This window comes from Mustelus asterias, chromosome 22, assembly GCF_964213995.1.
Source record: "Mustelus asterias chromosome 22, sMusAst1.hap1.1, whole genome shotgun sequence".
NCBI lineage: Eukaryota > Metazoa > Chordata > Chondrichthyes > Carcharhiniformes > Triakidae > Mustelus > Mustelus asterias.
In genome coordinates this window covers 52,787,472-52,915,301 of record NC_135822.1, presented here as the reverse complement: position 1 = coordinate 52,915,301, position 127,830 = coordinate 52,787,472, and the positions used below count along the sequence as shown (strand labels likewise).

Below are 127,830 nucleotides of genomic sequence, written 5' to 3'. Positions count from 1 at the left end.
CTTCTGGTCTTATGGTCCCTCAGAGGCTCGTGAGTCCAAAGAACAAAGAACAAAAAATATTACAGCACAGGAACAGACCCTTCGCCTCCCCCCCACCCCTCCCCCCCAACCCCGCCCCACGCCTGCACCGATCATGCTGCCCGTCTTAACTAAAACGCCCGACGCTTCCAGTGACCATATCCCTCCATTCCCATCCTGTTCATGTATTTTTCAAGGAGCCCCTGAAAAGTCACTATCGTATCTACTTCCACTAACTTTCCCGGCAGCGAGTTCCAGGTACCCACCATCCTCTGTGTAAAAAACCTGCCTCGTGCAACTCCTTTCAACCTTGTCCCTCGCAAGGTCTTTGGAACTCTCTGCAAATTTATTGGACGCAAACACTTTGAATATCTTAAGACAGATGTGGAGATGTTCTTGGTAAGCAAGTGGGTCATGGATTAGTGTCAGAGAGGCTTACAGATTTATAGCACAAATGAAGACGCCCTTCGGCCCATCGGGTCTCTGTCGACTGTCAAACACCTCTGTGTTCTGATTAAATTTTCCAGCACTTGCTCTGCATCCTTGTGTCACAATGGCGTTCTAAATGCACATCTAAATCCTTTTTAATTGTTGTGGGAGTTCTCGCGTCTACTCCCCTTTCAGGCACCAAGTTTCAATTTCCCTGCCACCCTCTGACTGAAAAGATTTAACTTCACATTCCCGAATAAATCTCCAACTCCTTTTACCTGAAATCCTCCCTCCCTGCCCTTGGTTATTGACCTCTCTTCTAATGGGGAAAGTTTCTTCTACCCATCCTATCTGTGTCCCTCATATTTGATACATCTTCCATCATTATTTTGTTATCGAGTTCGGAGGATTTCAGATATAATGTTCCCATCAGATTTGACATGCTGTTATTGAATGGCAGAGCAGTCTCAGTGAGGGCGAATGGCCTCAATCCTGCCCATTGTTCCTATGTTTCTCACAAACCTTCGCCTCACCTTCGCCCCCCTCCCCCCCCCCCCCCGCCACCCCCCCCTCCGAAAACGGGTCCACTCTCTGTTAACGTTTGAGTCTGTACCACCACTCGGCAAGTCTATCATCATACATCTACTAGCCTGAACAATTTGTGCCGTGGCAGTCGGTGTTCCTTCATGGATTGTCCAGCACTATATGATTCCCACAGGGGTCGGAGCACGAGGAGAAGGCGACTGAGAAACACAGAGTGTAAGGTTCGTGTCAGTATGATGGGCAAATATGCCTGCAAACTGTGGCCTGTACCTGGTCAAGAGACAATAACCTCAGCCTATAATTTCCTGTGAATTCCATTCACAATGAATGCTCACACACTATTAGCTTTCCTGAGTAATTCGTTCTCATTTACAATTTCAAGAACAAATTAGGTAAAGCTCTTGGGCTCAAGGGATCAAGGGGTATGTGAGGCGGAAAGAAGGTGAGGATATTGAATTAGATTATCTGCCATGATAAAAATGAATGGCGAAGCCGTCTGGATCTCTGAATGTTCGAGGCCATAAAGACGCCCAGATGACTTTGTATTTCAGACCACTCCCTGGGGGGCGGTACGGTAGCACAGTGGTTAGCACTGCTGCTTCACAGCTCCAGGGACCTGGGTTCGATTCCCGGCTTGGGTCACTGTCTGTGTGGAGTTTGCACATTCTCCTCGTGTCTGTGTGGGTTTCCTCCGGGTGCTCCGGTTTCCTCCCACATTCCAAAGATGTGCGGGTTAGGTTGATTGGCCAGGTTAACAATTGCCCCTTAAAGTCCTGAGATATGTAGGTTAGAGGGATTAGTGGGTAAATATGTGGGGATAGGGTCTGGGTGGGATTGTGGTCGGTGCAGACTCGATGGGCCGAATGGCCTCCTTTTGCACTGTAGGGTTTCTATGATGGTTCTATGAATATACTCTCATTTAGATGAAACGACCAATCTAATAGAAGTGCAGCTTCTCCCTCAGTACACCCGAACAGGTGCCAGAATGTGGCAAATAGAGGATTTTCAAAGTAACGTCATTGCAATGTTAATGTCAGCCTTCTTGTGACACTAATCAATAAACTTTAAACTTTAACCTTTCATTGTTGCGGACAATGCCTAAATGGGAGAGGAAGTGGAGAGGATCCAAAGTGCACGCGGTTATATCGAAGATCCAAATGGGCGATGGTAAGTAGGAATCCAATAGGATGAAAGGACAGAGAGGAGTCCTTATGGCTCAAGACAGCAGAGAGCATAGAGCGAGAAGGGATAGAAAAGTACGAACAGTGATCGAGGACAGGGAACAGCGCCAAATGGTGATGGGGCAGAGGTCAGTATAGTGAGTGAAACATCGACAGGTTTCAAAGGGAATGTGGCCAACGAGAAGCTACTTGGAAATTTCCTGAATGGAAATGGGACCATCAGCTGTTTATAGTGGAGAATCGAGCGGAAAATGAGGAGATGCTGCGGTGGCAAGTACTGAATGTGAAGTAAAAGTTCAAGGTCTGATAGGGACTGAGGGATGTCCCACCTTGAACGTGGAGGGCTGATCTCTCAAAGCAAGTGGTTACATTGGAGTGACCCACGACCGAAATGCTATAGGATGACGTTCACAAAGGAAAGGGGACAAATTGAGGCCATAAAGAGAGCGTAATGGAGACATGTGGAGCGAGAGTGATATGTCATTGATTCCAAAGGCATAACGGTTGTGGGAGGTCTGAAAAAGGGCGGTCCCAGGTGTGAAATGCCCTTGTTGTCCCAAAAGAGAATAAGTTCCGAATGGGAAGGCTGATGGCGAAGATGGGTCGGCAGATATTTGAGTAAGTGAGGGAGAATTAACATAGCGGCCAATGGAAACGGGGCAAGGAAAATGATCAAAGCAGATTCAGGTGTAAGAGGATATCTGGCGAATTGGAGGGCAAGAGAACACGAAGGTGTGGTCAGGTATTATTCAAAATCTAGAGGAGAAAATTGATGGTCACATCGCGGGTGAAGGGGTGGGGGAGGGTGTTTGAACAGCGAATGAGAGAGCTGGCAGTGAAATGTGAAAAGGCGAGGGAACAAACAATGATCTAATAAAAAAGTAATTGCAATATGCGTTCACCTGCAAATGCTGCAATAGAACATTATTTATCTTCACTCAGTTACTATGAGAGTAACTTTATATTTCAATGAAATGTTCCAAATTGTGTCACCAAAGAAAATTCCAGCTGTTGTCTCCAAAGCACGATTTGGATTTCGAGCAGACAAAACCTATTGCTGTCTTCCACTAACTCTCTGTTGGCCTCCTGGTTTAATTAAATTATCTAGGTTATCCGCTCTTCGTTACCTTTTATATCTGTTCCAACCGTATTCGAGATTCCAGTTATATTTGATCTGGCCAGTACTCAGTATCAGTAAAATCGATGCTCCTTCAGGCCTGGACCAAGGCTGTGTGATCAACACACGGTCAATGAGAGGTGAGTCGGGTCCCGAGTAACAGAATAATGTTTAATGGAGTACAGTTAATATTGTGCAGTGATTTCTACATCCAGCAGTAACAATAAACTAAGGATAATTATTCATGAACTGATTAATTTGATTAAATCATCAGTTGGAGAACGGGGACCCTCTCGCCTCAGTCACTTCAACACATTTTTCTTGGCCAATGTATGTCAAGCCCATCAGCCACTATATGCCACTTCCCGCATTCGAATACCATTATTCTTAGACACCACATATTGTCCCTTCATTGACTGCATCCCACGTCCCTCGTTCACACTTCCCTCAGTCGCCACGTCCTACTCCGCTCAGTCACTGCAGCTCATTCGCCACATTCACTTCAATCCACTCATCTCAATATCTACATCCAACTCCCCTGAGTACACTCAGATCAGTCACTAAGAACATAGCAACTTGGAGTGGGCAATTCAGAACCTCGAGCGTGCTCAACCATACATACACACATGGCAGCCGTTCCATTCGACTCGATTCTGTCACCTCATTGCTCTCCCGTAAATCACTATGGCCCTGTCTACATCAACGGGGACGAAATAGAAATGGTCGAAAGCTTCATGTTTTTGGATGTACAAATCACCAACAATCTGTCCTGGTCTCCCCATGCCGACACTACATTTAAGAAAGCCCACCAACTCTTCCATTTTCTCATAAGACTAAGGAAACTTGGCATGTCAGCGACAATCGATCAGTTGGAGACTTGAGCAGAGAGATAGAAGATGGACTTTAATCCGGACAAATCTTAGGGAATACATTTTGGGATGGGACATATACAGTAAATGGCAGAACCCTTAAGAGTATTGATCAGCAGGGCGATCTGGTTGTGCAGCCAAAGAGCTCACTGAAAATGTCAACGCATGTGGAGAAGGTAGTCAAGAAGGCAGACGGCATGCTTGCCTTGAAAGGCCGGGGCATTCAGTTTAAAAATTGGTAAGTCATGTTGCAGCTTTACAGAAACTTAGTTAGGCTGCACTTGGAGTATAGTGTTCAGTTCTGTTCGCCACATTATTCAGAAGGATGTCGAGGCTTTGGAGAGGGTACAGAAAATATTTACTAGAGTGGAGGGCTTAAGCTAGGAGGAGAGGTTGGAAAAACTTGGTCTGTTCTCACAAGAATGACGGAGACTGAGGGCGACGTGATAGAAGTCTACATGACTATCGGGGGTCTGAACAGTTTGGATAGACAGAAGCTTTTTCCCCAGGGTGTAAGAGTCAATTGCTAGGAGGCATAGCTTCAAGCTGCGAGGGGCAAAATTTAAAGGAGTTGTACGAAGCAAGTTTTTTACAGAGGATGGTGGGTGCCTGGAACTCGCTAACGGGTGAGGTAGTGCAAGCAGGTACGATTGTGACTTTTAAGCGACGTCTTGAAAATACATGAAGAGGATGCGAATAGAAGGATATGATCCTCCGAAGTGTAGGGGGTTTTAGTTCAGTCAGGCAGCATGTTCGGTGCAGGCTTGAAGGGCCAAATGGCCTGTCCCTGTGTTGTGATTTTCTTTGTTCTTTGGCTCTCACCAACAGATGCACCATAGACAGCATTCTTTCTCGTTGTATCACAGCTTGGTCTGGCTCCTGCTCGTCCCAAGACTGCTAGAAATTTCAAAAGGTCATGAATCCATCAGGTAAACCAACCTCCCACACATTGACTCTGTCTGCACTTCCCGCTGCTTCGGTGAAATGTCGAGCATGATTAAGGATATCCCCCCGCCCCCTGACATACTTTTTTCCACCTTCTTCCGTGGGGAAAATGGTACACAATTCTGAGGTCACCTATCAACCAACTCAAGAACAGCTTCTTCCCTGCTGCCATCAGACGTTTAAATGGAACTGCCTGGCATTTAGTTGACCTTTCTCGGTACCCGAGCTACTCCTTTAACACTACATCCTGCACTTTGTTGTTTCCTTCTCTCTGAATGGTAGCTTTGCCTTTATAGGGTGCAATGAACAATACTTTTCACTTTATACTCATACGTGTGACAACACTATACCAAATCAAAGCAAATCAAATCAAATCACGATATTCCACTTCCTATAATCAGCAAATGCCATTAATCACAGTAATTGGTTCGAGCCCCTCATTGAATGCTTCGGACATCCGCGAGTGATTGCATTCTGCTGGACTCAGACAATGCATCACCCTCTCCCCTCAGTCACTATAACTCACGGCCCTAAGTTACTATATTACACTTCCCATAATCACTGCAGTCACTTCATCCCACCAGACGTAATCACATCACTATCCCAGGAGTCACTGCTTCCCACCCGACTCAATCACAACACCACACTCCCTTGAGTCACTGCATTGCAAATCTCTCAGTAATTTCATCTGTCTCTCATAAGTCATTGCATTGCACTTTACATAATTTCGACGCAATCACCCCAAATGTCAGTAAACCCCACTCCTTTCACTCAATGCGTCTCATCCCTTTCAGTCTCGATACATCACTCCTTCGTCACGCCATCCCACACAACTCCGTCTCCACTTCCTATCGCCCTCAAGTCAGTGCATCCAATTCACCTCAGTTTCTATATGCCACTCTTGAATCAGCACATCCCAAAGGCTCTGTCAGCACAGTCCCACTCTATATCCCACTGGTCTCCGTCACTACATTCCACTGCTCATTTGCTGCATCTCACTCCAATCACTCTCTACAACCCACTCATTAGTCACTGAGTCCCAATTCATTCAGGCTCTACCTCCCACTGCTCAGGCACTACATCCCACTACTCTCAGTTTCAATGTCCCAAACCATTCAGTCACGTCATCCCTCTTAGCTCAGTCTCTGCATTACACTGCTCAATTACTTCACCCTACTCCAGTCAGATTATACTTACCACTAGACTCAATCACGCCATCCCACTTCACTCATTCACCGCATACCAGTCCCCTCACTGACCAAATTCCATTCCACCCTGTTTCCATATCCCATTATGCTCGGTCACTCCCTCTCATTCCTCAGTCACTATTTCCCACTCTTCTCATCAAGTAACTCACTGATATTTCGTGCAATGACGTTGGTTGTGGACCCTGTTCAGAACGAGCTCAGTAAATATTTGAGGTTGCAATCCATGTTAACGGAAACATTGTTGGGTCAGAATATTGTCCAGTTTCTGTTGCGGGGTCTGTTTGATTAGTTGATAGCAGACGTGGTCAGAGTGGAGAAAACCGAGTAAGATTATGTGAAGTAATTGAAGCAATAAAAGTTTTGACGCTCAAATTAATCAAACACATGGACATCCAGTGGAATATTGAGGGTGCTGAAAGTCATACTTAGAGGGGAGTGTTCGATTCTCAGTCCTGCACTCTCCCACTATGTTAGACCTGGATACATCTGGAACAATGTACATCCAAACAGGGTTGGCAAATTCACTTTTATCCATTTTTGTTGAAATTTCCAGTTGAGTTTGAGTTTCTTTTTATCTCATGTTCCTCAAATGCATCAACACAGGAAGGTGCAGAAAAATCATATTGGGCCAGATCATCTAAGGAGCGGCCAAAGAGTCATCTTAAATTTATTTTCAATTACCAGGTTCAAAATTAAATTTTATTACCCAGTTCCATGAGATGGGAGATTTTGGAAATGGATACCGCAGCAGCTTTTAGTGTCCTTTGCAGACAGGGCAGCAGTTTTGGGAGAACAGAAGCCACGTTGAATATTTAGTGAACTAATTGCGCTCGACGTGGAAGGACAGTTGAATGGTAGGGTGTGGGTTATTGAAGAGTAAGATGCGGGATGTGTGTGGGGAGTTTGTTGCATATTCATTCCGGAGATGGTACACAGTGCTTGGGTATGTTAGTATTTTAGTCATTGGTTGTGCGACTGTAGTAAGGAACTCTTTTGTGGACAGTCAGGGTCTGGAAGTTTATTTGTGGTGTTAGTCTAGGTAGACTGGTGTAAAATGTGGTGTGTGCTGTTGCGGGTAGGTTTGTCCCGAGGTTCAGAGCTATTTGAAAAGTGCCCATATATTTCCGCTGCGGTCGTGGGTTTGCAGGTTCAGCAGATGTTTGAGGGTTGGTCGGGGTTTTGATATGGTATCATAAGCGAGGGTGATGAACTCGTCAATTAGGGGTGCCCAGTGCTTAGAAAGGACATTAAAATGTAATTTTGACCGGGAAGCTCTTGTCCTAGGAGATTCGGAACCCTCCCAAGTGCTGGATTGAGATTGAATATTTGGACGATGCCTACTTCACGGCATTTGCTTGGAGGAATACGAAACAAACTGGAAACTGTTGGTTGCAGTCCTTGTGGCGACATATATGAAGTTCCAAAGCGCATATTCTGAGTTAGAGCACACACACACACACACACACACCCAGCCATTCAATTTACACGCACAATTCTCTATCCACCGTCCATGTATTGGCACGCAAGTTCTGGGCCATTGCATAATTCATATACCAGCAAATATATGCTGAGAGAGCCCAAATATACCATAAGCGCAGTTAGCATCCGGTAGAGGCGGCTGAGGGACTTCACTGGTGCATTCTGGGAGACGTCGGGCCAGCAAGATCTACCAAGAAGTGGGAAGCGAAAGATCATCTCCAGTGATTGATGAACAGGAGTTAGAGCATTCCTTGTGCCAGGGTCCAGGATGTCTCTGAACGGACAGAACGCATTCTGAAGGGAGGGGGTGAACAGCCAGAGGTCGTGGTACATATTGGTACTAACTACATAGGCAGGAAGAGTGATGAGGTCCTGCAGCAGCACTTTAGGGAGTTAGATAGAAAGTTAAAAAGCAGTACCTCTTGGGTTCTAATCTCAGGATGGCTCCCTGTGCCACGTGCGAGTTAGGCTCGGAATAGGAAGATAGTGCAGCTCAACACGTGGCTAAACAGCTGATGTAGGAGGGAGGGTTTCAGATATCGGGACCATTTGGGTCTCTTCCGGGGCAGATGGGACCTGTACAAGAAAGACGGGTTGCATCTACACTGGAGGGGCACAAATATTCTGTCCGGGAGGTTTGCTAATGTCACACGGTAGGATTTAAACTAGTTAGGCAGGGGGGTGGGAACCAAAGCAAAGGTGAATTAGCTGTAGGGGAACCAGAGAATAGGGCCAGTAAGATTCAGAGAAAGAGCAGACAGGGTGGGATTGCTAATAGGAAAGAGTCTCGTGAACTGAAGTGCATTTGTTTCTTTGCGAGAACTGTAACAGGTAAGGCAGATGAACTTACAGCTTGGATTCGAACTAGGAACTATGATGTTGTTGCCATTACAGAGACTTGGTTAAGGGAAGGACAGGATTGGCAGCCTAACATTCCAGGAGACAGATGTTTCAGGCGGGATAGAGGGGGATGTACAAAGGGTGGGGGAGTTGCACTACTGTTAAGGAGAATATCGGCACGGTAGCACAGTGGTTCGCACTGCTGCTTCACAGCTCCAGTGACCTGGGTTCGATTCCCGGCTTGGGTCACTGTCTGTGTGGAGTTTGCACATTCTCCTTGTGTCTGCGGGGGTTTCCTCTGGCTGCTCCGCTTTTCTCCCACAGTCCAAAGATGTGCGGGTGAGGTTGATTCGCCATGTTAAAATTGCCCCTTCGTGTCTTGGGATGCGTAGATTAGAGGGATTAGCGGGTAAAATATATAGGGATATGGGGGTAGGGCCTGGGTGGGAATGTGGTCGGTGCTGACTCGATGGGCCGAATGGCCTCTTTCTGTATAGTAAGGTTTCTATGATTTGTATGACAACTGTACTCCAGGAGGACACCTCGGAAGGGTCGTACAGTGAGGCAATATGGGTAGAGCTCAGGAATGGGAAAGGTGTTGTCACAATGTTGGTGGTTTATGATAGGCCACCCAACTACCCGCGGGAGATTGAGGAACGGATATGTAGGCAGATTTTGGCAATGTGTAAAACTAACAGGGTTGTTGTGGTGGGAGCTTTTAATTTCCTCTATATTGTCTGGGACTCACTGAGTGCTAGGGGCGTGGATGGGGCAAAGTTTTTAAGGAGCATCCAGGAGGGCTTCCTGAAACAGTATGTAAACAGTCCAACGAGCGAAGGGGTCATACTGGACCTGGCATTGGGAAATGATCCCGTCCAGGTGGTCGATGTTTCAGTAGGGGAGCAGTTCGGGAACAGTGACCGTAATTCAGTCAGCTTTAAGATCCTGATGGATAAAGATAAGTGTAGTCCACAAGTTGTCCACAAGATTATGAGAGGCATGGACAGAGTGGATAGTCAGTAGCCTTTTTCCCAGGGTGGAAGAGTCAATTACTAGGGGGCATAGGTTTAAGGTGTCAGGGGCAAGTTTTAAAAGAGATGCACGAGGCAGATATTTTACACAGAGAGTGATGGGTGCCTGGAACTCGTTGCCGGGGGAGATCGTGGAAGTAGATAAGGGGATAAGGGGCGTCTTGACAAATACATGATTGAGATGGGAATAGAGGCATATGGTCCCCGGAAGCGTAGGGGATTTTAGTTAAATCGGGCAGCATGGTCGGTGCAGACTTGGGGGGCCGAATGGCCTGTTCCTGTGCTGTAATTTTCTTTGTTCTTTGTTCTTCGTTCTTAAGGTGCTAAATTGGGGGAAGGCTAATGACAACAATATTAGCAGGAACTGAAGAATGTAGATTGTCGTCAGATGTTTGAGGGCAAATCAACATCTGGCATGTGGGAGGCGTTCAAGTGTAATTTGATGGGGTTTCAGGACCAGCACATTCCTGTACGACTGAAGGATAAGTATGGCAAGTTTTGGGAACCTTGGATAACGAGGGATACTGAGAGCCGAGTCAAAGAGAAAAAGGAAGCATCTGTCAAAACTTGGAGTCTTGGAACACATGAAGCAAGTGTGGAATGCAAGGAAAGTAGAAATAAACTTAAGCAAGGGGTAAGAAGGGCTAAAATGTGTCATGAAAAGCATTGGTCAGCAGGATTAAGGAAAATCCCAAGGCTTTTTATCCATATATAAAGAGCAAGAGGGTAGCCAGGGAAAGGGTTGGCCCACTCAAGGACAAGGGAGGGAATCTATGCGTGAAGCCAGAGGAAATGGACGAGGTATTAAATGGGCGAGGTACTTTGCGTCAATATTCACCAAAGAGAAGGACTTTGTGTATGAGGAGTCTGGGAAAGGATGTGTTGATAGTTTGAGTCATGTTGAGATCAAAAAAGAGGAGACATTGGGGGTTCTTGAGAAACATTAAAGTAGACAAGTCCCCAGGGACTGATGGGATATAAACCAGAATACTGAGAGAGGCAAGGGAGGAAATTGCTGGGGCCTTGAGAGAAATCTTTGTATCCTCACTCGCTACAGGGGAGGTCCCAGAGGATTAGAGAATCGTCAATGTTGATCTTTTGTTTGAGGGGTAACAAGAATAATCCAGGTAATTACATCCGTGGTAGAGAAATTATTGGAGAGGATTCTTCGAGACAGGAATTATTCCCACTTGGAAATAAGTGGACGTATTAGTGAGAGGCAACACGGTTTTGTGAAAGGGAGGTCGTGCCTCACTAACTTGATCGAGCTTTTCGAGGAAGTGATGAAAATGATTGATGAGGGTAGGGCAGTGGATGTTGTCGACATGGACTTCAGTGAGGACTTTGACAAGGTCCGTCATGGCAGACTGGTGCAGAAAATGAAGTTGCATGGGATCAGAGGTGAGCTGGCAAGGTGGATACAAAACTGTTTGTATCAAAGAATACAACGGAGCCTTCAACATGTCATTGATGAAGACGAACATCTCGCCAAGGCCATCCCCACACCCCCACTTCTTGCCTTCAAACAACCACGCAACCTCAAACAGACCATTGTCCGCAGCAAACTACCCAGCCTTCAGGAGAACAGTGACCACGACACCACACAAGCCTGCCACAGTAACCTCTGCAAGACGTGCTGGATCATCGAAACGGATGCCATCATCTCACGTGAGAACACCATCTACCAGGTACACGGTACCTACTCTTGCAACTCAGCCAACATTGTCTACCTGATACGCTGCAGGAAAGGATGTCCCGAGGCATGGTACATTGGGGAAACTATGCAGACGCTGCGACAACGGATGAATGAACACCGCTCGACAATCACCAGGCAAGACTGTTCTCTTCCTGTTGGGGAGCACTTCAGCGGTCACGGGCATTCGGCCTCTGATATTCGGGTAAGCGTTCTCCAAGGCGGCCTTCGCGACACACGACAGCGCAGAGTCGCTGAGCAGAAACTGATAGCCAAGTTCCGCACACACGAGGATGGCCTCAACCGGGATATTGGGTTCATGTCACACTATTTGTAACCCCCACAGTTGCGTGGACCTGCAGAGTTTCACTGGCTGTCTTGTCTGGAGACAATACACATCTTTTTAGCCTGTCTTGATGCTCTCTCCACTCACGTTGTTTTGTTTCTTAAATACTTGATTCGTTGTAAGTATTCGCATTCCAACCATTATTCATGTAAATTGAGTTTGTGTCTTTATATGCCCTGTTTGTGAACAGAATTCCCACTCACCTGAAGAAGGGGCTTGGAGCTCCGAAAGCTTGTGTGTCTTTTGCCACCAAATAAACCTGTTGGACTTTAACCTGGTGTTGTGAGACTTCTTACTGTATCAAAGAAGACAGAGGGTAGCAGTGGAAGGGTGTGTCTGAATTGAGGGTTGTGATAAGTGGTGTTTCTCAGGGATCAGTGCTGGGACCTTTGCTGTTTGTAATATATATAAATGATTTGGAGGAATCTGTAACTGGATTGATCCGTAAGATTGCGGACGATACAAAGGATGGTGGATTTGCGGATAGCAATGAGGATCATCAGAGGATACAGCAGGATATCGATCAGTTGGGGACTTGGACGGAGAGATGGCAGGTGGCGTTTGATCCGGACAAATGTGAGGTAATGCATTTTGGAAGGTCTAATACAGATGGGAAATATACAATTCATGGCAGAAACCTTAAGAGTATTGATAGGCAAAGGGATCTGGGTGTACAGGTACACAGGTCACTGAAAGTGGCAATGCAGGTGGAGAAGGTAGTCAAAAAGGCATACGGCATGCTTGCCTTGATCGGACGGGGCATTGAGTTTAAAAATTGGCAAGTCATGTTGTAGCTTTATTGAACCTCAGTTAGGCCGCACTTGGAATATAGTGTTCAATTCTGTTCGCCACGCTTCCAGAAGGATGTGGAGGCTTTGGAGAGGGTACAGAAAGGATTTATCAGGATGTTGCCTGGCATGGAGGGCATTAGCTATGAGCAGAGGTTGGAGAAACGTGGTTTGCTCTCACTGGAGAGAAGGAGGTTGAGGGGAGATCTGATACAAGTCTACAAGATTGTGAGGGGCATGGATAGCGTGGATAGTCAGAAGCTTTTCTCCCAGGGTGGAAGAGTCAGTTACTCGGGGGCATAGGTTTAAGGTTCGAGGGGTAACGTTTAAAGAAGATGTTCAGGCAGATTTTGTACACAGAGAGTGATGGATGACTGGAACTCGTTGCTGGGGAGGTAGTGGAAGCGGATACGGTAGTGACCTTTAAGGGGCGTCTTGACATGTTCATGAATGGGATGGGGGTAGAGGGATATGGTCCCCGGAAGGGAAGGGGTTTGACTTAAGTCGGGCAGCATGGTCGGTGCAGGCATGCAGGGCGGCGGACCTGTTCCTGTGCTGTAATTTTTTTTGTTCTTTGTTGTTTGTTCTTTGTTTAGCAAATTGGTAAATAAGTGAACGAGAGAGAGAGAGAGCGAAAGAGCAATTTACTTTGCACAATATGGAGGCAGGCAATTAATACATTTTTGTGAGTGGCAAGGGCTAAGAAAAAATGTGCACACACAATTCATAAATGCAATTTATTAATGATGGAGAGATGCAGATAGAGGAGTGGAATAGATAAAGAGATAGTGATAGCACATTGTGCAATTAGAGAAGATATGCAATTTGTGCAACGTTATGGGTTTCACAAGATGAATTGCACCGGACATCAATGGTCAGAACTGAGGGACTGACTTGCTATTGGCTATTCAGTACTGTGGGAGTACCAAACTGCTGGAGGCTGAGCATTGAGGGAGTATCAGAGTGCAAGCGGTTCAGCGGTGAGAGAGAACGACAATGTCGAATTGTCAGGACTGAAGACATCTGCAGTGTTAAATTATCTGCACTGAGAGGCCACCACATTGTCGCAGGGACAGTCCTGCATTAGCGACTGCAATGTGGTGCACTATTTGCTGGCTACATTTTGACATTACTCTGCGGACTGTTCCGAAATGAAATAGCGTAAACTCTAGATTAGGTGCTTTTGGGTTTAATGTCATTCGACACACCGTAACAGAGAAGCCAGACCAAACTTGTTGGGGGTGTCATTTCAGAAAGGGCGGATGTAGATGGATGGGTTTTGTGATGTATGATTTTGGGTGTAAGAGGGCTCAAACAGCCATATGCGTGCTGAATGTTGCAACAGGCCTGAGGGTATGGATTCGCGCCATCCATTTTCACATCACAAACATTTCGTTGTTTCCTTTCAACCGTTTGAGAAAATGTTCCAAAATCTGCGGTCTCTCAGATCTCTTGTCTTCGAAACAGTCGTTGCTAAACACAACATATCGAAACTATTTATTAGCTGGCATTATGTGCCACCTTCATTGATGTGCAACATTTAAATTTTCACGTAAAACTTGTTTCCATGTCGCAACCTCTTGATTGACAATGCGGGCATAGTGGGGATGGGGGTGGGGCTGAAAGTCACAGAATCATAGAATCCCTAAAGTGCAAGATGAGGCCATTTGATACGTCAAGCCTGCACCAACAACATTCCCATCCAGGTCCTATTCCCATACACCCATGCATTTACTCTGCTAATCCCCATGACCCTATGGGCCAATTGGGCATGGCCAATCTACATATCCCACACATCTTTGGACTGAGAGAGAAAACCAGAACAATCAGATGAAACTCACGCAGACACGGAGTTAACGTGAAAACTCCACAGATAGCCAGCTGAGGCCGTAATTGAACCCAATTCCCTGGTGCTGTAAGCCAGCAGTGCTCACCCCTCTGCCACCCATGCCACCCACTCAATATTCCTGCTGCATGGCGTTGGCTCTGCCAACCAGCCATTTAATACGAGTAGATATGGCAAATTGAGTGGGCTAAACTCACTCTGACCGTTGAAAACGTTTTGGTTTCTCGTGACTTGTACACTTGAGGGAAGGTAGAAGAGTGTAGCTGAATTTTTGGAAGCCAAATTGCCCCTTCAAAGTGATTTAGTTAGTCAGAGATACAACCATCAGGAAGGGTCTGATGTTATGAATGAATGAATACCGAGGTTTACAGAACAGATGTAAAAACATAATGGAAATCTGACCATTCACATTTTCAATTCATTAAAATTTATCAAACTACCGGTACGAGGGGGAAAATAAATGAATATACTTCTGAAATAAACTTGACAGGATTCACACTGGAAGTGTGTCAGCATTGAGATTAATAACTGGCAAAAGACTGCTGCCTATTATTTACAATGGCGACCACCTGTCCATCATTCTGCATCACACTGTGACTCTCAGTCTCTTTATGATGAGGCCGAGCCGAGGCAATAAGGGACGGCAAAAAGCAAATCGTGCTCTGTCGATCCCAGTATCTCATAGGGCATCCAGCTCCACATCTAAAATTAGAGGCACTTCTGGAATCAGCCTTTTCATTCACATTTAGACCTGACGGAGGGTCTGGCGAACAATAGTAGACATAATTCGCTCACTGAGAGACCACCAAAAATGAGGACAAGTTGAAACTCAACACACTTTTCTGAACAAACTGGTTTACAGAACACTCAGTCTGCCCTACCACCGCTCCTGCCAAACCCCAGCTCAGTCATTCATATAACTCATCATATTGGTAAGAATAGAGATTGAATAAACTGTTTATAGACTAGTGTTTGGAGAACTTGAGGGTTTTAGGAGCGATTTGCCCAATCACAATGTTATATCGGAAACTTAGAAACATAGAAGATAGGAGCAGGAGGAGGTCATTTGGCCCTTCGGGCCTGCTCCACCATTCATTCAGATCATGGCTGATCATCCAACTCAATAGCCGATTCCTGCTTTTTCCCCATAACCTTTTATCCCATTTGCCTCAAGTGCCATATCCAGCCGCCTCTTGAATGCATTCAATGTTTTGGCATCAACGACTCCCTGTGGTAATGAAATTTACAGGCTCAGCACTTTTTGAGTGAAGAACTGTCTCCTCACCTCCGTCCTAAATGATCTACCTTGAATCCTCAGACTGTGACGCCTGGTTCTGGACTCCACGCCATCGGGAACATCCTCCCTGCATCTATCCTGTCTTGATCTGTTCGAACTTTGTAAGTCTCAATGAGATCCTCCCCTCATTCCTCTGAATTCCAGCGAAAAAGACCCTAACCTAGTCAATCTCTCCTGATACATGAGTCCCGCTATCCCCGGAATTAGCCTGGTAAACCTTCGCTGCACTCCCTGGAGGGCAAGAACATCCTTCCTCAGAAAAGGAGAACAAAGCTGCACATGGTACTCGAGATGTGGCCTCAACAAGGCCCTGTATAGTTGCAGCAACACATCCATGCTCCTGTCCTCGAAACGACTCGCAATGAAGGCCAACATGACATTTGCCTTCTTTACTGCCTGCTGCACCTGCATGATTACCTTCATTGATGGCGCACAATGACACCCAGGTCCCGTTGCGCATTGCCCTCCCACAATTTACAGTCATTCAGGTAGTAATCTGCCTTCTCGCTCTTGCTTCCAACGTGAATAAACTTACACTTGTCCAAACTAAGCTGCATCTGCCATTGATTAGCCCACTCATCCAACCAGTCCCGATATTTCTGGAGGACCTCTGCATCCTCATCACAATTCATCTTTCCGCCCAACTTGGTATCATCTGCAAACTTTGAGATCTTACCAGGCTACTAATCAACGCAGTGCGTATTAAAACTGATGTAACATTTAAATTTACAAACAAGACTGTATACATGAATCCTGGGTTGGCAACATTACTGACAGATTGCGAATTAGTAGCATGTATGGATCATATATATCCTCTGGCAATCAGATGCCATTAAAAGTCTATCTCGCAACACACACAAGCAACGACAAGGGGAGGGAGTACATGGGCCCTTCAACACCTGCGCATGCCCCTTAAACACTAGCCTGACTTGGAATATAAACAGCCGTTCCTTCATAATCACCAGGTATACTTCTTGAAACAAATCCCAAACTCCACACCACCCCCAATTATTAATGTGATAACAGTGAAGAAATTGCTTGCTTGTTCAATTCGTCCAATGAACATACACTTGTGTATCTCTATGTTATATTACAAAAAAGACGGGTGGCACTTGAATCCCAGGGGGACCAATATCCTGGCGGGAAGGTTGGCTAAGGCTACTGGGGAGAGTTTAAACTAGATAGGTTGGGGAGAGGGGATCGAGACGAGGAGACTGGGAGCGAGGAAGTTAGCTCACAAACAGGGAACGGTTATAGACAGTGCAAGAGGGAGGATGGACGGGGGATAGAGAAGGGCAGAGCTCAGACCAAAGGATTGAGATGTGTTTACTTTAATGCCAGGAGTGAATAAAGGGGATGAGCTCAGAGCGTGTAACGATGCCTGGAAGTGTGACGTGGTGGCCATTACGGAGACTTGGATGTCTCAGGGTCAGGGCTTGATACTCCAGATGCTGGGATTCAGATGCTTCAGGAAGGACAGGGAGGGAGGCAAGAGAGGGGGTGGAGTGGCACTGTTGAACAGGGATAGTGTCACAGTTGTAGAGAAGGTGTATGCTGTGGAGGGATTGACTACAGAGTCTCTGTGGGTGGAAGTTCGGAGTGGGAAGGGGTCGATCACTTTGCTGGGAGTTTTCTATTGGCCGCCCAATAGTAACAGGGAGGTCGAGGAGCAGATAGGGAAACAGATCCTGGAGAGATGCAGTAATAGCAGAGTTGTTGTGATGGGAGACTTTAATTTCCCAAACACAGATTGCTCATTGTTCCACAGGACCAGGCTGAGGAGAAGGCAGTTTGTTTGTTCACTACATTTATTTATTTATTTTAAGTTAAATTTGTGTAAAAAAATCGGAGGTTTTTTTTCAAAACAGGAAGTGGGCCCAGCAGGAGTCTGGGAAGGTTTTGGAGAGTTTAAAAGTGCTTAACATGCAGTTTTCAGCCTCATTGTTCCACAGGACCAGGCTGAGGAGAAGGCAGTTTGTTTGTTCACTACATTTATTTATTTATTTTAAGTTAAATTTGTGTAAAAAAATCGGAGGTTTTTTTTTAAAACAGGAAGTGGGCCTAGTAGGAGTCTGGGAAGGGTTTGGAGGGTTTGAAAGTGCTTAACTTGCAGTTTTCAGCCTCATTGTTCCACAGGACCAGGCTGAGGAGAAGGCAGTTTGTTTGTTCACTACATTTATTTATTTTAAGTTAAATTTGTGTAAAGAAATCGGAGGTTTTTTTTCAAAACAGGAAGTGGGCCCAGCAGGAGTCTGGGAAGGTTTTGGAGGGTTTAAAAGTGCTTAACTTGCAGTTTTCAGCCTCATTGTTCCACAGGACCAGGCTGAGGAGAAGGCAGTTTGTTTGTTCACTACATTTATTTATTTATTTTAAGTTAAATTTGTGTAAAAAAATTGGAGGTTTTTTTTCAAAACAGGAAGTGGGCCCAGCAGGAGTCTGGGAAGGTTTTGGAGGGTTTAAAAGTAGGCCGCACTTTTGAGCGGGCAGCGTCGTTAGCGGGCAGCAGAGTGAGCAGGAGGCAGAGTGAAAGCTGTAGGGCTTTGGCTCACAGGGCTTAGGCAGAAAGGGCGAGCCGGGGTGAGTTAATTCATTTTTGCTGTTTCTACCTGGTACTGGCAAGGTATCTAGAGAGGATGGGTGTGAAGGCAGTGCAATGTTCCTCTTGCACTATGTTCGAGGTGAGGGACGACGTCAGTGTCCCTGCTGATTATACCTGTGAGAAGTGCATCCATCTGCAGCTCCTCCAAAACCGTGTAAGGGAACTGGAGCTGGAGTTGGAGGAACTTAGGATCATTAGGGATGCAGAGATGGCCATAGACAGAAGCTTCAGGGATACAGTTACTCCGCGGAATGAAAATAGATGGGTGACGGTGAGAGGGGCTGGGAAGAAGCAGTCGGTGCAGGGATCCCCTGTGGTCGTTCCCCTTAGCAATAAGTATTCCGCTTTGGATACGGTTGAGGGGGACGACATACCAGTGATGAGCCGCAGTGAGAGGATCTCCGGCACTGAGTCCGTCCCTGTGGCTCAGGAGGGTAAGGAGGAGAGCGGGAGGGCAATAGTTATTGGGGACTCGTTAGTTAGAGGGATAGATAGGAGGTTCTGTGGCAGCAAAAGAGACTCGAGGATGGTTTGTTGCCTACCGGATGCCAGGGTCCGTGACGTCTCGGACCGTGTTTTCTGGATTCTTAAGGGGGAGGGGAAACAGTCACAAGTCGTGGTACACATTGGTACCAACGACATAGGTAGGAGAAGGGACGGGGATTTAAAACAGGATTTTCGGGAGCTGGGCTGGAAGCTGAGAGCAAAGACAAAACATGTGGTCATCTCTGGTACGCTACCGGTGCCACGTGATAGCGAGTTGAGGAACAGGGAGAGAGTGCACTTAAACATGTGGTTGCAGGGATGGTGCAGGAGCGAGGGTTTCAGATACGTGGATAATTGGAACACGTTCTGGGGAAGGTGGGACCTCTACAAATAGGACGGGGTGCACCTGAACCAGAGGGGCAACAATATCCTGGGAGGGAAATTTGCTACGGCTCTTCAGGGGGATTTAAACTAATTTGTCAGGGGAGTGGGAAAAGGAGTTGTAGTCCGGAAGTCAGTGTTGAGGGTGGTGAGGTATTGGGGAAGGTATCAAGGTCAAGGGTGGGTACCGGTAGACAGGAAGGTGGGTTGAAGTGTGTCTACTTCAATGCAAGGAGCATCCGGAACAAGGTGGATGAACTTGGGGCGTGGATTGCTACTTGGGACTACGATGTTGTGGCCATTACGGAGACGTGGGTAGAACAAGGACAGGAATGGTTGTTGGACGTTCCGGGGTATAGATGTTTCAGTAAGTGTAGGGAAGCTGGTAAAAGAGGTGGAGGAGTAGCATTGTTAATCAAGGATAGTTTAACGGCTGCGGAAAAGCACTTTGAGGGGGATATGCACACTGAGGTAATATGGGCTGCAGTTAGAAACAGGAAAGGAGCGGTCACGTTGTTAGTAGTTTACTATAGGCCCCCAAATAGTAATAGAGATGTGGAGGAAGAAATTGCTAAGCAGATTATGGATACGTGTGGGGGTCACAGGGTAGTTGTCATGGGGGACTTTAACTTTCCAAATATTGATTGGAACCTTTGTAGGTCGAATAGTTTGGATGGGGCACTTTTTGTGCAGTGTGTGCAGGAGGGTTTCCTGACACAATATGTGGATAGGCCGACAAGGGGTGAGGCCACATTGGATTTGGTACTGGGAAGTGAACCGGGCCAAGTGTTAGATTTGGTTGTGGGAGAGAACTTTGGAGATAGTGACCACAATTCGGTGTCTTTTGTTATTGCAATGGAGAGGGATAGGGCCGGACGGCAGGGCAAGGCTTACAATTGGGGGAGAGGTAATTATGATGCGATTAGGCAAGAATTAGGGGGCATAAGATGGGAACAGAAACTGTCAGGGAAAGGCACTGATGAAAAGTGGAACTTTTTCAAGGAACAAATACTGGGTGTCCTTGATAGGTATGTCCCTGTCAGGCAGGGAGGAAATGGCCGAGTGAGGGAACCGTGGTTCACAAAAGAGGTGGAATGTCTTGTGAAAAGGAAGAGGGAAGCGTATGTAGGGATGAGGAAACAAGGTTCAGATGGCTCGATTGAAGGTTACAAGTTAGCAAGGAATGAGCTGAAAAAGGGGCTGAGGAGAGCTAGGAGGGGACATGAGAAGTCCTTGGCGGGTCGGATCAAGGAAAACCCCAAGGCTTTTTACTCTTATGTGAGGAATAAAAGAATGACCAGGGTGAGGTTAGGGCCGGTCAAGGACTGTGGTGGGAACTTGTGTATGGAATCAGTAGAGATAGGCGAGGTGATGAATGAATACTTTTCTTCAGTGTTCACCAAGGAGAGGGGCCATGTTTTTCAGGAAGAGAAGGTGTTACAGGCTAATAGGCTGGAGGAAATAGATGTTCGGAGGGAGGATGTATTGGCAGTTTTGAATAAACTGAAGGTCGATAAGTCCCCTGGGCCTGATGAAATGTATCCTAGGATTCTTTGGGAGGCGAGGGGTGAGATTGCAGAGCCTTTGGCTTTGATCTTTGGGTCCTCACTGTCCACGGGGATGGTGCCAGAGGACTGGAGAGTGGCAAATGTTGTTCCTCTGTTTAAGAAAGGGAATAGAAATGACCCTGGTAATTATAGACCGGTTAGTCTGACTTCGGTGGTTGGTAAATTGATGGAAAAGGTCCTTAGGGATGGGATTTACGACCATTTAGAAAGATGCGGATTAATCTGGGATAGTCAGCACGGATTTGTGAAGGGCAAATCGTGCCTCACAAATTTGATAGAATTTTTTGAGGAGGTAACTAGGTGTGTTGATGAAGGTAGGGCGGTTGACGTCATATACATGGATTTTAGTAAGGCGTTTGATAAGGTCCCCCATGGTCGGCTTATGATGAAAGTAAGGAGGTGTGGGATAGAGGGAAAGTTGGCCGATTGGATAGGTAACTGGCTATCTGATCGAAGACAGAGGGTGGTGGTGGATGGAAAATTTTCGGACTGGAGGCAGGTTGCTAGCGGAGTGCCGCAGGGATCGGTGCTTGGTCCTCTGCTCTTTGTGATTTTTATTAATGACTTAGAGGAGGGGGCTGAAGGGTGGATCAGTAAATTTGCTGATGACACCAAAATTGGTGGAGTAGTGGATGAGGTGGAGGGCTGTTGTAGGCTGCAAAGAGACATAGATAGGATGCAAAGCTGGGCTGAAAAATGGCAAATGGAGTTTAACCCTGATAAATGTGAGGTGATTCATTTTGGTAGGACAAATTTAAATGTGGATTACAGGGTCAAAGGTAGGGTTCTGAAGACTGTGGAGGAACAGAGAGATCTTGGGGTCCATATCCACAGATCTCTAAAGGTTGCCACTCAAGTGGATAGAGCTGTGAAGAAGGCATATAGTGTGTTAGCTTTTATTAACAGGGGGTTGGAGTTTAAGAGCCGTGGGGTTATGCTGCAACTGTACAGGACCTTGGTGAGACCGCATTTGGAATATTGCGTGCAGTTCTGGTCACCTCACTATAAGAAGGATGTGGAAGCGCTGGAAAGAGTGCAGAGGAGATTTACCAGGATGCTGCCTGGTTTGGAGTGTCGGTCTTATGAGGAAAGGTTGAGGGAGCTGGGGCTGTTCTCTCTGGAGCGGAGGAGATTGAGGGGAGACTTAATAGAGGTTTATAAAATGATGAAGGGGATAGATCGAGTGAACGTTCAAAGACTATTTCCTCGGGTGGATGGAGCTATTACAAGGGGGCATAACTATAGGGTTCATGGTGGGAGATATAGGAAGGATATCAGAGGTAGGTTCTTCACGCAGAGAGTGGTTGGGGTGTGGAATGGACTGCCTGCAGTGATAGTGGAGTCAGACACTTTAGGAACATTTAAGCGGTTATTGGATAGGCACATGGAGCACACCAGGATGGTAGAGAGTGGGATAGCTTGATCTTGGTTTCAGATGAAGGTCGGCACAACATCGTGGGCCGAAGGGCCTGTTCTGTGCTGTACTGTTCTATGTTCTATGTTCTATCCCTCGGGTAAGGGGATTGGATGGGGCGGAGTTCGTTAGGTGTGTTCAGGAGGGTTTCCTGACACAGCATGTGGACAAGCCTGCAAGATGAGAGGCTGTACTTGATCTGATACTGACCAATGAACCTGGATATGTGTCAGATTTCTCAGTGGGAGAGCATCTTGGGGATAGCGATCATAACTCTATTTCCTATAGGCTTGTATTGGAAAAAGAGAGGATCAGGCAAGCTAGGAAAGCGTTTATGTGGAGTAAGGGGAAATATGAAGACATAAGGCAGTAAATTAGAGGAGTAAATTGGAAGGAGGTATTCTCGGGGAATACACTGAAGAGAGGTGGAAGTTTTTCAAGGAATGTCTGTCTAGAGTTCTACAGGACAACGTTCCGTGGAGACAGGGAGGTATTGGTAGGTTAAAGGAACCGTGGTTCACGAAAGCTGTGCGGGACCCAGTCGCGAAGAAAAGGAAAGCGTACAAAAGGTTCTGAGAGCTTGGCGAAGATAGGGATCTAGATGAGTATATGGCTTGTAGGAAGGGACGAAAGAAGGAAATTAGGAGAGCCAGAAGGGGTCACGAGAAGGCCTTGGCAGGTCGGATTAAGGAGAACACTAAGGCGTTCTATAAATATGTGAAAATTAAAAGGATGAGACGTGAAGGAATAAGGCCTATAAAAGGTGAAGGCGGAAAAGTCTGTACGGAACCAGTAGAAATGGCAGAGGTGCTTAATGAGTATTTTGCTTCGGTTTTCACAGAGGAAAAGTACCTGGGTGGATGTACTGCGGGCTTGCGGTGGACTGAAAAGATTGAGCATGTGGACTTTAAGAAAGAGGTTGTGCTGGAATCTTTGAATGGCATCAATATAGATACGCCGCCGGGTCCAAATGGGATGTACCCCAGGTTACTGTGGGAGGCGAGGGAAGACATTGCAGAGCCTCTGGCGATGATCTTTGCGTCGTCGATGGAGATGGTACAGGTGCCGGAGGATTGGAGGATTGCGGCTGTGGTTCCTATTTTCAAGAAGCGGAATAGGGATAGCCCAGGAAATTACCAACTGGTGAGTCTAACTTCAGTGGTTGGGAAGTTGATGGAGAAGATCCTGAGGGATAGGATTTATGAGCATTTAGAGAGGTTTAGTATGCTCAAGAATGCTCAGCACGGCTTTGTCAAAGGCAGATCATGCCTTACAAGCCTGGTGGAGTTCTTCGAAAATGTGACGAAACACATTGACGAAGGGAAAGAGGTCGATGTGGTTTATATGCATTTTAGCAAGGCGTTCGATAAGGTCCCCCATGCAAGGCTTCTAGAGAAAGTGAGAGGGCATGGGATCCATGTGGCTGCTGCCCTGTGGATCCAGAATTGGCTTGCCCAAAGGAGGCAGAGAGTGTGTATAGATGGACCTTTTTCTAAATGGAGGTCGCTCACCAGTGGTGTGCCCAAGGGATCTGTTCTGGGCCTCTTGCTGTTTGTCATTTTCACAAATGACCTGGATGAGGAAGTGGAGGGATGGGTTGGTAAGTTTGCCGACGACACGAAGGTTGGTGGGGTTGTGGACAGTCTGGAGGGATGTCAGAAGTCACAGAGGGACATAGATAGGATGCAAGCCTCGGCGGAGAAGTGTCAGGTGGACTTCAACCCAGATAAATGCATAGTTGTCCACTTTGGCAGGTCAAATGGGATGAAGGAGTACAATATAAAGGGAAAGACTCTTAGTACTGTAGAAGGTCAGAAGGACCTTGAGGTCCGGGTCCATAGGACACTAAAATCGGTCCTGCAGGTGGAGGAGGTGGTTAAGAAGGCGTATGGTGTGCTGGCCTTTATCAATCAAGGGATTGAGTTTAGGAGTCCGGAGATAGTGATGCAGCTATGTAAGTCCCTCGTAAGACCTCACTTGGAGTACTGTGCTCTGCTCTGGTCACCTCATTACAGGAAGGATGTGGAAATGATGGAAAGGGTGCAAAGGAGATTTGCAAGTACGTTGCCTGGATTGAGTGGCATGCCTTATGAGGATAGGCTGAGGGAGCTCGGTCTTTTCTCCTTGGAGAGACGTAGGATGAGAGGAGACCTAATAGAGGTATATAAGATGTTGAGAGTCTTAGATCGGGTGGACTCTCAGAGGCTTTTTCCCAGGGTGGGAATGGCTGTTACGAGAGGTCACAGGTTTTAGGTGCTGGGGGGTAGGTACAGATGAAATGTTAGCGGGACGTTTTTCACACAGAGTGTGGTGGGCGAGTGGAATCGGATGCCATCAGTGGTGGTGGAGGCAAATACAATAGGGACTTTTAATAGACTACTGGCTGAGTACATGGGACTTAATAGGATGGAGGGTTATAGGTAGGCCTAGAAGGTAAGGATATGTTCGGCACAACTTGTGGGGCCGAAGGGCCTGTTTGTGCTGTAGTTTTTCTATGTTTCTATGAATTAAAGAGTTATGTCTGCATATATTTGGTTATTTATCTTCCTTTCTGATTCACTCCAAAATGGACGCCTGAAGGATTTGGCACAGATGAAGCTTTGGCCAGTTCCCATGGTGCCAGGATGTTTTAGTCCTGCTCCCACTGCAAAACAGAAAGTAACTAAACTGCAAATAGAGGAGAAATTTGATTAATGTAACTGAGTGGATTGATTTCCAGTGTGCAGGTAGACGAGAAATATATTTCCCATATGTGCGTGAGAGAATATGTCCGTATGAGAGTGAGAGAGGTGGAAAGAGAGCATTGAGGAGATAGAGGAGGGATACAATAAATAGTTTCGAGACAGAGATGACATTCCATCTTGAAAAAAAAACGGTGTTGTGGTTCGTTAGTTACATACAGAAAGAGACAGAATGTGCTGTACATGAAGCAAAGTAATAATTAAATTAGTGAGTGAATCATAGAATCACAGAATTCATGCAGTGCAGAATGAGGTAACTTGGCCCATTGAGTCTGCACTGACCACAATCCCACCCAGGCTCTAGTCCCACAGCGTCACATATTTACGCTACTTATCCCTCTGTCACGAGGTTCAATTTATGGTGGCCAATCAACCTAACCCGCACATCTTTGGACTGTGGGAGCAAACCGGAGCACGCGGGGAAAACGTACACAGACACGGGCAGAATGTGCAAACTCCACACAGTGACCTGAGGCCAGAATTGAACCCTGTGAGGCAGCAGTGCCACAGTCCAAAGATATGCAGGTTAGGTGCATCGGCCATGTTAAATTCTCCCTCAGTGCCCCTGAACGTGGAATGCCCTGCCTGCAGCAGTCGTAAACTCGCCAACATTAAGGCCATTTAAATGGTCATTAGTTAAACATATGGATGGTCTTGGAATAGTGTAGGTTAGATGGGCTTTAGTTTCGTTTCACTGGTCGGCGCAACATCGAGGGCTGAAGGGCCTGTACTGCGCTGTAATGTTCTATGTTCTATGAACAGACGCCGGAGTGTGGTGACAACGGGATTTTCACAGTAACTTCATTCTACTGCGAATGTAAGACTCCTTGTGACTAATACATAAATTTTCAGCTTTACCTAATCACTGTGCCACCGTGCCGCCCCTCAAGGAGAGAGAGAGAGTGAAAGAGAAAGACAAAAAGAAAGTTAGAGAGAGAGCATCTCCATTTTCATAGGGAACTATATTGTGTGAGGCACACAGAGAACGAAACGTGTACACATGGAATATCTAATGCAATTTTTAAATGACAGACAGGTCCATCTAGAAGCAGGAAAATAGAAAAGGAGAGAGAATGAGAAAGAAATGGGGGGAGCAGCCCAGTAAACAAGGAGAGAAGAAATGCAATTAATATAATTACATAATTTATTTTCAGAATAACTTGTTTGGTTATCACTGGCCCGGATTGCGCGACAGACATGCTGCGCGATGTTCCATACTGTGGCCGCATCACACTGCTGCAGGTCGATTCCTGAGGGACTGTCATACTACAAGCGGGTGAGCGGTCAGAGAAAACTGCGCTGTCGATTGTCAGTACTGAGAGTGCACCAAGCATTTGAAGGGCAGTGCGGAAGGAGCAGTATTATTTTGAATTGCCAGTACTGAAGATGCACAAAAATAGAAAAGTGTCGGTAGTGGGCAAACGCTTCAATTTCAGTGGGTCAGTGCTGAGGAAGCACTTCAACGTTCGAAAATCAGCACTGAAGGAATGCTACAATGCTTGGAGTTCAGTACTGAGGATCCGCCGTGTTGACGGCAGGGTCAGTGCTGACGGATTGTTTACAATATGATGAAATAATCTGTCGGCCAATTATTCACAGTATTGTCGGAATCTTTGTGAGAAAAATAGATTGCAGATCACATTAGTAACTTTCATGTTTAATTGTCCGGAGTCACACGATCACAGATATGGTTGTTGAAAGTTCTCGTGGGATAATTTCGGATTGGATAGATACAGGTGGATGTTTTTGTGTTACTTTTGGAGACTGAAGCTTCTGTTGGCAAATGGTTCAGTTTTTTAATTGTGGTTAGCTGTGGAAGATGCACAGAATACTGCAGCACGCTTGTGGCTATGTATTAGCTCCAACTGCTCTCATGTCACAAGCAGCTCTCTGTTCCCTTGCACCAGTTTGAACATGTTCCTGAATCTGCGGTCTCTCAGAGATGTTATCATATCTTGTGCTGGAAGCGATCGCTGCGAAACAAAGTAAACTCAAAAACTAGTTATTATGTGCCTCTGTCACATGACGTACAATGGAAATCTGCTCAGACCCGAATCAGTTTCCATATAGCAACCTCACTATTGACCATGTGTCAATAGTGCTGGCGGTGTGGGGCGAAGGGCTTGAATCTATCCTGCTCCCAGGAGGTAGCTCGCCAGCCGGTCATTTAATCCAATTTGATATCGCAAGTGAAGTTAGCTAAATTCACCCTCTACATTTAAACAGTGTTGTATGCTGATGGAAATGTAGACTTGATTTAAGGCAACAGTGAGCAGTTTAATTACATGGAGCCAAATTATAACTTCAAACTGATATAATTAATCATGTATAATACCAGCAGGCAGAGACTCAGGCACTGAAGTACTGAATAATGGTGACAGGAATTGAAAAGTATCAAGAAAATAAATGCACCTGTAAAACAATCAAAGTCTGACCAACCAACGTTCTCAGTTATTAGAAACTTGTCAAAGAATCAATAAGAGGTAATACACGAAAAGTATGCTTATTAAAGATGTCCCATTAAATTCACACCGAAAGTTTGTCAGCATTGAGATCAATCAGTGGCAGGAGAGTGCTGCAAATTATTCTAAATGGTGAGCACTTTTCTGTTATTCACCATCGTCTTGTCTGTCCCATTCACACATTGATAAGGCCAAGCCAAGGTAAGGAACAGAAAAAAAAAATTATCTCTCGAGCCAAGAATCTCGTGGGACGCATGCCATCGTGCCAAAATATCAAAGGTTCCATAATTGTCATGTTTGTCCTGTTGAAAACCCTGGACATGTTGGCGTGAAACTGAATAGACATCCTACTCTAGTGCACAGTCAGTGGAGGGATCCCCTGTGGTTGCCCTCCAAAATAGGTATTTGGATTCTGTGGAGGGGGACGACCCTCCAGGGGTAAGCCACGAGGACCAGATCGCCTGAACAGAGACAGTCTCAGAGGCCCAGAAGAGAAAGAAGGGGAATAGGAGAGAAATAGTGCTGGGGGTTGCGATGGTTAGAGGCACGGACATGCGGTCCTGCAGGCGCGAACGAGACTCCAGGATAATAGTCTGCCTCACTGGTGCCGGGGTAGTGGATGTCTCCGAGAGGGTAGGAAGCATATTAAAATGGGAAGGTAATCAAACAGTTGTAATTGGACACATTGGTGAAAATGACGGTGTTGGAAAGAGCAGGTGGGGGGGGGGGGGGGGGGAGCGTCATACAAGAGCAATTCAGGGAGATGGGTGCTAGGCTAAAAAATAAGGCCTCTCGGGTAGCAATCTCTGGACTGCTCCCTGTTCCTAGTGCTAGTGAGGCCAGGAACAGGGCGATTCTACAATTGAACACGTGGCTAAAGGACTGGTGCAAGAGGGAGGTTTTCAAATTCATAGATCATTGGGAAGTCTTCAAGAGAGGATGGCACCTGTACAGAAAGGATGGGTTACACCTTAACTGGAAGGGCACAAATATTCTGGGTGGGAGTTTTGCTAGAGTGTTTCGGCGGGGTTTAAACTAGGGTGGCAGGGGTGTAGGGATCAAAACAGTAGATCAGTAAGTACTGAGGCTGGGGTCGAACTGGGGGCCAGGGCAAGGCCAGATAAGAAGAAGAGCATTTTGGAGCAGGATAGCCTGAGTGGGCCTGGAGGTCTGGAGTGCATCTGCTTCAATGTGAGGAGCGTAGCGGGGTAAGTCAGATGAACATAGGGCCTTAATGCTTACGCGGAATTTGGATTTGGTTGCTGTGACGGAGACATGGTTAAAAGAAGGACAGGACTGGCAGCTGAATATTCCAGGGTATAAGTGTTTTAGGCGAGACAGAGGAGGTGCTAAAAAGGTGGGGGAGTAGCGGTATTAGTTAGGGAGCATATTCCAGCGGTGCAGAGGGTGGACAATTTAGAGGGGTCATGTAATGAGTCGCTGTGGCTAGCATTTCCACTCCATCTGACGAAGGAGCAGCGCTCCGAAAGCTTATTGTATTTGCTACCAAATAAACCTGTTGGACTTTAACCTGGTGTTGTGAGACTTCTTACTGTGGAGCTCAGAAACAGGAAAGGTGCAATCACTATGCTGGTGGTATACTTCAGGCCACCCAACAGCCCACGGGAAGTGGAGGAACGGATATATCAGGAGATTCTGGATATGTGCAGAAAAAATAGATTTTGTTGTAGTGGGAGACTTCAATTTCCCTGGTATAGACTGGAAAGTGCTTAGCGCTGGGGGTCTGGACGTATGCAGAAAGCCCAACTAGAGAGGGGGCGATACTGGATCTAGTTCTGGGAAATGAGCCCTGTCATGTCGTCAAAGCTTTGGTAGGGGAACATGTGGAAAATATTGACCACAACTCTGTTAACTTTAGGATAGTAATGGACAAGGACGAGTGTTGTCCTAATGGTAGGGTGCGAAATTGGGGGAAGGCTAACTATAGCCAGATTAGGCAGGAATTGGTGGCCATTGATTGGGAGAGGATGTTCGAGGGTAAGTTCCCGTCTGGCATGTGGGAGTCTTTTATGGAACAGTTGATAAGGCATGTGCCTGTAAAAAGGAAGGACAGGAAAGGTAGGGTTCGAGAGCTGTGGCTAACCAGGGAAATTGAGGATTTGATCAAAAAGAAAAGAGAGGCATGCGTTAGGTCCAGGCAACTGAAAACAGATGCAGCTCTGGAGGAATACAGAGAGAGTAGGAAAGAACTCAAACGGGGAGTTAGAAGGGCCAAAAGAGGTCACGAAATGTTCTTGGCAGACAGGATTATGGAGAATCCTAAGGCATTTTATTCATATGTTAGGAACAAAAGAGTTGTCAGGGAAAAAGTCGGACCTCTCTGGGACAAAAGAGGGCAATTATGCTTAGAATCCAAGGGAACAAGGGAGATCCTAAATGAATACTTTGTATCGGTATTCACAAAGGAGAGGGACTTGTTGACTGGGAGTGTCTCAGAGGGAGGTGTTGACCCGTTAGAGAGAATCTCCATTACAAGGGAGGAAGTGTTAGGTTTTTTAGGTAACATTAAAACTGACAAATCCCCAGGGCCTGATGGCATCTATCCTAGACTGCTCAGCGAGACAAGAGATGTAATTGCTGGGCCTCTGACGGATATCTTTGTCTCTTCATTGGACACAGATGAGGTCCCTGAGGATTGGAGGATAGCGAATGTGGTACCGTTATTTAAGAAGGGTAGCAGGGATAACCCTGGAATTTATAGGCCAGTGAGCTTGACGTCCATGGTAGGGAAGTTGTTGGAGAGGATTCTTAGAGACAGGATGCATGCACATTTGGAATGGAACAATCTCATTAGTGACAGACAGCATGGTTTTGTAAGAGGGAGGTCGTGCCTTACAAATTTGCTCGAGTTTTTTGAGGAAGTGACAAAAACGGTTGACGAAGGAAGGGCTGTGGATGTCGTCTATATGGATTTCAGTAAGGCATTTGACAAAGTCCCTCATGGCAGGTTGGTTAAGAAAGTTAAGGCTCATGGGATACAAGGAGAGGTGGTTAGATTGGTAGAAAACTGGCTTGGCCACGGGAGACAGAGGGTAGCAGTCGAAGGGTCTTTTTCCGGCTGAAGGTCCGTGACCAGTGGTGTTCTGCAGGGCGCTGGACTGGGACCTCTGCTATTTGCGATATATATATATAAATGATTTGGAAGAAGGTGTAACTTATGTCATCAGCAAGTTTGCGGATGACACGAAGATGGCTGGACTTGCGGATAGCAATGAACATTGTCAGACAATACAGCAGGATATAGATAGGCTGGAAAATTGGGCTGAGAAATGACAGATGGAATTGAATCCAGATAAATGCAGTGATGCATTTTGGAAGAACTAATGTAGGGGGGAGTTGTACAATAAATGGCAGAGCCATCAAGATTATAGAAACACAGAGGGACCTAGGTGTGCAAGTCCACAAATCCTTGAAGATGGCAGCACAGGTGGAGAAGGTGGTGAAGAAGGCATATGGTATGCTTGCCTTTATAGGATGGGGTATAGAGTTTAAAAGCTGGAGCCTGATGTTGCAGCTGTATAGAACGCTGGTTAGGCCACATTTGGAGTACTGCGTCCAGTTCTGGTCGCCACACTACCATAAGGACCTGGAGGCTTTAGAGAGAGTACAGAGAAGGTTTACCAGGATGTTGCCTGGTATGGAGGGTCTTAGCTATGAGGAGAGATTGGGTAAATCGGGCTTGTTCTCCCTGGAAAGACGGAGAATGAGGGGAGACCTAATCGAGGTGTCCAAAATTATGAAGGGTATAGATAGGGTGAACAATGGGAAGCTTTTTCCCAGGTCGGAGGTGACGATCACGAGTGGTCATGGGCTCAAGGTGAGAGGGGCGAGGTATAACTCAGATATCAGAGGGACGTTTTTTGCACAGAAAGTGGTGTGGTAGGGGCCTGGATTGCGCTGCCAAGTAGGGTGGTGGAGGCAGACACGCTGGCATCGTTTAAGACTTACTTGGATAGTCACATGAACAGTCTGGGAATGGAAGGATACAAACGAATGGTCTCGCTGAACCAATGAGAAGCAGAGGCTTGGAGGGCCGAAGTGCCTGTTTCCTGTGCTGTACTGTTCTTTGTCTTTGTTCTTAGTTTTGTTAATCGAGGAAGAGACGAAGATGAGGACAGGTCACACTCAACTTTGTGTTTTGACCAAGATTATGTAAAAAATAACACACCGTCCTCCATATCACCACATCCATTAATAAAAATTGTATAATCGATAAGCAAGGAGATTGAAGAATATATTTGGGGACCAGCGTTTGGAGGATGCCAGTGTACTGGGAGTGAGATGCAAAACCAAAATTTATTAACCTAGGGAGTGCGAATTCAAACAGATCTTTTAGAATGCGAACTTGCTGGCCACTACACATACAGAAACCCTGGACCTGTAAATTTGCTGATAGATTGCGAATTTAGCAACATTTATGCAGCAAATTGCCCCTCCCTCATTACACTTCCATCTTCCGACAAATCAACATTTCCTCAACAACACATTCCAAACAGGCATAGTCTACCACACACAAGAAGGGAATGTGACATAAGAAAATACAATACCTGCAGTTGCCAGTCAAAGACAGGCCCGGGCTTGGAATATAACTGGGCTTTCTTTGACTACCACTTAGTCAATATTCTTGAACACCTCCCCAAGGGACCTTCGGACCCCACTGCCCTTACCTACTCTCCTTAAAGCACTGTCCCACCTTGACACCCATGGCAGATACCGCACCGGACAAAGCCCAAGTAGACAAAGAGTAAATCACTATTTGTGTTCCCCTTACCTAAGAACTCCCAATATATGTATAACAAGGTAAATTTCGCTTCCTACCGTTCCTATTTTTAAATAATCGAGCCTCGATTCAAATTAATTTTCCTGCTTCACTGTGCCCATAAAATTACAAACATCAATGTGTGCACCAATCTTGCGTTGGTAGCTTTACTGACAGATTGCGAATTAGGAGTATGTACGGATCAAATAAAACCTCCAGCAAACAGATGCCATTAAAAGTCTACCGCGCAATAAGCAAAGGTCTTTCTCGGTATACCTTCCAAACCAACAAACTCGAACAGACACAAGGACAGGGAAATGGGAACATACGCACTTCAAGACCTGCACGTGCCCCATAAAGACACACACCAGCCTCCTTGGAATATAATCAGCCGTTCCTGCATAATCACCGGATCTACTGTTTGGAACAAATCCCAAACACCGCACCTCCCCCGACATATAATTGTGATAACAGTGAATTGTTCGCCTTTTTGTTCACTACCTCATTTGACCTTCTGTTGCTGGGACAATTATCACATCTTTAGATCTAGACATGATAATGAACGGAGCACAGATTTGTGTATCTCTATGTTATATGATGAAAAAAAGACAAATTAACGAACTACGTGCACAAATATTTGATTATTCTTCTTCCTTTCTGACCCACTCCAAAATGGAAGCCGGAAGGATTTGGCGTAGATAAAGCTTTGGCTAGTGCCCATGGTTCCAGGATGTTTCAGGCCTGCTCCCACTGCAAACTAGGAAATAACTAGTGTACATATAGAGGAGAAAGTTCATTAATGTAATTGAGTGGATTGATTTCCAGTGTGCAGGTCGAAGTGAAATATATTTCATGTATTGATGGGAGAGAATGTGTGGGTGCGAGAGTGAGAGAGGTCGAAAGAAAGAACATTGAGCAGACAGAGGAGAGATGCAATAAATAATTTCGAGAGGGAGATGGCATCCCATCAGGTGACTCGTCAGTTATATACAGAAAGAAACAGGATATGCTTATATGAAGCAAAGTAATGATTAAATTAGTGAGTGGATCTTAGAATCATAGAATCTCTGCAGTGCAGAAGGAGGCCGCTGGGCGTATGGACAGTGCACTGACTGCAATCCCACCGAGGACATACTCCCACAACCCCACATAGTTACCCTGCGAACCCCTCTGTCACTAGGGTCAGTTTAGCATGGCTAATTAACCTAACCTGCACATAATTGAACTGTGGGAGCAAAGAGCAGCACCTGGAGGAAACCTGCACAGACACGGGGAGAATGAGCAAACTCCACACAGATAGTGACCTGAGGCAAGAATTTAACCCATGCCCCTGCTGATGTGAGGCAGCAGTGCCACTTTGCAAAGATGTGCAGGCTAGCTGCATTGGCAATGTTAAATTCTCCCTCATTGTACCCGAACAGGAGCCGAACTGTGGCGACGAGAGGATTTTCACAATAACCTCATTGAAATGTGAATGTAAAACTACTTGTGTTCAAGAAATAACCTTTTCAATTTAACGAACCACTGTGCCACGGTACCGATCCCCAAAAGAGCAAGACACAGAGAGAAAGATAGAGAGAGAGCAATCTCAATTTGTGCAGAGAACTATATCGAGTGAGGCAGAGAGAGAAAGAAATGTGCTCACATGGAATATGGATACAGAACTCCTCGGTCATAGGAGACAGAGGGTAACAGTAGAAGGTAGTGCGTTTCTGAATGGAGGGCTGTGACAAGTGGCGTTCCTCAGGGATAAGTGTGGGGACCTTTGCTGTTTGATATATATATATATATATATATATATATATATATAAATGATTTGGAGGAAAATGTAACTTGTTTGATTAGTAAGTTTGTGGACGGCACAAAAGTTGGTGGATTTACGGATAGCAATGAGCTCCATCAGAGCATACAGCAGGACATAGATCGGTTGCAGGCTTGGGCGGAGAGATGGCAGATGGAGTTTAATCCAGACAAATGTAAGGTAATGTATTATGGAAGGTCTAATGCTGACAGGAAATATGCAGTAAATGCTAGAACCCTTAAAATCATTGATAGACAGAGGGATCAGGGTGTACATGTACACAGGTCACTAAAATGCAGGTGGAAAAGGTAGTCAAGAAGACATACGGCATGCATGCCTTTGTCGGCCATGGCACTGATTTCAAAAATTGGCAAGTCATGTTGCAGCTTTATAAAACGTTAGTTAGGTCGTTCTTGGAATATGGTGTTCAATTCTGGTCGCCACACGACCAGAAAGATATGGAGGCTTTGGAGAGGGTACAGAAAATATTTACCAGGATGTTGCCTGATATGGAGGGCATTAGTTATGAGGAAAGGTTGGAGAAACTTGGTTTCTTCTCACTGGAACGACGGAGGTTGAGGGGCGACCTGATAGAAGTCTAGAAGATTATGAGGGGCATGGACAGGGTGGTTAGTCAAAAGTTTTTTCCCGAGGCGGAAGAGTCAATTACTAGGTAGATAGGTTTAAGGTGCGAGAAGCATGGTTTAAAGGAGATGTAGGAGGCAAGTTTTTTACACCGAGGGTGGTGGGTGCCGGGAACCCGCTGCCGGGGGAAGTCGTGGAAGCAGATACGATAGTGAGTTTTAAGGGGTGTCGTCACAAGTACAAGGAAAGGATGGAAATAGAGTGATATGGTCCCCGGAAGGTAGGGTTGTTTGTTCATCAGGGCAGCATTGTCGCTGCAGGCTTTGAGGGCCAAGGGGCCTGTTCGTGTGCTGTAATTTCCTTTCTTCTTTTCTTTTGATTTTTTATCGAATGTAATTTTTTAATGACATACAGGTGCAGCAAGAGGCAGAAATATATAAAAAGAGAGAGAGATCGAGAGAGAAAGAGATGGGGGGAGCAGCACAGTGAGCAAGTAGAGATGAAATGCAATTAATACAATTTCATCATTTCTTTTCAGAATATTTTTGTCCAGTTATCATTGGCCCGGATTGCGGGACCGACATGCTGCAGTATGGTGTGTTCTGTGTTAGGGTCACAGTGCTGCAGGTTGAGTCCTGAAGGACTGCCATACTGCAAGCAGGTGAGTGTTCAGAGAAAACTGCAATATCAATCGTCAGTAGTGAGAGTGCGCGAAACATTTGAAGGGGAGAGCGGATGAACCATTATTATTTCGAATTGTCAGTTGTGAAGGCGCACAAAAATATCCAAGTGTGGACTGTGTGAAGGCTTCAATTTCAGAGGGTCAGTGCTGAGGAAGCACTTCAGCATTCCAAAATCAATACTAAAGGAATATCACGGGGAATATCATGGGCGGCACGGTAGCACAGTGGTTAGCACTGCTGCTTCACAGCTCCAGGGAACTGTGTTCGATTCCTGTCTTGGGTCACTGTCTGTGTGGAGTTTGCACATTCTCCTCGTGTCTGCGTGGGTTTCCTCCGGGTGCTCCGGTTCCCTCCCAAAGTCCTAAGATGTGCGGGTTAGTTTGATTGGCTGTGCTAAAATTCCCCTTAGTGTCCTGAGATGTGTAGGTTTGAGGGATTAGCGGGTAAATGTGTCGTGATAAGGGGATAGGGCCTGGGTGGGATTGTGGTCGGTGCAGACTCGATGGGCCAGATGGCCTCTTTCTGCACTGTCGGGTTTCTATGATTCTATGATGATTACAATGCTTGAAATTCAGTACTGAGGATCCGTCGTGCTGGCTGCAGGGTCAGAGTTGATGGATTGTTCAAACTATGATAAAGTAATCTGTTTGCCAATTATTCACAGTATTGCTCGGAACGTTTCCAGGAGAAACAGATTGCAGATCGCATTAGTAACTTTCATGTTTCAACGTCATGAGTCACACAGTCACAGATGATGTTGCTGAATGCTTTCGTTGGATAATTTCGGAACGGTAGGATGCAGGTGGATGTATTTGTGTTACCTTTGGCGACTGAAGGTTCTGGGTGCAAATGGCTCAATTATTCAAATGTGGTTAGCTGTGTGAGAGGCACAGAATAATGCAGCAGGCCTGAGGTCTTGTATTAACTCCAACTACTCTCATGTAACAAACAGCTCTCTGGTATTTTGCACCAGTTTGTACATGTTCCTGAATCTGCGGTCTCTCAGAGATGTTATCATCTCTTGTGTTTGAAAGAGTCGCTGCAAAACATCGAAAGTTCAGAAACTAGTCATAAGCTAACATTTTCTGCCTCTGTCACATGATCTACAATGCAAATCTGCTCAGAACCGAATCTGTTTCCATGTAGCAACCTCACTATTGACAATGTGTCAATAGTGAGGTTGCTACATGGAAACAGATTCGGTTGGACAATGTGTCAATAGTGCTGACGATGGGCGGCAAAGGGCTTAAATCTTTCCTCCTCACAAGAGATAGCTCGACAGCCGGACATTTAATCCAATTCAATAAATCAATTGCAGTGAGCTAAATTCACCATCTACATTTAAGCAGTGTTGTATGCTGATGGAAATGTAGACTTGATTTAAGGCAACTAGTGAGCAGCTTAATTATAAAGAGCCAAATGATTCCTTCTAACTGATTTAGTTAGTCAGGTATATTACCATCAGGCAGAGACTCAGGCACAGAAGTATTAAGAATGGTGAAACATCTTGAACCGAATCAAGAAAAATATGCACTTTTAAAACAAAGTCTGACCTACCAACGTTCTCAATTATTTGAAACTTATTAAAGAATTAATAAGAGGAAATACACGAAAAGTATACTTGTAAAAGATGTCGCACTAAATTCACACTGAACGTTTGTCAGCATTTGAAATCTGCAAATTTGAGATTGAGTGCTGCAAATTATTCTAAATGGTGAGCACTTGTCCGTTATTCACCATCATGCTGTCTGTCTCAGTGCCATAATCATAAGGCAAAGCCAATGCAGGTAAGGAACAGAAACCAAAAAAAATCTGCTCTCTAGATTCCAGAAACTCATGGTAAATCATGCCATCGCGCCCAATAAGCGAAGGTTCTGGGTTGGTATGTTTCCCCGATGGAAGACGTGATGTTGTGACAGTGAATAGGCATGCTACTCTAATCGAGGAAAAGTCGAAGATGAGGAAAAGTTTGGGTTTCGACCAAAATCGCACCGCACCCGCACCCCCTCCCCACCACACGCACACACACAACCATTTCTATTAATAAAAATGGTATTATCGATAAACATGGAGATTGAAAAATATAATTAGGGGCCAGGGTTTTGAGAATACCAGAGAACTGGCAGGGAGATGTAAAGTCAAAATGACAGGTTTATTAATATCGAGACTGTGAATTCAAACAGATCTTTTAGAGTTCGAACTTGTTGGCAATTCCACATACAGAAAGCTTGGACCTGTAAACGTGCTGACAGATTACGAATTTAACAACATTTATGCAGAAAATTGCCCCTCCATCAAGTGGACTCCATCAAATTTCTATCTTCCTACAAGTCAACATTTTCCTGACAAACAGGCCTCGTCTCCCATACACAAGGAGAAGGGAAGGTGGCATAAGCACAATCCAATACCTGCTTTTGGCAACAAAAACATGCCCTGGCTTGGAGTAAAATTAGGCATTCCTTCAAAATCACTTAGTCAATGTTCTGGAACACATCCCCAAGGACCCGGGGAGCCTACTGCCCGTTCCCACTCTCCTCAAAGCACTGTCCCACCAGGACAGCCATGCAGATACCAGACCGGGCAAAACACAAATAGACAGAGTTAATCTCCCTTTGTGTTCCCCCCAACTAAGTACTCCCAGTATATGTATAACAAGGTAAGTTTCACTCTCTGCCATCCCTATTTAAAAAAAAAATCGAGCCTTGATTCAAATCAATTCTCCTGCTTCACTGTGCCCATTAAAACTCTCTGGACAGTTTTTTTCCCGGTATTACACAGAGAACCAACATCTCACTACGTTGGCCCCATCAAACCTTCGAGGCTATATATGAATCCGACAATGAGCAACTCAACTCCAGACACCTGAAATCTTCGCAAAAATATGTAGGCCAATGAACCACTGGATTGCATCATGCCCATTTAAAAAAATTCAATAACTGTGCTTGCACTTGCTTCTCGTAAATCAGTGTAAATTGGTTTTGAGGCAGCACAGTTGGCAGTCATTTCCAGAAGGTGGTGAGAAGCTGGATCAAAGGAGAAGGAAATGTTAACTGAACAAAACGCTGTGCCTTACTTCGAACTTTTAACAATAAATAGAAATTCACATCAGCACACATATGCAGACACACACACACGCGCAGACACACATACACACACACACACATACATCCATACAGATATACACACGCACACATACAGACACACACACACACACACTTAGTCGACAGAAATATAAGTTCAAAAATGGCCACTTAGAAATGATTGAATGGCCGTCTTCATGTCCCAAATTCCTGTGACAACACTAAGTCTTGATATGGATACAGACGTCCGCAGACCCCAGCACAGTGTCGGATATGACCACCTATTTGTGACCACGGATGGTCAGGGTGTGGCTCATAATCCAATCGGGAGTTGCTATTGGAAGCAAAGCCTATGGAAATTGCCACAGCATTCCATAGAACTGCCTGGTTTGGACGTATGAGTACGCTTTTGGTGTGTTTTGCTGATGTATGTATCGTGTTTATATCACAGCATACCTTCCTTGCGATTCTTCAAGTGCTTTTTTTGTGTTAGTCAACTAAAAGCTGAGTAAAACCTTGTGGTTCGTCCTTTCATGCTGTTTCATTCATTGTGTGGTTGCTTGCTGTGTACTAAAGCAAAGATGTGGAGATGCCAGCGTTGGACTGGGGTGGGCACAGTAAAAACTCTCACACCAGATTAATGTCCAACAGGTTTATTTGGAATCACAAGCTTCCGGAGCGCTGCTCCTTCATCAGGTGAGATAAAAGAATGATTTCTGTTCAAGAAGTAATAAATTAAATATTACATATCTCGAAGCCTAACAACCGAGTTATTTAAATTCGCGATAGATTTAATATGGCTACGTACTTTTTAAAACTTTCGATGTTCCCGAAGATAAAGGGCAAACAAGAAAACAATTTGAAAGCGGGGAATTAAACAGACGTTTTTGATTTTATTGCTAAAGCTTTGTGAGGATATATTATTGGGCCACAAAAACTTACCTTGATTCATGACGAGATTCCATGTGAGGTGTTTGAAGTTGTTAGAAGAACTGAATGGAAAAATATTAACGAAAGCATAACTATAAGGTTCGTTTTGGGAGATATAGGAAGGATATCAGAGGTAGGTTATTTCCGCAGAGAGTGGTTGGGGTGTGGAATGGGCTGCCTGCAGTGATAGTGGAGACAGACACTTTAGGAACATTTAAGCGGTTATTGGATAGGCACATGGAGCACACCAGGATGATAGGGAGTGAGATAGCTTGATCTTGGTTTCAGATAAAGCTCGGCACAACATCGTGGGCCGAAGGGCCTGTTCTGTGCTGTACTGTTCTATGTTCTATGAAAAAAGATTCGAACAGATTGACAGGAGACCTGGATCATTTGCATGATATTATTTGAATGCTATTGATAGAGGTGATATGCAGTTGGGAATGGCAGATTGTAAGGGATATTAATCTAAGCAGATATTTTTCAGATGTCACACTGGAGTTAGAAACGGTAATGATTTTTAACACATATTAAGGGAAGCGGAAACTATAATGTTGGAAAATTATGCTGCAACCCCTACGCCTGAGAAAGCGCAGAATGGTGGTTGTGAATGAGAATGAGATAAGGGACGAGAATATAAGATCATTCCTGAGAAAACCGGAAGAATTCAGATAACAGTTTGGTGGTAATGCTTACAGATAACAGATTGCATCGTATTGTGCAATATATGCTGGTACTGATGTTGCATTTGACAGGTAAGGATTACAGCAGTCTTTATGCGAGACTGCTAGGAAAGCCACACATTTAACATGTTTAGATATTAACGTTGCATATATGAATGCACAGAATAAACACACGTTGAATTTTTATTAATATATGTTTTTAAAGTAGAAAAAAAACATTTCATGCTGATATAACGCTAACTTGGCATGTATTAATGGAACAAACCCACATGTATTCCGAATAATAAATATGTTACTCACTGGAAGAAAAGACACAATTTTAGATTTGAGATCTGCTGAATCATAAAGAATACTGAGCACATTAGCAGAAAACGCAAAAGGTTAGACAATGCAAATCATAAAACTAAATATTAATCGACAGATCAAATCCCAGTTTAGAAAAAGCCAGTATGATTCATAAGTATATTGGCAAATGGAATAAAAGCGGACTAGTTTAGTGAAGTGAAATAAGGAACATAAGGGTAGGCTGATCAAAACTGAAAATTCGATATTTGGCTAATTTATTAATTGGGCGGTGTCATTAATTTGCTTCTTAATGCGGTTTCTAGCAGAAAACGAAATTAACTATATGGCCAACATTTACTAATATGTTGAAGTATTCAGGAGCTGGAGTTGATGAACTACGGTAAATTGTTGGGCTACAAAAGCTTTCCTTGATTCTTTAATTTGATATTGTGTTTAAATATGCCAAATGATGTTGAGACAAAACCTGATCATAAATTAAGTTATTTGTTCTAATTGTCTTCATCTGGTGTAGAATGCCACTTTCCTCAGTTAGCTTCTGACGATAGGATTATGTCAATACTTGGATTAATTGGTTAGAATTGTTGATCATTTCAGCAGCGATGAATTGTTAATTGATGATGATCCTCTTGATTAGTTTTTCTTTTCTTTTTAGTTTATTGTCTCACCCTGACCCGCTCCACAGAGACAGCCTTCAGGACAAGGCCGCATGAAAGCCTACAGTGCCAGGACGATCTTGGCTGCAACAGAATCTCCCTGCACACCGGAAACAATCGGTTTCTATTTGGGGAGTAATGAATTTAATCACAAAGTTTAGTGAATGAGTGAGAGAGGGAGAGATGAAGAGACAGAGAAAGAGAGAACAAAAAAATTAGTTTAGTGTCAGGCACTGAGTACTATAACAGGCCCGAGGGATTTATTACTTAATTTCCACATCATGGTCTCATGTTTCAACATCATTCTGTTACTTTGGCCCTGTTTTGTCACGTTGATGATATTGTGGTCTTGGAGAGATCTTACCTTTTGGTGTCGCGTTAACATTCGTGGTAAAGTAGATCAGAAAAACTTGTTTCCTTGCCTTTTAATATGCTAATGTTACACAGGAACCCCACTGCACAAACACGGGTTTCCAGTGATCTTCGTTTCTTCAAAGGCAAGCGGTGTATTCTCGCCCCCCTCACTCTGGAGTTCCGCTGTGTGAAGCCAGGCCTCCTTCTCTCTCTTTCCCTCTCTCTCAAGAGTTTTAGGTTGCCCCGTGTATCTGTGGATGTTGGACAACATCCTCTCCTGACCAGCACAGGCCGGTTTGCATCTTGCATCACGCAAACACAATATTTACTCTGGATCCATCTAGACGGGGATGGAGGTGGGGGTGGTGTGGGGGCGCTGTTTGGAGGTTGAAGAGACTAAAAGCTTCCCTCCAACCGGAGTGTCAGCTCTCAAACCGGTTGTTTAGGAAATTAGAAATAGGAGTACAAGTGCACTGATCTCAGCCTCTATGTTTATGATGTGCCTGTTGTTTTGATACATTTTGATATGATTTAATTGAACTATGGGCAGGCTCAATACTTGAATTATTCCTTCAATCTCAGTTACATAGGCAGTCATATAACTTGCAGGTGGAGATTCGGGTAATGAAGTCGTGAAATAGACTGAGGTTTGTTGAGGGAAAGAAGCAAAGATAATGAAAAATGCACTTATCAAACAACCAACCATTCATCAATCAACTTACCCAATGAGCTAAAGCGTAATAAATACAATGCAAGGAAAGAATGTGACACCTGTATTTATTTAATAAAGCCGATCAGATTGACCCTTCAAGTGTAACATCATTAACATTATCAAATGAGTATTGTTAGGGACCAGATCAGAAACGCCAAGGTATATCATGAAGTTAGCCTCCAACAAAATTATTTTTTTGGCATTAATTGTGGGGAGGCGATGGCCTAGCAGTGCTATCGCGAGACGATTAATCCAGAAACTCAGCTAATATTCTGGGGCACTGTCTTTGAATCCCAACATGGCAGATGGTCGAATTTCAATTCAATAAAAAATGTGGAATTTAGAATCAACTGATGAGCATGAAACTATTGCCAGTTGTTTGAAAAAAAATCTACTCCTTTAGGGAAGAAAATCTATCGTCCTGGCCTGGTCTGGCCTAAATGTGATTGACTCTGTCGTTTTTACGAATGTGGTTTACTCCGAACTGTCCTCTGAAATGACCTGGCAAGTCACACCGTTCAGGGGCAAACAGGAAAAGTGAATAAATGTTCGCCAGCCAAAGATGCTTGCTTCTTCTAAATGAAATACTTTTTAAAAAAATTACCAATTTGACTATAACAAAAAAGCAAATTCTACGAATTTAAATACTTATGACAAGGGAACATTCTTAACGACTAGCTTTCTCTGTTGGTTGCAATTTAATCAATATTCCTATGGACGTAAAGTGTCCTTCAAGATTATTTAGCAAAGCACAGGCAGAAGTGAGTCCAGTCCTCCAGCCTTTTGCCATGTCTGGACAGAAGTAAAGAAATACACTTGACTTCAGACTGTCAAACAACAAACTCCAGAGGAAGACCTGTCTTCATAAACAGTGTGACCTGGTTTCACACAGCAGAACTCCAGAAAGAAAGGGTAGGAGAAAACACCTCTAGACTTTGAAGAAATGAAGTGTTTGTGCAGTGTGGCTCATAGAAATCATAGAAACCCTACAGTACAGAAAGAGGCCATTCGGCCCATCGAGTCTGCACCGACCACAATCCCACCCAGGCCCTACCCCCATATCCCTACATATTTTACCCTCTAATCTACGCATCCCAGGACACTAAGGGGCAATTTTAGCACGGCCAATCAACCTAACCCGCACATCTTTGGACTGTGGGAGGAAACCGGAGCACCCGGAGGAAACCCACGCAGACACGAGGAGAATGTGCAAACTCCACACAGACAGTGACCCAAGCCGGGAATCGAACCCAGGTTCCTGGAGCTGTGAAGCAGCAGTGCTAACCACTGTGCTACCGTGCCGCCCATGTGAAATATCAACATATCAGACGGCATGGAAGCAAGATTTAAAAAAATCTCAAATGCCAGAATTCGAATTAGAATTAAACACGCTCCATACGACCATAAGACATAGAAGCAGAATTAGGCCCATCGTGTCTGCTCCGCCATTCAATCGTGCCTGATTTTTTTCTCATCACTATTCTCCTCCCTTTTCCCCATAACCCCTGATCCCCTTAATAATCAAGAATCTTTCTATCTCTGTCTTAAAGACACTCAATGACCCGGCTTCCAGAGCCTTCTGCGGCAAAGAATTCCACAGATTCACCACTCTGGCTGAAGAAATTCCTCCTCATCTTTGTTTTAAAGGATCGTCCCTTTAGCCTGAGATTGTGCCCTCTGGTTCTAGTTTTTCCAATGCATGGAAACATCCTCTCCACGTCCACTCTACCCAGGCCTCGCAGTGTCCTGTAAGTTTCAATATGATCCCCCCTCATCCTTCTAAACTCCAACAAGTACAGACCCAGAGTCTTGAACCGTTCCTCATACGACAAGCTCTTCATTCCAGAGATCATTCTTGTGAACCTCCTCTGGACCCTATCAAAGGCCAGTACTAATTCATTCGAATTTTAAAAAAAACATGTCTTGACAAGAACGCCTGCGTTACCGCTTGTTGCCGACATATTTCTAATAATGCAGGGGTTTATGCAGAGAATATGTTTTTCGAAGAATGTGCTAATTAAAAGTCCAATCATTATGTCTTTGTGAGAAGCTGCTTCGAGCACGACACATTCCACAGACTAAAACGCAAGGGCTGCAGGCACACGTGAACACCTTGGATTTTAAATTGTCTCCAAATCATGCATTATCCCACATTGAAACCTGTTGGCCTTTGCTTTTGCTGCGTTAGAATCCGTGAACTCAGTTCCTAACAGTACTGTAGCTGCAACTACACAACGTGGAGTATATCAATTCAAGAAAGAGCCATGCCAACAACTTTGAAGTGGCAATCATTCATGGGAAGTAAATGTTGACCTAGTCAGCAACAATCACATCCAAATAAGTAAAATACATTCCCAGAACAGTAAAGTCTGGTGACCATGAATTGATCAGACCTTCTGAAATTTCCGTCTGCGAGCCCCCTTAATGATAGGCAAATTGCACACCGTTTCAATTACAAGGAGTAAAAAATGTTGCAAATGTCAGGAAATATGCTTTCTTGTTACGCTGCTGCAGCTCCTTTCATGACAAATTTGAATTTGCATTGCATCTTGTCACAATGCACACCATTGTGGGGTGATTATGTTTCATCCAACCAGCAATGCCAAAATTTACATGCAGATGTCATGTGATGAGTATGGCTGAATATTTTCTCATAGAAACCGGGAACTGCACAACATTCTGTCCTGAGACACAAGGGCAAAGCAAGTGAACTGACCTCACCACATCTCCCAGAGTGAATCTACGATTGGTGAAATTGGTAAGAGATTTGTCGTGAAAGTACTTATTTTCAGATAGATCCGGAGATTGTCACTTTCTCTGTCTAATCTTGATGGTGAGCACACTGTTTGTCCGACTTGCAGACGAGGCTTGGTGCTTGGTTGGATATTAGGAATGTGTGTATAAAATGGACCCTGTCCTGGAGCTAGAGAAGAGTCAAGGTATGTCCGGACAATCTGTAGTTTACATCAGTCATCGTCTTAGAAATGAAGAATCAGAGTGAGGTAAGTGGGATGAATGAATTGATGTCGTGATATTGCAGCAGAATTCGAAATATCACAATGATAACGTGTTGACCTCACATCTGACAGCAGAGGTTCCAGTGAGGGAGAGACTTCGAACTCACTCTTTCTGTTCATATCACAGTAAGGGAGGGAGATAGAGCTCACCCACGGTAAATCAATGTACTCTCTAACCCACAGAATACCCCCCAAAGATTCTGCACATTACCTGCTCCATGAACACGGTCTACTACAAAATGTGTGTGTTTCTTTCCAGACGTTCGCACTTTGGGATAAGGACTCTTCTGCTTGTTCTCCTTTTCTTGAGTAAGTATTTTACATTGTAGTCGAATTTTACGTGGTTGTTTGTCGCAATTATGGAGTAAAACATGAATTGTGGCTTTGGACAGGATGAATTGATTGTTGTGGATTGTCAGCAAAAATGAAATGCACCGTCGGAATATACAGATGATTTAAAATTATGAATGGTGATTGTTTGATTAACTAGAAATCTCAAATACGTTGCCAAATTTGATCCCCTATGTCTTGGACAATAAAGGAAGAACATTTCCATTGGCTGAACAACCAGGAAGACTGGATTTTCAAAGAGTATTATGCATCCAGAAACATGAAGAGTAGCGAGTCATGAAAAGACAATTGAAAAACTGATATGTAAATACATGAAACAGCCTAATGAGATACTGAACTAATATCAAGTGGATTGTTCTGCAAGGAGGTACACATTAATTGTCAGGTAGATAGAGGTGTCGTTTTAGCCCAGGTGTTTAATTACTACTGTGAGCATTTATGTGCAACATACCTAAGGAAGAAGAGATATATGATGGGAGGTGTTACGTTTAGCTCAACCAAAATAAATCCTGCAATCCAGTGCTTCAGTTAGTTTACGATTTTACACACCCACAAATTGTCAATTTTTAGCAGGCTGAAAGTGATTTCAACAAATTCTCAAGAAATCATGAGGAAGAGCTCAGGGAACAGAATGTATATTGATGGTTTCTGTGCGTAGGGTGAGAGGCCATGATCTAAAAATTAGAGCCACCGTTCAGCAAGCAAAATTAAGCAACGCCACTCCATAATGCCTGTGACTAGTGGTGTTCCGCAGGGCTCTGTATTGGGACCTCTGCTGTTTGTGATTTATATAAACCATCTGGAAGAAGGTGTAACTGGTGTGATCAGTAAGTTTGCGGACGACACGAAAATGGCTGGACTTGCAGATAGTGAGGAACATTGTCAGAGGCTACAGAAGGATATAGATAGGCTGGAAATTTGGGCAAAGAAATGGAAGATGGAGTTCAATCCAGATGAATGCGAAGTGATGCATTTTGGTAGAACCAACGTAGGGGGAGCTCTACGATAAATGGCAGAACCATAAAGGGTGTAGATACGCAGAGGGACCTGGGTGTGCAAGTCCACAGATCCTTGAAGGTGGCGTCACAGCTGGAGAAGGTAGTGAATAAGGCATATTGCATGCTTGGCTTTATAAGACAAAGAGTATAAAAGTTGGGGTCTGATGTTGCGGTTGTATAGAACGTTGGTTCGGCTTCATTTGGAATACTGCACCCAGTTTTGGTTGCCTCACTACCAGAAGGACGTGGAGGCTTTGGAGAGATTGCAGAGGAGGTTTACCAGGATGTTGCCTGGTATGGAAGGGCTTAGTTATGAGGAGAGATTGGGTAAACTGGGGTTGTTCTCACTGGAAAGACGGAGGATGAGGGTTGACCTAATAGAGGTGTATAAAATTATGAAAGGCATCAATAGGGTGAACGGTGGGAAGCTTTTTCTCAGATCAGTGGTGACGTTTATGAGGGGTCATAGGTTCAAGGTGAGAGGGGGCGGGGGGTGGGGGTGGGGGGGTGGGAGGTTTAACACGGATATCAGAAGGACGTATTTTACACAGAGGGTTGGGGGGGGGGGGCTGGATTGCGCTGCCGGGCAAGGTGGTGGAGGCGGACACACTAGGAACGTTTAAGACTTATCTATATAGCCACATGAACGGAGTGGGAATGGAGGGATACAAAAGAATGGTCTAGTTTGGCCCAGGGACTGGCGCGGGCCTGGAGGGCCGAAGGGCCTGTTCCTGTGCTGTATTGTTTTTTGTTCTTTGTTCTATGTTCTATAATGGTGTTAAGTAGAAAAGTGCTTATCTTTTCTGTTAAAGGTAACCGATGATCGATCATTGAATGATTGAAAATCATACTATTTACATATTTTGTTTGAATGATGCAGGACACTAACTTTGGTAGATGGAGTGACATCACTGATAAGCTACAACATTATAGAATAGTAGAATGAGATTGTGGGGCTGCAGAAACTCCTCCTTTCCTGTATTCTCAAACATTATTGTGGAGTTCCGAAATTGCTCGGGTACCTTCCCTTGAATCAGCGAATAATTGAAGAGATATTCTGATACTGATCTACTAAATTAGAATAAAGTTTGATAGGTTAGAGTTTCAGAAGATATTTATGCTTGCCCAAAATTTTGGTTCAGAAATTTGAGGATTTCAATAAATAATCGAATTGACAATCGAGGAGCTACTTTATGAACAGACTCATGGCAAGTACTATGAGCTTTACACCAGGAAATGAGTGCAGACGGTGGCAAATGTGTCTGAGGTATTTAAAAGAAGGTTGACCAACTTACCAAAGAGGAAGAAGTAATTCAATACATTAATAAAATGAGGATGGGATGGGGCCGGTTGATGTCGAGTGTAAATACCAAGACAGAGCAAATGAGATGAATGCTCCAGTGATTTGAAATCTACATATGAATCCGACGTAATTTAATCGCCCCAGAATTTGTATTGCCCATTGATTTGATTTGTCCTGCTCAAAAACGCGGTATTGTCCAGGTAATCAAAAACCATAGCTGACAAAATTGCAACAGTTCAGAAAGACACCATTCGGTCCATCGTGTCTGCACTGGCACTTCCAATGAGCTGTATACCTGGTGCAATTGGCCCACGTTTGCCCCATAATTCTGAACATTCATTCTTTACGGACAACCACCTTAATCCCTCCCTATGGCCTTTTCTGCACCTCCCTGCACGAGCCTCTCAGGCACTGCATTCCTGATCCCAGAATGATTTTTTTTGTCATTGTGCCTCTTACCAACTGATAGAATTATGTGCCCTCTGTTTCTCCGTCGTTTCTGAAACGGGGACAGTTTCTATCATCTATACATTTCCAGATCACAAGTCATTTTTAATATCGCCAATTAATCTCCTTCAACTTCCGTCTTATCCAAGGGAAACAATCCAAACTTCGCCGAAATCTCTCTCTAACGGGGGCATTGTTTGCACACTCACAGTTGTTTCCCTATTTGTCAAAGAACGACGTCCAGAACTGATGTTAAATGTGACCTGAGGCTAATTCACTGTGGATACACATTTAACATAACGTTTTTGCTCAAGTGTTCTGAATTCCTGTTCATTAAGCTAAAGATGGTTTAAGCCCAGGATATTTATTATGGCAAAGCTTCACTTCCCACCATCCATGGGGTTTCTAAGGGCAGATGCCTTGGGATTCTGCCTGCCTTGCAGCCATTTAATACACCACCGGGCTGAGCAGGTTACACTGGGTGTTTTGCCAGGTAGGAGTGCACGTGTTCGCAGAGAGGCCACCACTGGAGGAAATAACTGCAGGGTCATATGTTTGCGGCTGGGGTGTATTTGGGCGCCCAAAGTTTAAAAGAGGTTGATAGTGGAGGCATACTCAAAGTATTGTAGTAGGTCTCGGGATTGCTATTCCAATGATCATGCCACTACGTCACTGCTTCCCAATTAATATGAATATTAGTTTCGAAATTATTTATGAATTCAGATTTTATTTATTTGGCATTTGATTCATAGGTTTAGCAATCCAGCACATAAAAAACATTTGATTTAAATCTGGAATATACTATCACCTGGTGGCAGAAATACTCCAATCGACATTTCACTGATGATAGAGTATCAATCAGCATCTTTCCTCAGTGTTCATCCGGTGAGGTACCCCATGTTTTATCGCAGGGATCACTGACTGTCCCCCACCATCTGTACTCAATGTTCACCTGGGAATCGGGTACAGTGCGTTGTAACTCACTGACAATCGAATGCCGCGGATTACCACTACTCAGTGTTTACCCAGAAACTGAGATAACTCTTAATATATCTGTGACCAGAGAACGTTCCTCACCCTATAAACTCAGTCGTCATCTGGGGACTGTGATACCCCATGATATCTGGTAGAAGTGGCTAAGGGACTTCGCTGGTGCATTCTGGGAGAAGTCGGCCCAGCAACATCTACAAAGAGGTGGGAAGCGGAAGAACACGTCCTGTGATAAACAGGAGTTACAACATGTGGTCGAGGCGTCTGAGGGGTTTCACAGTTGGATTCTGGGAGATATCGGCCCAGCCACATCAATAAAGAAGTGGGAAGTGGAAAGACACCTACAATGATAAACAGGAGTTACAGTACCTGGGAGAGGAGGCTGAGGGGCTTCACTGGTGCATTCTGAGAGAAGTCAGTTCAGCACAATCTGCAAAGAAGTGGGAAGCAGAAGAACACCTCCAGTTGATAAACAGGAGTTACAACATCTGGTAGAGGCGGCTGAGGGATTTCAATGGTGCATTCTGGAAGAAGACGGCCCAGCAACATCTACAAAGAAGTGGGAAATGGAAGAACACCTCCAGTGATAAACAGGAGTTACAGCATCTGGTAGAGGCGGATGAGGGGCTTCACTGGCGCATTCTGGGAGAAGTCGGCCCAGGAACCTCTACAAAGAGGTGGAAAGCGGAAGAGCACCTCCAGTGATAAATAGGAATTACAGCATCCGGTAGAGGCGGCTGAGGGACTTCACTGCTGCATTCTGAGAGGAATCAGCCCAGCAACATCTGCTAAGAAGTGGGAAGCAGAAGAACACCTCCAGTGTTAAACAGGAGTGACAGCATCTGGTAGAAGTGGCTGAGGGGCTTCACTGGTGCATTCAGGGAGAAGGCGGATCAGCAACATCTACGAAGAAGTGGGAAGTGGAAGAACACCTCCAGTGATAAACAGGAGTTACAGCATCCGGTAGAGGCGGCTGAGGGACTTCACAGTTGCAGTCTGGGAGAAGTCGGCCCAGCAACATCTATGAAGGAGTGGAAAAGTGCAGAACACGTCCAGTGATAAAGAGGAGTTCCAGCATCTGGTAGAGGTGGCTGAGAATCTTCACTGGGACATTCTGGGAGACGTCACCAAGCAACATCTACCAAGAAGTGGGAAGCGGAAGAACACCTCCAGAGATAAACATGAGTTACAGCATCTGGTAGAGGCGGCTGAGGGTCTTCACTGGTGCATTCTGGGAGACGTCGGCTCAGCATAATCGACTACGAAGTGGGAGCGGAAAAACACCTCCAGTGATAAACAGGAGTGACAGCATCTCGTAGGGGCAGCTGAGTGGCTTCACAGGCGTATTCTGGGATATGTCGGCCCAGCAACATCTACTAAGACATGGGAAGTGGAAGAACACCTCCGGTGATAAACAGGACTTACAGCATCCGGTAGAGGTGGTTGGGGAGTTTCACTGAAGTATTCTGGGAAAAGTCAGCCCAGCAAAATCTACAAAGAAATGAGAAGCAGCGGAACACATCCAGTGATAAACAGAATTCACAGCATCCGGTATAATTGGCTGAGGAACGTCACTGGTGCATTGTGGGAGAAGTGAGCAAACATCTATGAGGACGTGGGTAGCGGAAGAACACCTCCAGTGATGAACATGAGTTACAGCATCTGGTAGAGGCGATTGAGGGGCTTCACTGGTGCATTCTGGGAGACGTCAGCCCAGCAAAATCTGCAATGAAATGGGAAGCAGAAGAACACCTTCAGTGATGAAGAGGAGCTCCAGCATCTGGTGGAGATGGCTGTGGGACTCCACTGGGGGATTCTGCGAGAAGTCGGCTCAGCGACATCTACCAAGAAGTCAGAAGTGGAAGGACTCCTCCAGGGATGAAGAGGAGTTACAGCATCTGGTAGAGGTGGCTGAGGGCCTCCACGGGTATATTCTGGGAGAAGTCGAACCAGCAACATTTACAAAGAAGTGGGAAGTGGAAGAACACCTCCAGTGATAAATTGGAGTTACAGCATCTTGTAGAGGCGGCTGAGGGGTTTCACTGGTGCATTCTGGGAGAGGTCTGCCCAACAACATCTACAAAGAAGTGGGAAGCGGAAGAACACCACCAGTGATAAACAGAAGTTACGGCATTCGGTAGAGGCAGCTGAGGGGCTTCACTGGTGCATTCTGGGAGAAGCCGGCCCAGCATAATCTACCAAGAATTGGGAAGTGGAAGAACATCTCCAGTGATAAACAGGATTGACAACATCTGGTAGAGGTGGCTCAGGGGCTTCACAGGCACTTTCCGAGCGACGTCAGCCCAGCAGCATCTACTAAGAAGTGGGAAGCGGAAGAACACCTCAAGTAATAAACAGGAGCTAGAACATCTGGTGCAGGCGGCTGTGGGACTTCACTGGTGGACTCTGCGAGAAGTCGGCTCAGCAACGTCTACCAAGAAGTGGGAAGTGGAAAAACATTTCCAGTGACGAACAGGAGTTACATCATCCGAGAGAAGTGGCTGAGAGACCTCACTGTTGCATTCTGGGAGAAGTCAGACAAGCAAACATGTACTAATAAGTGGGAAGCAGGAGAACGCCTCCAATGATAAACAGGAGTTACAGCATCCGGTAGAAGCGGCTGAGCGTCTTCACTGGTGAAGTCTGGAAGACGTCGGCTCAGCAACATCGGCAAAGAAGTGGGAAGCGGAAGAAAACCTCTGGAGATAAACAGCAGTTACACAATCTGGAAGAGGTGGCTGAGGGATATCACTGGTGCATTGTGGAAGAAGTCGGCCCAGCAGCATCTACTAAGAAGTGAGAAGTGTGAGAACACCTCCAGTGATAAACAATAGTTACAACATCTGATAGAGGTGTTTGAGCGAATTCAGTGCTGCATTCTGGGAGTAGTCGGCCCAGGAGCGTCTACAAAGAATTGGAATGCGGAAGAACAACTCAGTGATAAAGAGGAGTAACAGCATCTGGTAGAGGCGGTTGAGGGGCTTCACTGGTGCATTCTGGGAAAAGTCGGCCCAGCAACATTTAGTAAAAAGTGGGACGCAGAATAACACCTCCAGTGGTAAAGATGATTTGCAGCATCTGGTAGAGACGGCTGAGGGACTTCACTGTTGCATTCTAGGAGAAATCATCCCAGCAACATTGACTGAGAAGTGGGAAGCGGAAGAACACCTCCAGTGAGAAACATGAATTACAGCATCTGGCAGATGCGGCTGAACGACCTCACTGGTGCATTCTGGGAGAAGTCGGAGTAGCAACATCTGCTAAGAAGTAGGAAAACGCCTCCAGGGATAAACAGGAGTTACATCATCTGGTAGTGGCGGTTGAGGGGTTTCACTGGTGCATTCGGGGAGATATCAGCCCAGCAACACATACGAAAAAATGGGAAGCAGAAGAATAGCTCCAGTGATAAACAGGAGTTACAGCATTTGGTGGAGGCAGCTGAGGGGCTTCACCAGTGCACTATGGGAGGAGTCAGCCCAGCAACATCTACTCAGTGGGAAGTTGAAAAATGCCTCCAGTGTCAAACAGAAGTTAGAGCATCCGGCAGAGACGGCTCAGGGGCTTCACTGGTGCATTCTGGGAGAGGTCGGTTCAGCAAAATCTACGAAGAAGTGGGAAGTGGAAGGTTTGGTGTCAAGGAGTGGTAAGCCCAAAACACTGTATTAGAGTTTCCCTCCCTTCCTCCTCCTCCAACGGAAAAAAATGTCCACTGTGAGAAGGTAAAAGTGAAGGTAAGAGTTTCATAAATGTTCTTAAATAAGTTAATAGGTGCTAGAAAATTCGATCAGTGGGGTGTGTGAGATCCGTGACACTTCCAACATCGTGGATGACTACATCTGCAGGAAGAGGAACCAATTGCATCTTCTTACAAACCGCATGGATAGGTTGGAGCAGCAGTTGGTTGTACTTAGGAGCATGAAGGTGGTGGAAAGCGTCATGGATAGGAGCTCTAAAGACGTGGTCACGTCCAAGGTGCAGGCAGATAGATGGGTGAACGTGAGAAGGGGAAACAGCCAGTGCAGAAATCCCCTGTGGCCGTCCCCCTCTCGAACAATTATATCATTTTTGATACGGGGAGAGGGGCGGTTGGCCTATCGGGGGTAACAGGGGCAGCAGCCAGAGCAGTGGCACCATGGCTGTCTATGTTGTTAAGCAGGGATGGAGAAAGAGCTCTTGAGCAATAGTTACAAGGAGACGTTATAGTTAGGGGAGCAGATAGGCGGTTCTGTGGACGTGAAATCGACTCTTGGATGGTATGTTCGCTCTCTGGTTCCAGGGTCCAGGATGTCTCCGAAAGGGTAGAAACCATTCTGAAGGGAGAGGGGGAACAGCCGGACGTCGTGATACAATGGTACCAATGACATAGATAGGAAGAGTGATGTGTCTATGCAGCAACAGTTTAGGGAATTAGGTAGAATGTTAAAAAGCAGGAAGTCTTAGGTTGTAATCTCATGATTACCTCCTGTGCCACGTGCCAGTGAGACTAGGAATAGGCAGATAGTGCAGCTCAACACATGGCAAAACAGCTGGTGTAGGAGGGAGGATTTCAAATATCTGGACCATTGGGGTCTCTCCCGGGGCAGATGGGACCTGTACAAGAAGGACGGGTTGCATCTAAACTGGAAGGGCATAAATATTCTGGCCGGGAGGTTTGCTGCTGTCTCACGGGAGGAATTAAACTAGCTTGGCAGGGGTTGGGAACCGAAGCAAAGATGGATTAACTGAAGGTGAACCAGAGAGTAGGGCCAGTAAGACTCCGAGGAAGAGCAGGCAGAGTGTGGTTGCTAACTGAAGTGCATGAAGTGCATTTCTTTCAATGTGAGAAATGTAACAGGTAAGGCAGATGAACTTAGAGCTTGGACTAGCACTTGATACTCTGATGTTGTTGCTATTACAGAGACTTGATTAAGGGAAGGACAGGATTAGCAACGTAACATTCCATGATACAGATGTTTCAGGTGGGATAGAGGGGGATGTAAAAGGGGCGGGGGAGTTGCACTACTGGTTTAGGAGAAATATCACAGCTGTACTGCGGGAGGGCACCTCGGGAGGCTCATACAGCCAGGCAATATGGGTACAGCATAGGAATAGGACAGATGCATTCACAATGTTGGGGTTTACTATCGGCCACCCAAGAGCCAGCGGGAGATAGAGGGATAGATATGGAGGCAGATTTTGGCAAGGTGTAAAACTAGCAGGGTTGTTGTGGTGGGAGATTCTAACTTCCCCTTTATTGACTGGGACTCACATAGTGCTCGGGGCGTGGATGGGACCGAGTTTTGTAAGGAGCATCCAGGAGGGCTTCCTGAAACACTATGTAGATAGTCCAACTCGGGAAGAGGCTATACTCGACCTGGTAACAGGAAATGAGCACAGCCTGGTGGTCGACGTTTCAGTAAGGAAGCAGTTCGGGAACAGTGAACACAATTCAGTAAGCTTTAAGGTTGGGATGGATAAAGAAAAGTGTTGTTCTCAAACTATGGTGCTAAACTGGGGGAAGGCTAATTACAACGACAATAGACAGGAACTGAAGAATGTAGGTTGGGGGCAGATGTTTGAGGGCAAATCAACATCTGGCATGTAGGAGGCTTCCAAATGTAAGTTGTTAGGGATTCAGGACCGGCACATTCCTGTGAAGATGAAGGATAAGCATGGCAAGTTTTGGGAATCTTGGATAACGAGAGATATTGTGAGCCTAGTCAACGAAAAAAAGGAAACAATTGTCAAGGCTAGGAGGCCGGGACCACACGAAGCAAGTGTGGAATACAGGAAAGTAGAAAGAAACATAAGCAAGGAGTAAGGAGGGCTAAAAGGGGGTCAAGGAAAATCGTTGGCCAGGAGGATTAATGAAAATTTCAGCCTTTTTGTACATATATACAGTGCAAGAGGGTAGCCAGGAAGAGGGTTGGCCCACTCAAGCTCACGGGAGGGAATCTAAGCATGGAACCAGAGGAAATGGGTGAGGTACTAAATGAATATTTTGCGTCAGTATTGACCAAAGAGAAGGATTGATGGATGATGAATCTCGGAAAGGTCGTATCGATAGTTTGATTCATCTTGAGATCAAAAAGGAGAAGGTATTATGGTTCTTGAGAAATACTAAGGTTAGCAAGTCCCCAGGGCCTGATGGGATATAGCCCAAAATACTGAGACAGGCAAAGGAGGAAATATTTGGGGCGTTAAGAAAATCTTTGTATCCTCACTGGCTCAAGTGGAGGCCGCAGAGGATTGGAGAATAACAAATGCTTTCCCTTTGTTAAACAAGGGTAGCAAGAATAATCCAGGTAATTACAGGGCGGTGAGCCTTACGTCAGTGGTAGGGAAATTGTTGGAGATAATTCATCGAGACAGGATTTGCTCCCACTTGGAAATAATTGGACGTATTGTGAGAGGCAACATGCTTTTCTGAAGGTTTGGTCATGTCTCACAAACGTGATCGAGTTTTTCGAGGAAGTGGCGAAGATGATTGATGAGGGTAGGGCAGTAAATGTTGTGTGCGTGGAATTCATTAAGGCCTTTGACAAGGCCCCTCATGGCAGACTGGTGCAGAAGGTTAAGTCGCATGGGATTAGAGGAGAGCTGCTGAGGAGAATACAGAATTGGCTCAGTCATAGAAGACAGAGGGTAGCAGAGGAAGGGTGTGTTTCTGAATGGAGGGCTGTGGCAAGTGGTGTTACTCAGGGATCAGTGCTGGAACCTTTGCTGTTTGTAATATATAAATATATATATAAATGATTTGGAGGAAAATGTAACTGGTTTGATTAGTAACTTTGCGGATGACACAAAGTTTGGTGGATTTGTGGATATCAATGAGGAACATTAGAGGATACAGCAGGATATAGATCGGTTGGAGGTTTGGGCGGAAATATGGCAAATGGTGTTTAATCCGGACAAATGTGAGGTAATGCATTTTGGAAGGTCTAATACAGATAGGAAATATACAGTAAATGGCAGAGCCCCGAACAGTATTGACAGGCAGAGGGATCTGGATGTACAGGTACATAGGTCACTGAAAGTGGCGACGCATGTGGAGAAAGTAGTCAAGAAGGCATATTGCATGCTTGCCTTCATCGGCCGGGGCACTGAGTTTAAAAATTGGCAAGTCATTTTGCAGCTTTATAGAACCTTAGTTAGGCCGCACTTGGAATATAGCGTTCAATTCTGGTCGCCACACTACCAGAAAGATGTGGAAGCTTTGGAGAGGGTACACAAAAAAAGATATTTGGTTGTTTCCTGGTATGACGGGTATTAGCAATGAGGAGAGGTTGGAGAAACTTGATTTGTTCTCACTGGAACGACGGAGGTTGAGGGGCAACCTGATAGATGTCTGTATGATTATGAGGGGCATGGAGAAAGTGGATAGTCAGAAGCTTTTTCCCAAGGGTGGAAGAGTCAATTACTAGGGGGCATACGGTGAAGGTGCGAGGGGAAATGATTAAAGGAGATGTACGAGGCAGGTTTATTGCACAGAGGGTGGTGGGTGCCTGGAACTTGCTGCCGGGGGAGGTAGTGATAGCAGATACGAAAGTGATATTTAAGGGGCGTCTGGACAAATACATGAATAGGATGGGAATAGAGTGATATGGTCCCCAGAAGGATAGCGGCGTTTAGTTCAGTCAGGCAGCATGGTCGGTGCTGGCTGAGAGGGCCGAACGACCTGTTCCTGTGTTGTAATTTTCTTTGTTCTTTGTAGAACAAAAATGAAGAACAAAAATAGAAGAATTGCAGAGTGGTTAGCCAGACTTCCATAGTGGAGACGATCGTTGTGTCTATTTAAAAAAGTGATAGTGGAAATTTGGAAAACTTTAATAAGATTGCACAAAGCAAGAATGGGGTGATGAAAGGCAGCTCATGTTTAACAAGTCATTCAAATCGTTGAAATGTTTTGAGGGTGTTCGGGATCAGATCAAGAACTCAAAGTTATCTCATGAAGTTAGCCGAAACCCATTTTGCTTTTAATTTTGGCATTAGTGCGAGCATGAAGTTCCTCGCTCTATCAACCCACTGGGAAGCTTTTATTAAAACAAACTTTATATAACAACACAGTTAAAATATTGCAAAAAGAGTTGGTATAACTTTTACAAATTGAAAAACTTAAAACATGACCAGGTGTAATCTGTAAAAATTAACGATCTCTATAGTTCCACTTTAAGCAATGTGGCCACCGACATGCATCCTTCTTCAGAAACAGTTAGCGCAACTGATATGCTCACGTGGATGATATATTTCCAGCTTTTTTACCCCCTCCAGACAGACATTAATAAAGAAACCTGTTCTGACTACCATAAAGGTGCCTCCAAAGAAAAGACTTTTTCTGAAATCGCAGAATCTCAGAGAAAGAGACGTATTTCCTGGTTGGTCCCTGTCTCCAATATCCAGAGTGAGACAGAACACAGACTACTCTCTAAAGGTACCGAGCAGCAACTGATCTTATGTTTCCCTAGAACAACCCAGTCGCATGACCTTCCTGTCAGTCAACAGAATCGAAACCTGCTCTGAAAAAGCCCAGGGGAAAATACAAAAATAACAGAACAGAATTAGTCCAGATTAAAACAAACACTTCAGCAGTCAGTTGCGCTCCTGCAGTATTACCATTGGCAGCCAATTATTGACGAAGTGGCACTGGCTGAATTGAACAGCTTGCGAAAAAAGAATCATGGACAAGAAACATGGTACAGACACATTTTTGAAAGTCACAGTATCATCCCAAGTATACAATTATGTAAATCGATAAGCTGGAAGCGTGACTGTGGTGTATTTGGACTTTCAGAAAGCCTATCAGGAGTTTTCTTTATAAGAGACCGGCGGGTAAGTTTTCTTTCTAAGAGACCGGCGGGTAGGTTTACGGAATATCATATTACAGGGATGGTGCAGGAGAGAGGGATTCAGATACCTGGACAATTGGGGCTCTTTCTGGGGTAGGTGGGACTTCTACAAACAGGATGGTCTCCACTTGAACCAGAGGGGTACCAATATCTTGGGGTGGAAATTTGCTCATGCTGTTCGGGAGGGTTTAAACTAATTCAGCAGCGGGGTGGGTACCTGAATTGTAGCTCCGCTGTACAGGAGGTTGAGAGTAGTGAGGTCATGGATGAGGTTTCAGAGTCGCAGGAGTGTACTGGCAGGCAGGAAGGCGGTTTGAAGTGTGTATACTTCAACGCAAGGAGCATCCGGAATAAGGTGGGTGAGCTTGCAGCATGGGTTCGTACCTGGGATTTCGATGTTGTGGTCATCTCGGAGACATGGATAGAGCAGGGACAGGAATGGTTGTTGCAGGTTCCGGGGTTTAGATGTTCCAGTGAGTGCAAGGAAGGTGGTAAAAGAGGGGGAGGTGTGGCATTGTTAGTCAAGGACAGTATTACAGTGGCAGAAAGGACATTTGATGAGGACTCGTCTACTGAGGTAGTTTGGGCTGAGGTTAGAAACAGGAAAGGAGAGGTCACCCTGTTGGGAGTTTTTTATAGACCTCCGAAAAGTTCCAGAGATGTTGAGGAAAAGATTGCAAAGATGATTCTGGATAGGAGCGAAAGTAACAGGGTAGTTGTACTGGGGGACTTTAACTTTACAAATATTGACTGGAAAAGCTATAGTTCGAGTACTTTAGAGGGGTCGGTTTTTGTCCAGTGTGTGCAGGAATGCTTCCTGACACAGTATGTAGATAGATCAACAAGAGGCGAGGTCACATTGGATTTGGTACTGGGTAATGAACCAGGCCAGGTGTTAGATTTGGAGGTAGGTGAGCACTTTGGTGACAGTGACCACAATTCGATTACGTTTACTTTAGCAATGGAAAACGATAGGTATATACCAAAGGGCAAGAGTTATAGCTGGGGGAAAGGAAATTATGATGCGATTAGGCGAGATTTAGCTGGCATAGGTTGGGGAAGGAAACTGCAGGGGATGGGCACAATTGTAATGTGGAACTTGTTCAAGGAACAGCTACTGCGCGTCCTTGATAAATATGTACCTGTCAGGCAGGGAGGAAGCAGACATGTGAGGGAACCGTGGTTTACTAAGGAGTTTGAATCTCTTGTGAAGAGGAAGTAGGAGACTTATGTTAAGATGAGACGTGAAGGCTCAGTTAGGGCGCTTAAGAGTTACAAGTTAGCCAGGAAGGACCTAAAGAAAGAGTTAAGAAGAGCCAGGAGGGGACATGAGAAGTCTTTGGCAGGTAGGATCAAGGAAAACCCGAAAGCTTTCTATCGGTATGTCAGGAGTAAAAGAATGACGAGGGTAAGATTAGGGCCAGTCAAGGACAGGAGTGGGAAGGTGTGCATGGAGTCTGAAGAGATAGGAGAGGCACTAAATGAATATTTTTCGTCGGTATTCACACTGGAGAGGGACAGTGTTGTTGAGGGGAGTACTGAGATGCAGGCTGTTGGACTGGATGGGATTGATGTTCATAAGGAGGAGGTGTTAGCAATTCTGGAAAGGGTAAAAATAGATAAGACCCCTGGGCCGGATGGGATTTATCCTCGGATTCTCTGGGAGGCTAGAGAGGAGATTGCAGAGCCTTTGGCTTTGATCTTTGTGTCGTCATTGTCTACAGTAACAGTAAGAAGTTTAACAACACCAGGTTAAAGTCCAACAGGTTTATTTGGTAGCAAAAGTTGTAGACAGTGCGGAGGGAAGTGGCAGGTTACAGAGGGACATAGATAAGCTGCAGAGCTGGGCTGAGAGGTGGCAAATGGAGTTTAATGCGGAAAAGTGTGAGGTGATTCACTTTGGAAGGAGTAACAGGAATACAGAGTACTGGGCTAATGGTAAGATACTTGGTAGTGTGGATGAACAGAGGGATCTGGGTGTCCATGTGCATAGATCCCTGAAAGTTGGCACCCAGGTTGATAGGGTTGTTAAGAAGGCGTACGGTGTGTTAGCTTTTATTGGTAGAGGGATTGAGTTTCGGAGCCAGGAGGTCATGCTGCAACTGTACAAAACTCTGGTGCGGCCGCATTTGGAGTATTGCGTACAGTTCTGGTCGCTGTATTATAGGAAATATGTGGAAGTGTTGGAAAGGGTGCAGAGGAGATTTACCAGGATGTTGCCTGGTATGGTGGGAAAATCGTATGAGGAAAGGCTGTGGGGCTTGAGGTTGTTTTCGTTAGAGAGAAGAAGGTTAAGAGGTGACTTAATAGAGGCATACAAGATGATCAGAGGATTAGATAGGGTGGATAGTGGGAGCCTTTTTCCTCGGATGGTGTTGGCGAGCACGCGGGGACATAGCTTTAAATTGAGGAGGGAGAGATATAGGACAGATGTTAGAGGTAGGTTCTTTACTCAGAGAGTAGTAAGGGCGTGGAATGCCCTGTCTGCAGCAGTGGTGGACTCGTCAACGTTGAGAGCATTCAAATGGTTATTGGATAAACATATGGATGATATTGGAATAGTTTAGATTAGAGGGGCTTTTGATTGGTACCACTGGTCGGCGCAACATCGAGGGCCGAAGGGCCTGTACTGCGCTGTAATGTTCTGTGTTTTATGTTCTATGTTCTAACACCATTTCCCTAGTAATATTGATTTCCAACAATTCCTCCCTCTCAATAGTACCTGTGTTCCTTAACATTTCTGGTATATTATGTATGTATCTTTTGTGAAGACAACACAAAAGTAGGCAATTAATTGGTCTACCATGTCTTTCATGTTTCACGTAACGGACCCTCATTTGGCTTCATCAAACTTTTTTCCTCTTTACGTACCTATAAATGCTTTTTGCAGCTTTTTCTGTTACGGGAATGGGGTCTTTTTGTGTTCCTTTAAGTTTACTCTGGTATTCTATTTTCCTTTGCTCACCTTTACGGAATCCTAAACTGCACCAAATCCTCAGGTCTATAGAATCCATGGAATTCTTATAATCCTTACAGTACAGAAGGAGGCCATTCGGCCCATCATGTCTGTCCCGACCACAATCCCACAGAGACCCCATTTCCGTCACCCTACACATTTACCCACTAATCCCACTGAAACTTGGGTCAATTTATTGTGCCGAATCAACCTAACCCACACATTCTTGGACTGTGTGAGGAAACGGGAGCACCTGGAGAATACTCACGCAGACAGGGGAGAAAGTACAAAGTCCACAGACTGTGACCCCAAGACGGAATTGAACCTGGAACCCTGGCGCTGTGAGGCAGCAGTGCGAACCACGGTGCCACCGTGTCACCCTGATCTTTTCTTTAATGTCAAATTGATGATTTCCTTTGAATTTATTGAATTTATAATCCATGGTTTGCCGACCGTTCCCGTTTTGATTTTGCACCAGACAGGAATGAACAATCGTTTTGTTTCAGCCATTTGATCTTTGAATGTTTGCCATTCCTTTCCACGGTCTTCCGTTCGATTAACGTTCCCCAATACACCACAGCCAACTCGCGCTTCAAACCAGTGTAGTTTCCTTTGTTTCAGTTTCAGGAACAAAATCTCAGAATCGCCGATATCATTCTCCAGATATATGAATCATTGTATCCTATCATGGTCTTGTATTCTATTCTCAAGGGACCTCGCACAACTAGATTGCCAAGTATGGTTCTGTCATGTCAAGTACCATCTCTAGGATGCCATATTCGCCACTTGACATAGAATCGTAGGGTCAGAGAGGTTTGCAGCAAGGAAACAGGCTCTTCGACCCAACTTGTCCATGGCACCCAGTTTTTACCAGTAAGCTAGGCCCAATTGTCCGTATTTGGCCCACAACCCAGGAATGGTAGGCCTGACATACGATGAACGTCTGAGGATCGTGGGATTATATTCATTGGAGTTTAGGAGGTTGAGGGGAGATCTGATAGAAACTTACAAGATAATGAACGGCTTAGATAGGATGGACGTAGGGAAGTTGTTTCCATTAACAGGGGAGACTAGGACGCGGGGGCACAGCCTTAGAATAAAAGGGAGTCACTTTAGAACAGAGATGAGGAGAAATTTCTTCAGCCAGAGAGTGGTGGGTCTGTGGAATTCATTGCCACAGAGGGCTGTGGAGGCCGAGACGTTGAGCGTCTTCAAGACAGAAATTGATAAATTCTTGATTTCTCGAGGAATTAAGGGCTATGGGGAGAGAGCGGGTAAATGGAGTTGAAATCAACCATGATTGAATGGTGGAGTGGACTCGATGGGCCGAATGGCCTTACTTCCGCTCCTATGTCTTATGGTCTTATGGTCTTAACCCCCTATACCCATCTGAACCACGTAACTGTCTAAACGTATTTTAAAAGGCAACATTGCACCCGTCTCTACTAGGTATCCTCCAGGCATTGGTCCAGAAAACATCCCATATGCACTCCTCTACATCTGTATTCCTAATTGATTTGCCGAAACGATTTGAAAATTAAAGTCATTCATCATTAAAAATGTTCCCTTATTGCATGAGCCACTGCTTCGTTGTTTATTGCCACTCCCAACATCACCACTACTGTTCGGGGGTCTTTATGTCACCCCCACTCACGTGTATTGCCGCTTGGTGTTTTTCAGCTCTGCCCAGACAGATTCCACATCGCTTGAGCTTCTGACTTTCCTCAGTATTGCATTCATTTCCCCTTTAACCAGCAATGCAACTCCTTAATTTTAACATTTTACCTGTTGTTCCTTAATATATTAGATATCCCTGGCTGTTCAGTTCCCATCCCTGGTCACCTTTATCTACGTAGATCCAGCTATATCATACGCGTTTACATCGAATTGTGCGATTATTTCATCAAAACAATGGCAAATGCCCTGCGCATTAAGACACCAAGCTTCATGTTTCTTCATTGTAGCATTAACTGTTCCATACAGATTATTTTCCAATGTGGCCCAGTTTGATTCTGGCCCCTGATTTATCTGCCTTTCACGTTTCTTATTCTCCCTCATGTATTTTGCTCCTGACCTTGTTTACCCACTGCTTGTATATATCCTTATCCCCCTGCCACTTTATATTAAATTATCTCAAACCACTCTAGCAAACGGTCCCCCAGGACGTTCGTCCCCATTCTGCCCAGAAACCCAGCGGTTTGTACTAGTCCCACATCCCCAAATCCGTTCCAATTGTCCAATTAATCTGAAACACTTCACTTCACAGCATTTCTTCACTCACTTATTCATCTGGTGTATCCTGCTATTTCTGCTCGTACTATTATGTGCCACTGACATTTTTATTGAGATCAGTACGTTTGAGGTCCGACTTTTAAATCACATCCAACGTCCCTCTGTTCTGCAGTTAGGATCTCAACGCTGTTCGTTTACCTCTGTTTCCTCTACCAATTCATACCACGGCAAATGACTGTTCACCATCCGCCTTCGGAATGTAGAATATTGGTAAGGAAGTGGTGATATATTGTCGGGAATGGCGGGTGGCAATCTATGGTTGCTATGAGATCAGCCGTGAACTTATTAAATAACAAAAAAATGTTCTGGTCTCAATAAACTCCTCTTGCTCTTGATCCTATGTCCTTACTAGCGCTCTTGATAATCTTTATCTTCAGCTATCACTGAAATCCTTTGCCCGTTCAGGACATCATCCATTCTTCTTTCATATTGCGAGCTCTACATGTGGCATCTTCCTTTGTAATCTCCTTTCATTCTCATCCCTTTGCCGCCTGACATTGTGATCGCCCAAATGTCACCGAGCCCTCCCTTGTGCCCACCTCTGAAGTATTCTTGCCCCCCGTCCCTGTCATATCTCTCCCTTTATTTACTCTCGCTTGTATTTCATGGCGATGCTTCTAAGGTGGCTTTGCCTGGTCGCTCTATATTTGGGTTCTCTCCTCTTCCCACATCGTCAAGGACATCTCCTTGACCTCTATACATTGTTATATGTCATTGCTCCCTATCCTTTGGAAAAACATTATTTTCCACATCCCTTCCGAAAATTCCTGTGGCCCGTCTAGTTTCAGGAGCCAAATTTGTCCTCTCTTCTTCGCGGACATTTTACTCGTCCTCCACTGAGATGTTCCGGTGCTCTTTGCAGTTGTATAGAACGATGGTTAGGCCACATTTGGAATACTGCGTCCAGTTCTGGTCGCCACACTACCAGAAGGACGTGGAGGCTTTGGAGAGAGTACAGAGCAGGTTTACGAGCATGTTGCCTGGTTTGGAGGGTCTTAGCTATGTGGAGAGATTGGGTAAACTGGGGTTGTTCTCCCTGGAAACACGAAGGATGAGGGGCGACCGAATAGAGGTGTATAAAATTATGAAGGGCATAGATAGAGTGAACAATGGAAAGCTTTTTTCCCAGTTCGGAGGTGACGAACACAAGGGGTCACGGGTTCAAGGTGAGGGGGGCAAGGTTCAAGACAGATGTCAGGGGGACCTATTTTACACAGAGGGTGGTGGGGGCCTGGAATGCACTGGCAAGCAAGGTGATTGAGGCGGACACGCTGGGATCATTTAAGACTTATCTAGATAACCACATGAACAGACTGGGAATAGAGGGGTACAAAAGAATGGTCGAGTGGGCACATGAGCGGCTCGGGCTTGGAGGGCCGAACGGCCTGTTCCTGTGCTGTATTGTTCTTTGTTTTTTGAGAATTTCAGGTTAGCCAATGGAGACCATATGGTCAGTTGGGCTAATTTGATAGAAATACTAAAGGGCGAGCAGAAACACCTTATACCGAAGGGCCTCATTGTGAACCTTATATTCCATAATTCTTTGATTCTCTGATTTGTTGTTTCAGCTCGGGTGGCTGGAAGATTCCAGAAAAAAATGTCCCAGTGGGTTACTGCTCCACTTACTACACAGGCTCGTTGCAGGGTAATGCAGACTTTAGAAAATCAACTTTTTATTCACTGCCCAGCATTATTCATTTCGGTTACATACGTCAATGTTATTTCAGGTTCACATCCCACAGTGGAGCAAGGGGAAGTAAGCAGAATAGTTTGTTTCAACCAAGTTGCGACCTGCAGCTGGAAGCGAGACATAAAATTAAGAACTGCAGCAGTTACTTTGTCTATGAGCTGAAACCGACACCTCAGTGTAATGGTGTTTATTGCAAAGGTACTTTGCTTTTCATGAATGAGCTAGAAGGGTGATACTGGAAGTTCCAGATCGCTGTTACAAATAAAACTGATAATCGCGCAATACCCTCTCAAGGGTTGTCTGCCCCTTCAGGACTCTGGAGATGCCCGTGTGTTTGATTATGATATGGCTCAGAACCGTTATGAACTCCACTAAAAACGAATGATCTTGGATTGCAAAGTCAGTGATGTGCCAAGGTTATTCTGAAATAAATGATAAACTGTCATTGCACGAAAGATCGCTGCAGGATATTCAGACAGTTTCTAACTGGGAACAGTGGGATGTACTGAATGACGGGAGACGGGTGTTGTGTCTAAGGGATTGGGATGTAATGGCTAAGTTGATTGGGATGAAGCTGTGGCGGTCATCGAGATGGATTAACTTATGTGATGGAATTCCCTGATTTTTGGAGTGGTGTGATGTAACTGAGCTGAGGAGCGTTCAGTGACTTAGTTGGGGGGTACGGTCATGCCAGAATGAAGTCGAATGAAGTGGCTGCGTATTGTGTGATGGTGTGAATGAAGGAGTGGCATGAACTGACTAAGCAGAGGTGTTATATTAACGAAAGTGAATTATTTCAAATTGGGAAACATTTCTCCCAATCTATTCAGTACAGACTGCGAATGCTTTTCAAAATATTGATCATTTATCATGTAGAAGTTTCCTTCTCCAAGAGAACAGTCCCCAGTTTGCAATCGTTCTACTAACTGACTTTATCATCGATGGAGTTGTTGTGATATGGTCGTTTTATTTCTGGGGGGAAGGGAGGGGGCGGGAGGGGTTGGTCGGCGGGGGGGGGGGGGGGGGGGGGCTGGGTGGGGGGGGCGGTGGTATGCGAAGTATCCTGTGCAATATTAAGTGCACTTTTCACATTAACATTAAACATCTTTATGTCTCTTAGAGCCCAGCCCAGCACTCATTGACCCGTGTGTAAATCACACAGTCCTGAACCAGGCCTGGAGAAGCATCGATTGCACTGAGACAGAGTGCTCCAGACAGTTGAAGTGTGATAATGATCTTGTCACCCGGTGGTACCGATTTGAAAGGTAACATGAACCATGTCGTCCAGGTAAGCTGGTAAAAGTAATGCTGGCAAATTTGAATAAAGTAATCCATGAACCCATGGGCTTTGCGGGGAAGGGTGGTGTTAGTGGGAGTTCTGTGTGTGGTGGCAATTTCACTGTGTTAGTAAACCAGATGAAGAGATTAATATTTTGGATACACCGTGTGGAATTTAAATATAATAATCAATTGGGAAAAGTCAGATTATTCTCAGCAATGGTAAGCTAGACATGTGATACGCTCTACATTAATCTGGGATATTTACGAATCCTGACCCCTCCTTCTCTCTACTGCGTGTTCCCTATCCTATCGGACTACTTTGAATATGCTTCCCTGTCTCCTATCCCTTTTAAACTGTTCCCTGCACGCAGCCTTTGAACACTCAGTATCCGTCTCCCAATTGTAGTTCACTTGCCTATTGTATCCGCTGTGTGTCCCGTCTCCACGTTGAAACTCCATTCAGTCCGGGATTGTGCCCCGTGGAGTTTAGAAGATATAGAACGAAAGAACCAGAGAAAATTACAGCTCAGAAACAGGCCTTTTGGCCCTTCTTGTCTGTGCGGAACCATTTTTTGCCTAGTCCCACTGACCTGCACTTGGAGCATATCCCTCCACACCCCTCTCATCCATGAGCCCGTCCAAGTTTTTCTTAAATGTTAAAAGTGTTAAAAATGTTAAAAGCATTTACCACTTTAGCCGGCAGCGCATTTCACACTCCCACCACTCTCTGCGTGAAGAAGCCCCCTTTAATATTCCCTTTTAAACTTTTCTCCTTTCAACATTAACCCATGCCCTCGGCTTTTTTTTCTCCCCTAGCCTCAGTGGAAAAAGCCTGCTTGCATTCATTCTATCTATACCCATCAAAATCTTATGCACCTCTATCAAATCTCCCCTCATTCTTCTCCGCTCCAGGGAATAAAGTCCCAAACTATTCAATCACTCTGTCACTCAGCTTATCAAGTCCTGGCAACATCTTTGTGAACCTTCTCTGCACTCTTTCAACCTTATTTACATCCTTCCTGTAACTAGGTGACCAAAACTGTACACAATACTCTAAATGCGGCCTCACCAATGCCTGTTATAACCTTACCATAACACTCCAACTTGTATACTCGATACTCCGATTCATAAATTCCAATGTACCAAAGGCACTCTTTACCTGTCCACCTGTGACGTCACTTTTAGGGAATTTTGTACCTGTATTCCCAGATCCCTCTGTTCAACTGCACGCTTCAAAGTCCTACCATTTACCCTGTACGTTCTACTTTGGTTTGTCCTTCCAAAGTGCAGTATGTCACACTTGTCTGCGTTAAATTCCATTTGCCATTTTTCAGCCCATTTTTCTAGTTGGTCCAAATCCCTCTACAAGCTTTGAAAACCTTCCTCACTGTCCACTACACCTCCAATCTTTGTATCATCAGCAAACTTGCTGATCCAATTTACCACATTATCATCCAGATCATTGATGTAAATGACAAACAACAATGGACCCAACACCAGTCCCTGTGGCACACCACTAGTCACAGGCCTCCACTCAGAGAAGCAATCCTCCACAACCACTCTCTGGCTTCTTCCATTGAGCCAGTGTCTAATCCATTTTACTACGTCCCCATGTATACCTAGCGACTGAATCTTCCTAACTAACCTCCCATGAGGGACCTTGTCAAAGGCCTTGCTGAAATCCAGGTAGACAACATCCACCGCCTTCCCTTCATCCACGTTCCTGGGAACCTCCTCGAAAAACTCTAATAGATTGGTCAAACATGACCTACCACGCACAGAGCCATGTTGACTCTCCCTAATAAGTCCCTGTCTATCCAAATAGTTGTAGATCCTATCACGTATTACACCTTCCAATAACTTGCCCACCACCGACGTCAAATAATGGAACAACATGCCATCCTCCAATTATCCGGCACCTCCCCCGTGAATACTGACATGTTAAATATGTCTGCCAGGGCCCCTGCAAGTTCAACACTAGCTTCCCTCAAGGTCCGTGGGAATACCCTGTCCGGTCCTGGGGATTTATCCACTCTGATTTGCCTCAAGACAGCAAGCACCTCCTCCCCTTTAATCTGTAAAGGTTCCATGACCTCCCTACCTGTTTGCCCTATTCCCATAGACTCCATGCCCGTTTCCTCAGTAAATACGGATGCAAAAAAAACATTTAATATCTCCCCCATCTCTTTTGGTTCCATACACAGTCTACCACTCTGGTCTTCAAGAGGACCAACTTTACCTCTCATTATCCTTTTGCTCCTAACATACCGACTGAAGCTCTTTGGATTTTCCTTCACTCTGTCTGCCAAAGCAACCTCGTGTCTTCTTCTGGCACTCCTGATTTCCCTCTTAAGTAGCTTCTTGCACTTTTTATACTCCTCGAGCATCTGATCTGTTCCTTGCTGCCTGTTCATTTCATACAACTCTCTCTTCCTCTTAATCAGTGTTACAATCTCCCTCGAGAACTAAGGTTCCTTATTCCGATTTACTTTGCCTTTAATCCTGACAGAAACATACAAACTCTGCACTCTCAAAATTTCTCATTTGAAGGTCTCCCACTTTCCATTTGCATCTTTACCAGAGAACAGCCTATGCCAATCCACACTTCCCAGATCCCTTCTCATTTAATCAAACTTACCCTTTTTCCAGTTCAGAACTTCAACACGAGGACCAGATCTATCCTTATCCGTGATCAGGTTGAAACTAATGGCATTATGATCACTGGATCCAAAGTGTTCCCTCACGCTCACATCCATCACCTGCTCTAACTCATTTCCCAATAGGAGATCCAATATCGCATCCTCTCTGGTTGGCACCTCTATATACTGATGTAGAAAATTCTCCTGAACACATTTTACAAACTCTACCCCGTCTAAACCTTTAACTGCATGCGAGTCCCAATCGATATGTGGAAAATGAAGATCCCCTACTATCACAACTTTGTGTTGTTAGCATATAAGATCCTGAGAGGTGCTTGAAGGTGTAGAGGGTGAGATTATTTCACGACTGGGACATTCTCAGACAAGGGTACATAGCTGAACGATTAAGGGATGGTTATTTAAAACGAAGGTGCATAGACATTTCTTTTGGGAGAGGGTGATGAAATTCTGGAACTCTCTGGATGATGGAGGCTAGTGAATTAGAAGTGTGTGATAAATAATTGATAGATTGCGGAACAGAAGGCGAGGAGGAAATGGCACAGTAAAGGAGTTGATGCCATCATAGAGCAGTAATGTCGGATTCATTTGCGGGGCAGGCTTGAAGCGCCCAGTGGCCTATCCTGCTTATATTTGTTGTGTTCCACCACTCTATGTGTTCATGTTTCCTCTTGTTGGAGAATCTGGAACTGGGTAGTAAAATGTTATCGATAGACATAAATGCCGATTTCAATTTACCAGCTAAACAACCATGATATTGCTGAATATAGAAGCAGGCTCGAGGGGATGAATGACCTACTCCTGCACCGATTTCCTATGTTCGTACGTCTGTTATGCGGCCTGTCGATTTGGGTCCTGGGCTTGACCTCGCTCTCTTTCCGAATCCCATTTTCCATGTTAACTCTACCTTTGCAAATTCCCTGTCCCCCCTCTCCGTGCATTATCCATCCTCCTCCATTTCTCCCCAATGGGAGCATCGCTCTCCAACTGCTTGCACTACTTCCCCTATCTTATTTCAGCAGTCTTGGTTTGTGCCCTGTGGAGTTCAGAAGTGTCCTTTTCGAAGTGTCCTTTTCATTTGAAGACATCTCTATCCCCTCTCCATTCCCCCTTCATATTTGGATTTCTCTTTATGCCAACAGCGTTGGGTCCTCGAACAGTCACCCCTCCTATGGAGTAGTTCCCTTTGAGAGTTCACCATCGAGTTACCCCACATCGGTTAATCTTTCCCTGCTGCCTCTCTCCTCACTCGCTCCCATGCCCCACATCCAATCTCTCTCTTGTGCCTCTCGTTGTCCCCCTTCCCTTCTGGGCATTACCCTCTATCCCCGGGCTTCGCAGCCACTACTTGTTCATTCTTCTTTAGGTTCTCTCTACTTCCCTCTAAAAACAGAACATCTCCCACCCCCTGTTCTGCTCTGACCGAACATTACAATTCCTACTTTCACCTCCCGAAGGACATTCTCACTTTTGGACCTCCCCATGTCCTTTCTCCCCATGCAGCATTTCCAATTAGCATATCCCTCCCCTCGTTCTCATTGGTGCCATTCCATTCCCTTCACCTTCTGGGAATCATCACTGTCCAATCTGCATTTGTGATTTTTTTCCTGTCTCTTCTCGATTTCATAAAAGTTTTTGTCCCGAATCACTGTGCTATCTCTTTAGGCTCTGATCACTAGGATGCTTCTTTGACCCCCTCTACATTTCATATCCATCCAGTCCTCTCTAAAGTTGGAAACTCTCACATTTCTTCCCTGCATTAATCCTCTAACTCCACAGGTCCTGATGTTCTCTGTCCACACAGCATTTTAGTCCTTTTCGTTTTCTATCCTCATATATACTCCCATTATACGCTCTGAGTTTTGGGACTCGACATGGCCCGTCTTCCATCGGGACAAATATAGTTTCACTCTCCTGTTGGGTGCCCTCCATCTCCAAGATCCCTTTGTGATAAATCCACGTCCTCTCTCGAATCAAATTACATATCTGAAGCAGCTATGACCCAGTAAATTACAGTGAAGGTGGAACTCATGAGATTGACCGTCACCAGAGAAGTAGGACTGAACAAATTACTGGATCTGCCGGTGGAGATTTTGCAGGTGCTGACTCCAAGCCTGGGATCATAAAACAAGTTTCCAGTGAGATGATGATGCATTGTCTAATTATTCTCAAATGCAATTGAGGAAATTATGGCCCAATTGAAGTGAAAATTGCAATGAGGAGGGAGGCAGATTGCGGGAAAGTACAGAGCAGTTAGGAGAACACCTCTCGTAGGTAAAAGATTGGATTATGTTTTTAAACAAACCATAGAAGGTCAGTTGCATGAGTTAAATTCAATGATGCAAGGAAAACATACTATTCTGTAAGGGGATTAACTTTTAACCAACTTTTTGGTGTGCTTTCGGCATACCATGTGATATATACAAACGTGAACTGTTCGTTTCCTGCATTTACATTTCGGACAGGCTGTTAATAACGTGTCACGTCAAAGATAATTGTGGAGTATAGAAGCTTATTCCATAAGTGTTAACGTTTTAGCAAGCTTAGCACGTTGGCTGGCTCAGATAGCATACCAGAATTTGTCTTTATTCCGATTGGTAGTATATAACGAATGGTGTGCCACAGGTAGAAGTGCTGGGAACTCAGATATATCAGATTGATATAAATGATGTGGATGCACGAATATTAAAAGTATGTTTACAAAGTTAGATTTTACCATATAAACAGAAAGAAAAGTGATTTGTGAAGAGGGCATGAGCCTACAATCGACTTCGATAGTTTAAGTCAGTGGACAGTGATCTGACAAAACAGTCATAATTCCGAAAGTGTCAACGTGACTAGCTTAGCAGGAAAGATGACATGTTAGTTTATTATGGAAATGATGAGAGATTGCAGAGCTCTATAACTTGTTTCGAGAGACGACATGGACTTATCGTAAAGGGATCTTGGGACAGGAAATGCACCCAAAGGGAGAGTACAGAGCAATCTGTGTATCCAAGTGCATGAATCCAAAAGTTGGGAGTGCAGATACAGCAATTGATTAAGAAAGATAATATCAACGTTGGAACATGGGAACAGGAGCAGGTCAGCCTGTCGAACCAAATCCACTATTTAATAAGGTCATTGAGGACGAGACACTTTAATGTTTTTTTCACGCATCATCACACAACTGATTAAGTTGTTCGTTAGCAACCTGTATACCCCGGGTAAATCTATACAATTACTGACGTTGCAGAGTGCTCTGCAGTAGAGAATTCGAAAGATTTGTAATCCTCTATGCAAAGAAATTTCTCCTCCAATCGATTCAAATTGAATTCCTCTTCAATTGAATTTGTATGCTCTCTTTCGTGACTCCCGCAGCAATTGAACCATTTTACCAACACCTGTCCTGTCTATTTCTTTCAATATTTTCTAGATGTAGAATGACATAATCACAGAATCAGTACAGTGTACAGTGCAGAAAGACGCCATTCCGCCCATCGGAACTTCACCGACTCTCCCACAGAGCACCTTACCGAGGCCCTATCACTGTAACCTCACATATTCATGCCCCCATCCCCCTAAACTACATAGTATGGGACACTAATGGACAATTCAGCATGGCCAATCCGCTTACTCTAAAGATCTGTGGGAGGAAATCGGAACACACAGAGGTAGCCCATGACAACAAGGGGAGCACTCTTGCAAGATTTCAAGCATTCGCCTATCATTTTTTCTAAATTTTAGTGAATGGAATCCCGGTTCCCGAATCTCCTCTCATAAGTCAGGCATTCACTCCCGAACAGGTGTGGTGAGTCTTCAGTCCTTAGACAATATTTTTCTTTGATGTAAGCACACCAGAACTGCACTCAGTACTGCAGCAGCTGGTTAACTGACTTTTGATACAGTGAAGCAAGACCTCACTATTCCTGTACTCAAATGTCCTTCTGATAAATGATAAAAATTAGCATTTGCCTTTCTAATAGCTTTGTTACAGTTGCATGGAAGGTCACCAAATTCCCTTTGTGCACCTGGCCATATTATCTACTAACGTTTCAAATAAAATATATATACTCTGGACAACTGTTCCTTCTACCAAAACGAATGCCTCACATTGTTCCACATTATTTCCTATCTGACATGTCTTGTCCCTGAACTGAGACTGTCCAAATCCTCCTGGAACCACTTTGCATTGCAGCAAGACAGGCATTCGAGCCTGGCTTTATAAAGAAAGATATAAAAATCCATCAATGAAACAAATGAAAATCATTGGATTGAAGTAAATGAAAATGGGGGAAGGTGGCGGACACAGTACACAGGCCGACCTTGTTGAAATCAGGCATTGCGTTCGGAAAGTTTTAAAGTGCCCAGTCAGAAGATGAGCTGCTGTACCTCCGTTTGCGTTTGGACTTCACTGGAACATTGCAACAAGACAAGGGCCGACATGTGGACATGAGAGCATGGTGGAGTGTTGAACTAGAATGCAAAGGGAAGGTTTAAATATGGCTTGCCTACGGTCTGCAGGCGCTCTACAAAGTTATCACCCAGTCTGTTTTTGTCTCTCGAATGTACAGTGGACTGCAGTGAGAGCAGTGAATAAAGTAGGCCAGATTGGACGAGCTGCATGCGAAGCGCTGCTTCAACTGAAAAAAAACTTGGATGTTCAGCATGGAGGAGGCAAAAGGACAGTTGTCCGATTACACGGGAAGTTGCCCTGGGAAATGGGTGAGGTGTTTCATGTGAGGGAGGAGTGGAGGAGGATCCCTCGGACGGGAATGGTCCCTGCCGAAAGCTGGGTGAGTGAGATGGTGATGACATCATGCGGATTTGGCAGAAATGGTGTTGGATTGATCATCTTAATGCAGAGGCCAATGGGTGAAAGCGAGGATAAGGGAAATTCTATTCAGGTTCTGGAATTGAGGGAATGGGATGGAGTCCTCACAGAATGTGAGGTGCGATTAGCTATGCTCTAAGTAGCGTTAGGAATCAGGGAGCTTGTACTGGACGTTTGTGGACAATTTGCAACCGGAAATTGAGACAGTAATCTCAAGGAAGGGTAGGGGAGTGCTGGAGATAGGCAATGTAAAAGTGACGGAGATGTGCACTTTGGAAGCCAAATTGATAATCTTCCCCGTTTCATATGATAACGTAAAGATACTCTGAAAGAGTTGTGAATGGACCAATAACAGGTTTCTGGGAGGGGGTCAGCGTAGAAATGGGATAACTGATGTTCCACATACCTCATAAAGGAGAAGTAGGACATATATCCATAGCCATCTATTGGGCCCTGAAGGATTGCATAACTGATGAGTGCTATGTAATAGTACGTTGAAGACGACACATTGCGTTTGCAGAGTGATGTACTTTAAGACTGTTTACCAATGCCACTCAGCCAATTATTCCCCAAATACATCAAAGAAAAAAGAACAAAGAAAAATACAGCACAGGAACAGGCCCTTCGGCCCTCCAAGCCTGCACCGACCATGCTGCCTGACTTAACTAAAACCCCCTACGCTTCCGGGGACCATATCCCTCTCTTCCCATCTCATTCATGTACTTGTCAAGACGCCCCTTAAAAGTTACTATCGTGTCCACTTCCACTCCCTCCCCCGGCAACGAGTTTCAGGCACCCACCACTCTCTGTGTAAAACATCTGCCTCGTATATCTCTTTTAAAAATTGCCCCTCGCACCTTAAACCTATGCTCCCTAGTAATTGACTGTTACACCCTGAGAAAAAGCTTCTGACTATTCAGTCTGCCCATGCCTCTCATAATCTTGTAGACTTCTATCAGGTCTCCCCTCAACCTCCGTCGCTCCAGTGAGAACAAACCAAGTTTTTCCAACCTCTCCGCATAGCTAATGCCCACCATACCAGGCAACATCCTGTTAAATATTTTCTGTACACCCACCAAAGCCTCCACATCCTTCTGGTATTGTGGCGATCAGAATTGAACACTATATTCCAAATGCGGCGTCACGAAGATCCTACAAAGCATCAATATGACTTGCCAATGTTTAAACTCAATGCCCCGGCCGCTGAAGACAAGCATGCTGTATGCCTTCTTGACTACCTTCTCCACATGCATTGCCACTTTCAGTGACCTGTGTACCTGTACACACAGATCCCTTTGCCTATCAATACTCCTAAGGGTTCTGCCATTTACTGTATATTTTCTATCTGTATTAGACCTTCCAAAATGCATTACCTCAGACTTGTCCGGATTAAACTCCATCTGCCATCTCTCCACCCACGTCTCCAACTGATGTATACCCTACTGTATTCTCTGATGGTCCTCATCACTATCCGCAAATCCACCAACCTTTGTGTCGTCCGCAAACTTACGAATCAATCCAGTTACATTTTCCTCCAAATCATTTATATACATTACAAACAGCAAAGGTCTCAACACTGATCCCTGAGGAACACAACTTGTCACAGCCCTCCATTCAGAAACGCTTTGATCATAATCTACTTTGTTCAGCATTAAACCTTTAGATTGAACATGCTCGTTTTCTAACGCTATGTAGCATTCTATTGTTCTATGGCAGTCTTCCCTCAATGTTCTTTACACAAATTTATTAAATAGCCATTTTCCATCATGTAATGGGAAAACGAAAATACCCTGTCCTCCAGTTGTCTCCTATCTTTTTTCTCGCGAGGAGAATGATGACAAACGCTGTGGGACAGATGTTACACTTGCTCGCTGCATGAGGGAGACACCTTCAGGAACATTGCTTTGGAAGGAGTTCAGAGAAGTTTCATTAGTCAAATACCTGATCTAAGCGATGTGACTAATGAGAAACCTGGCAGGGCTAGGCCCGTATCGGGTGGAGTCTAAAAGAGCAACTGTCGATTCATCAAAAATATCATAACATCCTAACGCGACTTGACACTGTAGATATGGTTGTTTCATATTTTGGACGGATTTTGATTTAATTGTCACTGTTCAAAAATTGGAGTTTCCCATTTCACGTGAAGATGAGGAGAACCGATATGTCTCCTATAGTCACATGTCTTCCGCTCATCCTTCCTGACAGGCTGATGAAGTAGAGTCTTCGATTATATTTATTTTAGAGTTCGCTGTATTAATGTAAAGCATTGGGTTGGTGGGTGATGGCAGGTAGGCATGTTGCAACACCGAGCTTATGAGCAAATCATCCATGATCTTATAAAATGGCGAAGCAGAATTGAGGGGCCGAAACTCATATTCCTCCTTCTCGATTGTATGCATTTATTACATCTTGTCTTAAAGGCCCTCACTTTGTCCTCTCTCCTTTTGGGAGTTCTCCTTCTACCTGTTTCCCATTTCTATACCCTTTGGAAACTATCCACCTGGACAAACCCCTTCGGTCTAAGTACAGTGTTTCTTTATCCACCAACCTTCGACCCTCTCTCTTCGGGGCCTCTCCTTGTCTGCTTTCCTCTTTCACTTAACCCTGCCCTTTGTCCTTCTGTAAAATCTTGCTTGGCTCTATTCTTTTCAATTTGCTTATGTGTCCCTCTTTGGCGACACAGACTCTCCTTTCATAGCTTTGCATTCCCATTTGAAACATCACACGGGGACATCTCACTTTGGAACATCTATTTGGTACCACTCCCTGCCTTTCTCATTGTATATTTCCCAATATACTAAATTACTTACACAGATAATGTTTAGCTTGTTTCCTATCCCCGAATGTGCAGCGTGCTCATATCCACACGTAAGTATTTCCATGCACGTCCCTGCATGTGCAGCCCCATGTATATCCCACTCTCAATCCACATGTGCACTTCTGCGTCCTGTTCCGTGCACTCCCGTAACGGAGATATATATATTGCATCAGGAGAGTAGATGGGCTAAGTGGAGAGATTGATAAAAGAGCTTGCAGGGACTCAGTGGGAAGATTGGCCTCATTCAGACATAGACATTTGTATTTTGGCATGACTCTTATGATTGTTATTTCAGTTCTGGTGGGTGGAAGCTTCCAGAGACTGCTGTGCCAGATTATCACTGCTCCACAGAACGTCCAGGCTGGTTAAATGGTACTGCCTTAGTTTAAAATATCAGATTTTCATTCACTGACGAATAACTTTCATATAGTTTACATTTATGAAAATATATATCCTTCGTTTCAGGTTCCCATCCCACGGTGGGGCAGGAAGAAGTAACCAGGACAGTTTGCTTTAACTGGGCTGGAAATCGCTGCTACAGCAACCGAGAGATAAAGATTAAAAACTGCAGCAGTTTCCTTGTTTATGAGCTGAAGTCAACACCAGACTGTAGCACTGCGTATTGCACAGGTACATTGCTGTTTCTAAATGATCCAGGAAAGTGTCTCTGCATGTACCGAGTCACCACACGCAATAATAATCTTTCACCTGCTCCTCACTGCTTTAAGTATCATTTCAAGTCGAAGTCGAAAACATCACGTGCAAGTTGCAACAATTTTATACGGGAAATGAATCACATTCTGCTGTCAATGTTGACATGACATTCCGGTAGATTCAATGCTAATGGACCTCTACAAATTGCAAGTACAGATCTGTGCATTGTATCTGTCCCGTCCAAATGCCAGCGCTGTTTGTTTGTACGTGATATTGGAGTTACATGATTGACATAATGACGTAATACACTTTCGGGGAAATTGATGGAATTGAAGGTGGATAAAACTCCAGGTTTTTATAATCTTCATCCCAGAGTATTTAAGGATGTGGTCCTGGAAATAATAGAAACATTGGTGGTTATTTTGCAAAATTCTTTGGACTCCAGTCTGGTTCCTACATATTGGACGTTAGCTGTTGTAAGACCGCTATTCAAAAGAGGAGGTAGAGAGAAAACTCTAGAGTAGTGATCCTAACTTTGGTATTGGAGAAGTTGCTCGTGCTTATTACAAAGGATTTCACAACTCAGCATTTGGAAGGCAGTGATACTATCAGATAAACCCAGCACCGATTTACAGAAGGGAAATCATGCTTGACGAATCTATTGGAATTATTTGAGAATTTAACTCGGAGAGTTGTCCGAGGATAACAAGCAGGTTTGGTTTATTTAGACTTTCAGAAGGTTTTCCAAAAGGTCAGACATAACAAACTACTTTGTAAAACTAAAGCACAGGGGATTGCAGGTCGCGTTTTGAAATGGATAGATAGCAGGTTAGCAGACGGGAAGCAAAGAGCTGGCATAAATGTGGTTTTGCTGATTGACAGTCAGTGTCTAGTTGGTTCCGCAGGGATCTCTGCTAGGACCCCAACTGTTCACAGTATATATTAATGATTTGGAAGAGGGAACTGATTGCATTTTCTCCAAATTTGCAGATGATACCAAGTTGGGTGGAAGAGTAAGCTGTGAGTAGGTTACAGAGATTGCTTCAGCATGATTTGGATAGGCTGAATGTGCATGAAAGATGCAGTATAATGTGGACAAATGTGAGGTTATCCACTTCGGTAGCAATAATAGGGAGACAGATTATTACTTGTATGGATCTAACTTGAGGGAAATGATTGATCAGCGAGACCTTGGTGACCTCGTGCATTGTTCCTTGAAAGTACAGCATGCAGTAAAGAAGAGAAATGTTTTGTTGGCCTTCATAGCGAGAGAATTTGAAGTTTAAGGATATTTTGCTGCAATTGTCTAGGGCATTGGTGAGTATTGTGTGCAATCTGATGGAGGGATGTCCTTGCTATAGAAGGGAGTACAGCAAAGCTTAATCAGGCTGATTCCTGGGAGGCAGGTCTGTCATATGAAGAGAGACTTAATCGGTTAGGATTATATTCACTGGAATTTGGAAACTTAGACAATTCTAACAGGGCTAACAGAAGCTGTTTGCAGAAAAAAATATTCTCAATCGCAGGGGAGTCGAGAACGCGGGGGGATAATTGGAGAACACTTAGACCTGAGGTGAGCAGAGCGTTCTTCACCAAAAGAAAGGTGAATGTGGAATTCGCTGCTACAGAATAAAGTCGAGTCCAAAATGTTGTCCGATTTGAAGAAGAAATTAGATTAGCTCGTGGGGCTAAAAGGATCAAGGGATATGGGCGGGCGGGGGGGGGGGGGGGTGGGGGAGTGGGGATTAGGATATTGAATTTAAATAAATGCGGAGCAGGCTCGACGAGCCGAATTGCCTACTCCTACTCCTAGTTTCTTTCTATAGCACGTTTAACATTGTGACATCCCTGCAGCGTCTTCACAGAGACGATGGCAGGCATACAATTGGCAGATGACTATAGACAGATGACGTGGCCGTGGAAGAGTATTTATAGGGCATGCTATATGAGGATATAGAGAGGCAGTGCTTTGATGGGGAAATTCCACAGGTTTTGGCCGAACAACTGGATGCACGGCTGCTTTTGTGGGGGATCCTGGATTAAAGCAGCAAATAGTTCTCTAAGACTGGTGTGCTTGGTGGAATATCCCATTGAATGCCGGGTAAGATGCTGGACAGTGGGCTGTGGAATGATTGGTGTGGCTGAAGGCCAGCACGGACATAAAGACCAACATGAGGGCAAGACAGATTGCCGTGTTAGTAACAGAACAACAAACACTAATTCTCACGTTCAAAAGGTTGCTAAATTCAAACTTTATTAATATTCTGGTTGACAGAATTGTTACTTAACAGCTTCAAATTTGTGGCCTCACTATTCGTTTGGTTGGTAAAAATATTTCAACGTTGTTTGTCTTTTCGTCAGACACAATAGTGAATCCAAAAAAGGGCATATTTTCTGTAAAGTGTGGATTAACATGAACGGCTCGACTGGGGGTCAGAAAACTAGCTTCCACGGGGAAAGACTTCTGTTGCAAGTGACAAGTGTGCTGTTGGTCGTTGAGGTGTGCTGGTATCAGGACTGAGGGTGTAAAACTAAACAACGTGTTTGTTTATTGAACATGAGCCCTGCAGTAATTAGAATTCGACCGAATATGAAAATGTTTGCTTTTCACTCAGCCAACGATTCTGCAGTCAGTAACCCGTGTGTGGATCATGCAGTCCTGAACCAGCCCTGGAGGAGCATGGACTGTAACGAGAGAGGGTGTTCGGGTCCGAAATGTGATGATAAACTTCGTCAGGGATGGTACAGATTTCAAAGGTATCATAAAGATACATTTTGCCGTTCTATTTAACTGATTACGTCAATGCAGGTGGAGCAGTAACTGTAACACAGACAAAAACGAGGGATGAATGATGGAATGAGGAGATACCCATATTGTGGAAAAAGGAGTATAATGAAACAAGGAAAAGGAGATCAATTACAGAATACCTAGGAATATAAAATAAGGGCAGAGTGTAAGTAGAGACTGCACTGGATAGAGGGAGACATACATACTTATGCATCTACTGTCATACCAATTAGGAACAGCAAAAGCCAAGTTGGGCCGTGCAACTTGCTTCGCCATTTGATAAGATCATGGTTTACCTGATTGTGGCCTCAACCTCACATTTCTCTCTGTTTCCAGCCCTCTCTCCATGCCCCATTACCCTCATTGTCTTAAGAACAAAAAATTCTAACAGCGAAACATACTCAATGTTTGACCTCCATTGCTCCTCGATAATGGTCCACATACCAGGGAGCTGCTCAGGCAAAACAAAAACAATCTCCACCTCGATCTTATAAATGAGATCCTTTATCTTTATGTTGTTGTCTCCAGCTATAGGCTCTCCCAAAATGGTCGAAATCCTTTCAGCTTAATCTTGGCAACATCCATTTCATTCATATCAGCTTTAATTATTTTCAACGACAGTAGGATAAGGCCACCATTTTTCAACATTGTTTCTTTCGCCATTTCATAGAGTGAATCAATTGAATGGAATATCTATGACATCCTTCTAATACAATAGGTAACTTCTTCAAAGAGAGTAAATCTAGACATTGCTCCAGATGCGATCTCGGCATCAATCTGCAAGAATGTGTCGTAACTGCACTTCTCTTTGCTTCTGCTTCCCCGTGCAGTGCCATTGAAACACCTTTTCAATTCTAATTCCTCGCTGTTAATACATAAATATGCTTTCTGCGATTAGAGATCCCCGTCTTTCCTAGAAGTCCGCAATCTCTCCCCACAAAAATAATTTTTTTCCCATTTTTCTATTCTACGTAGGAACGAGACATACAGTAAATAGATGTAGCACTGCATCGTGAACTCGAAAGAATGGAAAGTGAGTGAAGGGATTTTGCACTGGATAGAAAGGGAGAGATAATCGACAAATGGTAAAGGATGCCAACACTGGACAGAAGGGGAAACAAAGATAGAGAGTAACAGGATTTAAAATACACAGGAAGAGAAAATAGAGGCACTCACGTTAAATGCAGATGGCACTCGACAGAGGTAGAACAGAGGCAGCAAGTAAAAACAAATCCAGAGCCTAAAAGAAGATAACACTGGATACAGGAGAGAACGGAGGCAGAAAGAAAAATGAGTTAAAATTGGGTAGAGATAACAAAGAGTGTGAGAAACAAATAGGTAACACTGGATGGGGAGTGAGAGAGAAGAGATACAGAGCAAAAGGAGATATTATACTGTATCGAGCACAGAGCGGAGAGAAAAATGAGTAAAGTGGGATATCACTGGATCTATAGCAAGAAAAAAGAAAGAGGCGAGGAATGGGAGATAACACTGGATCTACAGGGAGAGAGAGCCGAGACAGAGCAAGTTGACAATGAAGAGAGAGAACAACAACAGAGTGAAGGGGTATTGCGCTAGATAGAGAGTGAGAGAGGAGATGCAGAGATTAAAGGGAGCTAAAATGGATATAGGGGGCAATGAGAGATAACAGCAGATAGGCAAAAGTAGAACGAAAATAGAAAGAAAAGGGACATCACACTCGATAGATAGATAGATAGATAGATAGATAGATAGATAGATAGATAGATAGATAGATAGATAGATAGATAGATAGATAGATAGATCGATGGATGGACAGATAGATAGACAGATATACAGACAGACAGATAGATAGACAGATAGATAGATAGATAGATAGATAGATAGATAGATAGATAGATAGACAGACAGATAGATAGATAGATAGATAGATAGATAGATAGATAGATAGATAGATAGATAGATAGATAGATAGATAGATAGATAGATAGATAGATAGATAGATAGATAGATAGATGGATAGATGGATAGATGGATAGATAGATAGATAGACAGACAGGCAGACAGATATATAGATAGATAGATAGATAGATAGATAGATAGATAGATAGATAGATAGATAGATAGATAGATAGATAGATAGATAGATAGATGGATAGATAGATAGGTAGGTAGGTAGATAGATAGATAGATAGATAGATAGATAGATAGATAGATAGATAGATAGATAGATAGATAGATAGATAGATAGATAGATAGATAGATAGATAGAGAGAGAGAGAGAGAGAGAGAGAACAAAGAGTGACAATTGAAATTATGAAGGGGACTGTATTACATGGGGTGGGGGGGGGGAGAGAACAGGGTCAGAGAGCAACAGGAGATTATTTTGGATACAGAGGGAGTGAAAACAGTGGCAGAAGGGAGATGTCACGGGATGCAGCGTAAGAGAGAGGAAGGAACACTTGCGAGAGAGTAAATGAAGGTAACACTGTCTAGGGACAGCAGACAAAAGAGCAGAGGGATGAAACGCTTGACAGCGTGCGAAATAGAACAGAGAGAGAGAGAGAGAGTAATGGGAAATAACATTTGATAGAAGAGCATATCGAAAAGAACCAGAGTATTGTATTATCACGTATTTCCCGTATACTCCAGCCTCCTGTGTGTTCACTTAACAATTGACATCAGTTCATGTATATGAAGAGAAAATGCTGGAAACATTATGCCCTGAAGCATCTTTGCAGAGAGAAAAAATATTTCAGACACAGTTTTTTTAGTGCATTGCACAAAGCCGCGGATATTGATCAACCATGGACACAACATTAGAGAGAGGGTGAAATAGGAAGACAAATGAAGATTTGAGTTTAACGTTGAAAGCAGCGGAGGTTTACTGAAATCATGTTCTAATGTTGCAAAACCAAAGGAAATCTTACATGGGAAAAGCTGATGCAGACATGAAATGAATTGAGAAAATTTAATTGGAAAGTAAGACTCAAAATAAGTAAAAATATTCCGAATAATACGACTGTAGTGTGCCCGACTGAGGAAAGAATTGTTAGAGTCGGAGTGGAGTAAGTAATTCAAAACGTCGAGAGACAAAAGAGCTGCAGGTAACAACAGCAAAATGAAATGTCTACAAACCAGTGCTTCAAGCTGCCTTTTGTTTCGCCAATGTAAAGGAGACGTTATCACGAGTCATGAATACATCTCCCAAAATTAAATAAGGATACGTATATCGCTGTTTCACCTCAGTCCAATGTTTGGGGCCTTGGATAGTGGGGATGGAGCAGTCAGAGGGCAGCTGTTGCAGATCCGTTTCTTGCATGGAAAGGTGCCCGGACAATGCTGGGGTTGTTTGAGGAATGACACTGTCACAGTGAGAAGACTTCCTTCAGAATGAATTCGGGGAGAGGAAGATGGGGTTGGTGGCGGCATCACACTGAAATGTGGCGGAAATGATGAAAATGGTTTGATGAATTTGAAAGCTGTTGTTTTGAACAGAGAAAACATGCGAAGCCGGAATTTCAGGCTGGACGGGAGGGGAAGGCGTCAGGGCAGAAATTCTACAAATACAACAAATTCGCACAGGGCTGGACGGAGTAGAATCAAGGAAAATGTTTTCACTGTGTTTTCTTTAAATCTCGAATCAGAGGGAGACAAAAATGAAATAATTTGGAAGTTTATAGTTCTGGAGCTCACTCTGTTACTCCTGTTTCAGTTTTGGTGGATGGCAGATTCCAGAGACTAAAGTCACAGAGGGACACTGTTCCACAAAAGCCACAGGCTGGTTAGAAGGTAATTTCTGACTTCGATATCAGATTTTCACTCGCTATCCAACACTGTTCTTATTAAATTTCCAACTTCATTCCAGGTTCCCATCCCACCATGGAACAAGGAATAGTGACGAGGACAGTTTGTTTCAGCTGGAATGGGAATCCATGCAACTGGGTTCACGAGATAAAGATTAAAAATTGCAACAGCTACTTCGTGTATGAGTTGAAATCGTTGCACAAATGTGCTGCTTATTGTACAGGTACATTGTCACACCGAAATAATTCCAGAAGGTCGTTTCAGTATGAACAGTGTCACTAATAGAAATAATAAATTTTCCAAACCAGATACTTATAGATGAGGGGCAGAATTAATCAGGAATCTGAAGTACAATGTGAACTTTCTTTCAAAAGATAGGGCAGTGAAGCAGCTGCCCAGCCCCTGTCTACTGCGCACTATGTCCCCGCTGTGTCTATGTTTGGTGATAGGTCCACAGCCTAGAACTTGATAATGAATACCCTACCGCCTGGAACTCCGTTCACTCAGTGTTCCATTTGGGGTCCCTGTGTTTTCTTGGCAAGGTCGTCTGGCATTCTATTATTTCTGCTCTGAACACGCCCTGTATTACAGATCCACACACAACACGAACTCCGGAACCCGAGGAACAGACAACTCGAGAATATACCGATACAGCATCCGCACCCCCACCAGAGCACTCAACCTCAGGTATCTTTACGGTGGGGCTCATTGTGATCAAATGCGAAAGTGACTGCAAAAGAGATCACTCAAGGAGTCTCAGCTGAGAGCACAGGAATGCATAGGGTGTGATATAAAGAAAGAGGAGACGCGGATACAGTGACTGGCGGGGTGGGATGTACTGAGCGAGGTTTATGCACTATGGAGAGACATTCCCACTCTCTTGCTGCCTCACTATGTCTGTATCTCTCATCTCCACACTATCTCTGTCTGTCTCTCTGTCATTCTCTCTCTCTCTCTCTCTCCTCTCCCTCTCTCGCTCTCTCTCTCTGCAATTCTCTGTCCCTCTCTCTCTTTTTGTTAATTCTCTCGCATTCTCGTTTCCTCTCTCGTCTTTTCAATCTCACTTTCTCACTCACCCCAATTCGCTTGGTTCCTCTTTCACAGTCTCTCCAGTTAATCTCACATTGTTTCTCTCTCTCTATCACACAAACACACACACACACACACACAGACACACGTTCTCTCTCTTTCTCTCGCTCTCTCGCGCTCTCCCGACCTCTCATAATACCATAAGACCATAGGAGCAAAATTAGGCCACTCGGTGCATCAAGCCCTATCCACCATTCAATCACGGCTAATATGTTTCTCCTTCCCATTCTCATGCCTTTTCCCCATAACTCCTGATCTCCTTATTAATCAAGAACCTATCTCTCTCTGTCTTAAAGACACTCAATGACCTGGCATCCACCTTGTGCGGCAAACAATTCCGCAGATTCATTAATCTCTGGCTAAAGAAATTCCTTCTCATCTCTGTTTTAAAGGATCGTCACTTTAGCCTGAGATTGTGCCCTCCAGTTCCAGTTTTTCCTCCGAGTGAAAACATCCTCTCCACGTTCACTCTATCCAGACCTCGCAGTGTCCTGTAAGTTTGAATATGATCCCCCCTCATCCTTCTAAACTCCAACGAGTACAGACCCAGATTCCTCAACCGTTCCTCATATGACAAGCTTTTTATTCCAGCGATTATTCTTGCGATCCTCCTCTGGACCCTTTCCAAGGCCAGCTCACCCTTCCTTTCAGGTGGGGCCAAAGCCTGCTCACAATATTCCAAATGCGGCCTGACCAGAACCTTATACATCCTTCGATGTACATCCCTGCTCTTGTATTCTCGCCCTCTCAACTTGAATTTGCATTTGCCTTCCGAACTGCCCACTGAATCTGCACATTAACCTCAAGAGAATCTTGAACAAGGAGTCCCAAGTCTCTTTGTGTTCCTAATTTTTCACCATTTCCCCATTTAGAAAATACTCTATGCTTCCATTCCTCCTTCCAAAGTGCATAACCTCACACTTTTCCACATTGCATTGCATTTGCCCCCATGTGCCCACGCCCCTAACCTGTCCAAGTCCTTCGACAGCCCCCCCACCCCCCACCCCACCCCCGCTTCCTCAGTACTACCCTCTCGAACATTAAGTAAACGCTGAATGAAAATTAAAATGTTATGTGGATGGAAAACGAAGGCTGTGAGTGTAAAGAAAGTAGGATAGAGTAGGATAATACGGCACGGAAGAATTAAGTTGAAATTATCTGAGATGAACAGTGATATTGTGCAAGTAGTTAACAGAAATTGTCTGAAGCAAAGCAGGCAGAAATCAATTGGAATCGATATTTCTAATTACAAACTTTGACCATACTCTTCCCTGGCTTCTCCTAACATGTTCATGTGGCGACGGTTGTTTTTAGATTCTCAATATGAGGCGATTAATGTGGACATCACTTCTGTGGGTGAGCTCAATGATGAAGCCGCGAAGAAAATCGCTGTGAAGATGGTGAGAAATTACACTGCTGTGAACTGAGAAATGAGGGACACCTTACACATTCTCCATTCACCGGTTGTAAACTCCCCCTGGGATAACAGTACCAATTTCCATTCTAGTTAATCGGCTCTCATTCAGGCAAACCGCTTCATCAAATAGAGGGGTAGAATGATTCCGAACATAGATTTCCTTCTCCTGTTCCTCGGTGACTGAACCAAGGGTGTAATGATCCATTTCTTTACCTGTGTGAAAGGCTTACCTGATTTATTTTATTTTCCTCAGGCTGATTTGCCCTTTCTCTGCCTTTGCCTAATTGTTTAGTCTCCCAGTGCCTCTCTCTGACTCTTCCACACTCTCTAACTCTGGTTCCTCTCTTTACGGCAACCCTCTCGCGCCCCCACCCCACCCCCAAGAGTCTCACCGCCCCCCCCCCCCCCCGCCGCCCTCTGTCCACTCTCTCTATCTTTTATTAGTTATTTCTCTATGTCTTTTTTCTCTGTTCTCTCACTCTGAAAATATTTATCTTTCTGTTTCAGAAATGCAACATGTGTGATTATCCATCTTCCTATCCGTTAGGCAAAGGCAAAGTAAATATGAAGAAGGAACCTTGGTTCTCGAGGGAGATTGTAACACTGATTAAGAGGAAGAGAGAGTTGTATGAAATGTACAGGCAGCAAGGAACAGATCAGATGCTCGAGGAGTATAAAAAGTGCAAGAAGCTACTTAAGAGGGAAATCAGGAGGGCTAAAAGAAGAAATGATTTTGCTTTGACAGACAGAGTGAAGGAAAATCCAAATAGCTTCTATCGGTATGTTAGGAGCAAAAGGATGGTGAGGGATAAAATTGGTCCTCTTGATGACCAGTGTGGTAGACTGTGTATCGAACCAAAAGTGATGGGGGTGAATACTAAATGTTTTTTTTTGCATCCGTATTTACTGAGGAAACGGGCATGGAGTCTACGGAAATGGGGCAAACAGGTAGGGAGGTCCTGGAACCTTTACAGATTAAAGGGGAGGAGGTGCTCGCTGTCTTGAGGCAAATCAGAGTGGATAAATCCCCAGGACCAGACAGGGTATTCCCTCGGACCTTGAGGGAAGCTAGTGTTGAACTTGCAGGGGCCCTGGCAGCCATATTTAAAATGCCAGTATTCACAGGGGAGGTGCCGGATGATTGGAGGGTGGCTCAGGTTGTTCCGTTGATTTAAAAAGGTTCCAAAAGAAATCCGGGAAATTATAGGCCAGTAGGTTTGACGTCGGTGGTGGGCAAGTTACTGGAAGCTGTGATAAGGGGTAGGATCGACAAATATTTGAATAGACAGGGACTTATTAGGGAGAGTCAACATGGCTTTGTGCGTGGTAGGTCATGTTTGACCAACCTATTAGAGTTTTTTGAGGAGGTTGCCAGTAAAGTGGATGAAGGGAAGGCGGTGGATGTTGTCGACCTGGATTTCAGCAAGGCCTTTGACAAGGTCCCTCATGGGAGGTTAGTTAGGACGGTTCGGTCGCTAGGTATACATGGGGAGGTAGTACATTGGATTAGACACTGGCTCAATGGAAGAAGCCAGAGAGTGGTTGTGGAGGATTGCTTCTCTGAGTGGAGCCCTGTGACGAGTGGTGTGCCTCAGGCATCGGTGTTGGGTCCATTGTTGTTTGTCATCTATATCAATGATCTGCATGATAATGTGGTAAATTGGGTCAGCAAGTTTGCTGATGATACAAAGATTGGAGGTGTAGTGGATAGTGAGGAAAGTTTTCAAAGCTTGCAGAGGGATTTGGACCAACTAGAAAAATGGGCTGAAAAATGGCAAATGGAATTTAACGCAGACAAGTGTGAAATATTGCACTTTGGAAGGACAAACCAAAGTAGAACGCACAGGGTAAATGGTAGGACTCTGAAGACTGCAGTTGAATAGAGTGATCTGGAATACAGGTACTGAATTCCCTAAAAGTGACGTCACAGGTGGAGAGGGTCGTAAAGAGTGCCTTTGGTACATTGGCCTTTATAAATCGGAGTATCGAGTATAAAAGTTGGAGTGTTATGGTAATGTTATATAAGGCATTGGTGAGGCCAAATTTGGAGTATTGTGTACAGTTTTGGTCACCTAGTTACAGGAAGGATGTAAATAAAGTTGAAAGAGTGCAGAGAAGGTTCACAAGGATGTTGCCGGGATTTGAGAAGCTGAGTTACAGAGAGAGATTGAATAGGTTGGGACTTTATTCCCTGGAGCGTAGAAGATTGAGGGGAGATTTGATAGAGGTGTATAAGATTTTGATGGGTATAGATAGAGTGAATGCAAGCAGGCTTTTTCCGCTGAGGCTCGGGGAGAAAAAGAACCAGAGGTTTAGGGTGAAAGGAGAAAAGTTTAAAGGGCATATTGGGCGGGGGGGGGGGGGGGGTTGCTTCTTCACGCAGAGAGTGGTGGGAGTGTGGAATGAGCTGCCGGATAAAGTGGTAAATGCGCTTTTAAATGCACTTTTAACATTTAAGAAAACCTTGGACGGGTTCATGGATGAGAGGGGTGTGGAAGGATATGGTCCAAGTGCAGGTCAGTGGGACTAGGCAAAAAATGGTTCCGCACAGACAAGAAGGGCCAAAAGGCCTGTTTCTGAGCTGTCAATTTTCTGTGGTTCTGTGGTTCTATGGTTAGGTTTGTCATCATTTTCAATGACTGACTCTCTGGAACAATCATGATTTCTCCTGTTTGTGATCATAGGTGCAGCAGGTGTTGAAGGATCAATGTCCAAACACGAAGTTCGAATTGAAAACAGAAGATGTTCAATGCTGGGATGTCGACCCTGAGGAGCCATGAGATTTCAGTTATGTCATCTAGTACCCGATACCCATGACCCTGTCTGGTGTACTTTATATACTCACTGGATGACTGTTCTGTTTTACCGTCAGCTTGTTGAACACAATTTGTTTTGGGGATAAGCGATCTTCTACATCTAAAAATGTGTTGTTATGTTTCTCCTATTGATTCAGCTTTACTGAAAGAGTGTGCTTTCTTTAGCTTTTTTAAATAGAGTATTACATGCGATTTTATAACAGGAGCCAGTTTTCAGCTCAATGCAGACTATCTGTGCAGTTGTCTCTTGTTTAATGAAGGTGTTCGATTATACATCTCAATTTGTACAGGTCTTGAATCTTCACGGATCTGTCAACACTGAGGATGGGCACAACGACAACAGATCGTCTTTGCTGAAGGTCAACCTCTGGAAACATACATGTTTTTAATTAATGTTTTCGAAAATGAGGGAATTACTTGGTGGTGGGATTTACGAAATCCAAATATACTTCTATAGCGAAATATTTTATTTGATAACATACTAAGGATGCGTGACAGGAGCTATATTAGCTGTATTTTATCAAGGAAAGCTAATGTTAAAGTGTTGGAAAGGGCATGTGAGGGGATTAGCTTCATTAACTGAAGTCACTAATAAGAGGTGAATTGCACGACGATTTCCTGGGGCTATTTAAATCCTGAGGAGGGAAAAGTGTGATTTCTACATTTTCATTCATGTCAATCTCTGGGCAATTAGGAAATACATCGACTGATCGAAGTTTCAAACTGTAAAACTGCACATGTCAGCAAGCATGGCTTTCTTTGTGGGACTCTGGGATGAGGCAATACCTCATTTAGAAAGACATTTATGAAAGGGCAGAATGAAATAAGCATTCTTATTAGAAGAATTTGTTTCACTGAATGGTTCATTTATAATGGCAAAAAGTTTGATTTTCCGCTAATCCGCTCTGATAATAAATCTGATTATCCCCAGGCTTGGGATGTAACTTGTATCGCTTGAAATTTGCTCAATAAATCTTACAAAGCTTCAACTTTTTCTTTTATTTATTTCTTCTGGATTATCTGGCTCATCGACAAGTTTGCATTTTCTTGTCGGAGAAGGTCGGCTCTTTGACGAGAGTGGCAACAGCAGACACGATGGGACTTTAAATAAGCTCCCGTTCTCACATACCCAAAATCAAGCGTGACCTTTGATTCAGCGATGGAAATCAGCAAATGCATAAGGGACCAGAATTAGAAGAATGCAGATCAGAAGACTGATGTATTGTTTGGATGATGTGGCAAAGATAGAGACTGGAGCGTTAGTGCGTTGGCAGTGAAGCAGTTGAACAGCAGAATGACTATTTGAAAATGTAAGAAAAGCTGAGGAAAGGGTAATTTTTATGAAGCATGACAAACAGGTATCTGTGTGCTCCGCAGATTTCTTAATGCTGGCACTTCCCCATCTCTCTTGAGATTTATTTCAATTAGAGTTGACTTGATTATATTTGTGGGATCACGATGTGCGCATATTTCCTTCTGTATTTCAAGCCGCAGCACAGCGACGTCAGTTTAACAAGACGCTACTGGCTGCAGATACTTTGGCGACTTCCTAACAATGTGAAAGATTTATAAAAAGCTTCAAGCATTCAATTTACCCCCCATCGTTCTCTTTATCCCTACCCCCCCACATCCCTCCCTACCTGTGCCACGATTAGCTGTAAGTTTGTGATTGGAGATCGCATTGAATGTAGAGGAATCAATTGTCAACAGCTTCTATAGTGGAATTTAAAATGATTTATGCAGAGATAAACTAGGGCTTCAATGTCATCAGACAAGTAGTCATAAAGGTGGGGAGGCAAAACGTGGATCAATATAATCCGTTGTTGGAAAAATATTGAAATCAGTTTTTAAAAAAGTAATAGCAGCACATTTGGAAAATCTTAATCTAATTTAGGTAAAGCTCGGCACAACATCGTGGGCCGAAGGGCCTGTTCTGTGCTGTACTGTTCTATGTTCTATGTTCAAGATAAGACATTCCGTAGGCACCTCGAACTTGCCGGAATTCTTGGAGATGTCCCGGGTGTACAGAAAGAAATAGATCTTTGATACCATCGTTCAGAACTTTGAGGGTCCAAGTGTGATTGAAGAAAGGCATGTCTACACCCCATCTTTGAATAGTGCTCCAACGGTACATTCGTCCCAAATTATATCTAATCTGCTCCCCATATTCTACATTAAATCATTGAACTATAACATCCCTACATGGGGGAAAGTGGCAATCGAGTCCACACCTACACTGATATACCATCCCACCCAAATCCCTCCCCTCCATCTCATCACTGAAACCGACTCAATGATCTTGGTTAATACATCAAACCTACACAGCATTGAACAATAAATAACAATTAACCATGGCAAATATATTTAATCTGCTCAATTTTGGATTGTGGGAGACACCCAGAGGGAACCAACACATACGTTAAAGGTGCTTTACATTCCAGGAAATATTTTGATTGATTAAGATAGATGTGTTCGATCAGGGCTTTATTGCCTGATGGGACAATTCCCCAAGAACACAACCCTATCGGCGGCACAGTAGCTCAGTGGTCAGCACTGCTGTCTCACAGTGCCAGGGACCCGGATCCGATTCCCGTCTTGGGTCACTGTCTTTGTGGAGTTTGCAGGTTTTCCATGTGTCCAGATTGGTTTCCTTTAGCTGTTCCAGTTTCCTCCCACAGTCTGAAAGACCTGCTGGTTGGGTGCATTGACCCGAACAGGCGCTGGGCCGAGACGACTAGGGACATTTCTCAGTTACTTCATTGCAATGATAATATATGCCTTACTTGTGACTAATAAATAAACTTTATTCCGAAAAGTTTTTGCCCATTTCTTCCCTCACCTCTCATTCAGTTTCTTTACTGAGAATCTCTGATATATACACCTTCCGTATCTAAGTCTTAGGTTATTGTGTTAATATTTAATTCCAGCAGATTCGTTTAAATTAAGTTAATTCTGGGTTAAGTTATTGGGGCTGCTGTTTTGAGATCCTGCAGTGCATTAATTTCTTGATTTGTTTTTAGTTTGAATTTTCAAGATAAACTCACCATCATGGGGTTAGAGAGTGCGATGTCTGGGAAAAAGAGATGAATGTTAGTGACAGGGAAGAAAAATATAGAGAGGAAGATGGAGTTTTCCTCATGAGAATGTTGGGAAAGGGCAAAATAGTTTAGTTCAGTGGGGGGAGTGCACTTGAGGGAAAGAATATTGTGAGGGAGAGTGGACAGATATGTTCGAGAGAGGGGACGAAGGGTTAGGGAGAAGGGAGTGTGTTTGAAAGAGGGGCGTTTTGCAGAGGGGAGATTGTGCAATGCCGGGGATTAACTGTAATACAGAGGGAACGATGATTAGGGTGAGTGGAGGAAATGAAAAGCAGTGTCGAGGGTTTCTTAGAGAGAGGGGAAGGAGTTTTAGGGATAGTGCAGGTTGCATTAGGTATAGTGGAAGGAGAATTGGAGAGAAGGGTTAGCATGTTCGAGAGATGGAGGTAGTCTTAATAATAGTGTGTTGAATGCACCAAATGGGAGATGTGTTTGGGAGCAAAGAAGGCTTGCAGATGAGATGGTAAGGAGCATTAGGAGACGGGAGGTAATGCAAGGTAGAAGGAAGGAAATGTCGAAACTTAGAGATTTGAATGAGCGGATGGTCTCACAGATAGGATGAGGAGCGCCAGACATAGTGAAGGTACCATTGTGTAGAAGGAGGGGAGTGTTGAGTAAAGAGGCGAGCGCATGAGAGGGAGAAGGGATGCAAGATAGAGGGGCATGTTTAGCTGGGAGGAGAAGGAATGTTTGGGAGAGGATGGGGGTGTATGAGCGAGGAGCTGGCGTGTTAGGCAATCACCAAGCTGTGTTAGGGAGTGGCTAGCTGTTTGGCAGTGTGGGGGGATTGATAGCGACAAGGCGTGGGTTATTAAAGAGAGGAGATTCGTTGAAGCAAATAGGCTGAGGGAGAGAAGAGTTTTGGGACCAGAGGAAAAGTTAAGGACCGGGGAGCCCATATTCTGGATAGGTTTGACAGTGTTGGGGTGAGGTGAGGGAGCGTTAGGCAGAGTGGACGCAGAGTTAGAGACAGGGAAGCGAATGCCCGAGAAAGTGACGGAATACTCGATGAGAGGGGATGCAGAATTAAAAAGAGGGGATGAAATTTACAGAGAGCGAGTGGAGAGGTTCAGAAAGGGGCTGTGTCGAAGCAATGTTTGGGACTGTTACGGAGAGTGGAGAGTGGATCAGGAACAAAGAAATGTGGTCGAGAGAGGAAAGGGTAAACAGGGATAAGGACAAGGGAAGTCAGATTTCTCGAAGGAATAGTTTGATTGAAAGCATATCGTTTTCGCGTACCTGTATGAGAAGTTGGGGCCTAAAGCAGCACTCCAGCATAAACCACTGTTGACTTTTCCGGACAAGTCCAGAAGAAGGAAAATGGACATTTTAAGTATCACGATAACCTAGAGATATGAGGGTTGGACAGATAAGTAGCATGTACGTTCAAGGTCAGAAATATTCGCAATGAATGTTGGCAGACGCCCGCCTGGTCATATGGTCCTTTGACGCTCACATCACATGTTTCTTTGATGTTTCTGTTAGAATAGTTCTGTAGAAGTTAATGTGGTGACCACTGAGAATGTAACGCATGGTTTGCACTGTCGTCAGCAAATTATCCATGGTGGACTTTGAGCAGCACACGGACAATACCCAGCCATCACTCTCAGGAAACCTCTTATCTGTTGAGTCGTATTAACAACCTGCCAAATGTGATTAATTTGAAATGAACTCATACATCAATCAATGCATCCATGAAGTATTGTGGACCATCACTGTTACACTGAACAACAATATGTAACCGAGTCTGCTCTGATATCACTCAGTATACACTTAACTGCACGGTAATTTGATTTTCTTTAATTAATTATTGCCAGGTGTATTGTGATGCAGTGAAAAGTGTTGTTTCTTGTACAATATGCTGACAAATCATACCATTCTTACAGAAGGAAAGAAGAGGATGCTGATTTAACGAGAATTGTAGCCGTGCATGTTATGAGCAGCAGCACGTATATTTAATTTAACATATAAACCTGTTGAAGGCCCTCTACGGGGATACAACACTTGGCGAGTCGTGAATGAAAGGCTAAAAAAGCAAAGCTAAGCAGTCGCAATGACAACAGATTCGATCTAAGTCCTGCAGTCTTGACTCACCAACTTGCGAGTGCTGGTTGGCAATCCAACAACTAAATGGGGGAGGAGGCTCCCCACTGATGTGGCAGCCCCGCATGTGAACATAATGGGCATTATAATCAGATGCCGGGTTGCTACATTTCAAATAATCCAGAGGCGAAAATGTCCGCTTGATGCTCCAGATAGACCTCATATGGACAGCATGTCAGTCCTCAGCCATTTTACATCCCTCCACGTAATATCAAGGGATGTATCAAGGATGTATGTACTGGAAAATGATCAAACATTCATTAATGCTGATTATTTAAAGCTAATAGTTCCGAGTTTGTGCTTTTTTCCCCATAGGCAGATGATCCCACAGATCATATACAAAAGGAGTAATTTCCTTCAGTTTGCTGAAGTTCAGCAGGTTGGATAGCGACTGGAGACCATACAGCTCTGCGTCAGAGGTAAATATTCAACAAATTAACAACTCTTGCATTCAGATTCATTCAAACATCTGTGTTAGCATATCTCATGGAAGCCATTTGTATAATGCCCTTTGAAGCCTCAGAGTGTCTCAAGGATTCTCACAGCCAATGAGAAAATGGCGCCATTGATATAGCATACAAAATGTTCCAGAGAATTTAGCTCAGATAAGATTCCCACTGATTACATAATGGTTGGTTAATATTTCCCAGTGGTGTGTGTAAATGTGTAAGGTTCCTCCAGGACCTCTATTCCTCATACAGTGGACACACAGAAGATTGGAGAGTGGAAGATTAAATAACCAGTAAAAGCTGGTAATGATACGTGAGAAAGTAAGGAGATGCAATTTGGGACAAATACATTTTTTACCTCAATTGTCTTTTAATATGAATCCCTAGATGAATCGTTCGTCCGATTTAAAAAAAATGTAACGGAAAATTAACCTGCATTGCAGCCACATTTAATTCTTTATCGCAGTAACTGTTCGTGCCTGTTAGTGAACTGTCGTCCAACGTGGAGCAACTTGGAGACAATCCCCACTTTGCGTGAATGAACAGGTTAATATTTAATGCAGCTCATATAAAAAGCTTCCATACTCACGCAATCTCATTGTAACTCACAGGAAAATGGGGAAACTCTGCGCGTGGTACTTGGTGTCCTGCTGCTGGTACAGCTCATTGCAGCCCGATACGTCTACACTACTGAAGAAGCAGGTTAGCATATCTCATGGAAGCCAAAATACAGAAACATTCATTGGAAATAAGTATGATGTTCAGCCCCATTGCTGTTGTACCATGAAATCGGATGGTTGCTACACTGTAATCCTTTTTTCGCATCAGAGTTAATTTATGTGGTTTCTTTTTTGTAAGGGTTATGTTCAGGAAAGAGGATCTGTCCTTATTTGTAAAAGATACTGCAAAACTGAATACTACATTTATTAACTAAGTAGAGACGGCTGGGCAGGTGCTAAAGCTCCATGATGTGGGATCTGTCAGATCCCATTGAGAGCTGCAGTGAGCACATCTCCAACGTGTGTTGGTTGCTCGAGGAACTTCAGCACAGAGTTAATGAGCTGGAGTCTGAGTTTCTGACGCTGTGGCACAGCCGGGTGGGGGAGAGTTACCTGGACGCTGTGTTTCAGGAGGCGGCAACACCCCATAGCGTAAGTACCTCTAAGTCAGTCAGTGGTCAGCGAGAGGAGGGTATGACTGCAAGTGAGGCAGTTCAAGGGATCCTGTATTCAGAAAATGAGGAGTCTCGGCTCTTGCTCTTGTCCATTTTGCACGAGGTAGTTGCTTCCTCTGTGGCTAAAGGAAAACGCTGTATGGAGGATAGGCGAGCCAACCACTGCACCGTGGTAGATGAGACCATTCAAGAGGGGGAGCAAAAATACAAGCGGTAGTTGCAGGGGTTCTCTAATTAGGGGATTGATGGCATCCTTTGGAAGCAGAATCAAAATTACACATGGCATGTTGCCTCCCTGGTGACAGAGTGGGGGACATCTCTGACTGTCTTGAAAGGATATTGGAGTGAAGGGGTGGGATCCAATTGTTGTGTTCCACGTTTGGGCATGCAACATAGCCAAGACTAGGGTAAAAGACCTGTTTGGGCATTATCAGGAACCAGGAACTAAATTGAAGAGAACGCCCTCAAGGGTTACAATCTTTGGATTACCACCCGAGTCACATGCGAATTGGTAGAGGGATGAGCAAACTTGGGAAGTAAACATGTGGCTAAAGGGGCGGTCTGGGAAAGAAGGGTTCCATTTCCTGGAGCATTGGCATGAGTACTGGAACAGGAGGGATCTTGGTCGGAGTAATTTACAGCCCCCTGACCAATATTTCCAAAGTGGGACATAGTTAAAGTTAACTATATTATGAATCATATTATAAGCCAAGAAATGTCGAGGGCTTTTGAGGGGAGCACGACAGAAATCATGGGTGATGTTTAACATGGATGTTGACTGAATCAGTCAAATTACCAACGGTAGTCTTGAGGCCGATTTCATAGAGTGCATGAGGGATTGCTTCTTAGAGCAATATGTTATGGAACCTACCAGGGAACAGACTGTTTCACATTTAGTGTTACGAAACAAAGATTGGTTGATAAATTGTCTTGTTGTTAGAGATCCCAGACACGTGCGGATTGGTGTGCGAATAGGGACGTGAAAATTCAGGAAGTAAACACATGGCTGAAGGAATGGTTCAGGAAACACCGTTTCCATTTCATGGAGCATTGGCATCAGTATTGGAACAGGGGGGATATGGACCATTGGACCGTGCCCACCTGAACCAATCCGGGACCAGATTTCGATTGGAAATGATTAATTGGGTGTTTACAAGGATTTAAATCAGCAAGTGGGGCGGGGAGCAGAAGGGTGAAACTAAAAAAAAGTAGAATGGTTAATGTGAACCAAGACATCATGTTTATATGTGACAAGATAGGTGTTAATAGAATTAACAGGCAGGGCCAGTCTAACGATATGGCCGTTAGTGAAAGAGGTAAAAATGTGTGAAAAGTGTCATGCACGAGAGAATCCTACAAAGGAAAGACACAGCAATCGGCCTCTGGACTACCTATGCTAATTTGAGTTATTCAGTCAATATCCATGTTAAAATCATTCATGATTTTTGTCGTGCTCCCCGCAAAAGCCCTCGATATTTCTTGGCTTATATTATGGTTTATAATATAGTTAACTTTAACTATGTCCCAGTTTGGAAGTATTGCTCAGGGGGCTGTAAATTACTCCGACCAAGATCCCTCATATTCCAGTACTGATGCCAATGCTCCAGGAAATGAGCAGGAAATGGAACCCTTCTTTCCCAGACCGCCCCTTTAGCCACATGCTTATTTCCCAAGTTTGCTGATTCCTATGCCAATTCGCATGTGACTCGGATGGGAAAATGCATTTTTAAAGTATTTTAAAAAGTGTCCCTAAATGAACACAGTATTCGGAATAAGGTCAACGAGTTGCCGGAACAAATGGAGATATTATTTTGTGGGAATTCGTCTGTTGTGGTGGAACTAACAAAGGGCGAACTGGTGCAAGTTCCAATCGTTTATTCATCTGGCATGCAGGAAGAGGAATGCTCCAGAGAAACCTCCGCTAAGACATTACTTTTATACACCAATAATTATGGAAAATGATTATTGCTTTCATTTCCAATTTTGTTCACATCTAGGCTTATTATTAAACATGCGACTAGAGTAACAGTGTACCTTCTCTGACTCAGATTAGGATCTTGAGGCATGCAAAGTGCGCCAGACAACGTATGCTATACATATGGGAAGTATGGTTTTGCAACACTCACTTGAGGATAAACATTTGATTTTTATTTGTTTTACACTGAGTTATGTTTTAATACAATAATACATTTGCGATAATATTGCCCCTTTTGTCCCATGGCACAGCCCAGTTAGCCAACGTTTTCCATCCTGTCCGATCTGTTTAAACAGCTTTGATTACAACTAATTTGGTGGCGGCACAGTGGCACAGTGGTTAGCACTGCTGCCTCACCGCGTTAGGGACGTGGGTTGGTTCCCGGCTTGTGCGGAGTCTGCACGGTCTCCCTGCGTCTGTCTAGGTTTCCTCCGGGTGCTTCGGGCTCCTCCCACCGTTTGGAAGGCGTGCCGGTTAAATGCATTGGCCATGCTAAATCCTCCCTCAGTGTACACGAACAGGCGCCAAATTGTGACGACTAGAGGATTTTCACAGTAAAGTCTTTGCAGTGTTAATGTAGGAGTGCTTGTGATAATAACAAAAATAATAATAACTTTTAGGTAGCATGCAATTGAAGAAACTAATAATGCAGAGACCTGAATGATCTTCCATACCTTTACCTGTATCCATCCTGCAGTTAATTTTTATCAAGTATTAATCCTCTCTTGGGTCACAGAGATTCCCTTTTAACAATGACTTGACTCAAAAGTACCCTGGGACCTCTCCAGTAGTGAGTAAGGATACAAATATTTTTGTCAGGGCCTCAGCAATCTCCTCTCTTGACTCTCTTAGTAACCTGGGGTAGTTCCCATTGGGCCCTGGTACCTCATCCATTTTAATGTTCTGCAAGAGACCCAATTCCACTTACTTCTTATCTCAAAATGCCCTCGCTTATTAGCAAAGAATCATAGAATCTCTACGGTACAGAAGGTGGCCATTCAGCCCATCGGGTTTGTACCAACCACAATCCCACCCAGGTCCTATTCCGTAACCGCATGCATTTTGGCCTCTAATCCCCATGACACTAAGAGGCTATTTAGCATGGCCAATCCACCTAACTCACACATCGTGGGACTGTGGGAGGAAACCGGAGCACCCGGAGGAAACCCACGAACACACGAGGACAACGTGCAAACTCCATACAGACAGTGACTCAAGGCTGGAATTGAACCTGGGACCTGGTGCTGTGAGGCAGCAGTTATAACCACTGTGCCACCATGTCGCCCCTTTATGAGATTAGTGTGCATGCTCCACACTAATCTCATGATCCTCCATGTCCTTTTCCTTGATGAATACCCAAGCAAAATTTTAATTTACGATCTCGCCCACATCCTTACCTCCAAGCAGCAATTCCGTCTTTCCCCTTGAGTTGTCCTATTTTCTCCCGAGATATCCTTTTCTTTTTAATGAATGCATAACATGCCTTAGGATTATCTTCAACTCTACTTCCAAAGTCAGTTAATGGCCCTTCTTGTCCTCCTAATTTCCTGCTTGAGTTCTATCCTTTCTTTTCATTCCTCACGAGCCCTCTCCCATTTTAGATTCCTAAGCTTTGCATATGTTGTTCTCCCCTCTTTGATTAAATTCACGATTCCCCTCGTTATCCAAGTGTCCCTTACTTTACTATCCTTTTCCTTCCTCCTCACTGGAACATGCTGGTCCTGAAGTCGAATCAGTAGGTCCTTAAACAACTCCCAAATTTAAATGTGGACTTACCCAATATTAGCTGCTCCCAATTCACTCTCCCTAGCTCCTGCGAAATACCTCCCTCCAATTCAGTACCTTCCCGCAAGGCCATGAATTATTTTATTCATAGCTATCTTAAAACTTAAGCAACTGTGATCAATGCTTCCACAGTGCTCTCGCAGAGAATGATCAGACATCTGGCAAGATTAATTTGCCAATATAATGTCCAGTATGGCCCCTCCTCGAGATGGACTTTCCACATACCATTTCAAGAAACCATCTTGCATGCACCTAACAATAGGGCAATATGGCCAATCCACCTAACCTAAGAGGTAAACTAAAATGGTCATCTTGAGACACAATTTAGCACGGCCAATCCACCTAAGCGAGACATCTTTCGACAATAAGGGGCAATTGAGCATGGTCACCCTCTCTGCCTCAGAGTTATTCAGCACCAGCTCGGGTGTGCGCACCACCGAATGAAACACACGGTGGTGTTCTTTACATCCAAATCTGTAGCTCTGTCGAATTCCCCCTCTGTCACATTGGATGTGGTATCAGTTTGGATCTCTCCATTATAGAATCGTGGAATCCGAGGAGTGCAGATTGGAGCCATTCAGCCCATCAAGTCTGAACTGATAACAATCACACCCAGGCCTTTCCCCCCGAAATCCTTGCTAATCACCCGGACAATAAGGGTCAATTTAGCTTAACAACCCATTTTTGGTGTGTGGGACGAAACCGGATCACCCGGAGGAAACCCACGTAGACACGAGAGAGAGCGTGGAAACTCCACACAGAAAGTGACCCAAGACAGAAATTGAACCCACGTCATTGCCGCTGGGAAGCAACACTAACCACTGTGCCAGCATTTGGAGTCACGAGCAATGTCCAATTTCAGGACAAACGTCTACGGTGTTGCAATGATTTTAACCTTGGACTTTATCGGTATTTTAATGTAGACCAGGTCAATGATCATCACTGAGATTTTTCTGAACATACATTCCATTGTTTTCTCAATAATTATTCGAACATTTCCACGGACACTGCCTGTCGTTTGTGTATCTGTTGGTTGTTCACACTTTGCGATGGAGCAATGCCAAATGGACCGTTTAATCGGAATGAATCATTATTTGGATGTACATAAGTGTTGTCAGGACTGAGAAATTGCGGGTATGAGGAAAGTTTCGACTGGCTAGGGTTGTTTTCCTGAGCGCACAGGAGGCTGACTGGTGACCAACCGAGTGATCAAAATTCTGAAGGGGCCAGGATAAGGTAGACAGGAAAGGCTTTTTCCCCGAGCAGAGAGAAGTCACTTACCGGAGGGAGGCGCGGCCGCACAGATTGAATGTGACTGATGGAAGGATTTCGGAGGACATCGGGAAGAAGCTGTTTAGTCAGACCTGGTAGTTGTCTGGAGTAAATTGAAGATTGGGGCAAAAACCGCTCGGCTCATTCGATGGGCACCCGGATCTGCAGCTGGAATGCTGCAACTTGCAAAGAAGGTTACTGATTGGATCTCTGGAAAGTGGGATGAAAACGGGAAGCTAGTTTTTATTTACCAATCCGGTGCAGGTATTTTGGGCTGAATGATATTTCTGGACCGAAACATTTTCTGTGCTTTCTGATGGCCCTACCTCTCGGCGGAATGGTGGAACGAGCTGGTGTGTAATCAGAAACAAGAGGAGGAAATAAGTCGGGAAACATTGAGCGAAACTGAGTTTTCCGGAAGCGTCCCCGCCATCAAAGTGAGTTAGAATTCCACCCTCACTCCCATGTTCGCCCAATTTGCCCAAGTGGTGGGCAGTTTGATATCTGAGAGAAAGAAAGGGTTAAGGCGAGCGTGCTGTGGTGACAATGTCCTCTCTTGTTTAAACACTCTGAAATGCGACGACTGGAGAGGAATGAGCACCAGCTTGCAGCTTTTTTTCCCGCATTAAAGCTGGGATTGTTGCTCCATCTGCTGCACCATCCCAACCACATCCACTGGGGGCAACCTGGACAATGGCTGCAGGGAGAGCTCACTGCGGCTGCGCACACAACCTTAAACTATCACCCCCCCCCCCCCCCCCCCGCCACAAACCACCCGGCGGCCATCTTGTCTTGCCAGGGGTAACGGGCAGCAAATATCTAGCTTTGCCCGGGGTGACGGCTTCAGAGAGAAGATGGGCCCGCGCGCTGCCCTCAGGGAGAACGCCCCTCCCGCGCAGGCAGCGATATTTGAATCTTTTAACTTTTTAAAGCATGTTAATTATTTTTCACATGGTCCTCCGTCAGGACGTTTGCGAAAAGGCACTTCTTTATCTGTTTTTCTGTGATTTGTCTTTTTAGAAAGATTCTGTCAGTCTCTCCTCCCACCGTTGCTGCCGCTGTCTTTTTCCCTCTCCCACTCTCATTCTCTCCTCCCACCGCAGCAGATGGAGGCAGTGAGCGGTTAACGGACTGCAAGAGACAGCGACACCAGCAGATGGAGACAGTGAGGTGTCTAACTGAGGGCAGTGAGTCAGGGATACCAGCAGATTGAGACCGGGCAGTTTCTAAATGAGTGCAGGAGACACTGACACCAGCAGATGTAGAGAGTGAGCTGACTAATAGTGCAGTAATCCCTGATGTCCCCGTATCATTTTTGCAAACCTGCGTTGACTCTCCCAAGGGCGAAAACATACTTCTTGGGATGTGGTGTCCATACCTGCTCACAGTAATCAGAGTGGGGTGTGACTAGGGTTTGTACAACTGCAGCAAAAAATTGAGTTCCTATGCTACAGTCGTTTAGATATGAAAGTTGTCCAAAAGCAGCAGCCGCCAGGCGATTTCGCAGTGTCATTATGTCACCTGGAGCGTGGGCTTCTCCATCGGGCTCCATATTGCCCTCGTCCATCTCCTCCATTTCCGTTAACAAGTAATCATCTAGGTGAATTCTGGAGGGCAAAGCCTCAGGAACGTATGAGTCATGGTCTCGGTTGTTTGCTTTTACAACGAAAATTCTCATTTGTGCATCACACATTATCTTAATATTTGAAGAATGGGATCCTGTCCTGTTGATACACGAGGCAGCGTTATCTTTTGTTACCTTCAGTGCAATATGTGTTCCTTCAACGGTTGCAATTGCATTTGGAAAAGCAGCAATCCTGTGGAATGTGATGGATTTCTCCTTCATCTTTTCAGGTGATGTGTCAAAATAATAAATTCGGAAGACATACGAAAAATCGCATCAATTACCTGATGAATGCAGATGCTCATAGCATTATGCGAAATGGTGCAATTGTCATTGACGCTATGCTGAAAGGACGCAGACGAAAAAAAACACTGCTGTTGTGACTTTCATCTCCACTGTTAAGGCAGTGTGGCAGTTATATGTGGGTTTCATGTCTTCTGCCAATACTTCTCAAAAGCTTCTCCCATTGCTTCCTTGCTGAAGCACTGTCACCTGGCACACATCTCCTCTGACATCATTTCATCCGATGCCCTTTGCCCGTGCACTCTTACGGGTGGATAATTGATTTGTTTCTTCGTCAGGTGAACATGTAGACTAACTCTTTGCTCATGATATCTGTGAATACGATGAAGCCGCTAAAGAGTGACAATGTTTCTTCAACTCATTGCTAATAGTGTGAGGCTTGACCGCGTGTGGGACATGACTCCAGATACACAGTCTGGTCAGGATTCTAAATACCTTTCAGAGAGATAGTTCACAACAGCGTACAGGAGACTTGCGTACATCAACTAAGGCACTAAATTTTCCGAAGGCAGTTAAAGTAATTACCGAGGCGTGCAAGAATCAACATAAATTACATGATTAAATTATTCATTTCGTTCGTTACTGAGGCTTGCAGGGCCACACAGCTGAACTTAAAATAAATTACTTTTCTGAATTCGCTACTGAGGCTTGTAGGATTAACATAAACTACAGCATTTAAATTAAAATATTTTCAAACATTCCAACCTCAAATCTGTCCGGAGAGAGATCTCCTGCTTCTCTGTTCGCTGATTCGAGATCAGAAAAATAAGGTGTAACATTTTTCACATAATCATAGAATCATAGAACTAAATAATTGAAGTAATATCCGCGGAACCAGTCCAAGTTCGCGCTGTCTCGGTAAAACATATTTTGCAGCTTCTGCGCAGTGCTGACCCATCCGGACCCACATCGAAGATTATAAAAAACGCGCTTTTTAGCGTAAATGTGCATGCGTCAGGGCTTCCGTGATGTCCCCTGTGCAAATTCGGCACTTAATGACCGTAACCCAGCATTTCGGGCCGGCGCTCAGTTTTAGTAAAAATGCTGAAGTGTTGCAATTATTGTAAGTTTGAGCTTGGTAACTGAAGTTTTAAAATAACGGAAAATTAATGGAATCTGAGTTGACTCCTTCGTTTTCCACATGAACCGAAACGCTTGGTAAGAGTTTAAATTAGAGCGGCCTAACATGGGGCTGCAGTGTACCATTAAGGTATTCCTATATTAATATCCGGGGCCTGAGATGATTGATCTACAGCGTCCAAGCCAAAGTCTTTTTTGCACTAGATATGACTTCAACCATGTCAGAATTTTCCCATCCATTCCCACTGACGCCAGTATTGCTCTAGCCCCTTGATGCACAATCGATTAAAGGCTGACAACGTGCCATGGTCAGGGACACTTATCTTAGCACTTGAGGTCAGATCTTACATCTTGTTTCCATGTTGTGGCCACGGAATAAGGTAAATAATTAAGTGAACTGCGATAGAGCCACTGAAGGAATTTGGTTACAATAATTTCTATGATCTGAAGTGGCAGATTGGAATTATCTGCAATGACTGATATTGTGGGGTGTAGCGAATAATGCAGTCAGTTGATATAACGTGGGGAATATGACTACTTGACTGTTCAAATTGGAAAGCAGTCACAGAAATTGGAAGCAATCAATGAAGGGCTTGACTTAGTGACTGTGAGTGTCCAGTAACTAAGTTGAACGCAATGCATTAATAGTGTCGGGATCGCTCATGAAGGAAAGGGAAGCTCTGTTCAAGCTGTGTCGTAGCATTAATGAGACTCCGCTCAATGTCATGGTTGCTGGTTTATGATCAACTTCCTCAGGGAAATTAACTACTGCATCTGAGGAGAATCTGATGATTCGGTGTGATAATGACCTTCGGAAGACAAACGTGATTTATGAGGGAATTGGCTTCATTGTCTAACATGTGGGTTGAAGATGCAATCCGATGAACATACAAACGTAGAAACATTCGGTCTCGTGCCAGAGCAGGGAGAAGGCATTCAGCACGTCAATTGCTCTCTTCTATTTTTATAAGATGATGGCTGATTTCATAATAGCCTCGCATGTGCACTCCGTCTAAATGCAATCCTGTCGCTTGCATGCCAACACGATGTCCCCCACCATTACCTTAAAATGTTGAAAGTCTCGCTTCTATCAGGTTTTCAGGGAATGAGTTCCACACATACATGCTACTCTGTTCGCCTCATCTCCCTTCATAACATGCGGCTCCTTATTTTTAATTAGTTACAACAGAATTAGATTGTCCCAAAAAAAGACACATCCTCTCCACATTCATCGACGATGGCAGGACCCCACATAATCACATCTGTGTGAATTAACACGGCATTTGACCTTCTGAACTCCAGGAGATACAAGCTGAGTCTCTGCAATTTTTCCCCATAAGGCAACCCAGCGATTCCACGTATCATGCTGATAAACCTTGCTGATTACCTTTCAACTCATTTGGATCATTCGCTAAATATGTAAGCATTACTGCTTACAGTGCTCCTAATTTTGTCTCACTGCAGCCCTCTACAACTGAAGCAGAAAATCCCATTCAACTTACCTCACAGCAAATGATAACATTGAATCAGATTTCCTGTTCATTTACTGTAACTGCACCCCATCTTTTGTGATCGATGCACAAGGACATCCAGGTTAATTTTTACCTCATAAGATAGATAATGTGTTTTGTTTTATCTGACAAAATGGATAATCTATCTGTCCACTCATTGTAACCCATTTGACCGATCTTTGCACGATAACATAACCTGTGTATTTCCGCTTGTAGTACCCTGATGACCACTTCACATCTGCCATTCATACATATTTTTGTGCCATCAGCATATTTGGCAAGGATCCAATTAATACCTTCATGAAAGATAATAACTATATTACTGACAGCGGAGGTCCTGACGATGATTCCTTCAGCAAATCACTCGTTACATCTCGCCAATAGGAAAATGTACAACGGACAGTGATAACTGATGCCTTCACATATGGCACTTGAAACATTAAACATCAGCAAAAGCGTGCCATATGAAGACATCTCCTGCGAAATAGATTGTCTGTTGCGTTAGTACCCTCTTTCCTAGATGGGGAGATATGACTGACTGTGAGGAGGTGCAGTCACTGTGTCGAGTTAGGTTGCAGGGATGGAGGAGATTATTGACTGAAAAATAGTGGACGCAAAATGTGTAATGTGTGGCATTAAGACTCGCATGTGGAATGCAGTGTGAAATAGACCAGGAATGATATGCCTGAGAGGAATGTCCTCCAGTGACTCATGTTAGACGGGGCGGGGGGGGGGGGGGGGAGGGTGCAGATACAGATCCGATGCAGCAAGTGAGCTCATGCTCATACCAATTTCCAAACCATTCGACCTAGTGACTGAGAAGAGTCAGGTCCAGTGACACAGCGTAGTACAATATAATCGCTGAGGGATGGCAGTTGCATTGATTGCCGGGAATGATATATTTCGACAAAGGACAGAGAGGTGCATGCATTTCAGCCATTGTCCCATTGTGGCTTAATAGGAACGGGTACCAATTGTGACGGATGTCCAGAGAAAGTTGACGTGTATGTCATAAAGTGACAGAGGGGGGAGGTTGCGGTGACAGGCAGCATTTGAGAATACTGGCTGTCGTTTTGAATTTCCCAGTATTAGAAGGAGTTCGAGCTGATGACTAAGAATCCGAGCATTGAGCTTTTCTTGAACAGAGAGCCTTGCAGTACGCGAATTGATTTCAATGCTGTGATGGTGATTATTGATACGATTAGACTGTTCTTTTTATTTTTGTCCTGATGACTAACACTTGTCTGAACTAGAGTCTGAAGTCCATCCATTGCAATGCATCAGGTCAAAGCCATATACTGGGAATTTCATGGCTCCAAAACCTTCAAATTCAGAGCATATTTTAATGTCTTTTTTCTCAAGCCAAAGTGAATAGCATCACACTGTCCAATATTGATTTCCAGCTGAGACATCATGCACCTTATGTGCATTATGACGCCGTGCAACCTGTGGACATGAGTACAAATCTCCGTATTTCTGTATCTGAATAATTAATGCGCATGATTTTAATTACAGAATCTGTACAAATATGAGCTACTTTGCCCACATTTTCTCAAACTGTTTTACAAATGAATGACATTTCCTTTACAAATGCAAACCTTCTGACATAGCACAGCAATGCCAATAAATAGTGAGATTTGCAAGTTGAAATAACTTAGTTTGGAAATCATACATACTACCTCGTGAAAGGCTTCAATTCCAACATGCTGATTCCTCGAGAAATGTCATATTAAATTTAGATTCATATTCCTGTTTGCTCAATGCACTGTAATTACTATCCGACAGCGCCTCTCTAATTGCTTCACTGGAGGATTGTCTGATGTGTAAGTAAGGACTCCCTTTGAAATTATCCGTGTGTGATATCACCAGTAACGGACACTGCCATACACCATGGTGCAAGCTCCAATTTTGCGAATCCGAAATATTTTCTACTATACTCTCGTAGCTTCTGGTATACCAGGTAGGTTGTTTTTTTTTCAAATCGGCATCCACTGACGGTGATGAGGTTTGTGGTGTTTCTTTTTCATAATGTCTATATTTATCGCCTCCATGATTCGGATTCAATGGCTGGAGCGTTTTATTTTCCAGTTTTCTTGCTCTAAATCTGGATTTAAGCATCACACTGTTGATCGCATTGTAAATGGTTCTCATCTTGTTCTTCAACTCCGAAATACACAATTAATATAATGATGTTGAATAGGAGAGTGTCTCCCGTCAGAGCGCCCTAATTCTAAACTCCTGCAATGGACTTACAGATTGGGGTTGGTTGTGGAATATCGATCAGATTTACGCACAATAGCTGATTTGATGACTTCCTGGAGGTGGATCAATGAGTTTCTGAGTTGCTGTTTAACGCTTCTTCGTGGTGCTGCTAATGAAAATACCGATCAAGAATATTTCCCCTCAACGTCATCATACGTATACTGTTAATAACGGAGTGTTATTTTAAAAGCAGCAGATCTGAAGATGCATGGAACCAACATTTAGTTAACTTGCCCTAAATAATGGGCTGACGAATCTGGTCGAACAAGGGACTGGCACGCTACCAGAATTTGTTTATATTGAGGGAACAATAGTTGTGTTGTACTCAGTCCAGTCAGAGAGAAAAAATGGAATGTTGTTTAGAATGTATTTGCCCCAGTTTGGCCATATTACCTCAAATTTACACTGAAGCTGAACCTGCTGGACATGATTGATTAGTAGATGATGTGGTTGTGGAGGCGTGGGCCGTGAGTCGTTAGGGGATTGTGGATTGAAGTTAAGTTCGGGGTAGTGATTGAACTCTGACAGTAAGAGATGTAACGTCTAATCTTGTTCACTGGGTTATACCAGAAGGTTGGGTTTGAATTTTCACTTCAATAACATGCAAGGGAATTTCACGCATTATGGAACTTACCTGGAAAAAGCCTCCAAATTCCTCAAGCCATTAAATAAAACCGGCGTTAAACGAAAACACCAAATGCTGCAAAATTTCAACAGGTCTCGCAGCATCTGTGGAGAGAGTACTGACTAAAATTTCAAGTTTGGATAATTCATTGACAGAGGGAGACCCAGATTTCAATCTGGTCTGAGAGATGTCTCCTTAAGCGAGAGTGGTGCACTGCTTAACTTCTGAAAATGTGATTAGGTTATGGTGTTCCTTAATAGATAGATGTGACATTTCCTCACAGCAGATTTACAGCATCTTCTTACAGTTTTGATTCATTTAACAAAGGGTGATTTGTCACGATACAATAACATAAGGACATTACAAAGTGGAAAAATTGGTCGCGCAGTGCCACTGATCCAACTGATTCTATTTCACATGGATTTCCACCCAGCCCTCTTCATGAAAAGATTGATGAAGACAAATGTAGGTCGCTTACAGACGGTGACGGGACAAGTAATAAGTGAGAACACAGAAATGGCTGGCCAACAAAAGGCAAACGTTGGTTCTACCTTCAGATAGCATACCAGATATGTCGGGGGTCACGAGGTTTGGTCAGAGGACGGAACTGAAGGAAGCTGGTATAACATACACACAGTTTGGTGGATTGAATGCTGATAAATCTGCAGCGCCTGATAGCCTACATCACAGATTAATTGACCAAATAGCCCGAGAAATAATGGATGCATTGATTGTCATCTCCCAACACGCAACAGACTTCGGAACAGTTCTGGCCGAGGGTAATTAGTTTAACACCAGGATTTATAGAAGAACTCAGCGAGAATACAGAATAAACCAGGCAACCTGACGTTGATAGTGCGGAAAACGTTAGAGTCCACTATTAATTAGTATTGTGGCACTGTTCGTGGTAAACAGTGGCAGTATCAGACAGAGTTAGCACGGATTTAGGAAATGAAGGTCGTGCTTTACAATTCGAGTGGAACTATTTGAATGTTTAAAGATCAGGTCTACTGAGGAGGAGACAGTGGACATGGTTTATTATCACTTTCGGAAGATTTTGAACAAAGTTGCCCGCATAAGAATAGCATGTAACATTAAAGCATATGTGATTGATGCTAGTGTGTTAAGATAGATAGAAAATAGGTTGGTAGGCAAGAACCAAGGCGTAGGATCATATGTTGTTGTTTTTTTTCTGAGTGGCAGGCAGTGGCTAATGGGGCACCGCAGGGATCAGTAATAGCATTCCAGTTATTTACACTAGATTCATGACTTAGAGGAGGGAATGTAATGGACATTTGCAGATAACACAAAGCTGGGCCGAAAGATGAGTTCTGAGGAAGATGCAGGTACTTTTTGTTCGATGCTGACAATTTGAGTGAATGGACAAATGCATGGTGCATGCTATATTATGTTGATAAATATGAAGTTATGCACTTTTGTAGGAAAAGCATGAAGGCGGATTATTTTCAGAATATCAATACATTGAGAAAGGGTATCGTGCAATGAGAGCTGGATGTCCTCGGGCACCAATCCCTGAAGGTCAGCAGGCGGTAAAGAAAGGATAATGTACGTTGGCCTTTATTAACAATAGAATTCGAGCAGAGAAGCAGCGATTTCTTCCTGCGAAAATGTAGTGCCTTGGTGAGGCCACAGTAGAGAGATTGCGTGCAGTTTTCGTCTCCTTAACTGAGGAAGAATGTTCTTGATCTGGAGGGGGCGCAGGGGAGGTGTGTCGTACAGATCCTGTAGTGGCAGGACTGATGTTTGAAGGCATATTGAGTAGGTTACGATTATATTTGCTGGCATTCGAAAAAAATGAGGAGTGATCTCGTAGACAGCAATCAAATTCTAATAGGACTGGACAGGGCACATGCAGGAAGAATGTCCCATTTTCTCGACGTGTCAGGATCAGGGGTCACAATCTGAGGATACTCGATTTACATTTAGTTCTGATATGCAAAGCGTCTTCACCCTGTGTGTGTTAACAGTATGCATTTCGCAACAACAGGATCCAGCCAAAGCACCGTTTGTTTTGAGGACCGAGTTAGACACAGTTCGTGGGCGAAGTGAAATAAAGGGTATGCAGAGGGTGGGGTGAAGCGATTGAGCAGTCATGTTCATAGGAATGTTGGAGCAGACTCGAAGCGCCCAATGGGCTACTCATGCTAATTTTTTTTGTCTATCTTTCTCTCTAATCTAATCAAAATATCATTATCCCCCTTTCCTGATGTTTCCTTATCTCTATATTCTGAATGTGTATAATTTCACTGCTTTCAAAACAAAAGCGAAAATTATCCAGTGAAGAGACTGCAAAGATCGTTTGAGACCAGGGTATTGGGAATGGAAGAAAGTGAATGCAACAATTTCCTATGATTGAATTTTCTATAGGAGATCAGATTTCATTCTTGTTCTTTTAGATGTAATGTATCCATTTTTTTTCTGTAATACAGCAAGTGTGCTGACAATCCTGACTCTCCAACTCCGAGACTGCGGTTTATCCAAGAGCACCACCTGGTTGCCATGGGAACGGCCGACTTGCTGGTCCTCCTATACTGTGTCCTGTTCAGTCAAATTATTGTTCCTCGTTTCCCAATATTCTATATGTACACCTTAGCTTCAACACCATCATTATCACTTCTGTGATTGACTGTTCAGTCTGGCTAACGGTGTCATTCACATTTGACCGCTTTGTTGTTATCTGTTGCCAGAAATTCAGAAAACGGTACTGTACACCCAACTCCGCTGCTTTGGTTGTTACGGCAATTTGCATTGTGTCTTATTTCAGGAATCTACCATATTACTTCACGGTTCTACCCGCATTTGTATACAATAACCAGCTCATTGGATGTTTGTTCAATCCCAACATTGACTTCTTTCCTGCCTGGAGAGCCTTCTATTTCATGCACACTATTTTAACCCCTTTGGCTCCCTACGTCACTGTGACGCTGCTCAATATTCGGAACATAGGAACATCTGGGCAGATGTATTCCATTTATTAAGGAGAGATAAAAGTAACGTAATTATTTGTTTAGTAACAAAAATTATGTTAGTTAATTTTGCCACATGATTAACATAGTTCAAACGTTATTCTTTTGCAATCAAATGGAGAACAATTACAATGAATTATGGACGTGTTTGAGCAAGGCCGGTGTTAGGAGAGATAATATAATTATGGATCAATTATTCAACAAAATGAACGGTAACATAACTGATGAAATAAGGAGCAGGTATGACAAAGAACAAAGATGAAGGATATAATTTAACAACCGTTTTGGCTTTTGACTGAATTGAGAAAGGGTGATCAGGATAGACCAATGGCTGCAACATGTATTGATTTTCTGAACGCCATCCATAACGTCCCACTCATCTGACTGAAAATTAATCTCAAAGCAAATGGAAATGTGGAACAAACAACAAAATTGAATGCTAGCTAATTGCCTATAAATTGCAATGATTTGGGCTATTTTTGACTTACTCTAATTGACAGAACCGGCAAGTGATTTTTCACAAGGATAGAGCTGGAGTCGTTGTCGCTCGTGTTCAGGACCAGATCAGGAATTCGAACGTATATCATGAAATTAGTCCAGATCCAAACTTGTTTGTGATTTTGGATTTATGACGAGGATATGGTGTTTCCCTTCATCTATGATATGATTTACCAACTAGGACGCTTTTATTACAACAGATATTGATTACTAACACAATTTAAAAATAACAAAAATAATTAGTATTACATTTATCACTTCAAATACTTCAACATGACAAGACCAGTTAGATATCTCTATATCTCCAATGTAAGCAATTTCGCCCAGACATAAATGCCTCTTCAGAATAAATTAGCACCAAATGAAAACATATCGTTTCACATGGATACTAGATTTCCAGTAGTTTAACCCCGCCCCCCCCGCCCCCGCCCCGCCCCACCCCCTCTGGACAGATACTGAAAGACACATGTGTTTTGCATTTTTTTTTAATAATCAATGTTCAGATGTGCATATGCTGGTCGTTGTTCCCCAATTATGGTCACTTCGCTTCACAGAACTAAGGGTATTTCGGACAATCTAGCAGAAAACTCTGAATCATAGATGCATAAAAAGCTCCGAGTGGTAAATAATCAATATTTATAAGACCATAAGACCATAAGACATAGGAGCGGAAGTAAGGCCATTCGGCCCATCGAGTCCACTCCACCATTCAATCATGGTTGATTTCAACTCCATTTACCCGCTCTCTCCCCATAGCCCTTAATTCCTCGAGAAATCAAGAATTTATCAATTTCTGTCTTGAAGACGCTCAACGTCTCGGCCTCCACAGCCCTCTGTGGCAATGAATTCCACAGACCCACCACTCTCTGGCTGAAGAAATTTCTCCTCATCTCTGTTCTAAAGTGACTCCCTTTTATTCTAAGGCTGTGCCCCCGCGTCCTAGTCTCCCCTGTTAATGGAAACAACTTCCCTACGTCCATCCTATCTAAGCCGTTCATTATCTTGTAAGTTTCTATCAGATCTCCCCTCAACCTCCTAAACTCCAATGAATATAATCCCACGATCCTCAGACGTTCATCGTATGTCAGGCCTACCATTCCTGGGATCATCCGTGTGAATCTCCGCTGGACCCGCTCCAGTGCCAGTATGTCCTTCCTGAGGTGTGGGGCCCAAAATTGCTCACAGTACTCCAAATGGGGCCTAACCAGTGCTTTATAAAGCCTCAGAAGTACATCCCTGCTTTTGTATTCCAAGCCTCTTGAGATAAATGACAACATTACATTTGCTTTCTTAATTACGGACTCAACCTGCAAGTTTACCTTTAGCGAATCCTGGACTAGGACTCCCAAGTCCCTTTGCACTTTAGCATTATGAATTTTGTCACCGTTTAGAAAATAGTCCATGCCCCTATTCTTTTTTCCAAAGTGTACGACCTCGCACTTGCCCACGTTGAATTTCATCAGCCACTTCTTGGACCACTCTCCTAAACTGTCTAAATCTTTCTGCAGCCTCCCCACCTCCTCAATACTACCTGCCCCTCCACCTATCTTTGTATCATCGGCAAACTTGGCCAGAATGCTCCCAGTCCCGTCATCTAGATCGTTAATATATAAAGAGAACAGCTGTGGCCCCAACACTGAACCCTGTGTTGGTAAATAATGACACCACAATAGTCCCTTGTTCCAAAATCAGGGTGCACAGATTCAGACTCATGACCAACAGGTTCGCATGAAGTTGTTGGAAAGAGGGGATTCATAACCGTTAATATAACGGAAGTCTTTATATTCACCGTACTCAGAATCAGAATTCATGATTAATGGAGAACAGGATCATTGTTCTGGTGCCCTGCACTGTCAGCAAATATTCAGGATAATTTTCTTTTGGACGAGATCAATGAGGAGAGCGAAATTGTGATACATCTCACTTTGTACACTTACCATTAAATTTTACCAACAACTGCAAACGTTATCAAATTTGACACACATTGAAATTATCTAAGTAATTGACATCCCCATGGAATTGAGACATATGGCCCTGTGAAATGATTTTGTTTGAGACACAGCTCATTTCCTTTCAGTATCTGCTGATCAGTACAATTCTACACTGATAGAGACTTCCATTAATACGAAGTCAAAGGATTCAGTTGCCCAAATCCAATTAATGCCCAATTTACATTGCAATGTGAGCATTGATAATTCATGGTCAATGAAGTCAGGTGTTTCACACAGTTCAATGACAAACCCTCAGTACAGGTTACACTGGCAAATCGATCTCGAATCGATGTTCACAACAGATTATGCAACTAATTGCAGGGTTAAAATTCCACGGCAGTACCCGAAATTGGGTTACATGAGACTTTACATCACTTGAAAACATGAATCTTTGGAATATTTTTCAATTAATAACCAGTAAGTCATGGTACTGATCGTGTCGATCGTGCTTGAGACCAGGTCCTTTGTAAGGGGTCAAAAAATTATAAGTGTCAATTCATATGTTTGGACCTCATGAGAGTTTATGAATCATAATATTTGGTCCATACATGTTTTGTATATATTTTTAAAAATATATAAATCGTTGATAAATTGCACATCAAGCAGGGACACACATATTGCACGAGTTGGTGTCATTGATTTTATATAGCGACGCTGTTTTCGTAGTGCATGTAGGCATTAAAGTACTATTGTAATCAGAAAGTTTTCCCCGTATCAAAAGGAATGGAAAACAATATTTTATAAAGATTGCCAGTGCGCTGAGTTGTATTTAACTGGAGTAGTATAAACCAGTTCGCATCGTTGCAGGAATCCTCATTATCAACTTAGGCATCCGAAGTCTCCACGATTACCCATCGCTAAATGAACAGAAACATTGAATTTTTGAATTCAGAATTTGATGGGATATCATGACATGAGTTGATCAAATGGCGGGGCCGACTCGATGGACCCATTGTGTTGGTGAGAAGTGAGCACTCGACCTGACAAGTTCAGGTGCCTCTACAGAATATGAAAGAGATGAGCAGCATCTGAAAATCAGGCTGTGGAAGAATGTTGTCTGCGAGTTTCAATAAGAACATTAAAATTATACACAGTATGTTTCGTTTTGCAGGAATGGTGTACGTGACAATTCTATGCACTGGAACATTGTGAAATCCATTATTCCTAGTGTTACTGTTCTTGAAGGTCCTTTATATCCAGGTGCTAATGCTGCAGTTCACATTTAAATGTTTAAGAGGCCATATTCATTATTTATATTCCATGTCTTCTCACAGTCAGATTCCCACCTTCAATTAAAACAATCAATAGTTGTTTGTATATCACTTTCATCATTTATTCGTTCAGATCCACGACGCCTGCAGTTGCTTGCAATTATCACTAGACATTGTAACTGCTTACATTGTAACTGCTTACAAAAGAATGACCAGGGTGAGGTTAGGGCCGGTCAAGGACAGTAGTGGGAACTTGTGTATGGAGTCAGTAGAGATAGGCGAGGTGATGAATGAATACTTTTCTTCAGTGTTCACCAAGAGAAAGGGCCATGTTTCTGAGGAAGAGAAGGTGTTACAGGCTGATAGGCTGGAGTAAATAGATGTTGGGAGGGAGGATGTCCTGGCAGTTTTGAATAAACTGAAGGTCGATAAGTCCCCTGCGCCTGATGAAACATATCCTAGGATTCTTTGGGAGGCAAGGGATGAGATTGCAGAGCCTTTGGCTTTGATCTTTGGGTCCTCGCTGTCCACGGGGATGGTGCCAGAGGACTGGAGAATGGCGAATGTTGTTCCTCTGTTTAAGAAAGGGAGTAGAAATGACCCTGGTAATTATAGACTGGTTAGTGTTACTTCGGTCGTTGGTAAATTAATGGAAAAGGTCCTTAGGGATGGGATTTACGATCATTTAGAAAGATGCGGATAAATCTGGGATAGTCAGCACGGATTCGTGAAGGGCAAGTCGTGCCTCACAAATTTGATTGCATTTTTTGAGGAGGTAACTAAGTGTGTTGATGAAGGTAGGGCAGTTGATGTCATATACATGGATTTTAGTAAGGCGTTTGATAAGATCCCCCATGGTCGGCTTATGATGAAAGTGAGGAGGTGTGGGATAGAGGGAAAGTTGGCCTATTGGATAGGTAACTGGCTATCTGATCGAAGACAGATGGTGGTGGTGGATGGAAAATTTGCGGACTGGAGGCAGGTTGCTAGCGGAGTGCCACAGGGATCAGTGCTTGGTCCTCTGCTCTTTGTGATTTTTATTAATGACTTAGAGGAGGGAGCTGAAGGATGGATCAGTAAATTTGCTGATGTCACCAAGATTGGTGGAGTAGTGGATGAGGTGCAGGGCTGTTGTAGGCTGCAAAGAGACATAGATAGGATGCAAAACTGGGCTGTAAAATGGCAAATGGAGTTTCACCCGGATAAATGTGAGGTGATTCATTTTGGTAGGACTAATGTAAATGTGGATTACAGGGTCAAAGGTAGGGTTCTGAAGACTGTGGAGGAACAGAGAGATCTTGGGGTCCATATCCACAGATCTCTAAAGGTTGCCATTCAAGTGGATAGAGCTGTGAAGAAGGCCTGTAGTGTGTTAGCTTTTATTAACAGGGGGTTGGAGTTTAAGAGCCGTGGGCTTATGCTGCAACTGTACAAGACCTTGGTGAGACCACGTTTGGAATATTGTGTGCAGTTCTGGTCACCTCACTATCAGAAGGATGTGGAAGCGCTAGAAAGAGTGCAGAGGAGATCTACCAGGATGCTGCCTGGTTTGGAGGGTAGGTCTTATGAGGAAAGGTTGAGGGAGCTCGGGCTGTTCTCTCTGCAGCGTAGGAGGCTGAGGGGAGCCTTAATAGAGGTTTATAAAATGATGAAGGGGATAGATAGAGTGAACGTTCAAAGACTATTTCCGCGGGTGGATGGAGCTATTACAAGGGGGCATAACTATAGGGTTCATGGTGGGAGATATAGGAAGGATATCAGAGGTAGGTTCTTTACGCAGAGAGTGGTTGGGGTGTGGAGTGGACTGCTTGCAGTGATAGTGGAGTCAGACACTTTAGGAACATTTAAGCGGTTATTGGATAGGCACATGGAGCACACCAGGACGATAGGGATTGGGATAGCTTGATCTTGGTTTCAGATAAAGCTCGGCACAACATCGTGGGCCGAAGGGCTTCTTCTGTGCTGTACTGTTCTATGTTCTATGTAACCCCTGGTTTTGTCTATATATATATATGATGCACACGGTGCAACAATTATTTCCAAGGTGGAAGGATGTGTGCTATTTACATGTAGACCCAAACGGTTCTTCACTTGTTCATATTTCTGGATTACATTTCGAAACTTGAAATTAGTGCATGCATTCATAAGCATTTGTCGAAGGCCTCTTCCTTACGTTCAGAGGCATTCATTCATGCCAAATTTTCAAGAAATCTGCAATCTCTCTGCATTTCTGACGTGTTTTTTGACATCGGTTACATATTACATGGAGACAGAGAAAATCATTATTCATCTGATGAAATATTCTATTGCACTTCCAACAAATCGGGATAATGTGTACTTCTTGTGCAAATGGTTCTACTTGTTAATTGAGCCAGCCTTGTTGATGTTTCGTGTTATACACGAAGGATAATGTACATAAATTGTAATAATTGTATACTGTGATTCAGTAATTCTTGTCACGAGGAATCTATGTATAATCAGTAAGGTGTGCTGCACTTCATTTGAATTAATGAACTTGTATTGATCTATACAGCAATGTGTTGAGCTCGAGGCTGGGTTAATCAGGTTTAACTTAAGACACAGATAGAATGATCAAGATACGTTCGATAAAAATTGCAAGGGCACAATCAACAACATAGGAACATTGAAATCCCCACTAATCCAGGTGTGTCCTGTTCGCTCAAAGAATAGCTAAACGCACAGTGACTGCTCTGAGGCTCTGCGGACTGTGAACTGCTTGGGGTGACCGACGCCTTTCTTGATTCTAAGAGATTCATTTTAAAATAACGCATCCCTTCCTGTTTACATTGATCATATTGCCTCCCTTTCGCTATACTTCAGCAAATGTGAAATATAAATTTTAATTCTCATTTTGTATGTCAGTCTGCTCTGCTATTCGCTCGTATACTAACTGCTTGATCATATTTCATCAAATATTTGTCATGATGCCATGAAAAACCACCTAACCCATACGTGGCATGTAATTCTGCAGCACCTCTGAGATATCTTCCTCAGAAAATATGCCGCTCTACAATGAGCACATCAATCAGCTGTTAGCTTGAAAAAAAATGCCCCTTTATTGCTGGTGACATTGATAACGATAATTGACAGGATGGGCCCAGGCTTCACTGCAGCGTTTCATTAAGTCTTGAAAAAAGAGGCAAGTTTCTAAATCTCATCAGCAGCCCATTTGCTCGCCTCTCCGCAGCTGTTATTGATATTGCCATTTTATTAAGTTTCAATAGCTGCATGACCTCTTTATTTGTTCTATGCAACCTGCTGGTTAGAAGGTTAGAAGCTGGTTAAATGTTGTTGATGCGGGAAATATGCAGTTTGAACATAAAATGCTGCAATTACGTTTCCGGGAAATCAGAGTTATCGAAGGTCAAGTCGACTCTGTGTCAGTCAGGTGACCTTATTATCGACGTCGTAAAGGTTCTAAGAATATGTAAGAAGTTACAAATAAGTTGAAATTGGGATGGTGAAAGTTGTTGAATAACTGGAGGGACTTTAAGGGATAGAATGGTTCGCAGGAGAATCATTATCAGCGCCACTTCCTACAACTTAAATGAAAATATCGGTAAGAACCTGGAAGTTTTGAATTTCAAGCTGATTTTTTTATACAGTCGTGGGACATGGGCGTCGCTGACTAGCCAGCATTTATTGCTCATTCCTAGTTGTCCGAGGACATTTGAAAATCAACCACATTGCTGTGGTTCCAGAGCCACATATTGGCCAGACCAGGCAAGGACAGCAGATTTATTTCCCGAAAGAACGTTAGTCAACAGATGCGGTTTTCCAACAATCGACATTGGTTTCATGGCCATCGGTAGATTTTTAACTCCAGATTTGTGTTATTGAAATCAAATTCCAGCAGTTGCCGTGGGGGGATTCGAACCTCGGTCCCCAGAACATTTGCCAAGTTTCTGACTTAATAGTCTAGCGATAATATCATTCTGCCATCGTCTCCCCATGCTCATAATTCGGGATAATTCTAAGTTCTCCAATCAAAATATGAGGCCATTTTATTCCAAATCCGTTGCACGATAATTGAAACAATATAAGAAGCTGATGAGAGGCGGCACGGTAGCACAGTAGTGAGCATTGCTGCCTCACAGTGCCTTGGACCTGGATTTAATTCCGGCCTCAAGTAACTGTGTGAAGTTTGCACGTTAGCCCCATGGCTGCATGGGTTTACTCCAGATGTTCCGGTTTCCTCCCACAGTCCAAAGATGTGTAGGCTGGTTTGATTAGCCATGATACATTTCCCCTTAGTGTCAGGGAGATGTGCAGGTTAAATGCATGGGCTGACAGGGATACTGCCTGGGTGGAATCATTGCTGGTGCAGGCTCGATGGGCCAAATGGCTTTTTTCTGCACTGTGGAGACTCTATAATTCTATGAGAGAGAAAGGTCACTGTTGATGCGGGATACATAATTGTAGTGGACACAGCCTGAAAGCACACTCTCACGCCGGTAGACAACTTAGGTTCACAGCAACTTTAGACAGCGCTCACTGTCCGCATGCCGCACAGAAATGGGTGGAGTGTCATTTATAATCAGCTATTACACTTTGCATGACGTTTTCATAGCACTGGCAGTCGAGAACGGACATGGAAAGGAAGCTGCTGCACACCCTATTTTGCGAATGTGCATTTGAAAGGAAAGATGCAGGAAAGGTGGCCTTGGTGTAGAAAAGGGAATGTAACTGGCCAATTGCTGGACATAGAGAGGAGGCGAGAATAAGATTTCTGATAGCATTCTGTGGAATATAGCAGTAACGGCGAAGCGTGAGGCCTGAATGTGAGATAGAATTGTGTGTATATAGCAGAGAGGCAGAACAATACCATGGTGAATTCAGGGCTGGGAAAGAGTGAGAAACGGGTGAGAAGAGCGGGTATTGCTGTCAATTCAATAGCTCTGCACATAAAAATGGAACTGGCAGCTCTTGGAACGGCGGTAAAAATGCAATTTATCGATGGTTCAAAGAACTAATAGAGGTCCTCATTGCGGTTACCATCAATTAACACAAGGAGAAGTAAATGAGCAAGGACAATCAACTGGCCTTGTCCAAGGCCAATTGCATTATCTGCGAATGTTTTATTAATTGAATAGTCCACGAAAGATGTGTCAGGGAGATTAGCATGGTAGACAACTGACGCCTAGATGGGGCGGGCGTGGAGATAATGTTTCCACGAGTGGGAGAGACTAAAACTCGAGGGCACAACCTCAAGGTGATGGGACTGTCCTTTAAAACTAAGATGAGGTGGAACATTTTCAGCCAGAGCGTGGTGAATCTGTGGAGTTCATTGCCACAGAAGGCTGTGGAGGGCAGGTCATTGAATGTCTTTAAGAAAAAAAAGATAGATTCTTGGTCAATAAGTGTATCAACGTTTACGGGGAGCAGGCAGAAAAAGGGGATGAGAATCATATCAGCCATGACAGAATGGCGGAGCAGACTCGATAGGCTTAATGGCCTAATTCTGATACTATACCTTCTGGTCTTATGGTGTTCTGGATATTAAATGTGTGCACAGTAAACCTTAATGATCAACATTCTAAAAATGTTTTGCAGGAAATCGGACTAGTTGCATTTTGACAAAGTTGTTATCCTTACTAGCACGTTGACCAAGATACAAAGAGTAGGAAATAATAATGCATGTGGTTGCTTCTAATTGGCAAGAGGTCTCGGCAACACCATAATTCATGTTAGTTAATAAATGTGACAGATTTGGCTGGAGAAAGAAGATGAGAGAACATTTCACAAAGCAATACATTTTGAACACATTAAAAAGATGATTAAGGAAGATACAGGAATGGTGTTGAGAATGGACAGCAATACAGCTGATTCAAATTATTTTGGTTAAGTGAGAAGCAAGGCCCGTTGGGGGAAACAGTCCAAATGAACTAAGACAGAGAGTGTCAAAATAGGCCAGTGATCAACCAGAAAGGAGTGCAACAAGAAAGGGTGTGGCAGTTTAGGAGGTGTGGGAGTTAGGTCAAGTGCGGAGGAGAGTATATTTTTGGAAGAAGGGATTGCCTGAGGAATAATTAAAATCAGTGGAAATAAGGATCATTATAATCATAGTCATGTAGTAATCAAATCACTGCAATGCAGAAGGCAGCCATTCAGCCCATCGAGTCTGTCGAAGATAATCTTTCCCAGGCCCACCCCCGCCCTATCCCTGAACCCCTTTCTATTTACTGTACGTGATCCACCAATCCTACAAATGCTTGGAAATTAATGGGCAATTGTAACATGGCCAGTCCACCTAGACCGTGGGATGAAGCACACAAAGTCACGGCAGACTGTGCAAACTCCACACAGAGTCAGCCAAGGCCGGAATCGAACCTGGGTCCTTGGTACTGTGAGGAAACACTGCTACCCATCCTGCCACCTTGCCATCCGTAATAATAATGTAAGCAAGCCAAGAGGATAAGGGAACGAAAGTTGTCATGAGGGAGGTTAACTTAATAGTAGGCTGACATATGTTTGCGAAGAAAGGAGTAACTCAGGGGCTTAAGTGTACTCATGGTCGGAGAGTTCGAACTCGTGATTTTCTCCTGTGTATTGTGACAAATCATGGAAGTTGCAGTTGTCCCTGGTGACCACGTTTGCAGGAACGGAGTGCAACATGTTGTACAAACCTGTGTTTTTTAACCACTACTATCAAGTGACCCGGTTTCAGTTCCTGCCTCCGGTTACTGTCTATGTGGAGTCTGCACGTTATCTGCGGGTGTGCATGGGTTTTCTCCACGTGCTCTGATTTACTACCACAATACAAAGATGTTTGGGTTGGATTGACTGTCAATGTTAAATAGAACCTCGTGCCAAGGGATTAGCAGGGCAAGTAAGTGGGGATACGGGAATATGGCCTGAATGGAACTGTGGTGAATGCAGATCGATAGACCGAATGGTCTCCTTCCACACTGTAGGGATTCTCTGAAAGTCGACTTTCGATAATTAAACACAATTTATTTTACTCTGTAGCTACTCGTGCTTGCTTAGATAAATCTGTGACAGATTAGAGAGATGCATTCAAAAAGGGAAAAATGGAGAATACAGGGTAAAATGTTCTATTGGAGAACAAAAAGGTGGGATTAACAATTCCAGCGAACACTGGCAACCAGTGGATAAGAAAGTATCTGATACAGAAAAAAAATGCTTGTGGCACGTCTTATGGTCTCAAAGCTGCAGTCGCCTTTGAGCACTATAGAATGTGCAGAGAATACTTAAAAAGGGAAATTAAGAGAACAAAGCGATAGTATGGGAAGATACAGGAAGCTAAAGAAATGGAAAATTCTAAGTTATTTAATAAGTACATTGAGGGCAGCAGTGTGACCAGGGAAACAAGTCATAGAAATCATAGAAATCATCATAGAAACCCTACAGTGCAGAAGGAGGCCATTCGGCCCATCGAGTCTGCACCGACCACAATCCCACCCAGGCCCTACCCCCACATATTTACACGCTAATCCCTCTCACCTCCGCATTTCAGGATTCTAAGGGCCAATTTTTAACCTGGCCAATCAACCTAACCCGCACATCTTTGGACGGCGCATTGAGGACCACGGCGCATTAAGGACCACAGCAGTAGTTTTTCTGCTTATCTGGAGGATTCATGTGACTTCAGAGCCACAGCAATGTGGTTGACTCTCAACTGCTCTCCACGGGCAATTAGCGAATGGCAAAGAATGCAGGCCAACCAGCGACACCCATGTCCAACGAATGAAAAAGGGAGTTCTAAATGAATACCTTGTTTCAGCGTTTAGTAGTGAGAGAAACGACGTTGGTAAAGAAAGCAGGGGCAAGGGCTGTGATGCAATTAAACAAAATTACGTGGTCAGACAGGGGAGATGCATGGAGGATGTTCCCGATGGTGTTGGAGTCCAGAACCAGGGGTCAGAATCTGAGGATTCGGGGTAGACCATTTACTACGGAGGTGCGGAGATTTTCTTCACTCAAAGAATGGTAAGCCTGTGAATTCATTACCATAGGGAATAGTTGATGCCAAAACATTCAAAGTATTCAAGGGGCGGCTAGATATAGCATTCGGGGTGAATGGGAACAAAAGCTGTGGGAAGAAAGCAGGACTAGGCTATTGAGTTGGATGATCAACCATGATCGTATTGAATGGAAGAGCAGGCTTGAAGGGTCAAATGGCCTCCTCCCGCTTCTATCTTCTTTGTTTCTATTTTTCTAGGTTATGAGCTGTTTGGCTGCTTCAAAAATAAATAAATCTCCAAGGCTGGATGAAATGTTTCCAAGACTGTTGTTTGATGCAAGGGAGGAAATAGCAGGAATGTTGGCAAAATGTTGCCGGAGGCACAATATAAATTCATCCCAATGAGGAGGAAGCATGCTAAGGGAAGTGCGAGGCATCCATGGCTGACGCGCGAATGACAGCATATAAGCAAATGAAAAAGCATGCAAAGTGGTGAGGATTTGTGGGAAGCCAGAGGATTGTGAATAGTTTAAAAACGAGCAGAGGACAACTAAAAAGGCAATGGGGGTGTGTGGGGCGGGGGGTGGGTGGGCGTCCGGGGGGGGGGGGGGGTTGGGGGTGATAAAAAATGAGTGTAAGCTCGATAGTAATATAAAGGAAAATAGGAATAGTTTTTTTTTAACATGTAAAGGTAAGTGACAGAGCCAAAAATAGACATTTGACCACTGGAAAATGAGGTTGGAGAAGTAATGATAGGAAACAAAGAAATGACAGGGGAACTGAATTGTGTCAGCCTTCACGGTGGCAGATATCAGTGGGATGCGAGAGCTCCAGTAGAATCACAGGGCACAGGTGAGTGTGGTGGCCATCACTAAGCAGAAAGTTCTGCGGAAGCTGACATGTCTGAAGTTGGATAAATCACCTGGACAGGATGGACTGCACCCCATGGTTCTAAAAAGATTGCTGAGGAAATTGCGGAGGCTTTGGTGGTGATCTTTCAGGAATCACTGGAGACAGGGAGGGTCCCAGAGGACTGGAAGGTAGCTAATGTAACACCGCTGCTTACAAAGGGAGGGAGGCAGCAGACGGGAAATTATAGGCTGGTTAGCCTGCATTCTGTCCTTGGCAAGATTTTAGGGTCCATTATTAAAGATGAGATCGTGGAGTAGTTGGAAGTACCTGATAAAATTGGACTGAGTCAGCACGGCTTCGTCAAGGGGAGGTCATGTCTGGCAAATCTTTGAGAATTCTTTGAGGAGGTATCAATGAAGTCAGATAAAGGAGAACCTGTAGACATTATTTATTCAGATTTCCAAAAGGCCTTTGACAAGGTGCCGCATAGGAGACTGTTCAATAAGTTAAGAGCCCTTAGTGTTAAATGTAAGTTCCTGGCATGGATAGAGGATTGGCTGACTGGCAGAAGGCAGAGAGTGGGGATAAATGGGTATTTTTTAGGATGGCAGCCACTGACTCGTGATGTGCCTCAGGATTGGTACTGGGACCACAGCTTTTCACAATATATATTAACGATTTGGAGGAGGAACTGAAGGCACTGTTGCTAAGTTTGCAGATTATACAAATATATGTAGAGGTAGTATTGAGGAAGCAGGGGCCGGCAGAAGGACTTGTTCAGGTCAGGATAGTCGTCAAAGAAGTGGCAGATGGAATACAATGTGACAAACTGTGAGGTTATGCACGATGGAAGGAGGAATGGAGGCATAGACAATTTTCTAAATGGGAAAATGCTTCGGAAATCATAAACACAACCGGACTTGGGAGTCGTTGCTTAATATTCTATTAAGGTAAACATGCATGTTGAGTCGGCAGTTTGGAAGGCAAATGCAATGTTCGAGTTAATGTCGAGAGGACGAGAGTACAAGTGCAGGGATGTACTTCTGCGGCTGTATAAGGCTCCGGCCAGACCCCTTTTGGAGTATTGTAAGCAGTTTTGGGCCCTGTATCTAAGGAAGGATGTGCTTTCCTTGGAAAGTGTCCAGAGGAGGTTCATAGGCATGATCCCTGGAATGAAGAGTTTGTCGTATGAAGAAAAGTTGAGGACTCTGGGTCTGTATTCGTTGGAGTTAAGAAGGATGAAGGGACGGGGTGGGGGGTGGCGGGGATCATGTTGAAACCTGTAGGATACTGTGAGGCCTGGATAGAGTGGACGCGGAGAGGATGCTTCCACCAATCAAAGGCAGCAATCTCCAGCTAAATGGATGATCCTTTAAAATAGAGATTAGGAGGAATATCTTTAGCCATGCAGTGGTGTGTCTATGGAACTCTTTGCAGCCAGTCAAATACAACAAACTCACGATTCTAACCACATTTTGTGCGCTTAAAATTCCAATTCATACAAGGCCATGGGCCATGTGCTGATCAATGGGTCGGAGGTCAATTGTGCGCTGTAGACCACGATCACTCTATGACTCTACAAGTGGCAGCATAATGCAATTCGAAACATTATGAGTGAACGCAAGAACAGGGGTATTGGGAAGTGCATGCCCATAATTCCTTAAATGTGGCAGGGAAGTTGCGGCCTGACTTTTTAAAACAATGAACGTTAATCGTGCATTGTAAATCCAGTGTTCAATTCAAATTACATGATGCTATGCTAATTCTTTTAAAAATTATGACTTGGTTCAGCTGGGAGAGTTTTGACAATTCCGGACATTGTAATCACGGTGGTAAGTTGTGGTACTGCAGGGCGCATCGAGTGATATGGGCAGGAAGATATCATGGTATATTCATTACATAATAAAACTACACATGTAATATTTTTAGGGTGGATTGACAGGATAGCGATTGGGAGTGTGCTTCTTTTTGGTGAAATATAAAATTAGGGGGTCATCGAATCCACAGAATCATGGAATCTCCACAGTGCAGAAGAACACCAGTCCGCCCATTGTTTCTGCATCAACTGTCTGAAAGAGCATCTAATCCAGGCCCAACGCCTGGCTCTTTCACTGTAGTTCTGCATGTTTACCATGGTTAATCCACCAAACCTGCACATATTTGGACTGAGAGACGAAAGCGGAGCACCCGGAGGAAATTTACACAGACACAAGGAGAATGTACAAACGCCACACAGACAGTGACCCAAGGCTGGAATTAAAACCGGGCCTCTGGCGCTGTGAGGCAGCAGTGCTATCCACTGTGCCACCGTGCCCTGGTCGCCCTTAAAATCTAGGTCTCCCACTAAATAATGCGATTGGGACGAATTTCATCTCTTGGAGGGACATCCCTGCTTGGAATTTCTTCCAAGATACCGAGTGTAAGCTAAGTAAACGGGGCATACAAGGCTTATTGAGCAGCTTTTTGTTCGAGAAAGCAGTTAAAGGTGATCGTGGCCCGGACAGTCAAAATAATGAATTTAAGGCCCCTGTCAGTTTAGCAAAGGGATTGCGGAGATGACTCACTGAGCCTAAAAGGCTTAGTCCACTTCATGTCTCGCCCAAAATATGGGGATATTGTGGAAGAGTGGAATCGGTCATTTGGAGGGATTGGCGTTGTTGTTGAATTGGTCATGAAGAGATGTTGGTGCGCCATTCCATATCAAGGGAGGATCTGATAGTACAAGAGCAAACCTTTTCTCCACTTGGAAATCCCTCGGTAATCATAGTTGGTGGATTTAAATAATTGAAAAAGACCAAGAGGGATTATGAGAGTAGTTTCCTTCCACTGAGGGTTATTATGATTTTAAAAACACAACGTGGAGGAAGAACTTAAATCAGAACCCAGGAAAAATAACTGAAGGCAAATTGACACAGACTTGAAGAAATGGAATTGGCTCTTGGGTAAAGCAACGTGCGTGAATTCAAATTAGACAAGATCAGAAAAAATTGCCCACAGATGATTCGAAAAGGGCCCTCCTGTGCTTCACTTAACCTCGATGCTCGACAGAAGGCCCAGTTCCATTTCAGAAACTTTACCGTTTGTTGCCTCTCAGGATAGGCTGGTGGTCGGAACCTGAGTTCGATGTTTCTAATTTAAGTTGCATTAATTCTCATTGGTACATTTCAGAAGACTGTAATTCACTTTCACACATTTCAAAGTCGATTGGTTAGTCAGCAGGAAACATGGGTTTCTGTTCGAACTGCTGTAAGATGCTACGCTCCCGCGTCAGTGCTGTCTTCGCACGATGCTGGAAGGATCTCTCAGTAAGTTTTAGCCGCATGTTTATAAAGTTCAGGAATCATCGCTGTACCCAGTTTCAGGAATGGTGTTCCAATCCATCCAAACACTATTTCTTCTCCAACTTCTCAACTGTAAGTGATATCATTGAATGTATTCGGCCATCTATTGAAAATATGATTCATGTTAAATAAATGTATAATTGACACAGATATTGCTGCATACTGTTGAAGGGACCGAATGTACGTGGAAGGATAAATGCATATTATCTTTAATTGCAGTATGGCCTTGCAGAATTTATTGAGATATCGGAATTGTTTTTCAGTTGCAGTCCAGCTGCATCCCTTGTGCAGCCAAAGTCGATCATAAGTAGCATTGGTCATTATTTGTGTGTTAATTAATGAATGGGGGTGTCGAAGTCATCAAACATGCATTCACCGCTAACAGAAGTACAAAAACACACACTGATTCAAACGTTTCTCAGGAGTCTAGCACCAGCAGCAATCAAAACGAAATAGAAATTGTTTAAAACGTTTAAACAATATTGAAGTGTTGATTTTTTTAAAATGTTCTTTTGAGAAAAATTGATGGAGGATGACAACAACAATGCCTGAATAACATGCATAACTGGGATAGAACGATATACTGGCGACCCCGCAGCAGGAAGCCACGCAGCCCGTCGAACGTGCGCTGACCCTCCGAAAGTAAATTCCACCCAGGAACTGCCCTCCGTCCTATTATTGTGGCCCCACATATTTAGCATGGCCAATCCATCTAAGCGTCACATCCTTGGACACGAATGGACAATTTAGCATGGCCAATCAACCTAACCTGTGCATCGTTGTGCTGTGGGAGGAAACTGGACCACCGGGAAGAATCTCCCGCAGACACGGGGAGATCATACAAACTCCACACAGTCTCCCTAGGCAGAAATAAAGCCGCGTCCCTGGCGCTGAGGCAGCAGTGCTAA

At 44.1% G+C, this 127,830-nt stretch overlaps 1 protein-coding gene across 1 annotated transcript; it reads left to right on the top strand.

The window, feature by feature from the left end:
• Positions 1-44,532: 44,532 nt before the first annotated feature.
• LOC144510056 (uncharacterized) lies at positions 44,533-89,823 on the top strand. Its single transcript, XM_078239282.1, has 10 exons — positions 44,533-44,606; positions 45,049-45,174; positions 65,838-65,982; positions 76,582-76,658; positions 76,752-76,916; positions 79,556-79,697; positions 83,423-83,499; positions 83,576-83,737; positions 84,106-84,201; positions 88,705-89,823. The coding sequence occupies exons 2-10, from the start codon at positions 45,084-45,086 to the stop codon at positions 88,788-88,790; spliced, it is 1,041 nt and encodes a 346-aa protein (XP_078095408.1). The 5' UTR covers positions 44,533-44,606; positions 45,049-45,083; the 3' UTR covers positions 88,791-89,823.
• Positions 89,824-127,830: the final 38,007 nt, after the last annotated feature.

Bases quoted from the DNA above. Each gene is read 5' to 3' on its own strand.
- LOC144510056 (XM_078239282.1), top strand. From the start codon at position 45,084: ATGAACACGGTCTACTACAAAATGTGTGTGTTTCTTTCCAGACGTTCG. The intron at 76,659-76,751 runs GTACTGCCTTAG...CCTTCGTTTCAG, and splicing joins ACGTCCAGGCTGGTTAAATG to GTTCCCATCCCACGGTGGGG. The intron at 76,917-79,555 runs GTACATTGCTGT...CTTTTCACTCAG, and splicing joins TAGCACTGCGTATTGCACAG to CCAACGATTCTGCAGTCAGT.